At 44.2% G+C, this 128,627-nt stretch overlaps 5 protein-coding genes across 9 annotated transcripts; 4 read left to right on the forward strand and 1 right to left on the reverse strand.

Annotated features, from left to right (window-relative positions):
• Positions 1-12,878: 12,878 nt before the first annotated feature.
• LOC129841848 (uncharacterized) lies at positions 12,879-22,484 on the reverse strand. Of its 2 annotated transcripts, XR_008757380.1 has the most exons (7): positions 22,257-22,484; positions 19,578-19,930; positions 19,223-19,298; positions 18,865-18,943; positions 17,108-17,288; positions 13,548-17,021; positions 12,879-13,438 (listed from the first exon to the last, which is right to left on the reverse strand). XR_008757380.1 is itself a non-coding variant. In XM_055910166.1 (6 exons), the coding sequence occupies exons 2-6, from the start codon at positions 19,926-19,928 to the stop codon at positions 16,455-16,457; spliced, it is 1,254 nt and encodes a 417-aa protein (XP_055766141.1). In that variant the 5' UTR covers positions 19,929-19,930; positions 22,257-22,484; the 3' UTR covers positions 12,879-16,454. The 2 variants fall into 2 exon arrangements, 1 of the variants encoding a protein (XP_055766141.1); XM_055910166.1 differs by having other exon boundaries at positions 12,879-17,021.
• A 10,113-nt stretch (positions 22,485-32,597) lies between these two features.
• LOC129841918 (carbonic anhydrase 14-like) lies at positions 32,598-68,978 on the forward strand. 4 transcript variants are annotated; one of them, XM_055910281.1, is made up of 13 exons: positions 32,599-32,960; positions 34,390-34,410; positions 37,816-37,995; positions 61,728-61,873; positions 63,121-63,216; positions 63,442-63,508; positions 63,915-64,072; positions 64,276-64,399; positions 66,710-66,733; positions 66,842-66,926; positions 67,163-67,204; positions 67,997-68,050; positions 68,837-68,978. In XM_055910281.1, the coding sequence occupies exons 1-13, from the start codon at positions 32,888-32,890 to the stop codon at positions 68,931-68,933; spliced, it is 1,167 nt and encodes a 388-aa protein (XP_055766256.1). In that variant the 5' UTR covers positions 32,599-32,887; the 3' UTR covers positions 68,934-68,978. The 4 variants fall into 4 exon arrangements, with proteins under 4 accessions (XP_055766257.1, XP_055766256.1, XP_055766258.1 ...); XM_055910282.1 differs by lacking the exon at positions 34,390-34,410 and having other exon boundaries at positions 32,598-32,960; XM_055910283.1 differs by lacking the exon at positions 67,163-67,204 and having other exon boundaries at positions 32,601-32,960.
• Positions 68,979-75,331: 6,353 nt separating this feature from the next.
• LOC129841836 (histone-lysine N-methyltransferase SETDB1-B-like) lies at positions 75,332-98,211 on the forward strand. The gene is made up of 25 exons (XM_055910146.1): positions 75,332-75,436; positions 76,395-76,598; positions 76,786-76,955; positions 77,100-77,143; positions 84,570-84,675; positions 84,831-85,004; positions 85,091-85,295; positions 85,394-85,467; positions 86,097-86,287; positions 86,535-86,664; positions 86,852-87,005; positions 87,161-87,304; positions 87,484-87,820; positions 87,952-88,213; positions 88,711-88,801; positions 88,951-89,067; positions 89,156-89,325; positions 93,174-93,431; positions 93,588-93,749; positions 94,282-94,454; positions 94,686-94,705; positions 94,874-95,013; positions 96,508-96,761; positions 97,444-97,532; positions 97,698-98,211. Exons 1-25 carry the CDS (start codon positions 75,420-75,422, stop codon positions 97,813-97,815), a joined length of 3,804 nt encoding a protein of 1,267 aa, XP_055766121.1. The 5' UTR covers positions 75,332-75,419; the 3' UTR covers positions 97,816-98,211.
• An 8,390-nt stretch (positions 98,212-106,601) lies between these two features.
• Positions 106,602-115,674, forward strand: LOC129841909 (nuclear factor 7, brain-like). Its single transcript, XM_055910266.1, has 6 exons — positions 106,602-107,197; positions 110,019-110,114; positions 110,592-110,825; positions 110,922-110,986; positions 113,813-113,928; positions 114,454-115,674. Exons 1-6 carry the CDS (start codon positions 106,760-106,762, stop codon positions 115,017-115,019), a joined length of 1,515 nt encoding a protein of 504 aa, XP_055766241.1. The 5' UTR covers positions 106,602-106,759; the 3' UTR covers positions 115,020-115,674.
• An 8,319-nt stretch (positions 115,675-123,993) lies between these two features.
• On the forward strand, positions 123,994-127,258 carry LOC129841903 (piggyBac transposable element-derived protein 3-like). Its single transcript, XM_055910255.1, has 2 exons — positions 123,994-124,128; positions 124,392-127,258. Exon 2 carries the CDS (start codon positions 124,820-124,822, stop codon positions 125,843-125,845), a length of 1,026 nt encoding a protein of 341 aa, XP_055766230.1. The 5' UTR covers positions 123,994-124,128; positions 124,392-124,819; the 3' UTR covers positions 125,846-127,258.
• Positions 127,259-128,627: the final 1,369 nt, after the last annotated feature.

A 128,627-nucleotide genomic window follows, 5' to 3' on the forward strand; every position in this document is an offset into this window, starting at 1 on the left:
ACCAACACACTCTACCCCAACACACTCTAACCCAGCGTACCAACACACTCTAACCCAACACACTCTAACCCAATATACCAACACACTCTAACCCAACATACCAACACACTCTAACCCAATATACCAACACACTCTAACCCAACACACTCTAACCCAGTGTACCAACACACTCTAACCCAGCGTACCAACACACTCTAACCCAACATACCAACACACTCTACCCCAACACACTCTAACCCAGCGTACCAACACACTCTAACCCAACACACTCTAACCCAGTGTACCAACACACTCTAACCCAACATACCAACACACTCTAACCCAACACACTCTAACCCAGTGTACCAACACACTCTAACCCAATATACCAACACACTCTAACCCAATACACTCTAACCCAACATACCAACACACTCTAACCCAACACACTCTAACCCAACATACCAACACACTCTAACCCAACACACTCTAACCCAATATACCAACACACTCTAACCCAGCGTACCAACACACTCTAACCCAACATACCAACACACTCTACCCCAACACACTCTAACCCAACATACCAACACACTCTAACCCAGCGTACCAACACACTCTAACCCAACATACCAACACACTCTACCCCAACACACTCTAACCCAACATACCAACACACTCTACCCCAACACACTCTAACCCAACATACCAACACACTCTAACCCAGCGTACCAACACACTCTAACCCAACATACCAACACTCTACCCCAACACACTCTAACCCAACATACCAACACACTCTACCCCAACACACTCTAACCCAACATACCAACACACTCTACCCCAACACACTCTAACCCAACATACCAACACACTCTACCCCAACACACTCTAACCCAACATACCAACACACTCTAACCCAGCGTACCAACACACTCTAACCCAACATACCAACACACTCTACCCCAACACACTCTAACCCAACATACCAACACACTCTAACCCAACATACCAACACACTCTAACCCAGCGTACCAACACACTATAACCCAACATACCAACACACTCTAACCCAACATACCAACACACTCTAACCCAACACACTCTAACCCAATATACCAACACACTCTAACCCAGCGTACCAACACACTCTAACCCAACATACCAACACACTCTACCCCAACACACTCTAACCCAACATACCAACACACTCTAACCCAGCGTACCAACACACTCTAACCCAACATACCAACACACTCTAACCCAACACACTCTAACCCAACATACCAACACACTCTACCCCAACACACTCTAACCCAACATACCAACACACTCTAACCCAGCGTACCAACACACTCTAACCCAACATACCAACACTCTACCCCAACACACTCTAACCCAACATACCAACACACTCTACCCCAACACACTCTAACCCAACATACCAACACACTCTACCCCAACACACTCTAACCCAACATACCAACACACTCTACCCCAACACACTCTAACCCAACATACCAACACACTCTAACCCAGCGTACCAACACACTCTAACCCAACATACCAACACACTCTACCCCAACACACTCTAACCCAACATACCAACACACTCTAACCCAACATACCAACACACTCTAACCCAGCGTACCAACACACTATAACCCAACATACCAACACACTCTAACCCAACATACCAACACACTCTACCCCAACACACTCTAACCCAACATACCAACACACTCTAACCCAACATACCAACACACTCTAACCCAACATACCAACACACTCTAACCCAGCGTACCAACACACTCTAACCCAACATACCAACACACTCTACCCCAACACACTCTAACCCAGCGTACCAACACACTCTAACCCAACACACTCTAACCCAATATACCAACACACTCTAACCCAACATACCAACACACTCTAACCCAATATACCAACACACTCTAACCCAACACACTCTAACCCAGTGTACCAACACACTCTAACCCAGCGTACCAACACACTCTAACCCAACATACCAACACACTCTACCCCAACACACTCTAACCCAGCGTACCAACACACTCTAACCCAACACACTCTAACCCAGTGTACCAACACACTCTAACCCAACATACCAACACACTCTAACCCAACACACTCTAACCCAGTGTACCAACACACTCTAACCCAGCGTACCAACACACTCTAACCCAACACACTCTAACCCAGTGTACCAACACACTCTAACCCAACATACCAACACACTCTAACCCAACATACCAACACACTCTGACCCAATACACTCTAACCCAACATACCAACACACTCTAACCCAACATACCAACACACTCTAACCCAATACACTCTAACCCAACATACCAATACACTCTAACCCAATATACCAACACACACTAACCCAACATACCAACACACTCTAACCCAGTGTACCAACACACTCTAACCCAACATACCAACACACTCTAACCCAACATACCAACACACTCTAACCCAACATACCAACACACTCTAACCCAACATACCAACATACTCTAACCCAACATACCAACACACTCTAACCCAATATACCAACACACTCTACCCCAACACACTCTAACCCAACATACCAACACACTCTAACCCAGCGTACCAACACACTCTAACCCAACATACCAACACACTCTACCCCAACACACTCTAACCCAACATACCAACACACTCTAACCCAACATACCAACACACTCTAACCCAGCGTACCAACACACTATAACCCAACATACCAACACACTCTAACCCAACATACCAACACACTCTACCCCAACACACTCTAACCCAACATACCAAAACACTCTAACCCAACATACCAACACACTCTAACCCAACATACCAACACACTCTAACCCAGCGTACCAACACACTCTAACTTAACATACCAACACACTCTACCCCAACACACTCTAACCCAGCGTACCAACACACTCTAACCCAACACACTCTAACCCAATATACCAACACACTCTAACCCAACATACCAACACACTCTAACCCAATATACCAACACACTCTAACCCAACACACTCTAACCCAGTGTACCAACACACTCTAACCCAGCGTACCAACACACTCTAACCCAACATACCAACACACTCTACCCCAACACACTCTAACCCAGCGTACCAACACACTCTAACCCAACACACTCTAACCCAGTGTACCAACACACTCTAACCCAACATACCAACACACTCTAACCCAACACACTCTAACCCAGTGTACCAACACACTCTAACCCAGCGTACCAACACACTCTAACCCAACACACTCTAACCCAGTGTACCAACACACTCTAACCCAACATACCAACACACTCTAACCCAACATACCAACACACTCTGACCCAATACACTCTAACCCAACATACCAACACACTCTAACCCAACATACCAACACACTCTAACCCAATACACTCTAACCCAACATACCAATACACTCTAACCCAATATACCAACACACACTAACCCAACATACCAACACACTCTAACCCAGTGTACCAACACACTCTAACCCAACATACCAACACACTCTAACCCAACATACCAACACACTCTAACCCAACATACCAACACACTCTAACCCAACATACCAACACACTCTAACCCAACATACCAACACACTCTAACCCAATATACCAACACACTCTAACCCAACATACCAACACACTCTAACCCAACATACCAACACACTCTAACCCAATACACTCTAACCCAACATACCAACACACTCAAACCCAATACACTCTAACCCAACATACCAACACACTCAAACCCAACATGCCAACACACTCTAACCCAATATACCAACACACTCTAACCCAATACACTCTAACCCAACATACCAACACACTCAAACCCAACATGCCAACACACTCTAACCCAATATACCAACACACTCTAACCCAACATACCAACACACTCTAACCCAATACACTCTAACCCAACATACCAACACACTCTACCCCAACACACTCTAACCCAACATACCAACACACTCTAACCCAACATACCAACACACTCTAACCCAACATACCAACACACTCTAACCCAACATACCAACACACTCTAACCCAACATACCAACACACTCTACCCCAACACACTCTAACCCAACATACCAACACACTCTAACCCAATATACCAACACACTCTAACCCAACATACCAACACACTCTAACCCAACATACCAACACACTCTAACCCAACATACCAACACACTCTACCCCAATACACTCTAACCCAACATACCAACACACTCTACCCCAACACACTCTAACCCAATATACCAACACACTCTAACCCCACACACTCTAACCCAATATACCAACACACTCTACCCCAACACACTCTAACCCAACATACCAACACACTCTAACCCAACATACCAACACACTCTACCCCAATACACTCTAACCCAGCATACCAACACACTCTACCCCAACACACTCTAACCCAACATACCAACACACTCTAACCCCACACACTCTAACCCAATATACCAACACATTCTAACCCAATATACCAACACACTCTAACCCAATATACCAACACACTCTAACCCAATATACCAATACACTCTAACCCAGCATACCAACACACTCTAACCCAATACACTCTAACCCAACATACCAACACACTCTAACCCAACATACCAACACACTCTAACCCAACATACCAACACACTCTAACCCAATATACCAACACACTCTACCCCAACACACTCTAACCCAATATACCAACACACTCTAACCCAATATACCAATACACTCTAACCCAATATACCAACACACTCTAACCCAACACACTCTAACCCAACATACCAACACACTCTAACCCAACACACTCTAACCCAACATACCAACACACTCTAACCCAATATACCAACACACTCTAACCCAACATACCAACACACTCTAACCCAATATACCAACACACTCTAACCCAATACACTCTAACCCAACATACCAACACACTCTACCCCAACACACTCTAACCCAACATACCAACACACTCTAACCCAACATACCAACACACTCTAACCCAACATACCAACACACTCTAACCCAACATACCAACACACTCTAACCCAACATACCAACACACTCTACCCCAACACACTCTAACCCAACATACCAACACACTCTAACCCAATATACCAACACACTCTAACCCAACATACCAACACACTCTAACCCAACATACCAACACACTCTAACCCAACATACCAACACACTCTACCCCAATACACTCTAACCCAACATACCAACACACTCTACCCCAACACACTCTAACCCAATATACCAACACACTCTAACCCCACACACTCTAACCCAATATACCAACACACTCTACCCCAACACACTCTAACCCAACATACCAACACACTCTAACCCAACATACCAACACACTCTACCCCAATACACTCTAACCCAACATACCAACACACTCTACCCCAACACACTCTAACCCAACATACCAACACACTCTAACCCCACACACTCTAACCCAATATACCAACACATTCTAACCCAATATACCAACACACTCTAACCCAATATACCAACACACTCTAACCCAATATACCAATACACTCTAACCCAGCATACCAACACACTCTAACCCAATACACTCTAACCCAACATACCAACACACTCTAACCCAACATACCAACACACTCTAACCCAACATACCAACACACTCTAACCCAATATACCAACACACTCTACCCCAACACACTCTAACCCAATATACCAACACACTCTAACCCAATATACCAATACACTCTAACCCAATATACCAACACACTCTAACCCAACACACTCTAACCCAACATACCAACACACTCTAACCCAACACACTCTAACCCAACATACCAACACACTCTAACCCAATATACCAACACACTCTAACCCAACATACCAACACACTCTAACCCAATATACCAACACACTCTAACCCAACACACTCTAACCCAATATACCAACACACTCTAACCCAACACACTCTAACCCAATATACCAACACACTCTAACCCAACATACCAACACACTCTAACCCAACATACCAACACACTCTAACCCAACATACCAACACACTCTACCCCAATATACCAACACACTCTAACCCAATACACTCTAACCCAACATACCAACACACTCTAACCCAACATTCCAACACACTCTAACCCAACATACCAACACACTCTACCCCAACACACTCTAACCCAATATACCAACACACTCTACCCCAACACACTCTAACCCAATATACCAACACACTCTACCCCAATACACTCTAACCCAACATACCAACACACTCTAACCCAACATACCAACACACTCTAACCCAACATACCAACACACTCTAACCCAATACACTCTAACCCAACATACCAACACACTCTAACCCAACATACCAACACACTCTAACCCAACATACCAACACACTCTAACCCAATACACTCTAACCCAACATACCAACACACTCTAACCCAACATACCAACACACTCTAACCCAACATACCAACACACTCTAACCCAACACACTCTAACCCAACACACTCTAACCCAATATACCAACACACTCTAACCCAACATACCAACACACTCTAACCCAATATACCAACACACTCTAACCCAGCATACCAACACATTCTAACCCAACATACCAACACACTCTACCCCAACACACTCTAACCCAACATACCAACACACTCTAACCCAGTACACTCTAACCCAACATACCAACACACTCTAACCCAATATACCAACACATTCTAACCCAATATACCAACACATTCTAACCCAATATACCAACACATTCTAACCCAATATACCAACACATTCTAACCCAATATACCAACACACTCTAACCCAGCATACCAACACACTCTAACCCAACATACCAACACATTCTAACCCAAAATACCAACACATTCTAACCCAATATACCAACACATTCTAACCCAATATACCAATACACTCTAACCCAACATACCAACACACTCTAACCCAACATACCAACACACTCTAACCCAATATACCAACACACTCTAACCCAATATACCAACACACTCTAACCCAACATACCAACACACTCTAACCCAACATACCAACACACTCTAACCCAACATACCAACACACTCTAACCCAATATACCAACACACTCTAACCCAATATACCAACACACTCTAACCCAACATACCAACACACTCTAACCCAACATACCAACACACTCTAACCCAACATACCAATACACTCTAACCCAACATACCAATACACTCTAACCCAATATACCAACACACTCTAACCCAACATACCAACACACTCTAACCCAATATACCAACACACTCTAACCCAACATACCAATACACTCTAACCCAACATACCAATACACTCTAACCCAATATACCAACACACTCTAACCCAACATACCAACACACTCTAACCCAACATACCAACACACTCTAACCCAACATACCAACACACTCTAACCCAACACACTCTAACCCAACATACCAACACACTCTAACCCAATATACCAACACATTCTAACCCAATATACCAACACATTCTAACCCAATATACCAACACACTCTAACCCAGCATACCAACACATTCTAACCCAACATACCAACACACTCTACCCCAACACACTCTAACCCAACATACCAACACACTCTAACCCAGTACACTCTAACCCAATATACCAACACACTCTAACCCAACACACTCTAACCCAACATACCAACACACTCTAACCCAACACACTCTAACCCAACATACCAACACACTCTAACCCAATATACCAACACATTCTAACCCAATATACCAACACATTCTAACCCAATATACCAACACATTCTAACCCAATATACCAACACATTCTAACCCAATATACCAACACATTCTAACCCAATATACCAATACACTCTAACCCAATATACCAACACACTCTAACCCAACATACCAACACACTCTAACCCAATATACCAACACACTCTAACCCAATATACCAACACACTCTAACCCAGCATACCAACACACTCTAACCCAACATACCAACACATTCTAACCCAATATACCAACACATTCTAACCCAATATACCAACACATTCTAACCCAATATACCAATACACTCTAACCCAACATACCAACACACTCTAACCCAACATACCAACACACTCTAACCCAGCATACCAACACACTCTAACCCAATATACCAACACACTCTAACCCAACATACCAACACACTCTAACCCAATATACCAACACACTCTAACCCAACATACCAACACACTCTAACCCAATATACCAACACACTCTAACCCAATATACCAACACACTCTAACCCAACATACCAACACACTCTAACCCAACATACCAACACACTCTAACCCAACATACCAATACACTCTAACCCAACATACCAATACACTCTAACCCAACATACCAATACACTCTAACCCAACATACCAATACACTCTAACCCAATATACCAATACACTCTAACCCAACATACCAATACACTCTAACCCAATATACCAACACACTCTAACCCAACATACCAACACACTCTAACCCAATATACCAACACACTCTAACCCAACATACCAACACATTCTAACCCAACATACCAACACACTATAACCCAATATACCAACACACTCTAACCCAACATACCAACACACTCTACCCCAACACACTCTAACCCAATATACCAACACACTCTAACCCAATATACCAACACACTCTAACCCAATATACCAACACACTCTAACCCAATATACCAACACACTCTAACCCAATATACCAACACACTCTAACCCAATATACCAACACACTCTAACCCAGCATACCAACACACTCTAACCCAATATACCAACACACTCTAACCCAACATACCAACACACTCTAACCCAACATACCAACACACTCTAACCCAATATACCAACACACTCTAACCCAATACACTCTAACCCAATATACCAACACACTCTAACCCAATACACTCTAACCCAACATACCAACACACTCTAACCCAACATACCAACACACTCTAACCCAATATACCAACACACTCTAACCCAATACACTCTAACCCAACATACCAACACACTCTAACCCAACATACCAACACACTCTAACCCAATATACCAACACACTCTAACCCAATACACTCTAACCCAACATACCAACACACTCTAACCCAATATACCAACACACTCTAACCCAATATACCAACACACTCTAACCCAATATACCAACACACTCTAACCCAATATACCAACACACTCTAACCCAATATACCAACACACTCTAACCCAGCATACCAACACACTCTAACCCAATATACCAACACACTCTAACCCAACATACCAACACACTCTAACCCAACATACCAACACACTCTAACCCAATATACCAACACACTCTAACCCAATACACTCTAACCCAATATACCAACACACTCTAACCCAATACACTCTAACCCAACATACCAACACACTCTAACCCAACATACCAACACACTCTAACCCAATATACCAACACACTCTAACCCAATACACTCTAACCCAACATACCAACACACTCTAACCCAACATACCAACACACTCTAACCCAACATACCAACACACTCTAACCCAACATACCAACACACTCTAACCCAACATACCAATACACTCTAACCCAATATACCAACACACTCTAACCCAACATACCAACACACTCTAACCCAATATACCAACACACTCTAACCCAGCATACCAACACATTCTAACCCAACATACCAACACACTCTAACCCAATATACCAACACACTCTAACCCAACATACCAACACACTCTAACCCAGTACACTCTAACCCAATATACCAACACACTCTAACCCAATACACTCTAACCCAACATACCAACACACTCTAACCCAACACACTCTAACCCAATATACCAACACATTCTAACCCAATATACCAACACATTCTAACCCAATATACCAACACATTCTAACCCAATATACCAATACACTCTAACCCAATATACCAACACATTCTAACCCAATATACCAATACACTCTAACCCAATATACCAACACACTCTAACCCAATATACCAACACACTCTAACCCAATATACCAACACACTCTAACCCAACATACCAACACACTCTAACCCAATACACTCTAACCCAACATACCAACACACTCTAACCCAACATACCAACACACTCTAACCCAGCATACCAACACACTCTAACCCAATATACCAACACATTCTAACCCAATATACCAACACATTCTAACCCAGCATACCAACACACTCTAACCCAGCATACCAACACACTCTAACCCAGCATACCAACACACTCTAACCCAGCATACCAACACACTCTAACCCAGCATACCAACACACTCTAACCCAACATACCAACACACTCTAACCCAACATACCAACACACTCTAACCCAGCATACCAACACACTCTAACCCAGCATACCAACACACTCTAACCCAACATACCAACACACTCTAACCCAATATACCAACACACTCTAACCCAATATACCAACACACTCTAACCCAATATACCAACACACTCTAACCCAACATACCAACACACTCTAACCCAACATACCAACACGCTCTAACCCAACACACTCTAACCCAACATACCAACACACTCTAACCCAACATACCAACACACTCTAACCCAATATACCAACACACTCTAACCCAATATACCAACACACTCTAACCCAGCATACCAACACACTCTAACCCAACATACCAACCCACTCTAACCCAACATACCAACACACTCTAACCCAGCATACCAACACACTCTAACCCAACATTCCAACACACTCTAACCCAACATACCAACACACTCTAACCCAATATACCAACACACTCTAACCCAATATACCAACACACTCTAACCCAACATACCAACACACTCTAACCCAGCATACCAACACACTCTAACCCAGCATACCAACCCACTCTAACCCAGCATACCAACACACTCTAACCCAACATACCAACACACTCTAACCAAACACACTCTAACCCAACATACCAACACACTCTAACCCAACATACCAACACACTCTAACCCAACATACCAACCCACTCTAACCCAGCATACCAACACACTCTAACCCAACATACCAACACACTCTAACCAAACACACTCTAACCCAACATTCCAACACACTCTAACCCAACATACCAACACACTCTAACCCAATATACTAACACTCTAACCCAACATACCAACCCACACTAACCCAGCATACCAACACACTCTAACCCAACATACCAACACACTCTAACCCAACATACCAACCCAATACACTCTAACCCAACATACCAACACACTCTAACCCAACATACCAACACACTCTAACCCAACATACCAACACACTCTAACCCAACCCAACATACCAACACACTCGAACCCAGCATACCAACACACAACCCAACACACTCTAACCCAACATACAACACACTCTAACCCAACATACCAACACACTCTAACCCAACACACTCTAACCCAACATACCAACACACTCTAACCCAACATACCAACACACTCTAACCCAGCATACCAACACACTCTAACCCAGCATACCAACACACTCTAACCCAACATACCAACCCAATACACTCTAACCCAATATACCAACACACTCTAACCCAACATACCAACACACTCTAACCCAACATACCAACACACTCTAACCCAACATACCAACACACTCTAACCCAACATACCAACACACTCTAACCCAACACACTCTAACCCAATATAACAACACACTCTAACCCAACATACCAACACACTCTAACCCAATATACCAACACACTCTAACCCAATATACCAACACACTCTAACCCAACATACCAACACACTCTAACCCAACATACCAACACACTCTTACCCAACATACCAACACACTCTAACCCAACATACCAACACACTCTAACCCAACCCAACATACCAACACACTCGAACCCAGCATACAACACACTCTAACCCAACATACCAACACACTCTAACAAAACACACTCTAACCCAACATACCAACACACTCTAACCCAACATACCAACACACTCTTACCCAACATACCAACACACTCTAACCCAACATACCAACACACTCTAACCCAACATACCAACACACTCTAACCCAACATACCAACACACTCTACCCCAACACACTCTAACCCAATATACCAACACACTCTACCCCAACACACTCTAACCCAATATACCAACACACTCTAACCCAATACACTCTAACCCAATATACCAACACACTCTAACCCAACATACCAATACACTCTAACCCAACATACCAACACACTCTAACCCAATATACCAATACACTCTAACCCAACATACCAACACACTCTAACCCAACACACTCTAACCCAATATACCAACACACTCTAACCCAATACACTCTAACCCAATATACCAACACACTCTAACCCAACATACCAACACACTCTAACCCAACATACCAACACACTCTAACCCAACCCAACATACCAACACACTCGAACCCAGCATACCAACACACTCTAACCCAGCATACCAACCCAATACACTCTAACCCAATATACCAAACCCAATATACCAACACTCTAACCCTCTAACCCTAACCCAACATACCAACACACTCTAACCCAACACAATCTAACCCAACATACCAACACACAACCCAACACTCTAACCCAACATACCAACACACTCTAACCCAACATACCAACACTCTAACCCAACCCAACATACCAACACCATGCATACACACATAACAGAGAACTCAAAAAATGTATCTTCAAAAGTGTCATTTATTAAAAGATTTTATTTTTGTATCATCAATGTAAAAAGTACTCCGAAGAGTAACACAGAGTGACAGCAGAGTAAGAGTGAGAAACAGAGAAATAGTGAGAGAGAAGGTAAGAGAGGGAGAGAAAGGGATGAACAGATATGAGAGAGAGAAAGGGAAGAGGGCAAAAGTAGTAGAATGTGGCAGAGAGGGAGGGAGTAGAGGGGGAGGATGGAGGATAGAGAGGGGGAGGAGGGAGGGCGGAGGATAGAAAAGGGGAGGAGGGAGGATAGAGAGGTGGAGGAGGGAGGGCAAAGGATAGAGGGGGAGGGAGGAGTAGAGGGGGAGGAGGGAGGGAGGAGTAGAGGGGGAGGAGGGAGGGAGGAGTAGAGGAGGAGTACAGCATCTACTAAGATATAAAAAGGCAGTTGAAATAAACAAGACATATTATTTCTGACCAATCAGCGGTGGTCTCTGCAGTAGAAAACATACATGGAAAAGAGATCACAAAAATCTGTGCAATCAGTTTCTCTGTCACAAAACAGCTGTATAAAAAACACAAGTAGGTAGAAGTGGCCCTTAACCACAGGCCCGGGGTCAGGTGTGTTTTCAACCCCTAATGGTAAACGTTAGGATTGGGGGTAGGACAAATCTGATCCTAGACCTGTGGTTAAGAGCAACTTATACCTCAAGCATAAAAACATCCCCCAGCCCCAAGTAAAGATGGTAGGTAGGTAACATGGAGGCTACCAGTGATTGTGTGTTCAGTTGTGGCTCTCCTTGGAGAAAGCTATAGGGAGTATGGATGCAACCATATGAACTTGTTATAGCACTGCTTTACTGGAAGCTCTGCATATAAACAGTTTATTAAGCATAAGTAAACTCTTTGTAAACCATGTATCATGTACACCAGTTATTTCCTCTGGAGCTCAGCTGGTAGAGCATGGTGCTTGCAATGCCAGGATAGTGGGTTTGATTCCAGGGACCACCCATATGTAAAAATGTATGCACGCATGACTGTAAGTTGCTTTGGATAAAAAGCGTCTGCTAAATGGCATTTATTATTATATTTCATTAGTAAATACATGTGTATTAATTATTTGTTATGAGGAATATATCAATCATGTTTTAGTCATATTATGTATAGCAGCTTGCGATGATGGTGCAAAATAAATATTCATACTGCCTCCCTTTCAGCTCTGATCCTCACATGTTTTTCAAGTTTGACGAGCGCCAAGAAGCACACAGGAGATAGTAAGCACTGATCACATCCTCCAGTCAGACCTACATAATCAACTATAAATACACCCCAGAGAAGAGGCAACTGTCAATCTAAACACTGAAATAAATGAGCCACTGTCGTTAGTTCATTCAAGACTATGATGTATAGAATACTGTTGTGTTGTACACATGACCACTGCACAGGTTGGAGTAGAGGTTGCCTTGCTGCTGTGGGATCTGTAGGTAGCTAGTTTTGCTCAACAGACCCCTGGAAGCCAGATAAGAGATTGAAGGCAGGAATTAGGCGTTGTGTCCTGTGTTATCCGACTGATTGTGCACTGTGCTATTAAGAAAGACAAGCAAACTATCAAAATGTAGTAGAAAATGCTTTGAAAGAATAAAATGCTTGTTTTTTTTGTACACATCCTATTTGGTAAAGGCACAGTAGTCCAATCATCCCCCCAAAATGTGTCCCATCATAACAGTAAAAACCACAAACCGTTGTACAGCAACTTTCCCAAGAGCATCGGTCAACCAATCGGTCAACCAATTGTAAGTTCAAAGAGCAAGAAACACAGCTGCCAATTAATAAATAAAGGTAATAAATAAACGCAGCGTTGTCAAGTCAACATGTGAATAAATAAACAGGATTTATGTCTGTCTCTGTCTGTCTGTGAGTGGACTCTTCTCTCAGGGTGGTCTTTAGAGTCTCTCACTGAGCCATTTAAAGGATTAAGTTGTCCCTAGAAGCTGATCTAAGATCTGTTTGGTATTCTATCTCCTACCGGTTAGGCATTTGAATTTTGATTTACTGTTTAACGGATAACCCGCTTCACATTTCTCCACACAGAATAAAACACAGTTGTGTTTCATTCGTTTCACAGTCATAATCGATCTTCACCCAAAACACCTTGCATCCGTCTTTACAAACAGATTGTGTCATGTTGGTGGATTGACATTGAAACGATTCTAAACCTCTTTAGACTTCAGTAGAGGTCCCTGCCACGTCCTCTTAGATGTTATTCAGCTCTAGAGGTCATTCAGTAGTCTAATGGCATCTGGCTAATGGGATTATTCCTCACTTCTATCCGTAATGCCTCGGTCTATTGAACTGTCTGTCTGCTGTTATTCACTGGAAGCATCATCTCTGAGGAGATTCCAGGAATATCATTCCAGGAATATAACTATCCTTAATCCCCAAATCTTATCCCACCTGTCCTCCTAACCATCCTCTCCTCGTCACCTCTCACCTCCAACCACCTGAAACCCAAATATCCATAAGCCAACAGCGTTTCCATTAAGTTTGCATAGTGGCATTTACCTTTTCTTAAGTGGAGTAAGAGAGTATACCAGACGGTCAATGAGAGATCCAATATTCTATAAACAAGCGATGGGCTTTAAGACGTGCTTACCAACCTTCCCAATCTACAACTACTATTTGTGCAAAAAAATCTGATTGTTATGGAACTGTGATTATGATTCACAAGGACACATTCTGTCCTCATGTAGTAATAACTGTAGTCTCTCAGGTATCATTTTCATTAATGGTCCTAATTGCGTTTAGGTAGTTGCAAAAGATCCATCATTAAGGAAACACATCAGCACCTAAAGCCATGGCTGCAGTCCAAATTCAAATTAGAGAGTGATGATCGGAGAGGCAACGTCCTTAGTGGAAATCTTGACGTTGAGCTAAAAAACAACCAACCTAAAGCTATTCATGTATCTAGCAAGCTAACGTAGCTAGCTAGCTACAGTTATCCATAGCTGGCTAGCTAGTTTTATAGTTTGGTCATTTATTGCAATACATTTCAGAATTCCCAAAAATATGTTTATGAAGCTAGCTAGGTTTTATAGGCTCCTCACTACGAGACTAAGCCAATATAGCAACGCTAAAATCAATGTCATATATATATATATATATATATATATATATATATGACATTGATATATGACATTGATTTTAGCAAGCTAGAATCATCATTTTGTTTGACAGGCCGAAAATGCAGCGGTGGTGAGTGAATGTGACATTCGCGGCCACCGGAGTATGATACGTGACTACAATTTGCATTGAATTGTGGGTCATATAAACCCCGCAAGTGATCAAAGTTCTTCACTCGCTCCCTCGAGCTAAATCGAGGGCCGAGGGGGCAACGTTAGTGAATTGGACCTCCACTTAAGATGGCAATCAAACTGCATCCGGTTTCAAAGGGGATTCCCCCAAGGGAAAGTGGCTAGTGCAAGGGCTGAGGGGCTAAAAATAAAGTGTTTGGACTGCAGCCCATTTCTACCCCTGACTCTCCCTATCACAGCAGCTTTAGCATGTTGACGTAGTCACACTAGCCTGCTGGTCGGAGTGTGCTCAGTGCATCAGGTCTATAAAGGGGCGGGGTTAACCCTGCTCTTACACTCCACCCTTTTCAAAGGCTTTGCCGTGATTGAATGAGCATGGACCTGCCCCTGACAGGTCTTTACGGTCTTTTTCCCAGTCTTCCTGGCAACAGGCTGGCTTTGGCACCCGATTGGCTGCTGCTGGCTTTGGAGTTTGTTGAAGGGCGTGGTGGAAGAGATTACGCTGTCCTGCATGGCTGGACTGCCCCTGGTGGTGGGAGGTGGCATGACAGGCAGCAGCTGTTTCCCCTCCATTGCTTTCCAGGGGGAAAGGATGGGCACTACAAGGACCGAGGTGGGACCGGGCTCAGAACAGAGCCCCGCTTTGTTGCTCGATGACTCTTCATCTCTCTCTTTGCTATCCTCATCTTCCTTTCTCTCATTATGTTGGTCGCTGGTGGGGTCCTGGAGGTGTGGGGGTACCCCTGAAGTTGCCGAGGGGACGTCTCTCCCCTCCTTCCCCCTCTCCTCTCCTCCACCGCCGTTGAGCCTCTTAAAGAGTACAGGAGGAGGGGTGTCAGAGTCTGTGTCTGACCAACTCAGTCTGCGCTTCTGGAGAGAGACAGAGAGAATGTTGTCAGCCACAACTTATCAACATATTATTGTGTATGTGCGTGTGAGTGTTTGTGTGTTCTCACCTTCACAGGGATGTGCGACTGGTCTCTGTGCCTGTGTGGGGGGTTGCTGCTGGGGCTGTCCCGGGGGGAGATTTGAGGGGGAAAGAGGGTAGGGGCGGTAGGTGGGGCCAAGGGGGACACCTGTGGAAACCACATCTTCAGCATCGTCTCCACCTGGAGAAGAGTGTTCATATACTTTTCCCTACGGAGGTGGAGATAGAGGGAGGAGAGAATGGAGAGATAGAGCGAGGAGAGAATGGAGAGATAGAGCGAGGAGAGAATGGAGAGATAGAGGGAGGAGAGAATGGAGAGATAGAGAGAGAGAGATGAGAGAGAGAAATGGAGGAGAGAGAGGAGAGAATGGAGAGATAGAGGGAGAGAGAAAGAGAGAGAAAGAGAATGGAGAGATAGAGACGAGAGAAGGAGAGATAGAGAGAAGGAGAGATAGAAAGAGAGAATGGAGAGATAGAGGGAGGAGAGAAGGAGAGATAGAGAGAGGAGAGAATGGAGAGATAGAGGAGAGAATGGAGAGATAGAGAGAGGAGAGAATGGAGAGATAGAGGGAGGAGAGAATGGAGAGATAGAGGGAGCAGAGAATGGAGAGATAGAGAGAGGAGAGAATGGAGAGATAGAGAGAGGAGAGAATGGAGAGATAGAGGGAGGAGAGAATGGAGAGATAGAGGGAGGAGAGAATGGAGAGATAGAGAGAGGAGAGAATGGAGAGATAGAGAGAATGGAGATAGAGAGAGGAGAGAATGGAGAGATAGAGGGAGGAGAGAATGGAGAGATAGAGAGAGGAGAGAATGGAGAGATAGAGAGAGGAGAGAATGGAGAGATAGAGAGAATGGAGAGATAGAGAGAGGAGAGAATGGAGAGATAGAGGGAGGAGAGAATGGAGAGATAGAGAGAGGCGAGAATGGAGAGATAGAGGAGAGAATGGAGAGATAGAGAGAGGAGAGAATGGAGAGATAGAGAGAGGAGAGAATGGAGAGATAGAGAGAGGAGAGAATGGAGAGATAGAGGGAGGAGAGAATGGAGAGATAGAGGGAGGAGAGAATGGAGAGATAGAGAGAGGAGAGAATGGAGAGATAGAGAGAATGGAGATAGAGAGAGGAGAGAATGGAGAGATAGAGGGAGGAGAGAATGGAGAGATAGAGAGAGGAGAGAATGGAGAGATAGAGAGAGGAGAGAATGGAGAGATAGAGAGAATGGAGAGATAGAGAGAGGAGAGAATGGAGAGATAGAGGGAGGAGAGAATGGAGAGATAGAGAGAGGCGAGAATGGAGAGATAGAGGAGAGAATGGAGAGATAGGGAGAGGAGAGAATGGAGAGATAGAGGGAGGAGAGAATGGAGAGATAGAGAGAGGAGAGAATGGAGAGATAGAGGGAGGAGAAAATGGAGAGATAGAGAGAGGAGAGAATGGAGAGATAGAGAGAGGAGAGAATGGAGAGATAGAGGGAGGAGAGAATGGAGAGATAGAGGGAGGAGAGAATGGAGAGATAGAGGGAGGAGAGACAGGAGAGATAGAGGGAGGAGGATTATAAGGTTTAGAAAACAACCCTTCTAAGAATAGCATGGACATTAACATTCCTGTTCTCATCTACTAAACACAGATCCAGACTAAATCCACTTCTCTCTCTAAACATTCAAACTGGACTACATATTATGAAAGCTCTCTTTTTCTGCTGTTGTGACATAATGCTGAAACTGAGTAGTGCAGGGTTGAGTCCAGTACGCACATAAACAGGTGTGTGTGTGTGTGTGTGTGTGGTCTTACCCGATGTTGGGTCTCCGTAAGATCCCTACGATCCTCTGGATGCGGTCCATGGCTGCACTCTGCTGGAAACTACTCAGACCTGTCAATCAAATACATAGTCCTCCAGTCAGCATTTACACTGTAACACTTTCTGACACACACACACACACACACACACAGACACACACACACCAGACATACACACACCAATACGCCTACAGATGAAAACTACAGACACAGTAGCTGCAGACTAGATCAATACAGACTAGATCAATACAGACTAGATCAATACAGACTAGATCAATACAGACTAGATCAATACAGACTAGATCAATACAGGCTGCAGCATCACACACCAGTGTAGGAGAATGGTGCTTACCACGGTCAAATCGTCCCCCCTTCAGTCCATTCAACAGCTCCAGTAAGGGCCTTACAAACCCCTGCAGCTCAGCACACTGAGAGAGAGAGAGAGAGAAAGAGAGAGAGAGAGAGAGAGAGAGAGAGAGAGAGAGAGAGAGAGAGAGAGAGAGAGACAGAGAGAGAGAGAGAGAGAGAGAGAGAGAGAGAGAGAGAGAGAGAGAGAGAGAGAGAGAGAGAGAGAGATGATTATTAATGGGGTACAGTACTGTGGTCAAGCTGTCTCTGAAGTTGGTTCAGTCTCAAACATCTGTAGGAAGATGAGTTATATATCCCTGTCTTCCATCCCAATCCCTTCATCTCTCTCTGACATTCACCTTCTGGGCAAAGAGCAGGTCTCCCTCTGTCTTCTCTCTTTCCGTCTCGCTTGTTCTCTGTCTCTCAGCTGTGACCCTGGGGTGACCTACAGTAACCTCTGAACCCCGTGACTCCTCCTCCTCGCGGTCAGTGAAGCCGTCACACGCCCACTGGGACTCGGGACTCTCTGCCCCGGCACTCCCGTTGCCCCTGACCATGCCCCCAGTGCCGAGGATGACGGCGGGGGAGCGTTCAGACAGGAAGACGTCAGTGTCATCCTCCGCCTGCTCAGAGTGGTTGAACAGGTAGCTGTCACTGGAGCTCAGCGAATCAACAGAGGGCTGGGAGGAAGTGCTGCCCTGTGATTGCATCACTGTGTGATTGGAGAGAGGGGGGAAGGGGGGAGAGGCGAGAGAGCATCGGGGAGTGGGGTAAACAGAGAAAAGATTTAGAATAACTGCCAAGTATCAAAATGTGTCCTCTATGACAACAGCCAAATGACATTGTATATTCAACTGAGAGAAAGAAAAATCCAACCCATATTTATGTTTATTTATTTTACCTGTTGTACTTAAACTATTTGCACATAATATGACATTTCAAATGTCTTTATTATTTTGGAACCTTGGTGAGTGTAATATTTACTGTTTGTTTTATATTGTTTTTTTCACTTTTGTTTATTATCTATTTCACTTGTTTTGGTAATGTAAACATATGTTTCCCATGCCAATAAAGCCCTTACATTGAAATTGAATTGAAAGAACGACATTGCTGTGGAAATTGCTATAGGGGAGACATTTTTTTTTATCCTACAACCCAAAAATAATAACACCAATTCAAAATGGTGGGTCTACCAGTGGCCTAGTTAAACATGATATAGAGCGTGACTGGGGGTATGCAGTAGGCACACAATGGCAGTGCATGTCTGGCTCCCATTGAGGGCGAGGAGATGGGGAAAGAGAGAGTGAAAGGCGAGGGGGAAGGGTGTGAGTAGAATATGCAGTAGTAGAATCCAATAAGAAAGGCTGGGTCTTTCTCTCTCTGACTCTCTCCTCCTCGGCCTCCAGGGTTCTCTCTCTCTCGCTCCTCCCCTCTTACTCGCTCTTTCTCTCCATCCCCCCTCACTCTGATTTACTCACTATACCACCCCCCTCCTCTCAGTTTTTCTGTCTGCCTCCCATCTCTTCCTCTCTTTTCCTACCCTCTAACCCCCTCCTCTGTAGACAGTACTCCTTCCCCTCCCTCTCTCTCTCCCCCTCTCTAATCTGGGAGTCCCTGTTGGTTTGTGACCTCAGACTACATTAAGAGGGGTAACAAGAGCACACTAGTATCTCCACACACAAGGTCTAACGCCCACCACCCAAAAATACACACTTTCGTATATACACCCTCCACGCACACAAATGTACACACACACAACATACCGTTAAACACACCCCACACACACACTGATAAAGTCTCGCCACGCACATTCTGCTAGAGCAAACCCTCTGTGATAATAGTCCCTCTGCAATGTACACACACACAAACAAATAAACACACACACATACACACAGACTTATTAATTGACTTTACTGTTTAATAGTCTGTCACAGAAGTTGTGATTTTTATAACTACACACACACACACACACACACTTGTGTAGTTGTGTATTTTAATCCTCTTGATTTTTAATTATTATTTTTAACTCTGTATTGTTGGGAAAGACTAGTAAGCAAGCATTTCACGGTAAAGTCTACACACGTCATATTCGGCACATGGGACAAATACAACTTGTTTTGATTCCACGCGCACGCGCACACACACACACACACACACACACACACACACACACACACACACACACACACACAGAGAGATTAATTCACTTCACTGTTTAATAGTATGTCACAGAAGTTGTAATTTTTACAAGAAAAGGACCACAGTACACTTGGGCAACATAATTGTAACAATCCTAACAATCGATTATAACAGATTGATTATAACTATGGCGGCTCTTTCCTGGGACTTGTGCTGTCCCAATTACGCCTATCATTTAGATAGACTTTGTGGGAATGTAAAGATGAATGACTGAATGCATGCCAATATTATGTAATACAAAGACATAACATGGACCAATGGATCAACCCACTGCATCATATGAGCCAAAACTCATACACTCCTTAGCTTTTTTTCCCGTGTGTGTGTGTGTGTGTGTGTGTGTGTGTGTGTGTGTGTGTGTGTGTGTGTGTGTGTGTGTGTGTGTGTGTGTGTGTTGGCCCGGCCCCGTGTAGGTATGTAGGCTGCAGGGGAATTTGACTGTGTCTCAGGTGGTGTGTGCGTGTGCGTGTGCGTGTGTGTGTGTGTGTGTGTTTGAGGAACGTGATCATGACAAACACAAATATTACAAATGACACTAAGCACAATAATTATACTTATAACGAACACTGACAAATGTAATATATTATGTTAAAGTCTGACGTTGACAAAGGTCTAGCAATTGTTCCATGGTTTTAGAATTAACGCTAGCCTACAGCGCTATAACACTGTAATGCATAAACCATCAACGATGTAACAAATCAGGAGTAGCCTAGCCTACACTAAACACAACGAACGTAATTAAGGAAACGTTGTTTCATGTCTCTGGTATAGCTTATCACAGTCAATTCCGTAAACCGCGCAGGAATGTAGCAATGTAACATTTTAAAGAGAACGCTCACCTGAAATATTGCAACAAAATAACAGCAGTAGAACCGGCCACGGTTGCCAGAAACGGCCTTGATAACGTCTATCTATCTCTGTAGCCCACTTGTCGATATTTGTCTCACACTCGTTGGAACATCAGGTCGGCAGTCTCCTTCCTCTCACGATCGCCGGACCTTCATTGGTTTGCCTCTTTGCTAGTTCTTTCTATCTCCACGGTTTACGAGCTTCAACATGTGCACGGATACACGTGCCCACATTTGTTCGTTCCCTATTGGTTGTTCGTCTGAAGTTACAAACTCCATTGGTGGATCCATGCAGCCAGTGAATTCTTTACTGCCTGCTGATTGGTGGGTCAGCGGGGCACTCAAAGCGCCGCCCATACATGTGGGGCTCGTGGTTAGGCCTGAGTGGGTTGTCTGCTCGTGCCTCAGTCTACTACGGCTGAGCGGTGTAAACACACGCACACGAGCACGCTTTTTTAGGCCTGTAGAGTTATTATAATGAATGCCTAGAGTAAAAATGAGTTATATTGTAAAACAATTTAGGATAGAGGCATAGGCCAATATGATGACTAATTTGTACCTGATGGTCTAGTCCTAAATGCTATATTAGGCAGGACTAGGCCTATAACTCTGAATAAACTGGTGGGCTAAGGGTTCTCTCATGGACATGAGAAGTGCGCACGTGAATACGCGGCACCATTCAAGGTCACCCCTCACACCAGGTCTGGAACAGAGTTCTGTTCTCTTCGTTCTGATCTAGAGAAACCACAAGTCATTATCAACGTGTGAAATAAGCTACCTCAGGAACAGAGAGGAGAACGAAGATCATATTGATACTGTTATTATGGGCTGCGTTTTTGTGAATGTGGCTGTTTGTGTTGTTTTGTACTGTATAATGTCAATGTTAGGCAATAATGGTTTTCAATAAGTCAGAAATGTGTAGATGTGTTTTCAATAAAGAGATGTGTGGACAGGTAACACAAAGTTCCCAACAATGCGAATATTCTCTTCACTCACTGTATGTTTTATGGTCAAATAGTAAAGACTTTTGGATTTGATATGGTCTTCTTGGCATGGACAGCCGATAGAGTCACAGAGGCATATAGCATACGGTGCTTAGGGACCTAAAGCTTTCCATCCCCTCATACATACAGCTAAACATTAACCCAATGACCCTCCTCTTCACCATGCAACACACATACGCTCACACGCAAACACACACACACACACTTGTGTATTTGTGTATTTTATTCCTCTTAATTTTTTATTATATATATTTTTTTTTACTCTGCAATGTTGGGAAAGACTCGTAAGCAAGCATTTCACTCATATTCGGCACATGTGAAAAAAGCAACTTGTTTTGATTAGATTGATTTGACACACACAGAGACCACACAATAGCACACACACACACACACACACACACACACACACACACACACACACACACACACACACACACACACACACACACACACACACACACACACACGCGCGCGCGCGCGCGCGTGCACAAAAATAATGTATAGGCTACTCTTGATTTAATAAAGGTGTTCATTGCTTTGATGTGAAACAGGAACTAATTTCAGATTTGCTGTTTTTTTTATGGGTGTGTATACAGTGTATAGCATATATGTAGTGTTAGGTCACTTCCTCTCCCCATACATCCAGCTCACAATGAACTCAGCAACACTCCTCTTCAACATGCGACATACATAACCTGGCCATTTCCCATTCACTGTCCCTGTTGGCGAAAACCTGGCCATCGTTACACTGTATATACATCTATCATCATATCGCTCTAAAAAAATTTTTTTAACATTAAGTATTTAAATAGTACAGCAATATATGAGCTACTTTTTATTTAATAATATCTTAATTGGTTTGATGTGAAACAAGGATCACTTTCAGATTTGCTGGTGTTTTTCTGGGCATTACAGTACCGGGCAAAAGTTTGGACACACCTACTCATTCAAGGGTTTTTCTTTATTTGTACTATTTTCTACATTGCAAAAAATAATAGTGAAGACATCAAAACTATGAAATAACACATATGGAATCATGTAGTAACCAAAAAAGTGTTAAACAAATAAACATATATTTTATATTTGAGATTCTTCAAAGTAGCCAACCTTCAAAGTAGCCCTGATGACAGCTTTGCACACTCTTGGCATTTATGATGGTGGGTTATTGGGTGTGTATATATAGACTAACGTGAGGTCCTTTATGATGGTGGGTTATTGGGTGGTTATATATAGGCTAACGTGAGGTCCTTTATGATGGTGGGTTATTGGGTGTGTATATATAGGCTAACGTGAGGTCCTTTATGATGGTGGGTTATTGGGTGGTTATATATAGGCTAACGTGAGGTCCTTAATGATGGTGGGTTATTGGGTGGTTATATATAGGCTAACGTGAGATCCTTTATGATGGTGGGTTATTGGGTGGTTATATATAGGCTAACATGAGATCCTTTATGATGGTGGGTTATTGGGTGTGTATATATAGGCTAACGTGAGGTCCTTTATGATGGTGGGTTATTGGGTGGTTATATATAGGCTAACGTGAGGTCCTTTATGATGGTGGGTTATTGGGTGTGTATATATAGGCTAACGTGAGGTCCTTTATGATGGTGGGTTATTGGGTGTGTATATATAGGTTAACGTGAGGTCCTTTATGATGGTGGGTTATTGGGTGGTTATATATAGGCTAACGTGAGGTCCTTTATGATGGTGGGTTATTGGGTGTGTATATATAGGCTAACGTGAGGTCCTTTATGATGGTGGGTTATTGGGTGTGTATATATAGGCTAACGTGAGGTCCTTTATGATGGTGTAACGGCTCTCTTTCGGTGAGTGAGTTGACCAAGGCGCAGCGGGTGATGAATACATAATGTTTTAATGACAAGACGGAAAAACACGAAACGAAATACACTGGAATGATTAACAAAATAACAAAACGAACTAGACAGACCTAAACTATGAACTTACATGAAACGAGGAACACATGAACAGGAACGACCGAACAAACGAGACGAGACCCACAAACAAACAGTGAGAACAACCTACCTTAATATGACTCTCAATTAGAGGAAAACGCAAAACACCTGCCTCTAATCAAGAGCCATACCAGGCAACCCAAAACCAACATAGAAACAGAAAACATAGACTGCCCACCCAAAACTCACGCCCTGACCATCACACACATACAAAACAACAGAAAACAGGTCAGGAACGTGACAGATGGTGGGTTATTGGGTGTGTATATATAGGCTAACGTGAGGTCCTTTATGATGGTGGGTTATTGGGTGTGTATATATAGGCTAACGTGAGGTCCTTTATGATGGTGGGTTATTGGGTGTGTATATATAGACTAACGTGAGATCCTTTATGATGGTGGGTTATTGGGTGGTTATATATAGGCTAACGTGAGGTCCTTTATGATGGTGGGTTATTGGGTGGTTATATATAGACTAACGTGAGGTCCTTTATGATGGTGGGTTATTGGGTGGTTATATATAGGCTAACGTGAGGTCCTTTATGATGGTGGATTATTGGGTGTGTATATATAGGCTAACGTGAGGTCCTTTATGATGGTGGGTTATTGGGTGGTTATATATAGGCTAACGTGAGGTCCTTTATGATGGTGGGTTATTGGGTGGTTATATATAGGCTAACGTGAGGTCCTTTATGATGGTGGGTTATTGGGTGTGTATATATAGGCTAACGTGAGGTCCTTTATGATGGTGGGTTATTGGGTGGTTATATATAGGTTAACGTGAGGTCCTTTATGATGGTGGGTTATTGGGTGTGTATATATAGGCTAACGTGAGGTCCTTTATGATGGTGGGTTATTGGGTGGTTATATATAGGCTAACGTGAGGTCCTTTATGATGGTGGGTTATTGGGTGGTTATATATAGGCTAACGTGAGATCCTTTATGATGGTGGGTTATTGGGTGGTTATATATAGGATACCGTGAGATCCTTTATGATGGTGGGTTATTGGGTGTGTATATATAGGCTAACGTGAGGTCCTAAGTCGATACAAGGCCTTTCCTCCCCCATACATTCCAAAGCAGAATGAACTCAGTGATCCTCCCCTTCACAGGGTTCACTGGTGCTGACGAGTACGACCACCCACTACCTGTCCCGATCTCTCTCTCTCTTATTTCAATTCAATTCAAAGGGCTTTATTGGCATGGGAAACATATGTTTACATTGCCAAAGCAAGTGAAATAGATAATAAACAAAAGTGAAATAAACAATATAAAATTAACAGTAAACTTTACACTCACAAAAGTTCAAAAGGAATAGAGACATTTCAAATATATATACAGTGTTGTAACGATGTGCAAATAAAGTACTTAAAGGAAAATCTCTCTCTCATTATCCTTCACTCCCCTTCCCCCTCTCCACCCTTCCCCCTCTCCACCCTTCCCCCTCTCTACCCTTCCCCCTCTCCACCCTTCCCCCTCTCCACCCTTCCACCTCTCTACCCTTCCCCCTCTCTACCCATCCCCCTCTCTACCCATCCCGCTCTCCATCCTTCCCCCCCTCCACCCATCCCCCTCTCTACCCATCCCGCTCTCCATCCTTCCCCCCCTCTCCACCCAACCCCATCTCTACCCATCCCCCTCTCCACCCACCCCCTCTCTACCCATCCCCCTCTCTACCAACCCCCCTCTCCACCCTTACCCCTCTCCACCCACCCCCCTCTCTACCCTTCCCCCTCTCTACCCACCCCACTCTCCACCCACCCCCCTCTCTACCCTTCCCCCTCTCTACCCACCCCACTCTCCACCCACCCCCCTCTCTACCCATCCCCCTCTCCACCCTTCCCCCATATCTAGGGTCTGTGTGTTTTTCGGCATTCTCAACCGGGGCAGTGAGTTCCAATAGGCTCTACAGACCTTGAGTCGGAGCCTCGCTAGCTGCTGATGACTGATTGTGTGAAAGTTTATTAACATAGTAGAGAGACGAGTTACAGAAGCGTTTCTTGGATAAATGTTCTTTAGCTGGGTGCTATGCCAGAAAGTGATCAGTGATATCAGATCAGTCAATTTGAAAATCTTTGATATAATCTAATCTTTTTCTATTTTAAGATGACTGGGTGGTTGACAGGAGGGAAAAATCCAGGGTGAAATATGACAGGACAACTGGTTGAGTGACAGGTGCTCTCCCTGTGATATGAGCGTTCCAGTGTAGTAAAGCTGGTGTAAATAAAGGGTTCTGTAGGCCTATACAATGTGTATTAATGGTATAAGTAATGGAGAAGAGCACAGGTATGGGTGAAATACAAGCTTACTGTGACTCATGGGAACTAACATACGCCAGAGGGTCAGAGCTTGAGAAGTAAACTAGAAAGACTGGAACCAAGAAAACTTCCTTGTTAAGAAAAGGCTGAGACGCCATGACAGTAGAACGTTGATGCACGTAGGTGTCACATTTTGGGTGCGATAAGTTTAGGTCCGTTGTTGTTGTAAAAGGTCTGGCTAAAGGATATGTGTGGTAAAGGTGTGGTGGGTGTCAGGGGTGGGCTGGCCATCTGGCATTTCGGCAAATGCCAGAGAAGCTGGTTCATTTTTTGCCCAGTGGGCCTGTCAAACTTGTTTTTTATCTGGCTAAGAAATGCAAGGGCCTATTTCTGGTCCTAGTCCACCCCTGGTGGGTGTCTGTAGGTAGAACTAGAGGACAGGTCAGTGAGGGCAGAAACAGCTCAGACACCATCACAGTAAACTGATATACCTGAGGGGTATTACAAAGAAGAATCAATGAGTTAGCCAGCTAACTCATGACTGTTGATTTTCTGGTTTATTAAGAAATCTAAACTTAGATATGAGTTTTTTGTTGTTGAGTCAATTCGACCATTCCCATTTCAACCTTATCTGTCTAAAAAATATAAAGTTATGCTTTCTATAAACCCCTCTGAGGATATACCACAAGGGTCTGTGTGCTTTCTGGCATTCTCAACCAGAGGCAGGGGGTTTCTCTTGACACTGACTGTTGGCCTAGAAGGTTTCTGTTGGCTCACCCTCAGCAATTCATCCGGGATACAGCTAATTCAACCTAGCTTCCTTTTCCACTGATAACCGGATGTGGGAACACCGCTCAGGCGTCTTTTTACGTCTGCTATGTTAGGTTACTATAGGCTTTACAGACCCTGAGCAGGGGCATTGCTAGCTGCTGATGACTGATTGTGTGAAAGTTCAATAACATAGTAGAGAGACGAGTTACAGATGTAGGATCTTAATTTGATCACCCCGTTGCAGGAGAAATTTCCTGCAAATCCACTTGAACAATTCAGACTTGATTTTCCCTTACCAAAAATGTACCAAAAATGATTTTCCCCTACAAAAATGTCCATTAATTATAATCCACATAATATTTCACATTTCCTGTTGCTGCAGGATTATTTTCCTGCTGTAGCAAACCTGCTCAAATGAAGGATCCTACACCTGTACAGGTGTGTTTCTTGGTTAAATGCTCTTTGGCTGGGTGCTATGCAAAAAAAAAAGAAGGATAAATGATATTAGATCAGTCAATTTGAAATAATCTCATATTTTTCTATTTTGGGATAAGGATGACAGGAGGGAGAAAGGCAGGGTCAAAGATGACAGGACAACTGGTTAGGTGACGGGTGCTCTCCCTGTGGCGGAAATGTGAGTTCCAGTGTAGTAACTAGAAAGACTGGAACCTGGAAAACTTCCTTGGTTAGAAAAGGCTGAGATGCCATGACTGTAGAACGTTGATGCATGTAGGTGTCACATTTTGAGTGCGATGAGTTTATGTCCGTTGTTGACAAAAAGGTCTGTCTAAAGGGTATGTATGGTAAAGGTGTGGTGGGTGTCTGTACGTAGGCCTAGAGGCCAGGTGAGGGTAGTGACAGATCAGACACCAGTAAACTGATAAACCTGAAGGATACTACAAAGCAGTTAGCCAGCTAACTTTGATAAATAGCCAGAAAGTACTGTTGATTTTATGGTTCTTAAAAAAAGCTAAACTTAGATATGTGTTATTTGTTGTTAAGTCAATTCGACCATGCCCATTTCAAGTTTATATTTTTTTTTTATGTAAAAGTTATTTCAGAATATTTCGACAAGTTGATTCGTTATGTAGTATACCTCTTGGAGGAACGCTATACAGAAGGGTTATGTAAACTGCACACCTCCTCCCCTTCTCTCTCTATCCTAGTTTAACAGTGCTGTATCAGGCTCCTATTAGACAGCCAAGCCAGAGGACTAGAGGGGGACATCAGACACTAACTAGCCTTCTCTCTCTCCAGACTGTGTGTCCTCACGTGGTCTGCACCTGGCACCTGCACATTGTTTGGCTGTGGGAGACCACATTCCATAACAACAGTTTGGCAAGCAGAGAACACACAGGAATGTTATCTATTTAATCTCTGTGTTCTGATGATATGATAACGACGGCAGGAATAAACTAATGGAGGGCAAACACACTGCTGATCGGGAAACGTGTCGCTCTGTAGATGTGTCGGGTTCTTTAAGTTCCTCGCGCTCATGAACAAGAGGCGCTCAAGCGGAGATTTGTGAATGAAGCAAATAGGCCACGCCTCCTTTACAAATGTGTAACCAATGGTATAGAGAGAAAGGCATTCGCCACGCCCCTTACGATGTTGCTCATCCAATAGAAAGCTGTTAGATGTCATGGCAATTGCATAACATTATTCAATGGTTGCACGTTTGAACGGCCAACTACACAGTGCTGAGAGCAAATTGGAAGAGGAAAGGATGTAGGTTATTATTAATGGGCGTTGTAAAAAGACAAATACCGTTGATACGACAGATGGAAAGTTATAGGCTTTAGCTCTAGGCCTAGTTGTTGAATTGACACCTACCAAGACAACACATAGACATAATAGAAAACGTCCAAACCAATTGTACATATCTCACAACAACAGACTTGTGGTCAGCATTATATATAGCAATATGCTAGCCATATTCAGTGGTTTTATGGAAATAATATCTCCCCCCAAATATAATATGCAAATAGCAGATATGTTTTCAAATATGTACATTTCCTGGCAAAACAGAGAGGACCCGAAGTGTCCTTTATTGTTGATAGAACTCCATCCACAATATTGTGTGAATAGGGCTCCCCCTGGCGTCTACAATTGTTTTCATGCGTCAAGGATTTGCATACATTGTACAAATGTCCTGTTGCTGCTGCACACGACGAAACACCATTGTTCTTGCCACTTACCAACGCTAGAGGGCTCTGTTCTCACTTTCAAGTTTCACGTTTTATTAGTTGTATGTATTTTTTGTTGTTATTTAGCCTTTATTTAACGATACATGATATACACCGATATACACGAAATGCGTACTTTGCAGGTTCCTTCTCGACAATCCAACACCAAAAATAAATAATAAAACATAATAATACGAACACAAAGGAAATGGCTCAGTAGAATATAATACATTTTTAGCATAAGTATACAGGAAGGCACAATTTATAGTACAATATTCACACATCAGGGAAAGGGGGATTGGGGGCCAAGTGTTTAAATGGTGCAGTATTAGTAACAGTAAATAAGAGTCTGGTAGCAGCAGTTGTGATGTGTGTAGCATGAACCTATGTGTGTGTGTGTGTGTGTGTGTGTGTGTGTGTGTGTGTGTGTGTGTGTGTGTGTGTGTGTGTGTGTGTGTGTGTGTGTGTGTGTGTGTGTGTGTGTGTGTGTGTGTGTGTGTGTGTGTGTGTGTGTCACTGTTCCCAAGGTAACAGTTCAGGCCTGTAGTCGTTGCTTTGGATGTGGATTATTCCTCTCTTTTCAAACACTAGTATATTGGTCATGGAGAAGCCAATCTGGCACCAGATAGGGGTTGCCTTAGGCACAGATCTAGGATCAGTGTATCTTCACCAAATCCTAACCTAAGTAGCCTAAGTGTTAGGGGGGAAACTCAGAACTGACTTTAAATCAGTGCCTATGGGCAACTTCATTCTACTCTAATATTTCTTAAAGGACCTTTTTTTAACTTGAAGACACAGCGGAGCAGAGTGGCCATTCCTCTGGGATCTAAAACAGGTCTGTCTCTCCCCATCCTTCTGGGTCCTGAAGCAGGTCTGTTCATCCCCATCCTTCTGGGTCCTAAAGCAGGTCTGTTCATCCCCATTCTCCTGGGTCCTAATGCAGGTCTGTCTCTCCCCATCCTTCTGGGTCCTAAAGCAGGTATGTCTCTCCCCTTCCTTCTGGGTCCTAATGCAGGTCTGTCTCTCCCCATCCTTCTGGGTCCTAAACCAGGTCTGTCTCTCCTCATTCTTCTGGGTCCTAAAACAGGTCTGTCTCTCCCCATCCTTCTGGGTCCTAAAACCGATCTCTCTTTCTCCCCATTCTTCTGGGTCCTAAAGCAGGTCTGTTCATCCCCATCCTTCTGGGTCCTAATGCAGGTCTGTCTCTCCCCATCCTTCTGGGTCCTAATGCAGGTCTGTCTCTCCCCATCCTTCTGGGTCCTAATGCAGGTCTGTCTCTCCCCATCCTTCTGGGTCCTAAACCAGGTCTGTCTCCCCTCATTCCTCTGGGTCCTAAAACAGGTCTCTCTTTCTCCCCATCCTTCTGGGTCCTAAAGCAGGTCTGTTCCTCCCCATCCCTCCCTCTGTCTACTTCTGTCTCCCTCTGTCATAATCTGTCCTGCTGCCCAGTGCTTCATGCAAACGCGAATGACAGCTTGTTCTGAGAAATTAGTGTTGCATTAAACTGAAAACAAACAAATAAGACATGCACACACACACGCATGCCAACATGCCCACTTGTTTCTCACCGATGTACAGGAGTTATCTAGATTACCAATTGATGGATTAGTCTACTTTTGTTCAAAGCTCATACATCAACAAACCCAGACAGAGTTTAGCAATACGTCCGGCTACCCCCTCTCACTCTTTCACTCTTTCATTCACGCTCCCTCTATTTCTATCTCTCTTTCTCTAGCGCTCTCTTTCACTCACACACATTCTCCAACCACCTCTACTCTCCCCATTCTCTATACTCCACTATTATGTTAATTCTCCCTCTTCACTCACTCTTTCATTTTTCCCTCTCTCTCTCTCTCTCTCTCTCTCTCTCTCTCTCTCTCTCTCTCTCTCTCTCTCTCTCTCTCTCCTCTCTCTCTCTCTCTCTCTCTCTCTCTCTCTCTCTCTCTCTCTCTCTCTCTCTCTCTCTCTCTCTCTCTCTCTCTCTCTCTCTCTCACACACACACACACACACACACACACACACACACACACACACACACACACACACACACACACACACACACACACACACACACACACACACACACACACACACACACACACACACACACACACACTAACTCTCTGTTTTGTCACTAAGCTTTACAGTGACCAACACTGGACTCATGCCCACTCACTTGTCCCCCCTTTGCATTCTTCCTTTCTTTCTCTCTTGGCTCTCTCTCTCACTCAATCACTCTTTCCCTCTCCATCTCTACTTTACTGAGACCTAAACTGCTACTTTGAATGATAGAGGGGACCCAGTGTGTAACGCACACACTCTGAGCTAATTTAGAGAGCTGTAGCAGGTTGGATCAGGAGCCCCTGTCTCTCTCTCTATCTCTCTGTCTGTCCGCTCATCTGTGGTTGTGTATGGGAGAGGAAGGCTAACATGGACTTGGTGGGTCTCTCTCTGCCTCTATTACTTGTGTTTTGGCAATGGACAACTACCACAGGCGCCGCCGGTAAGACCTACATCAGCCTTAAGATGGTTTGTTTTGGTTATTGTTTGTTGTTGTAGTAGTACACTCTTGGAAAAAAGGGCTCCAAAAGGGTTCTTCAGTTGTCCCCTTTTTGGTTTCAGGTAAAAACCCATTTTGGTTCCAGATAGAACCCCTTTGGGTTCCTCTGTGGAACCGAAAAGTGTTATTCAAAGGGTTCTCCTATGGGGACAGCCGAAGAACTCTTTTGGGTTCTAGAGTGTAGCATGAGTGTACCTCTAGAGTGTACCTTTTTTTCTTAGAGTGTAGCGGTGGGGGTAGTGGTGGTGGCGGTGGTGGTGGTAGTGATGGTGGTGGTGGTAGTGATGGTGGTGGTGGTGGTGGTAGTGATGGTGGTTGCGGTGGTGGTGGTAGTGATGGTGGTGGTGGTAGTGATGGTGGTGGTGGTGGTGGTAGTGATGGTGGTGGTGGTAGTGATGGTGGTGGTGGTTATGGTGGGGGTAGTGATGGTGGTGGTGGTAGTGATGGTGGTGGTGGTAGTGATGGTGGTGGTGGTAGTGATGGTGGTGGTGGTTATGGTGGTGGTAGTGATGGTGGTGGTGGTAGTGATGGTGGTGGTGGCAGTGATGGTGGTGGTGGTTATGGTGGTGGTGGTAGTGATGGTGGTGGTGGTTATGGTGAGGGTGGTAGTGATGGTGGTGGTGGTTATGGTGGGGGTAGTGATGGTGGTGGTGGTAGTGATGGTGGTGGTGGTAGTGATGGTGGTGGTGGTAGTGATGGTGGTGGTGGTAGTGATGGTGGTGGTGGTAGTGATGGTGGTGCCGGTGGAGGTTGAAGAAACTAGTAGCAGTAGTAACAACAGTAGAATAGTGGCAGTAGAATCAGTAGTTGAACAAGTTGAACAAGGAACAGTATAGTGGTAGTTCAGATATACGGTATATAGTAGTTCAGATATACTGTATATGGTAGTTCAGATATACTGTATATAGTAGTTCAGATATATTGTATATAGTATTTCAGATATACTGTATATAGTAGTTCAGATATACTGTATATAGCAGTTCAGATATACTGTATATAGTAGTCCAGATATACTGTATATAGTAGTTCAGATATACTGTATATAGCAGTTCAGATATACTGTATATAGTAGTTCAGATATACTGTATATAGTAGTCCAGATATACTGGATATAGTAGTTCAGATATACTGTATATAGCAGTTCAGATATACTGTATATAGCAGTTCAGATATACTGTATATAGCATATATATTTTTACAGAGATATCATTTCACTTTTCAATGACACCTGTTCATATTGAAAATGTCACTTGCTGACAATATATTGAATAATTTGGTGAATGTAATACTGAATATAATTGTTGATAACTGCTGTAATGTGTTGTTGTGAGAATGACAATGAAGAAACGTGATTTTATTTCCCCTTTTTCAGTGACGTACTGGACGTACACGGGTAAGAACATCTCTCTGAATAACCAAAAGGCCTTCAAGTTGATTTATAACTATGTTAATATAACTCATAAAGTAAGTGTGGATCACAGTAGGAATATTATCCCTGCCACTAAACACTACACAAATACAACAGTACAGTCTCTGTCTGTCATTTATACATCAGCTCACCTACTGTACGTTCTCTCTCTCTCTCTCTCTCTCTGTCTCTCTCTCTCTCTCTCTCTCTCTCTCTCTCTCTCTCTCTCTCTCTCTCTCTCTCTCTCTGCATGGGAGAAACAGAAACGAGGAGTGGGGGATGGAGAGAGGGAGGGAAATGGGGGTGCAGAAGAGGGAAAGAGAGCTAGAGAGGGGGAGGAAAACGAGAGAAGTGGCAGGTGCACGAGGAGGATGAAGAGTTTGAAAGACGTGTTTCAGCAGCATTGTTACGCCACACAATAACCCTGTGTGTTAGTTGTACTGTCCAGGCTGAGGCACACTGCCTGCCTATCATGTGGACAATGACACTGTAGACCTGAATGGCCCTTAGTGAATGCATACAGAGTGGTAGTGTGTACACTAAGTTCACACAGAGCTTTTCCATTCACATAAAGTACAGAAGCGTACAGTATGTCCTCTAACCAGAGCCTGTGTCCAGGGCTAGCTGGCATCACCACACGGTGATATTTTTCTCTGTGTTCTATAGGACGCGATATACTGTTAAAGTAAATGGTGATGTGGGAGTTGTGTTGTGTTGGTGTGTGTGAGGCGATCTGTGGCATTCTGTGGCTGGCTCGCTCACAGGCACTGCGGCTCTTTGTATGGCATTTTGTGTGTGTGTGTGTGTGTGTGTGTGTGTGTGTGTGTGTGTGTGTGTGTGTGTGTGTGTGTGTGTGTGTGTGTGTGTGTGTGTGTGTGTGTGTGTGTGTGTGTGGCATTGTTCCCATCCACATTGGGGACAGTGGCAGTGCTATGAGAGGTAGAGCAGGTCAGAATGACGGAATATTCCCTCCATTGTAACCATGGGGACCTCCATGACAACCAACTGTGGAGCTGCAGGACAAGTTTTTCTCCTTTTTTGGGGGCGGTGGGCAAGGAGGGGGATAGAGGACGGCTTAGAGGTACAGGCCGGGGGAAGGGTGTGTGTGTGTGTGTGTGTGTGTGTGTGTGTGTGTGTGTGTGTGTGTGTGTGTGTGTGTGTGTGTGTGTGTGTGTGTGTGTGTGTGTGTGTGTGTGTGTGTGTGTGTGTGTGTGTGTGTGTGGGCCCAGCTAGCACATTTGGTTCCTTGGAAGTTGTGGGAACGTATGTTTTTGGTTTGACATTGGTTATGGGAACGATGCCATATGTTTTCTGACAAGTAAAACGGAATGTTTTTTAAACGTAAGTGAAAATGTTGCCTGTTCTGGGAAAGTTTATTTCATGTTGCAGGGAGGTTCTGATACAGTTTTACTCTGGTTCCTTCCCACTGAGCAAAAACTGGTTGAGTCATCAACATAAGTGCATTTCGTATTTTTTTTACCCAACTTTTAACCTAAATCCAATGAAAATGTTTTGTTGATTTCATGTTTAATTCACATTAGTTGGCAACTCAACCAAATGTAAATCAAAACTAGACGTCCAAAAATGGATGTTGCAACTGCTGATTGTGCCTTTAAAGTATTGAAATACCAAGATAATAATGTTTTTTGTGAAGTTCCTTAAATGCGCTGAGAACGATCCAAAGCTAAGCAACTTTCCTGCACCATTCCCAGAACGTTGTGGGAAGATTGTATGCAAAATAACCATAAGACAACCACGCTCTCACCAAGCTCTAACAAACATATGGTTCACAGAACTTCTTTTGTGGTAGCTAGGGAGATAGTGATGGTGTAAAAAAGTCTCTCTCTAATCCCCCTAGGAAAGTAAAATCCCCCTGAGTCCACTGCAGATAAACAATAGGGTGGAGTGGAGAGACAGAGTGCATGTGTAAGTATAGCACTAATGTAGAAAGGATCCCCTCACATTGATTAACAGTAGCAGGCTAGAGAACCCTGAGGGTTGGAAAGACCTCACATTGATTAACAGTAGCATGGAGAGTAGAGCAATGACCTCTGTAGCAGGCTAGAGAACCCTGAGGGTTGGAGAGGAGACCTCACATTGATTAACAGTAGCATGGAGAGTAGAGCACCGACCTCTGTAGCAGGCTAGAGAACCCTGAGGGTTGGAGAGGAGACCTCACATTGATTAACAGTAGCATGGAGAGTAGAGCAATGACCTCTGTAGCAGGCTAGAGAACCCTGAGGGTTGGAGAGGAGACCTCACATTGATTAACAGTAGCATGGAGAGTAGAGCAATGACCTCTGTAGCAGGCTAGAGAACCCTGAGGGTTGGAGAGGAGACCTCACATTGATTAACAGTAGCATGGAGAGTAGAGCACCGACCTCTGTAGCAGGCTAGAGAACCCTGAGGGTTGGAGAGGAGACCTCACATTGAGATCTGAATGAACCCTCTGTGTATTCGATATTATTAACTGTTATAAACTGGTTGGTTCGTGCTCAGAATGCTGATTGGTGTAAATCCGTGGTATATGAGACCGTATACCATGGGTATGATATTTTTTTTACTGTTCTAATTATGTTTGTAATCAGTTTATAATAGCAATAAGGCACCTCAGGATTTTGTGGTATAGTTGCGTCGTGCCTAAGAACAGCGCTTAGCTGTGGTATGTTGGCCATATACCACGCCCCCTCGGGCCTTATTGCTTAATTTTACCATGGCATTGTTGAATACTTGTTTTTGATTGTCTTGAAAGGCTTCTTGTAATTGTGCTGGTTTGAGTCTAAGTTGTGCTCATGCCCCTGTCCTTTACTACCATCACCCCTCTCCTCTGTTCTGCCTACTCTCAAATTCAAATTCTTTCTCTTGCTTGTCACTCTCTTTTTCAGATGTTCCATTCTCTACATGTCCTTTCATTATTCCACCTCTCCGACCCATTCTCCTGTCTTCCCTCAGTCTCTCTAGTCTGAATCCCCTCTAGCCCTGTCTCTCTCTTTCTCTCTGTCCCAAGAATGTTTCTCTGTGCACCCATCAGTCTCCCTCTCTCTGCTCCAGTTTCTCTCTCCCCTCCAATTAGTCATGAGGAAGGATGTTTGTGTGTGTGTGCGCTCACCACTGTGAATATAATACACTACCTCATCATGCACGCATGACTGACCACTGACTTTACACTCCTGTATACACACACTCTCTCTCTGAAAGAGAGGATGAGCAGGATGATCCCCAACTTATCTTCCGTTTTCCACAGAAAATGGTCATGTAATAAATCAAGAGATCAATATGAAATTTTACAAAAGAAAAGGCCCGCTGACTGACTGGCCATGTGTATCACTGATAGAGAGTCACAAGATGTGTCATGTTTTGGTCACTCTCTTCCCTTCTCCTCCCCCTCAGGTTCAGTAGGCCAGTCCAAGTGGGCGGATTACTTCCCAGACTGTGGTGGTAAGGCCCAGTCTCCGGTTGACGTGGCAACGGTTCAGACCCAGTATGACCCCTGCCTGGGCCCTCTTACCCCCCTCGGGTATAGCCAGCACGGCAACAAACCCTTCAGCCTCTACAACAACGGACATACAGGTAACTACGTCAACCATGCTGACTCCATCACTAACAACATACAGGTAACTACAGCAACCATGCTGACTCCATCACTAACAACATACAGGTAACTACAGCAACCATGCTGACTCCATCACTAACAACAGCCATACAGGTAACTACAGCACCACGCTGACTCCATCACTAACAACATACATACAGGTAACTACAGCAACCATGCTGACTACATCACTAACAACAGCCATACAGGTAACTACAGCAACCACGCTGACTCCATCACTAACAACATACAGGTAACTACAGCAACCACGCTGACTCCATCACTAACAACATACAGGTAACTACAGTAACCACGCTGACTCCATCACTAACAACAGCCATACAGGTAACTACAGCAACCACGCTGACTCCATCACTAACAACATACATACAGGTAACTACAGCAACCATGCTGACTCCATCAATAACAACAGACATACAGGTAACTACAGCAACCACGCTGACTCCATCACTAACAACATACATACAGGTAACTACAGTAACCACACTGACTCCATCACTAACAACAGACATACAGGTAACTACAGCAACCACGCTGACTCCATCACTAACAACATACAGGTAACTACAGCAACCATGCTGACTCCATCACTAACAACATACAGGTAACTACAGCAACCATGCTGACTCCATCACTAACAACATACAGGTAACTACAGCAACCATGCTGACTCCATCACTAACAACATACATACAGCTAACTACAGCAACCATGCTGACTCCATCACTAACAACATACATACAGGTAACTACAGCAACCATGCTGACTCCATCACTAACAACATACATACAGGTAACTACAGCAACCACGCTGACTCCATCACTAACAACATACATACAGGTAACTACAGCAACCATGCTGACTCCATCACTAACAACATACATACAGGTAACTACAGCAACCACGCTGACTCCATCACTAACAACATGCATACAGGTAATTACAGCAACCACGCTGACTCCAACACTAACAACATACATACAGGTAACTACAGCAACCATGCTGACTCCATCACTAACAACATACAGGTAACTACAGCACCACGCTGACTCCATCACTAACAACATACTTACAGGTAACTACAGCAACCATGCTGACTACATCACTAACAACAGCCATACAGGTAACTACAGCAACCACGCTGACTCCATCACTAACAACATACAGGTAACTACAGCAACCACGCTGACTCCATCACTAACAACATAGAGGTAACTACAGCAACCACGCTGACTCCATCACTAACAACAGCCATACAGGTAACTACAGCAACCACGCTGACTCCATCACTAACAACATACATGCAGGTAACTACAGCAACCATGCTGACTCCATCAATAACAACAGACATACAGGTAACTACAGCAACCACGCTGACTCCATCACTAACAACATACATACAGGTAACTACAGCAACCACACTGACTCCATCACTAACAACAGACATACAGGTAACTACAGCAACCACGCTGACTCCATCACTAACAACATACAGGTAACTACAGCAACCATGCTGACTCCATCACTAACAACATACAGGTAACTACAGCAACCATGCTGACTCCATCACTAACAACATACAGGTAACTACAGCAACCATGCTGACTCCATCACTAACAACATACATACAGGTAACTACAGCAACCATGCTGACTCCATCACTAACAACATGCATACAGGTAACTACAGCAACCACGCTGACTCCATCACTAACAACATACAGGTAACTACAGCAACCATGCTGACTCCATCACTAACAACATACAGGTAACTACAGCAACCACGCTGACTCCATCACTAACAACATACATACAGGTAACTACAGCAACCATGCAGACTCCATCACTAACAACATACATACAGGTAACTACAGCAACCACGCTGACTCCATCACTAACAACATACATACAGGTAACTACAGCAACCATGCTGACTCCATCACTAACAACATACATACAGGTAACTACAGCAACCACGCTGACTCCATCACTAACAACATACATACAGGTAACTACAGCAACCATGCTGACTCCATCACTAACAACATACATACAGGTAACTACAGCAACCACGCTGACTCCATCACTAACAACATGCATACAGGTAATTACAGCAACCACGCTGACTCCAACACTAACAACATACATACAGGTAACTACAGCAACCATGCTGACTCCATCACTAACAACATACAGGTAACTACAGCAACCATGCTGACTCCATCACTAACAACATACAGGTAACTACAGCAACCATGCTGACTCTATCACTAACAACATACAGGTAACTACAGCAACCATGCTGACTCCATCACTAACAACATACAGGTAACTAAAGCAACCACGCTGACTCCATCACTAACAACATACAGGTAACTACAGCAACCATGCTGACTCCATCACTAACAACATACAGGTAACTACAGCAACCATGCTGACTCCATCACTAACAACATACAGGTAACTACAGCAACCATGCTGACTCCATCACTAACAACAGCCATACAGGTAACTACAGCACCACGCTGACTCCATCACTAACAACATACATACAGGTAACTACAGCAACCATGCTGACTACATCACTAACAACAGCCATACAGGTAACTACAGCAACCACGCTGACTCCATCACTAACAACATACAGGTAACTACAGCAACCACGCTGACTCCATCACTAACAACATACAGGTAACTACAGCAACCACGCTGACTCCATCACTAACAACAGCCATACAGGTAACTACAGCAACCACGCTGACTCCATCACTAACAACATACATACAGGTAACTACAGCAACCACGCTGACTCCATCACTAACAACATACATACAGGTAACTACAGCAACCACACTGACTCCATCACTAACAACAGACATACAGGTAACTACAGCAACCACGCTGACTCCATCACTAACAACATACAGGTAACTACAGCAACCATGCTGACTCCATCACTAACAACATACAGGTAACTACAGCAACCATGCTGACTCCATCACTAACAACATACAGGTAACTACAGCAACCATGCTGACTCCATCACTAACAACATACATACAGCTAACTACAGCAACCATGCTGACTCCATCACTAACAACATACATACAGGTAACTACAGCAACCATGCTGACTCCATCACTAACAACATACATACAGGTAACTACAGCAACCACGCTGACTCCATCACTAACAACATACATACAGGTAACTACAGCAACCATGCTGACTCCATCACTAACAACATACATACAGGTAACTACAGCAACCACGCTGACTCCATCACTAACAACATGCATACAGGTAATTACAGCAACCACGCTGACTCCAACACTAACAACATACATACAGGTAACTACAGCAACCATGCTGACTCCATCACTAACAACATACAGGTAACTACAGCACCACGCTGACTCCATCACTAACAACATACATACAGGTAACTACAGCAACCATGCTGACTACATCACTAACAACAGCCATACAGGTAACTACAGCAACCACGCTGACTCCATCACTAACAACATACAGGTAACTACAGCAACCACGCTGACTCCATCACTAACAACATAGAGGTAACTACAGCAACCACGCTGACTCCATCACTAACAACAGCCATACAGGTAACTACAGCAACCACGCTGACTCCATCACTAACAACATACATACAGGTAACTACAGCAACCATGCTGACTCCATCAATAACAACAGACATACAGGTAACTACAGCAACCACGCTGACTCCATCACTAACAACATACATACAGGTAACTACAGCAACCACACTGACTCCATCACTAACAACAGACATACAGGTAACTACAGCAACCACGCTGACTCCATCACTAACAACATACAGGTAACTACAGCAACCATGCTGACTCCATCACTAACAACATACAGGTAACTACAGCAACCATGCTGACTCCATCACTAACAACATACAGGTAACTACAGCAACCATGCTGACTCCATCACTAACAACATACATACAGCTAACTACAGCAACCATGCTGACTCCATCACTAACAACATACATACAGGTAACTACAGCAACCATGCTGACTCCATCACTAACAACATACATACAGGTAACTACAGCAACCACGCTGACTCCATCACTAACAACATACATACAGGTAACTACAGCAACCGTGCTGACTCCATCACTAACAACATACATACAGGTAACTACAGCAACCACGCTGACTCCATCACTAACAACATGCATACAGGTAACTACAGCAACCATGCTGACTCCATCACTAACAACATACAGGTAACTACAGCAACCATGCTGACTCCATCACTAACAACATACAGGTAACTACAGCAACCATGCTGACTCTATCACTAACAACATACAGGTAACTACAGCAACCATGCTGACTCCATCACTAACAACATACAGGTAACTAAAGCAACCACGCTGACTCCATCACTAACAACATACAGGTAACTACAGCAACCATGCTGACTCCATCACTAACAACATACATACAGGTAACTACAGCAACCATGCTGACTCCATCACTAACAACATACAGGTAACTACAGCAACCATGCTGACTCCATCACTAACAACATACATACAGGTAACTACAGCAACCACACTGACTCCATCACTAACAACAGACATACAGGTAACTACAGCAACCACGCTGACTCCATCACTAACAACATACAGGTAACTACAGCAACCATGCTGACTCCATCACTAACAACATACAGGTAACTACAGCAACCATGCTGACTCCATCACTAACAACATACAGGTAACTACAGCAACCATGCTGACTCCATCACTAACAACATACATACAGCTAACTACAGCAACCATGCTGACTCCATCACTAACAACATACATACAGGTAACTACAGCAACCATGCTGACTCCATCACTAACAACATACATACAGGTAACTACAGCAACCACGCTGACTCCATCACTAACAACATACATACAGGTAACTACAGCAACCATGCTGACTCCATCACTAACAACATACATACAGGTAACTACAGCAACCACGCTGACTCCATCACTAACAACATGCATACAGGTAATTACAGCAACCACGCTGACTCCAACACTAACAACATACATACAGGTAACTACAGCAACCATGCTGACTCCATCACTAACAACATACAGGTAACTACAGCAACCATGCTGACTCCATCACTAACAACATACAGGTAACTACAGCAACCATGCTGACTCTATCACTAACAACATACAGGTAACTACAGCAACCATGCTGACTCCATCACTAACAACATACAGGTAACTAAAGCAACCACGCTGACTCCATCACTAACAACATACAGGTAACTACAGCAACCATGCTGACTCCATCACTAACAACATACATACAGGTAACTACAGCAACCATGCTGACTCCATCACTAACAACATACAGGTAATTACAGCAACCACGCTGACTCCATCACTAACAACATACAGGTAACTACAGCAAACTTGCTGCCTCCATCACTAACAGCCATACAGGTAACTACAGCAACCACGCTGACTCCATCACTAACAACATACATACAGGTAACTACAGCAACCATGCTGACTCCATCACTAACAACAGCCATACAGGTAACTACAGCAACCATGCTGAATCCATCACTAACAACATACATACATGTAACTACAGCAACCATGCTGACTCCATCACTAACAACATACATACAGGTAACTACAGCAACCATGCTGACTCTATCACTAACAACATACAGGTAACTACAGCAACCATGCTGACTCCATCACTAACAACATACAGGTAACTAAAGCAACCACGCTGACTCCATCACTAACAACATACAGGTAACTACAGCAACCATGCTGACTCCATCACTAACAACATACATACAGGTAACTACAGCAACCATGCTGACTCCATCACTAACAACATACAGGTAACTACAGCAACCATGCTGACTCCATCACTAACAACATACATACAGGTAACTACAGCAACCACACTGACTCCATCACTAACAACAGACATACAGGTAACTACAGCAACCACGCTGACTCCATCACTAACAACATACAGGTAACTACAGCAACCATGCTGACTCCATCACTAACAACATACAGGTAACTACAGCAACCATGCTGACTCCATCACTAACAACATACAGGTAACTACAGCAACCATGCTGACTCCATCACTAACAACATACATACAGCTAACTACAGCAACCATGCTGACTCCATCACTAACAACATACATACAGGTAACTACAGCAACCATGCTGACTCCATCACTAACAACATACATACAGGTAACTACAGCAACCACGCTGACTCCATCACTAACAACATACATACAGGTAACTACAGCAACCATGCTGACTCCATCACTAACAACATACATACAGGTAACTACAGCAACCACGCTGACTCCATCACTAACAACATGCATACAGGTAATTACAGCAACCACGCTGACTCCAACACTAACAACATACATACAGGTAACTACAGCAACCATGCTGACTCCATCACTAACAACATACAGGTAACTACAGCAACCATGCTGACTCCATCACTAACAACATACAGGTAACTACAGCAACCATGCTGACTCTATCACTAACAACATACAGGTAACTACAGCAACCATGCTGACTCCATCACTAACAACATACAGGTAACTAAAGCAACCACGCTGACTCCATCACTAACAACATACAGGTAACTACAGCAACCATGCTGACTCCATCACTAACAACATACATACAGGTAACTACAGCAACCATGCTGACTCCATCACTAACAACATACAGGTAACTACAGCAACCACGCTGACTCCATCACTAACAACATACAGGTAACTACAGCAAACATGCTGCCTCCATCACTAACAGCCATACAGGTAACTACAGCAACCACGCTGACTCCATCACTAACAACATACATACAGGTAACTACAGCAACCATGCTGACTCCATTACTAACAACAGCCATACAGGTAACTACAGCAACCATGCTGAATCCATCACTAACAACATACATACATGTAACTACAGCAACCATGCTGACTCCATCACTAACAACATACATACAGGTAACTACAGCAACCATGCTGACTCCATCACTAACAACATACATACAGGTAACTACAGCAACCATGCTGACTCCATCACTAACAACATACAGGTAACTACAGCAACCACGCTGGCTCCATCACTAACAACATACATACAGATAACTACAGCAACCACGCTGACTCCATCACTAACAACATACAGGTAACTACAGCAACCATGCTGACTCCATCACTAACAACAGACATACAGGTAACTACAGCAACCACGCTGACTCCAACACTAACAACATACATACAGGTAACTACAGCAACCATGCTGACTCCATCACTAACAACATACAGGTAACTACAGCAACCATGCTGACTCCATCACTAACAACATACAGGTAACTACAGCAACCATGCTGACTCCATCACTAACAACAGACATACAGGTAACTACAGCAACCACGCTGACTCCAACACTAACAACATACATACAGGTAACTACAGCAACCATGCTGACTCCATCACTAACAACATACAGGTAACTACAGCAACCATGCTGACTCCATCACTAACAACATACAGGTAACTACAGCAACCATGCTGACTCCATCACTAACAACATACAGGTAACTACAGCAACCATGCTGACTCCATCACTAACAACATACATACAGGTAACTACAGCAGCCATGCTGACTCCATCACTAACAACATACAGGTAACTACAGCAACCACGCTGACTCCATCACTAACAACATACAGGTAACTACAGCAAACATGCTGCCTCCATCACTAACAGCCATACAGGTAACTACAGCAACCACGCTGACTCCATCACTAACAACATACATACAGGTAACTACAGCAACCATGCTGACTCCATCACTAACAACAGCCATACAGGTAACTACAGCAACCATGCTGAATCCATCACTAACAACATACATACATGTAACTACAGCAACCATGCTGACTCCATCACTAACAACATACATACAGGTAACTACAGCAACCATGCTGACTCCATCACTAACAACATACATACAGGTAACTACAGCAACCATGCTGACTCCATCACTAACAACATACAGGTAACTACAGCAACCACGCTGGCTCCATCACTAACAACATACATACAGATAACTACAGCAACCACGCTGACTCCATCACTAACAACATACAGGTAACTACAGCAACCATGCTGACTCCATCACTAACAACAGACATACAGGTAACTACAGCAACCACGCTGACTCCAACACTAACAACATACATACAGGTAACTACAGCAACCATGCTGACTCCATCACTAACAACATACAGGTAACTACAGCAACCATGCTGACTCCATCACTAACAACATACAGGTAACTACAGCAACCATGCTGACTCCATCACTAACAACATACAGGTAACTACAGCAACCATACTGACTCCATCACTAACAACATACAGGTAACTAAAGCAACCACGCTGACTCCATCACTAACAACATACAGGTAACTACAGCAACCATGCTGACTCCATCACTAACAACATACATACAGGTAACTACAGCAACCACGCTGACTCCATCACTAACAACATACAGGTAACTACAACAACAACCACGCTGACTCCATCACTAACAACATACATACAGGTAACTACAGAAACCACGCTGACTCCATCACTAACAACATACATACAGGTAACTACAGCAACCATGCTGACTCCATCACTAACAACATACATACAGGTAACTACAGCAACCATGCTGACTCCATCACTAACAACATACATACAGGTAACTACAGCAACCATGCTGACTCCATCACTAACAACAGCCATACAGGTAACTACAGCAACCATGCTGAATCCATCACTAACAACATACATACAGGTAACTACAGCAACCATGCTGACTCCATCACTAACAACATACATACAGGTAACTACAGCAACCATGCTGACTCCATCACTAACAACATACATACAGGTAACTACAGCAACCATGCTGACTCCATCACTAACAACATACAGGTAACTACAGCAACCACGCTGACTCCATCACTAACAACATACATACAGGTAACTACAGCAACCACACTGACTCCATCACTAACAACATACAGGTAACTACAGCAACCATGCTGACTCCATCACTAACAACATACAGGTAACTACAGCAACCACGCTGACTCCATCACTAACAACATGCATACAGGTAACTACAGCAACCATGCTGACTCCATCACTAACAACAGACATACAGGTAACTACAGCAACCACGCTGACTCCATCACTAACAACATACATACAGGTAACTACAGCAACCAGACTGACTCCATCACTAACAACAGACATACAGGTAACTAGAGCAACCATGCTGACTCCATCACTAACAACATACATACAGGTAACTACAGCAACCACGCTGACACCATCACTAACAACATACAGGTAACAACAACAACCACGCTGACTCCATCACTAACAACATACATACAGGTAACTACAGCAACCACGCTGACTCCATCACTAACAACATACATACAGGTAACTACAGCAACCATGCTGACTCCATCACTAACAACATACATACAAGTAACTACAGCAACCATGCTGACTCCATCACTAACAACATACATACAGGTAACTACAGCAACCACGCTGACTCCATCACTAACAACATGCATACAGGTAACTACAGCAACCACGCTGACTCCAACACTAACAACATACATACAGGTAACTACAGCAACCATGCTGACTCCATCACTAACAACATACAGGTAACTACAGCAACCATGCTGACTCCATCACTAACAACATACAGGTAACTACAGCAACCATGCTGACTCCATCACTAACAACATACAGGTAAATACAGCAACCATGCTGACTCCATCACTAACAACAGACATACAGGTAACTACAGCAACCATGCTGACTCCATCACTAACAACAGCCATACAGGTAACTACAGCAACCATGCTGACTCCATCACTAACAACAGCCATACAGGTAACTACAGCAACCATGCTGACTCCATCACTAACAACATACATACAGGTAACTACAGCAACCATGCTGACTCCATCACTAACAACATACATACAGGTAACTACAGCAACCATGCTGACTCCATCACTAACAACATACATACAGGTAAGTACAGCAACCATGCTGACTCCACCACTAACAACATACAGGTAACTACAGCAACCATGCTGACTCCATCACTAACAACATACATACAGATAACTACAGCAACCATGCTGACTCCATCACTAACAACAGCCATACAGGTAACTACAGCAACCACGCTGACTCCATCATTAACAACATACATACAGGTAACTACAGCAACCATGCTGACTCCATCACTAACAACATACATACAGGTAACTACAGCAACCACGCTGACTCCATCACTAACAACATACATACAGATAACTACAGCAACCATGCTGACTCCATCACTAACAACATACAGGTAACTACAGCAACCACGCTGACTCCATCACTAACAACATACAGATAACTACAGCAACCACGCTGACTCCATCACTAACAACATACAGGTAACTACAGCAACCACACTGACTCCATCACTAACAACATACAGGTAACTACAGCAACCACGCTGAATCCATCACTAACAACATACAGGTAACTACAGCAACCATGCTGCCTCCATCACTAACAGCCATATAGGTAACTACAGCAACCACGCTGACTCCATCACTAACAACATACATACAGGTAACTACAGCAGCCATGCTGACTCCATCACTAACAACAGCCATACAGGTAACTACAGCAACCATGCTGACTCCATCACTAACAACATACATACAGGTAACTACAGCAACCATGCTGACTCCATCACTAACAACATACATACAGGTAACTACAGCAACCACACTGACTCCATCACTAACAACAGACATACAGGTAACTACAGCAACCATGCTGACTCCATCACTAACAACATACATACAGGTAACTACAGCAACCACGCTGACTCCATCACTAACAACATACAGGTAACTACAACAACCACGCTGACTCCATCACTAAAAACATACATACAGGTAACTGCAGCAACCACGCTGACTCCATCACTAACAACATACATACAGGTAACTACAGCAACCATGCTGACTCCATCACTAACAACATACATACAGGTAACTACAGCAACCATGCTGACTCCATCACTAACAACATTCATACAGGTAACTACAGCAACCACGCTGACTCCATCACTAACAACATGCATACAGGTAACTACAGCAACCACGCTGACTCCAACACTAACAACATACATACAGGTAACTACAGCAACCATGCTGACTCCATCACTAACAACAGCCATACAGGTAACTACAGCAACCACGCTGACTCCATCATTAACAACATACATACAGGTAACTACAGCAACCATGCTGACTCCATCACTAACAACATACATACAGGTAACTACAGCAACCACGCTGACTCCATCACTAACAACATACATACAGGTAACTACAGCAACCACGCTGACTCCATCACTAACAACATACATACAGGTAACTACAGCAACCACGCTGACTCCATCACTAACAACATACAGGTAACTACAGCAACCACGCTGACTCCATCACTAACAACATACAGATAACTACAGCAACCACGCTGACTCCATCACTAACAACATACAGGTAACTACAGCAACCATGCTGACTCCATCACTAACAACATACAGGTAACTACAGCAACCACGCTGAATCCATCACTAACAACATACGGGTAACTACAGCAACCACGCTGCCTCCATCACTAACAGCCATATAGGTAACTACAGCAACCACGCTGACTCCATCACTAACAACATACATACAGGTAACTACAGCAACCATGCTGACTCCATCACTAACAACAGCCATACAGGTAACTACAGCAACCATGCTGACTCCATCACTAACAACATACATACAGGTAACTACAGCAACCATGCTGACTCCATCACTAACAACATACATACAGGTAACTACAGCAACCACACTGACTCCATCACTAACAACAGACATACAGGTAACTACAGCAACCATGCTGACTCCATCACTAACAACATACATACAGGTAACTACAGCAACCACGCTGACTCCATCACTAACAACATACAGGTAACTACAACAACCACGCTGACTCCATCACTAACAACATACATACAGGTAACTACAGCAACCACGCTGACTCCATCACTAACAACATACATACAGGTAACTACAGCAACCATGCTGACTCCATCACTAACAACATGCATACAGGTAACTACAGCAACCACGCAGACTCCATCACTAACAACATACATACAGGTAACTACAGCAACCACGCTGACTCCATCACTAACAACATGCATACAGGTAACTACAGCAACCACGCTGACTCCATCACTAACAACATACAGGTAACTACAGCAACCATGCTGACTCCATCACTAACAACATACAGGTAACTACAGCAACCATGCTGACTCCATCACTAACAACATACAGGTAACTACAGCAACCACGCTGACTCCATCACTAACAACATACAGGTAACTACAGCAACCATGCTGACTCCATCACTAACAACATACATACAGGTAACTACAGCAACCATGCTGACTCCATCACTAACAACATACAGGTAACTACAGCAACCATGCTGACTCCATCACTAACAACATACAGGTAACTACAGAAACAATGCTGACTCCATTACTAACAACATACAGGTAACTACAGCAACCACGCTGATTCCATCACTAACAACATACAGGTAACTACAGCAACCATGCTGCCTCCATCACTAACAGCCATACAGGTAACTACAGCAACCACGCTGACTCCATCACTAACAACATACATACAGGTAACTACAGCAACCATGCTGACTCCATCACTAACAACATACAGGTAACTACAGCAACCATGCTGACTCCATCACTAACAACATACATACAGGTAACTACAGCAACCATGCTGACTCCATCACTAACAACATACATACAGGTAACTACAGCAACCATGCTGACTCCATCACTAACAACAAACAGGTAACTACAGCAACCACGCTGACTCCATCACTAACAACATACATACAGGTAACTACAGCAACCATGCTGACTCCATCACTAACAACAGACATACAGGTAACTACAGCAACCACGCTGACTCCATCACTAACAACATACATACAGGTAACTACAGCAACCACGCTGACTCCATCACTAACAACTTACATACAGGTAACTACAGCAACCACGCTGACTCCATCACTAACAACATACAGGTAACTACAGCAACCACGCTGACTCCATCACTAACAGCATACAAACAGGTAACTACAGCAACCACGCTGACTCCATCACTAACAGCATACATACAGGTAACTACAGCAACCATGCTGACTCCATCACTAACAACATACAGGTAACTACAGCAACCATGCTGACTCCATCACTAACAACAGACATACAGGTAACTACAGCAACCATGCTGACTCCATCACTAACAACAGCCATACAGGTAACTACAGCAACCATGCTGACTCCATCACTAACAACAGCCATAAAGGTAACTACAGCAACCACGCTGACTCCATCACTAACAACATACATACAGGTAACTACAGCAACCATGCTGAATCCATCACTAACAACATACAGGTAACTACAGCAACCATGCTGACTCCATCACTAACAACATACATACAGGTAACTACAGCAACCATGCTGACTCCATCACTAACAACATACATACAGGTAACTACAGCAACCATGCTGACTCTATCACTAACAACAGACAGGTAACTACAGCAACAACGCTGACTCCATCACTAACAACATACATACAGGTAACTACAGCAACCATGCTGACTCCATCACTAACAACAGACATACAGGTAACTACAGCAACCATGCTGACTCCATCACTAACAACATACAGGTAACTACAGCAACCATGCTGACTCCATCACTAACAACATACATACAGGTAACTACAGCAACCATGCTGACTCCATCACTAACAACATACATACAGGTAACTACAGCAACCTTGCTGACTCCATCACTAACAACATACATACAGGTAACTACAGCAACCATGCTGACTCCACCACTAACAACATACAGGTAACTACAGCAACCATGCTGACTCCATCACTAACAACATACATACAGATAACTACAGCAACCACGCTGACTCCATCACTAACAACATACATACAGATAACTACAGCAACCATGCTGACTCCATCACTAACAATATACATACAGGTAACTACAGCAACCATGCTGACTCCATCACTAACAACATACAGGTAACTACAGCAACCATGCTGACTCCATCACTAACAACATACATACAGGTAACTACAGCAACCATGCTGACACCATCACTAACAACATACATACAGGTAACTACAGCAACCATGCTGACTCCATCACTAACAACAAACAGGTAACTACAGCAACCACGCTGACTCCATCACTAACAACAGACATACAGGTAACTACAGCAACCATGCTGACTCCATCACTAACAACAGACATACAGGTAACTACAGCAACCATGCTGACTCCATCACTAACAACATACATACAGGTAACTACAGCAACCACGCTGACTCCATCACTAACAACATACATACAGGTAACTACAGCAACCACGCTGACTCCATCACTAACAACATACAGGTAACTACAGCAACCACGCTGACTCCATCACTAACAGCATACATACAGGTAACTACAGCAACCATGCTGACTCCATCACTAACAACATACAGGTAACTACAGCAACCATGCTGACTCCATCACTAACAACAGACATACAGGTAACTACAGCAACCATGCTGACTCCATCACTAACAACAGCCATACAGGTAACTACAGCAACCATGCTGACTACATCACTAACAACAGCCATACAGGTAACTACAGCAACCACGCTGACTCCATCACTAACAACATACATACAGGTAACTACAGCAACCACGCTGACTCCATCACTAACAACAGCCATACAGGTAACTACAGCAACCATGCTGACTCCATCACTAACAACATACATACAGGTAACTACAGCAACCATGCTGACTCCATCACTAACAACATAAATACAGGTAACTACAGCAACCATGCTGACTCCATCACTAACAACATACATACAGGTAACTACAGCAACCATATTGACTCCACCACTAACAACATACAGGTAACTACAGCAACCATGCTGACTCCATCACTAACAACATACATACAGATAACTACAGCAACCACGCTGACTCCATCACTAACAACATACAGGTAACTACAGCAACCATGCTGACTCCATCACTAACAACATACATACAGGTAACTACAGCAACCACGCTGACTCCATCACTAACAACAGCCATACAGGTAACTACAGCAACCATGCTGACTCCATCACTAACAACAGACATACAGATAACTACAGCAACCATGCTGACTCCATCACTAACAACATACATACAGGTAACTACAGCAACCACGCTGACTCCATCACTAACAACATACAGGTAACTGCAGCAACCATGCTGACTCCATCACTAACAACATACATACAGATAACTACAGCAACCATGCTGACTCCATCACTAACAACATACATACAGATAACTACAGCAACCACGCTGACTCCATCACTAACAACAGACATACAGATAACTACAGCAACCATGCTGACTCCATCACTAACAACATACAGGTAACTACAGCAACCATGCTGACTCCATCACTAACAACATACAGGTAACTACAGCAACCATGCTGACTCCATCACTAACAACATACATACAGATAACTACAGCAACCATGCTGACTCCATCACTAACAACATACATACAGGTAACTACAGCAACCATGCTGACTCCATCACTAACAACATACATACAGGTAACTACAGCAACCATGCTGACTCCATCACTAACAACATACATACAGATAACTACAGCAACCATGCTGACTCCATCACTAACAACATACAGGTAACTACAGCAACCATGCTGACTCCATCACTAACAACATACAGGTAACTACAGAAACAATGCTGACTCCATTACTAACAACATACAGGTAACTACAGCAACCACGCTGATTCCATCACTAACAACATACAGGTAACTACAGCAACCATGCTGCCTCCATCACTAACAGCCATACAGGTAACTACAGCAACCACGCTGACTCCATCACTAACAACATACATACAGGTAACTACAGCAACCATGCTGACTCCATCACTAACAACATACAGGTAACTACAGCAACCATGCTGACTCCATCACTAACAACATACATACAGGTAACTACAGCAACCATGCTGACTCCATCACTAACAACATACATACAGGTAACTACAGCAACCATGCTGACTCCATCACTAACAACAAACAGGTAACTACAGCAACCACGCTGACTCCATCACTAACAACATACATACAGGTAACTACAGCAACCATGCTGACTCCATCACTAACAACAGACATACAGGTAACTACAGCAACCACGCTGACTCCATCACTAACAACATACATACAGGTAACTACAGCAACCACGCTGACTCCATCACTAACAACTTACATACAGGTAACTACAGCAACCACGCTGACTCCATCACTAACAACATACAGGTAACTACAGCAACCACGCTGACTCCATCACTAACAGCATACAAACAGGTAACTACAGCAACCACGCTGACTCCATCACTAACAGCATACATACAGGTAACTACAGCAACCATGCTGACTCCATCACTAACAACATACAGGTAACTACAGCAACCATGCTGACTCCATCACTAACAACAGACATACAGGTAACTACAGCAACCATGCTGACTCCATCACTAACAACAGCCATACAGGTAACTACAGCAACCATGCTGACTCCATCACTAACAACAGCCATAAAGGTAACTACAGCAACCACGCTGACTCCATCACTAACAACATACATACAGGTAACTACAGCAACCATGCTGAATCCATCACTAACAACATACAGGTAACTACAGCAACCATGCTGACTCCATCACTAACAACATACATACAGGTAACTACAGCAACCATGCTGACTCCATCACTAACAACATACATACAGGTAACTACAGCAACCATGCTGACTCTATCACTAACAACAGACAGGTAACTACAGCAACAACGCTGACTCCATCACTAACAACATACATACAGGTAACTACAGCAACCATGCTGACTCCATCACTAACAACAGACATACAGGTAACTACAGCAACCATGCTGACTCCATCACTAACAACATACAGGTAACTACAGCAACCATGCTGACTCCATCACTAACAACATACATACAGGTAACTACAGCAACCATGCTGACTCCATCACTAACAACATACATACAGGTAACTACAGCAACCATGCTGACTCCATCACTAACAACATACATACAGGTAACTACAGCAACCATGCTGACTCCACCACTAACAACATACAGGTAACTACAGCAACCATGCTGACTCCATCACTAACAACATACATACAGATAACTACAGCAACCACGCTGACTCCATCACTAACAACATACAGGTAACTACAGCAACCACGCTGACTCCATCACTAACAACATACATACAGGTAACTACAGCAACCATGCTGACTCCATCACTAACAACATACAGGTAACTACAGCAACCATGCTGACTCCATCACTAACAACATACATACAGGTAACTACAGCAACCATGCTGACACCATCACTAACAACATACATACAGGTAACTACAGCAACCATGCTGACTCCATCACTAACAACAAACAGGTAACTACAGCAACCACGCTGACTCCATCACTAACAACAGACATACAGGTAACTACAGCAACCATATTGACTCCACCACTAACAACATACAGGTAACTACAGCAACCATGCTGACTCCATCACTAACAACATAAATACAGGTAACTACAGCAACCATGCTGACTCCATCACTAACAACATACATACAGGTAACTACAGCAACCATATTGACTCCACCACTAACAACATACAGGTAACTACAGCAACCATGCTGACTCCATCACTAACAACATACATACAGATAACTACAGCAACCACGCTGACTCCATCACTAACAACATACAGGTAACTACAGCAACCATGCTGACTCCATCACTAACAACATACATACAGGTAACTACAGCAACCACGCTGACTCCATCACTAACAACATCCATACAGGTAACTACAGCAACCATGCTGACTCCATCACTAACAACAGACATACAGGTAACTACAGCAACCATGCTGACTCCATCACTAACAACAGACATACAGATAACTACAGCAACCATGCTGACTCCATCACTAACAACATACATACAGGTAACTACAGCAACCACGCTGACTCCATCACTAACAACATACAGGTAACTACAGCAACCATGCTGACTCCATCACTAACAACATACATACAGGTAACTACAGCAACCATGCTGACTCCATCACTAACAACATACATACAGGTAACTACAGCAACCATGCTGACTCCATCACTAACAACATACATACAGATAACTACAGCAACCATGCTGACTCCATCACTAACAACATACAGGTAACTACAGCAACCATGCTGACTCCATCACTAACAACATACAGGTAACTACAGCAACCACGCTGACTCCATCACTAACAACATACAGGTAACTACAGCAACCATGCTGACTCCATCACTAACAACATACAGGTAACTACAGCAACCATGCTGACTCCATCACTAACAACATACATACAGGTAACTACAGCAACCACGCTGACTCCATCACTAACAACATACATACAGGTAACTACAGCAACCACACTGACTCCATCACTAACAACAGACATACAGGTAACTACAGCAACCACGCTGACTCCATCACTAACAACATACAGATAACTACAGCAACCACGCTGACTCCATCACTAACAACATACAGGTAACTACAGCAACCATGCTGACTCCATCACTAACAACATACAGGTAACTACAGCAACCATGCTGACTCCATCACTAACAACATACATACAGGTAACTACAGCAACCGTGCTGACTCCATCACTAACAACATACATACAGGTAACTACAGCACCACGCTGACTCCATCACTAACAACAGACATACAGGTAACTACAGCAACCATGCTGACTCCATCACTAACAACATACATACAGGTAACTACAGCAACCACGCTGACTCTATCACTGACAACATACAGATAACTACAACAACCACGCTGACTCCATCACTAACAACATACATACAGGTAACTACAGCAACCATGCTGACTCCATCACTAACAACATACATACAGGTAACTACAGCAACCATGCTGACTCCATCACTAACAACAGACATACAGGTAACTACATTAACCACGCTGACTCCATCACTAACAACATACATACAGGTAACTACAGCAACCACGCTGACTCCATCACTAACAACATACATACAGGTAACTACAGCAACCATGCTGACTCCATCACTAACAACAGACATACAGATAACTACAGCAACCACGCTGACTCCATCACTAACAACATACAGGTAACTACAGCAACCATGCTGACTCCATCACTAACAACATACATACAGGTAACTACAGCAACCACGCTGACTCCATCACTAACAACATCCATACAGGTAACTACAGCAACCATGCTGACTCCATCACTAACAACAGACATACAGGTAACTACAGCAACCATGCTGACTCCATCACTAACAACATACATACAGGTAACTAGAGCAACCACGCTGACTCCATCACTAACAACATACATACAGGTAACTACAGCAACCATGCTGCCTCCATCACTAACAACAGACATACAGGTAACTGCAAAAACCATGCTGACTCCATCACTAACAACAGACATACAGGTAACTACAGCAACCATGCTGACTCCATCACTAACAACATACATACAGGTAACTACAGCAACCACGCTGACTCCAACACTAACAACATACAGGTAACTACAGCAACCACGCTGACTCCATCACTAACAACATACATACAGGTAACTACAGCAACCATCCTGACTCCATCACTAACAACATACAGGTAACTACAGCAACCATGCTGACTCCATCACTAACAACATACATACAGGTAACTACAGCAACCACGCTGACTCCATCACTAACAACATACATACAGGTAACTACAGCAACCACACTGACTCCATCACTAACAACAGACATACAGGTAACTACAGCAACCACGCTGACTCCATCACTAACAACATACAGATAACTACAGCAACCACGCTGACTCCATCACTAACAACATACAGGTAACTACAGCAACCATGCTGACTCCATCACTAACAACATACATACAGGTAACTACAGCAACCATGCTGACTCCATCACTAACAACATACATACAGGTAACTACAGCAACCATGCTGACTCCATCACTAACAACATACATACAGGTAACTGCAGCAACCATGCTGACTCCATCACTAACAACAGACATACAGGTAACTACATTAACCACGCTGACTCCATCACTAACAACATACATACAGGTAACTACAGCAACCACGCTGACTCCATCACTAACAACATACATACAGGTAACTACAGCAACCATGCTGACTCCATCACTAACAACATACATACAGGTAACTACAGCAACCACGCTGACTCCAACACTAACAACATACAGGTAACTACAGCAACCACGCTGACTCCATCACTAACAACATACATACAGGTAACTACAGCAACCATCCTGACTCCATCACTAACAACATACAGGTAACTACAGCAACCATGCTGACTCCAACACTAACAACATACATACAGGTAACTACAGCAACCATGCTGACTCCAACACTAACAACATACATACAGGTAACTACAGCAACCATGCTGACTCCATCACTAACAACATACAGGTAAATACAGCAACCATGCTGACTCCAACACTAACAACATAGATACAGGTAACTACAGCAACCACGCTGACTCCAACACTAACAACATACATACAGGTAACTACAGCAACCATGCTGACTCCATCACTAACAACATACAGGTAACTACAGCAAGCATGCTGACTCCATCACTAACAACATACATACAGGTTGCTACAGCAACCATGCTGACTCCATCACTAACAACATACATACAGATAACTACAGCAACCATGCTGACTCCATCACTAACAACATACATACAGGTAACTACAGCAACCATGCTGACTCCATCACTAACAACATACATACAGATAACTACAGCAACCATGCTGACTCCATCACTAACAACATACAGGTAACTACAGCAACCATGCTGACTCCATCACTAACAACATACATACAAATAACTACAGCAACCATGCTGACTCCATCACTAACAACATACAGGTAACTACAGCAACCACGCTGACTCCATCACTAACAACATACATACAGGTAACTACAGCAACCATCCTGACTCCATCACTAACAACATACAGGTAACTACAGCAACCATGCTGACTCCATCACTAACAATAGACAGGTAACTACAGCAACCATGCTGACTCCATCACTAACAACATACAGGTAACTACAGCAACCATGCTGACTCCATCACTAACAACATACATACAGGTAACTACAGCAACCATGCTGACTCCATCACTAACAACATACATACAGGTAACTACAGCAACCATGCTGACTCCATCACTAACAACATACATACAGGTAACTACAGCAACCATGCTGACTCCATCACTAACAACATACATACAGGTAACTACATCAACCATGCTGACTCCATCACTAACAACATACATACAGGTAACTACAGCAACCACGCTGACTCCATCACTAACAACATACATACAGGTAACTACAGCAACCATGCTGACTCCATCACTAACAACATACATACAGGTAACTACAGCAACCATGCTGACTCCATCACTAACAACATACAGGTAACTACAGCAACCATGCTGACTCCATCACTAACAACATACATACAGGTAACTACAGCAACCATGCTGACTCCATCACTAACAACATACATACAGGTAACTACAGCAACCACGCTGACTCCATCACTAACAACATACATACAGGTAACTACAGCAACCATGCTGCCTCCATCACTAACAACAGACATACAGGTAACTGCAAAAACCATGCTGACTCCATCACTAACAACAGACATACAGGTAACTACAGCAACCATGCTGACTCCATCACTAACAACATACATACAGGTAACTACAGCAACCACGCTGACTCCAACACTAACAACATACATACAGGTAACTACAGCAACCACGCTGACTCCAACACTAACAACATACATACAGGTAACTACAGCAACCATGCTGACTCCATCACTAACAACATACAGGTAACTACAGCAAGCATGCTGACTCCATCACTAACAACATACATACAGGTTGCTACAGCAACCATGCTGACTCCATCACTAACAACATACATACAGATAACTACAGCAACCATGCTGACTCCATCACTAACAACATACAGGTAACTACAGCAACCACGCTGACTCCATCACTAACAACATACATACAGGTAACTACAGCAACCATCCTGACTCCATCACTAACAACATACAGGTAACTACAGCAACCATGCTGACTCCATCACTAACAATAGACAGGTAACTACAGCAACCATGCTGACTCCATCACTAACAACATACAGGTAACTACAGCAACCATGCTGACTCCATCACTAACAACATACATACAGGTAACTACAGCAACCATGCTGACTCCATCACTAACAACATACATACAGGTAACTACAGCAACCATGCTGACTCCATCACTAACAACATACATACAGGTAACTACAGCAACCATGCTGACTCCATCACTAACAACATACATACAGGTAACTACAGCAACCATGCTGACTCCATCACTAACAACATACATACAGGTAACTACAGCAACCATGCTGACTCCATCACTAACAACATACATACAGGTAACTACAGCAACCATGCTGACTCCATCACTAACAACATACAGGTAACTACAGCAACCATGCTGACTCCATCACTAACAACATACATACAGGTAACTACAGCAACCATGCTGACTCCATCACTAACAACATACAGGTAACTACAGCAACCATGCTGACTCCATCACTAACAACATACATACAGGTAACTACAGCAACCATGCTGACTCCATCACTAACAACATACAGGTAACTACAGCAACCATGCTGACTCCATCACTAACAACATACATACAGGTAACTACAGCAACCATGCTGACTCCATCACTAACAACATACATACAGGTAACTACAGCAACCATGCTGACTCCATCACTAACAACATACAGGTAACTACAGCAACCATGCTGACTCCATCACTAACAACATACATACAGGTAACTACAGCAACCATGCTGACTCCATCACTAACAACATACAGGTAACTACAGCAACCATGCTGACTCCATCACTAACAACATACATACAGGTAACTACAGCAACCATGCTGACTCCATCACTAACAACATACAGGTAACTACAGCAACCATGCTTTCTCTCCATCACAGTGGTGGTTCCTCTCCCAGGCTGGATGGGTTTAGGGGGGCTGCCCTGGCAGTTCACGGCCGTCCAGATGCACCTGCACTGGGGCAACGGAGCCCCGGAGGCCGGGGGCAGCGAACACACCATCAACGGTCAGAGCTCCGCTGCAGAGGTGAGGGACTGTGTGTGTGTTTGGAGGGGGGTGGGGTGTGGGGGGTGTTGGTGGGTGAGAGTTTGTAAGCCTGCATGTGTAAAGACATGCGTACGTGCCTTGCTGTATATCCAGGCAGATTGCAGTATTAAGCACTTCAGTTGAGAAACCATACTATAATATCATTAAATATTATACAGAAACACTAAACAGCAATCTAGACTCTTAGCTAATCTGGTTAACACTAGTCATAGTAGGAGAAAACAAACTTGTAAGTAAAGGTTTTTGGAGAACATGTGTTTGAATGATGTTAATTAATTGGGGAGTGGAATTAAATCTGATTGAAATTGTTGTAAAGACTTCAGGATTAGAAAGCATGCCAAATAAAAGCCTCTCAAACACCTACAGTATACATAGGAAGGGGAACCAACTTTCTCAGGTTGGCAGTGTATTTACTGTACCCCAAAAACACACACTTTTGGAACTTGAAACACTGTCCAATTCTCTGTAGAACATGTAGTGGATCTGCAAAAATGGGTGGAGAGGTAATGGAGTGAGGGATGGAGACAGAGAGACAGAGAGAGAGAGAGTTTGGACGAATAAGTCAGATCCTGTCCATCTGCTACTGCACAGGTATGCCAACAGAGAGAGAGAGCGAGAGGGAGGGACAGAGAGAGAGAGAAAGAGAGGAGGGGCAGTGAGAGAGAGAGGAAGAGAGAGAGAGAGGGAGGAACAGTGAGAGAGAGCGAGAGAAAGAGAGGGGGGGCAGTGAGAGAGAGAGGAAAAGAGAGAGAGGGAGGAACAGTGAGAGAGGGAGAGAGTTTGTGAGAGTGAGAGTTTGAAAACATGAAGGAGAGGCTCCGTGCTCTGGTTACACACTATTACATTAAGACAGACAATTAGTCTTTATCTCTCCACCCTCCCCTACTCCCTCCCTCTCAGAGATGTTCAATGAGCCAGCATATCCCCCCTCCCTCTCTCGATCACTCTCTCATTCCCTCACTCTCTTTTTCTCCCATCTGAACGCTATGTAAACGAATGTAGCAGCACTTTTCATTCAAACTCAAGAGGGATTTTCTAAAGATTAGACACTGCCACGCACACACACACACACACACACACACACACACACACACACACACACACACACACACACACACACACACACACACACACACACACACACACACACACACACACACACACACACACACACACACACACACACACACACACACACATGCTAACCATGTTCCCTCTCTGTGTAGTTGCATGTGGTGCACTACAACTCAGAGCTGTACCCTAACATGTCAGTGGCTATGACCCAGCAGGATGGACTGGCAGTCCTGGGAGTCCTCATAGAGGTAGGACTATTACATCAGAACTAACTGATAATCACACCAACCACTGGAGACATTACATACTTCAAAAGAGTTGTATTTGTATTCTTTACAATAGGTTACAAATTCCCTTTATTTACGTTTTATTTCTTCAGTTGGAAAATCTACAGCAGATTGGTAAGAAAGGCTTTGTGAATGTATAGTAAAGCCTGCACACTTGACCTAAAGGGAAGATGTGTGATCTGTCAGACAGGTGAGGAGGCTAACCAGGCTTTTTGGAACATTCTCAACTACCTGGGTCGTGTCAGACATGCAGGTGAGACAGCTGTTAATTATTATTTACTTTTATTTAACTAGGCAAGTCAGTTAAGAACAAATTCTTCAATGACAGCCTAGGAACAGCCTAAATGCCTTGTTCAGGGGCAGAACGACAGATGTTTACCTTGTCAGTTCGGGGATTGGATCTTGCAACCGTTTGGTTACTAGTCCAACACTCTAACCACTAGGCTACCTGCCGCCCCAGGTAGCTTAATCAAAGTACACCTTAACCAATCAGCATTACTACTACAGCTACCTTCTAGGTATGTTACCACGACTACAGTAGTTTATGGGGATTCTCTGATTTCTTATGGAAGTGCCAAACAGCACCACTATGTGCCCCCAGGAGTCTCCTCTAACTTTCATCTGTCCATCCACCCCTCCATTCCTCCCTCCGTGGTCAGGTCAGAGTGTGTCCATCCCAGCCTTTGATGTCCAGTCCCTCCTGCCCTCTGACCTGGGGCGGTACTACCGATACAATGGCTCCCTCACCACTCCTCCCTGCTTCCAGAGTGTCCTCTGGACCCTCTTCACAGAGACCGTCAAAATCTCACACACACAGGTGAGGGAAGGTGTGTGTGTGTGTGTGTGTGATGGTGATATACTTATGGTTGAATTCAAAGCATCACTATGTCCTCCGCTTCTTTTCTCCCCCTCTTCCCTCTTGTCTTCCTCCTCTTCACCATCTTTCCTCCTCTCTTCCTCCCCTCTTTATGTCTCTCTTTCCTCTTCTCTTCCTCCTCTCTGTCCTCCCTTCTTCCTCAGCTGATGAAGCTGGAGACAGTGCTGTATGCCAGTAAGGAGGATGCTGACCGCGTCGTCATGCAGGACAACTACCGTACACCTCAACCACTTAACGACCGGACCATCCTCTCATCCTTCCCATTAGGTCGGGGGGAGGGGTTCTCTAACACAACCTGTCTGACCCTCAGAACACAATGAACCCCATGTCCCATTCAGGAAGACAGGTGTCAGAGAGACTGGCATAATGCTAACATGTTAACAGCAGCAGGGCAAGTGCTAGCCTCGTACCTAACAGCAGCATCAGCAAGAAGGGCATGGGGCGGACTTGCCTCGTACCTAACAGCAGCATCAGCAGGAAGGGCATGGGGCGGGCTAGCCTCGTACCTAACAGCAGCATCAGCAGGAAGGGCATGGGGCGGGCTAGCCTCGTACCTAACAGCAGCATCAGCAGGAAGGGCATGGGGCGGGCTAGCCTCGTACCTAACAGCAGCATCAGCAGGAAAGGCATGGGGCGGGCTAGCCTCGTACCTAACAGCAGCATCAGCAGGAAAGGCATGGGGGGGGCTAGCATCGTACCTAACAGCAGCATCAGCAGGAAGGGCACGGGGCGGGCTAGCATCGTACCTAACAGCAGCATCAGCAGGAAGGGCATGGGGCGGGCTAGCCTCGTACCTAACAGCAGCATCAGCAGGAAGGGCATGGGGCGGGCTAGCCTCGTACCTAACAGCAGCATCAGCAGGAAGGGCATGGGGCGGGCTAGCCTCGTACCTAACAGCAGCATCAGCAGTAAAGGCATGGGGCGGGCTTGCCTCGTACCTAACAGCAGCATCAGCAGGAAGGGCATGGGGCGGGCTAGCATCGTACCTAACAGCAGCATCAGCAGGAAGGGCATGGGGCGGGCTAGCATCGTACCTAACAGCAGCATCAGCAGGAAGGGCATGGGGCGGGCTAGCATCGTACCTAACAGCAGCATCAGCAGGAAAGGCATGGGGCGGGCTAGCCTCGTACCTAACAGCAGCATCAGCAGGAAAGGCATGGGGCGGGCTAGCCTCGTACCTAACAGCAGCATCAGCAGGAAGGGCATGGGGCGGGCTAGCCTCGTACCTAACAGCAGCATCAGCAGGAAGGGCATGGGGCGGGCTAGCATCGTACCTAACAGCAGCATCAGCAGGAAGGGCATGGGGCGGGCTAGCCTCGTACCTAACAGCAGCATCAGCAGGAAAGGCATGGGGCGGGCTAGCCTCGTACCTAACATCAGCATCAGCAGGAAAGGCATGGGGCGGGCTAGCCTCGTACCGTGACCCCTAATAACATTTCACTAAACAGTATTAGTGGACATGGTGAGGGGCTCTCAGGGTGGACATGTGGAGGAAGGCTAGCGTTAAACACTAAAGAGAGGAATGTGGTGAGAACTGTGGGAATGTCAAGGGTTACTGACTGTGAAAGATGTGAAAGAGATAGAGAGGGGGATAGAGGGGGCAGGACAGAGGAAGAGAGAGAGGGGGGGGGGGGTTGAGGGAGTGATAGAGAGAAAGAGAGAGATAGAGAGAGGGGTAGTGGGGAAGAGAAAGAGGAGCTGTAAATGAGGGGGAGGTCTGTTTACGAGATGGCTGATTCGTTTTTGCAAAATCTCTTCTCTTAACACTGACACTGTTGTTGTCACATGACAAGAGAGGAAGAGAGAGAGAGGGAGTGAGAGAGAGAGGAAGAGAGAGACAGAGAAAGAAAGGGAGAAATGGAGAGAGAGAGAGAGAGAGAGCAGAACACAGACAAAGGAGAAAGAATTTGTGAAAAACTGATAGGGTGGCCTATTACAACACCATAGGAGGCTGGTGAGAGGAGGACGCCTCATAATAATGGCTGGGGTGGAGTGAATGGAATGGTATCAAACTCATGAAAACCGTGTGTTTGATATCATTCCATTCCGCCCATCCTCCCCAATTAAGGTACCACCAGCTTCCCGTGGACAACACTCATTCCAAAGACTACAGAACACACTGTGGATGTATGATCATTTCCCTGTAGTTCTACTGGTGGACAACACTCATTCCAGAGACTACAGAACACACTGTAGATGTATGATCATTTCCCTGTAGTTCTACTGGTGGACAACACTCATTCCAAAGACTACAGAACACACTGTAGATGTATGATCATTTCCCTGTAGTTCTACTGGTGGACAACACTCATTCCAAAGACTACAGAACACACTGTAGATGTATAATCATTTCCCTGTAGTTCTACTAGACGTTGATTGAACATTAATTCCAACTGAATTATCGACTGCATAAACAAAGTAGCACAGCAGTATTTTTTACATGAACCCTCTGTCATGACATCACGATCATGTCAAACCGTTATGATCATGTCAAGCCTGTTATTATGTAGGCTTTATGACAGACGTACAGGTAATAAGACAATGCTCTAAATAACATATTCCTTTTCCCACTTGCAGAATCAGTGAAGGTGTACACTGCCGGTAAGATGTGGACCTTCATAGTTGATTCATTATTAAAGTAGGCCTCTGGCCAATGTCTATCTTTTCATGTTTGATGTACTAGTTGGAATATTTCTCTGTCTGTCTCAGGAGAGATCACAGCGATAGTAATAGGAGCTCTGTGTGGCTGTGTTGGTCTGGCTGTCATCATTCGCTTCATAGTGAAGACTATACGGTAAGGCACTGAGCTGTTAAATGGGGTTTCTTAGCTTACTAGTCTGCCTGAGGGCTATTCTGTTTCTGATTAAACCAACTACAGCGTTATCTGAAGTAGAGAACAGTACAGTCAACCAGATTTTTGTTGTGCTGGTTACCTGTGTTTATCATATGAAACTGTGGTATGCTTTGATCCAAAATGTCCTGGGTTTCTTTTTGTTCTTGGTGTCTCAATCTTCACATTTCTCTTGGCAGATTTTTCAAACACCTGCATAATGAAAGGGTCTTGGTAAACAGGTGGAATCCTCCATAATACCTGATACCTACTGCATTCATGTGCAATACTACATGTTCATAAACCAAATAAATACTACTGCCAGTGTTGTCTGTGACAGGGTTCTAATTACAGGGATGTCTGGAGATGCTAGCCACGCCTATACTACAAGTTTCACCCCCAAAAGTGTTTTGGCACCCCTTGAGTTGTAAAAGAAAAACATCAACGTGGGCATCCCCATCAGTGTACCTCCTAGTCAATGTGTAATTCCAACCCTGTTCAAAAATAACATTACTATGTTAACCACCAGTGACTGGTAGAGTCCCTGGCCTATATGCTCAGGCCTAGGATCGGTTGGTTACTCCAATCCTAACCGTAACCATCAGGAAGTAAAAACAAAAAACTGACCTTAGATCAGTGCTCAGGGGCAACTTCATCCTCTACCGTCTGATTGTTCCTCTGACTGTGTGATAATTGCCCACTTCTTAATCGACCCTTTTTCCCTATATTATGCACTTTAGATTTAGAACCAACAGCCTCGCTTGCCAGGCTTAATGCTAAAGACACATGGTTAGGAATGAGACTAAAGATCTGAGATGATTGGCTAGGTGTAAGGAATATGCCAAAAGGTTCACCCAGCCCACACCATACTGCCAATAACTATCTCATTATTTCAAATCTAGAAAACGTGCAGAGGAAAAGGATAAAGGGTCGGTTCGGGGCATAATTGTTGCCCTTTTAACATGATTGTGTCTGTCTGTGATGTGATCGTTTGTGTTTCCTGGTCACATGACACTGTGTTTTCATCACAACAGCTCCACCTCTAGCTGGGACGTCCTGCCCAGCGTCCGGCCCGCCCCCGTGCCCAGGTCACCAATCAGATTATGACCTTTGACCTTCACCCCTTTAACCCAAATCCCTGATTCTACTCCCCATCATCTGCCTTCTGTTCCTGGCTAGAGATAACTCCTAGCACCCCTAAACGTTGGTGTGTAGCCTCCAGATCTGAAGAAAGCGCATAGATGTATCGTTAAAATCAGGCTCAGTTGAGCTTGTTTTACTTTTAGCCATTTTACTTACCAATCTAATTCCTTAAGATCTGCAAACACCAAGGTGGTCGGGGCTAGGAGTTGTGTTTGGACTGGGACTCTAGAAATTCCAACATCACGTGTTATCCTAAAGAATCCTAATCCCTTCCTGTAATCCTGTTATTCTAGGAAATTTCACAACTCATTTGTTTAAAGTAGATTGTTGTGTCTTTAAATCCAGTGTTGTACTAATATAGCACATTTTCTCCCTCTCAATAGCTTTTTAATGCTGTAACTTCCCACTGGGCACACACTGGTTGAATCAATGTTGTTTCCACGTCGACGTGCTTGTTGTTTACTTGTTGTTTACTTGTTGTTTACGGTCGGTCGGTCGGTCGGTCGGTCTGTCCTTGTCGGTCTGTCCTTGTCAGTCTATAAGTCAGTCTTCTCCATACCTTTATCCATTGTTGTCATTTGGTTCATTTACACATAGACATACCATTGGGATGTTTCCCAACAAGAACACATCCATGCAGTTATTTAGTGTATCACTCTGCTGGATGGTTGAGCTTTTATGCCCTGTAGTTCCATTGATGAGTCGGACTGCCTGTGCCCTCTGACATGTAGGACTAAGGAGCCAGGGAAGGAGTTGAAACAGGACGTGGCCCTCAACACGACCTCTGAACCAGGAAAAAAAGAAGATCCTGTCCCCTCCTCAGTCTGAGACCAATCAGAGACCTCCATGAACGAACCCCCCCCCCCCCCCCCCCCCCCCCAACCACACTCCACCCTCCCTGTCAAAGGGCATGGATGAATGCCTCTATGGCTTTGGTCCAGAGGAGGCTGGTCGGAGGAGCTATGGGAGGACAGGCTCATTATAATGGCTAGAATGGAATGATGGAGCGGTATCAAACACATCAAACATATGGAAACCACATGTTGGACTACATTCCATTTATTCCATTCCAGCCATTACAATGAGCCTATAGCTCCTCCCACAAGCCTCCTCTGCTCTGGTCCATGTGTCTGTCTGCATGGCCTTTTGGGTGAATGCATGGTCTGTTATGGTCTACCTGTATGCATGGTACTCTTTTCCATCCACGTTCTGCCCTTCCTGTCCTAACTTCAGGGCCTCATGGGCACAGCTGGACTGCGTTCAGGATGACATCATCATTTGCAACTGCCATGCGAGACACACCTCCAAAAGAGAGGAAGGAATAGTAGAAACATGTCACACAATTTGTAATTGAAGAATGTATAGTCCAAACCATGTGATTCTGAAATCAGCCCTGCACATTCCTTGCCAGTGGAAGGTGTGTGTGTGTGTGTGTGTGTGTGTGTGTGTGTGTGTGTGTGTGTGTGTGTGTGTGTGTGTGTGTGTGTGTGTGTGTGTGTGTGTGTGTGTGTGTGTGTGTGTGTGTGTGTGTGTGTGTGTGTTGTTGATGAGTGTGTGAGGGTGCAAGGGGAGGTTTGTTGGTGTCTGGGTTGTGTATCTTGTGGTGTGTGTGTGTGTGTGTATAAGTGTGTGTTGCTTGTCTGAATTCAGCTGTAAATACAGTAAGGATCAAAATAAAGGAGTTGAATGACGATGTTGCTTGGGTCAGTGTGATGTTCACACTGGTGTAGTACACATGATGAACACTAGACACTGCTGTAGGACAAGTGGTGTAGTACACATGATGAACACTAGACACTGCTGTAGGACAAGTGGTGTAGTACACATGATGAACACTAGACACTGCTGTAGGACAAGTGGTGTAGTACACATGATGTACACTAGACACTGCTGTAAGACAAGTGGTGTAGTACACATGATGAACACTAGACACTGCTGTAGGACAAGTGGTGTAGTACACATGATGAACACTAGACACTGCTATAGGACAAGTGGTGTAGTACACATGATGAACACTAGACACTGCTGTAAGACAAGTGGTGTAGTACACATGATGTACACTAGACACTGCTGTAGGACAAGTGGTGTAGTACACATGATGTACACTAGACACTACTGTAGGACAAGTGGTGTAGTACACATGATGAACACTAGACACTGATGTAGGACAAGTGGTGTAGTACACATGATGAACACTAGACACTGCTGTAGGACAAGTGGTGTAGTACACATGATGAACACTAGACACTGCTGTAGGATAAGTGGTGTAGTACACATGATGTACACTAGACACTGCTGTAGGACAAGTGGTGTAGTACACATGATGTACACTAGACACTGCTGTAGGACAAGTGGTGTAGTACACATGATGTACACTAGACACTGCTGTAGGACAAGTGGTGTAGTACACATGATGAACACTAGACACTGCTGTAGGACAAGTGGTGTAGTACACATGATGAACACTAGACACTGCTGTAGGACAAGTGGTGTAGTACACATGATGTACACTAGACACTGATGTAGGACAAGTGGTGTAGTACACATGATGAACACTAGACACTGATGTAGGACAAGTGGTGTAGTACACATGATGAACACTAGACACTGCTGTAGGACAAGTGGTGTAGTACACATGATGAACACTAGACACTGCTGTAGGACAAGTGGTGTAGTACACATGATGAACACTAGACACTGCTGTAGGACAAGTGGTGTAGTACACATGATGAACACTAGACACTGCTGTAGGACAAGTGGTGTAGTACACATGATGAACACTAGACACTGCTGTAGGACAAGTGGTGTAGTACACATGATGAACACTAGACACTGCTGTAGGACAAGTGGTGTAGTACACATGATGAACACTAGACACTGCTGTAGGACAAGTGGTGTAGTACACATGATGTACACTAGACACTGCTGTAGGACAAGTGGTGTAGTACACATGATGTACACTAGACACTGCTGTAGGACAAGTGGTGTAGTACACATGATGAACACTAGACACTGCTGTAGGACAAGTGGTGTAGTACACATGATGAACACTAGACACTGCTGTAGGACAAGTGGTGTAGTACACATGATGTACACTAGACACTGATGTAGGACAAGTGGTGTAGTACACATGATGAACACTAGACACTGATGTAGGACAAGTGGTGTAGTACACATGATGAACACTAGACACTGCTGTAGGACAAGTGGTGTAGTACACATGATGAACACTAGACACTGCTGTAGGACAAGTGGTGTAGTACACATGATGAACACTAGACACTGCTGTAGGACAAGTGGTGTAGTACACATGATGAACACTAGACACTGCTGTAGGACAAGTGGTGTAGTACACATGATGAACACTAGACACTGCTGTAGGACAAGTGGTGTAGTACACATGATGAACACTAGACACTGCTGTAGGACAAGTGGTGTAGTACACATGATGAACACTAGACACTGCTGTAGGACAAGTGGTGTAGTACACATGATGAACACTATACACTGCTGTAGGACAAGTGGTGTAGTACACAACACATCCTGGGGTGGTAGGTAGCCTAGTGTTTAGAGCGTTGGGCCAGTAACCAAAAGGTTGCTGGATTGAATCCCCAACTTGACAAAGTAAAAATCTGATGTTTGGCCCCAAAACAAGGCAGTTAACTCACTGTTCCCTGGTAGGCTGTCATTGTAAATAAGAATGTGTTCTTAACTGACTTGCCTAGTTAAATAAAGGTTCAAATTAAAACATGATGAACACTAGGTAGGGGAAGAGAGCTGATAGACCCAAGATGCACTAGTTTCTACTTCCCTATGTACACACACATATAAACAAAGACGCACCATTATAATATACTTTAACCGATTATGCAGCAGAGGCTCTCAACTTGCTGCAACTTCATTAAGTGATATCAATCCATCTATCATCCATCGATTCACTTCTTTACATGTGGTCTGTGTTACTTAATTGGCAAAGAAACAAAATCCAACTCTGTCTTGATTGGGTTGTATCCATTTCCATCCCTTCCTACTTCATCAGTGGTCAGAGAAACAGAGATCTATGGCCAAGGATCAGTTTCCTCTCCCCTCGTCCCCTCCTCTCCTCCTCCTCTCTCGTTCACAGCCTGGTGGTGAAATGGGATGGAATGCTGGAGGTGTTGGAGTAGGGCAGATAGGATTACTCCTTCCTTCTCAGGTTGGTCAGTAGTATCACTCTGGTGGGATTCTACCTGGATGTTCCTTACATCTTACACTCTTCTGTGTGACATCCAGTCTGTGTGACATCATTAGTGGTCTGAACATGAATATGACATGAGAATTATTCCCCTACTCCTTCATTCTCTCTCTCACTTCCCTCCCTCTCTTCACCTCTCCTGGACGGCACTCCCAACCCCCCTGGGGATGGACAAACAGATGGACGTACTCAGTCAAACTTGGCACCTGTGTTCCATGAATAGTTAAAGAGGGGTTTGGTGACGATCAGGCCGTAACTGAGATTAGAACAGCCAGCAGGACTCAGTCCAGGCAACAGGCAGGGCTCTGGAACTCCCCAGGAGGCTACAACAACCAGCAGGAGGGGCAGGAGGCAGGACTAGGGGGAACAGCACGTGGCATGATGCCTACCCTGTGGTGGAAACGTAGACTTGGAAACGTAGACTTGGATGGAAGGGAGAAACAAAGCAAACAACTGTCAATCTGTGGGTAAACAAATACATGACTGTACATTAGACCACTGAGCCTGTGTGTTCGTCCATAGGGATGTATATGCATATACAGTATGGAGAGGAGACATTGTAGCTGTGTTGTGTGTTGGTGTTTTGCTGAGGTGTTTAAACACTGTAATGCACCTTCACTTTCCTATAGATATACCATTACCTGACACAGGTGTGAGTACACGTGTCCTCTGCATGCTGAAGCCTGAAGAATAGCTGGCCTACAGTAGAGTGGATTGGGTAGGGTGGTAGGGACATTGGGGGATAAAGTAGGGGCCACTGAGTAGGACTCCTAGGAGAGAGAGAGAGAGAGAGAGAGAGAGAGAGAGAGAGAGAGAGAGAGAGAGAGAGAGAGAGAGAGAGGGGGGGGGCGAGATAAGGAGAAAGGGAGAGAGAGAGGGAGAAGATAGACTTAGTTTGACAACAAAACAATCAAAATGAAAGAAAAGCTGATCAGGACAAAATTAAGGTAGAGGAATTGAAAAAGGATATGATGCCTTGGTGGCAATTCACTTGAGACGGTGGTGGAAACTGATCCTGACCAAAAAGATGCAGATTGCCTCCTGTACTCTGATGCCACTAGAGAGACACTCACACAAGTGGAGAGTACATCAACCCTATGCAAATAAGAGAGAGAGAGAGGAGAGAGAGAGAGAGGGAGAGAGAGAGAGACAACAGGAGAGAGAGAGAGGAGAGAGCGAGAGGAGAGGAGAGAGACAACAGGAGAGAGAGAGAGAGAGAGAGAGAGAGAGAGAGAGAGAGAGAGAGAGAGAGAGAGAGAGAGAGAGAGAGAGAGAGAGAGAGAGAGAGAGAGAGCAGATTGAGAAGGAGAGAGAGGGGGCTGGACCCTGAGCAGTATGGTCCAGAGGGAAAGGCATTGAAGCGAGAGGAGACAGCATTAAGACCCTTCATTAGAACAAGCTACGATTCTAGGTTGTTAGAACAAGTAGATTGACACAAAAGCAAGGACGGACGAGAGAGAGAGAGAAAGTTTGGATTCCAGTGTTGTCCAACACCAAGCAGCAAAGGACACTTTAAAAAAAGGTTTTCTACCTATATTGTTTTTAACCTTTGTCAGTCTGCATCAGTCTCATTTGAATACGATAAGTCATGGACCCTCCTCTTCTGCCGGTGGCCAGGATGGAGGTGGACGTGGACCTGGGCTTTGCCCTCTTCTTTGTCTTCATACTCTGTTCCTTCCTGCTGTTCACCATAGTGCGCTGTGCCCAGATGGTCCTGAACCCCTACAGCGCCATCTCTGTCGCCGCATACCAGAATACGGAGGAACAACCTGAAGAGTGACCTCACTCCATACTGGGCAGGAAATAATGTGAGCATAGTGCAAGAATCCTAGCCCGACTGTGGCTAGTGTGCTGAAGGTGGGAAGTTTGGTTTCGTAGTTAGACTTGTGGGAATCAAGAGGAGCAGGAAGCACATGAAGGGAGTGGTACTTCAAAGTTTGGAGAATTCATCAGTCCACAGATCTGGAGATGAACATCAGACACCATGATAACCTGGAAAACAGGAGCAAATGGGGCCATGAGGATTTCAAATTGTTACAGTACAGTTTATGTTAAGACAATGTGCTTTTGGGAAAGTCTACAGTTGTCAGCATGTCAAGGACCAGTCAGATAAACATAGGATTGACCACCATTTTAGGTTTTGTATTCCTAATCAGCCACTGTCATATTCACATCTGCTTTCCATTAAAACAAATAGCTAAGCCATGAGAGAAAATTGCATGACAATAAAAAGCATACTTGAATGTCTGTTTATTTGTGATGTTTTTACAATATGCAGTCTAGGTTATAATAATAATAATTGATTACATTTCTATAGCGCCTTCCATAGAGTCTCAAAGCACTTGAAGAGCAAAAAACAAACTAGCAATATAATATAATGACAGGTCAAGCAATAGAGGCCAAGTCTTTGAAAGCTGCAACTTCTGAGAATGGAAAGGGTCAATTCATGGCTTGAGCATAAGGAGCTGGTCAGAGGATGGTCGATGATTTCATGTCATTTTGAGATTGCCAGAGTTCAAGTGGGGCAGAAAGTTTCTTATGCTGAGGCAGTGAAGAGAGTAGAGGATAGCCCAATGGTGAGTGATTCGACTGGGAGGCCACCAGTGAGTAGGCCTGAAGAGAGAGCCAGAGAAGATTCGTTTTTAGAAAGGTTGTATTTATAGCGAAATAGCCATGGTGATCAACTGCACTGATGGAGTGGAAATCACAAAAGGTAGATGGTAGTTGCAGCAGCAAATATTTGTGTGTGAGAGATTTTAGTGCAGAAGGTCTACAGGAAGTTTTGAGAGAAGGGTTCCATCCGACCAGGGTGACAGCCTGCAATGCTATAGGGTCGATTAGGGCCAAAATAGTGGGATGGGCTGATGGTTTTTGGGGATAGTGTATAGTAGGGTTTGATGTTGCAATTTAAATTTTACCCCATTCCCCTTTTTTGATCAAAATGTGCAATCCGCATTCCGACCTGCTAAGGGCAGCAATTCGCAACACAGCGTCTAGTCTGCCGGAAAGCCACAGGAAGAAGAAGTTGTATGCGGGGTATTGTGAGTGGTCTGTAGCTTTCTAGCTGAATGACTGGATAAATGGACAATAATGATGGGTGAGTTCATTAATTTCCAATAAAAATTGTCTCGATTCATAAACAGTTTTTAGTTGCAGATGCATTATACGGTAAGCAGATATAGATTTAGAGAAGGCAACTACAAAAGACTGAACCGCTTGTTAGCATAGCTAGCTAATCTGCCTCAATACATTAGCTTACTAGCGACGTAACTTTCGAGTTGGCAAGATTGTTTGAATAAACTCAACTTGTCCGATAAATGAAGATCCACTGTGATTACGTGCACAAAAACACTTTTTCATTTCATTTAAAGCTATATTTCAATATTTCTCACTGCCAAACGTGTCTTCTCTGCGCACCGATGTGTGCTAACCTTTTGCCGATGTGACGTTTGGTAGTTGTAGTTTAAATTGTTCACTAAATGGCTTTTCCCCCTATGTTAGTATGATATACAAATGGTGTAAAAGGTTTTTGATTACAATAGCTTTCATTCCAAATAACGAGTTTCAAATGTTTATTTGGATCTTCTAAGATTAGTTAAATACGTTTTATTTTAGAATCTTCAAGACTACAACTACCACGAACACTGTCGATGTCCCTGCACAGTGGTCCCTCATTTCAAAACAATGCATTAACTTCGTTACAATATAAACTACATAAGGTGATATTTTAAACAGATTGTATAGGTGAGTTTTAGTCCCAACGTGTTTAATCGGCCCTGAAACTAAAACAAGGTTCGGAATACCGTGTAGTTGGCTTGCTAGCTAGTTGGCTAACACTAGCTTGATCAGTAACATTGTAATCTTAGCCAACTCTATAAAATCTCTCTCGCTTTCTTTCCCTCATCTTCACTCCGTCCTTTCTCTATCTGCCTCCTCCCCTTCTACTCTACTCCCGTTGCTTTCTTACTCTCCCTCCCTGTATGTCTCAACCCCGGTCTCTCCATCGTTCTCTCTGCCTGACCCCCGTTCCATCTCTCACGCCTGTCTCCCGCCAGGATGGAGGTGGAGGGCTGGGACTCTGGTCTGGAGGAGGAGCTGGGTGTGTCTCTGGAGGAGCTGAGTAAGTGGATTGAGGAGGAGGTGGAGAGGAGCGAGGCAGTCTGCCAGAGGAAGGCCCAGCTGGCTGAGCTCAAAGAATGGGTGGAGCAGAAAGAGAAGGAAGAGGAGGTGGTGGACAAACTCTTCAACAATGCCAACCAGTGAGTGTGTGTGTGGGGGGGATGATGTTTTGTTTGTTTCTTTCTCAGGTCCATAGTAGAGTGGAAAACTTTAGGGTGTGTGTGTCAGGTCTATAGAAGAATGTGAGGCCCGGCATACTGTAAAATAGGACTGGTGTGTGTGTGTGTTAACGTCTGTGTGATTCTCTCCATTGTGTGTGTGTTTCAGGTCCATAGTGGAGTGTGAGGCTCTGGTGAAGTCCACCTACAGTAAAATGGGTCTGGTCTACAAGGAGAGCTCTTCAGAGGATGAGGGTGGAGTGGGAGGGGTTCAGTCCTCTGATGTCATAGAAATTGACGATGATGATGACGATGATGATGTCATCGCTGTGGGCTTACGTACGTACTGACACTTACTCCCAGTGAGCTAAACAATATGTTTACCAAAGGAAACCTTTCCAGAGGGGCAGCTCCAGGATAAGACACATGAGTGAATGTCTAACCTGGTTTCTTTTCTCTCTTCTCTGACCTCTTTCCTCTCAGTGGTTCCACCCAAGAAACCTGGGATACCTGTCCAGGATGCAATGGTGAGAACAAATAATTAGTCACACACACTCGTGTTAATTGAATGTGTATTAATTGACCCTGTTATCTGCAGATTTCCAGTGTTCCTCTCAGCCGGTGTTCAAGCTTGTCTCTCTCCCTTCGCTGTCTCTCTCTCTCTCCCTTCAATCAATCAATCAAGTTTATTTTATATAGCCCTTCGTACATCAGCTAATATCTCGAAGTGCTGTACAGAAACCCAGCCTAAAACCCCAAACAGCAAGCAATGCAGGTGTAGAAGCACGGTGGCTAGGAAAAACTCCCTAGAAAGGCCAAAACCTAGGAAGAAACCTAGAGAGGAACCAGGCTATGAGGGGTGGCCAGTCCTCTTCTGGCTGTGCCGGGTGGAGATTATAACAGAACATGGCCAAGATGTTCAAAATGTTCATAAATGACAAGCATGGTCAAATAATAATCAGGAATAAATGTCAGTTGGCTTTTCATAGCCGATCATTAAGAGTTGAAAACAGCAGGTCTGGGACAGGTAGGGGTTCCATAACCGCAGGCAGAACAGTTGAAACTGGAACAGCAGCAAGGCCAGGTGGACTGGGGACAGCAAGGAGTCATCATGCCCAGTAGTCCTGACGTATGGTCCTAGGGCTCAGGTCCTCCGAGAGAAAGAAAGAGAGAAGGAGAGAATTAGATAGAGCATACTTAAATTCACACAGGACACTGGATAAGACAGGAGAAGTACTCCAGATATAACCAACTGGCCCTAGCCCCCCGACACAAACTACTGCAGCATAAACACTGGAGGCTGAGACAGGAGGGGTCAGGAGACACTGTGGCCACATCCGATGATACCCCCAGACAGGGCCAAACAGGAAGGATATAACCCCACCCACTTTGCCAAAGCACAGCCCCCGCACCACTAGAGGGATATCTTCAACCACCAACTTACAATCCTGAGACAAGGCTGAGTATAGCCCACAAAGATCTCCACCACAGCACAAACCAAGGGGGGGCACCAACCCAGACAGGAAGATCACGTCAGTAACTCAACCCACTCAAGTGACGCACCCCTCCTAGGGACGGCATGAAAGAGCACCAGTAAGCCAGTGACTCAGCCCCTGTAATAGGGTTAGAGGTAGAGAATCCCAGTGGAGGGGAACCGACCAGGCAGAAACAGCAAGGGCGGTTCGTTGCTCCAGAGCCTTTCCATTCACCTTCACACTCCTGGGCCAGACTACAATCAATCATATGACCTACTGAAGAGATAAGTCTTCAGTAAAAACTTAAAGGTTGAGACCGAGTCTGCGTCTCTCACATGGGTAGGCAGACCATTCCATAAAAATGGAGATCTATAGGAGAAAGCCCTGCCTCCAGCTGTTTGCTTAGAAATTCTAGGGACAATTAGGAGGCCCGCGTCTTGTGACCGTAGCGCACGTGTAGGTATGTACGGCAGGACCAACTCGGAAGATGGGTAGGAGCAAGCCCATGTAACGCTTTGTAGGTTAACAGTAAAACCTTGAAATCAGCCCTTGCCTTAACAGGAAGCCAGTGTAGGGAAGCTAGCACTGGAGTAATATGATCAAATTTCTTGGTTCTAGTCAGGATTCTAGCAGCCGTATTTAGCACTAACTGAAGTTTATTTAGTGCTTTATCCGGGTAGCCGGAAAGTAGAGCATTGCAGTAGTCTAACCTAGAAGTAACAAATGCATGGATAAATTTTTCTGCATCATTTTTGGACAGAAAATTTCTGATTTTTGCAATGTTACGTAGTCTTGATATGTTCGTCAAAAGAGAGATCAGGGTCAAGAGTAACGCCGAGGTCTTTCACAGTTTTATTTGAGACGACTTTACAACCATCAAGATTAATTGTCAGATTAATTGTCATTAACAGAAGATCTCTTTGTTTCTTGGGACCTAGAACAAGCATCTCTGTTTTGTCCGAGTTTAAAAGTAGAACGTTTTCAGCCATCCACTTCCTTATGTCTGAAACACAGGCTTCTAGCGAGGGCAATTTTGGGGCTTCACCATGTTTCATTGAAATGTACAGCTGTGTGTCATCCGCATAGCAGTGAAAGTTAACATTATGTTTTCGAATAACATCCCCAAGAGGTAAAATATATAGTGAAAACAATAGTGGTCCTAAAACGGAACCTTGAGGAACACCGAAATGTACAGTTGATTTGTCAGAGGACAAACCATTCACAGAGACAAACTGATATCTTTCCGACAGATAAGATCTAAACCAGGCCAGAACTTGTCCGTGTAGACCAATTTGGGTTTCCAGTCTCTCCAAAAGAATGTGGTGATCGATGGTGTCAAAGGCAGCACTAAGGTCTAGTAGCACGAGGACAGATGCAGAGCCTCGGTCTGACGCCATTAAAAGGTCATTTACCACCTTCACAAGTGCAGTCTCAGTGCTATGATGGGGTCTAAACCCAGAATGAAGCATTTCGTATACATTGTTTGTCTTCAGGAAGGCAGTGAGTTGCTGCGCAACAGCTTTTTCTAAAAATTTTGAGAGGAATGGAAGATTCGATATAGGCCGATAGTTATTTATATTTTCCGGGTCAAGGTTTGGCTTTTTCAAGAGAGGCTTTATTACTGCCACTTTTAGTGAGTTTGGTACACATCCGGTGGATAGAGAGCCGTTTATTATGTTCAACATAGGAGGGCCATGCACAGGAAGCAGCTCTTTCAGTAGTTTAGTAGGAATAGGATCCAGTATGCAGCTTGAAGGTTTAGAGGCCATGATTATTTTCATCATTGTGTCAAGAGATATAGTACTAAAACACTTAAGTGTCTCTCCCGAACCCAGGCCCTGGTAGAGCTGTGCAGATCCAGGACAGCTAAGCCCTGGAGGAATACGCAGATTTAAAGAGGAGTCCATAATTTGCTTTCTAATGATCATGATCTTTTCCTCAAAGAAGTTCATGAATTTATTACTGCTGAAGTGAAAGCCATCCTCTCTTGGGGAATGCTGCTTTTTAGTTAGCTTTGCAACAGTATCAAAAATAAATTTTGGATTTTCCTCAATTAAGTTGGAAAAGTAGGATGATCGAGCAGCAGTGAGGGCTCTTCGATACTGCACGGTACTGTCTTTCCAAGCTAGTCGGAAGACTTCCAGTTTGGTGTGGCGCCATTTCTGTTCCAATTTTCTGGAAGCTTGCTTCAGAGCTCGGGTATTTTCTGGATACCAGGGAGCTAGTTTCTTATGACAAATGTTTTTCGTTTTTAGGGGTGCAACTGCATCTAGGGTATTGCGCAAGGTTAAATTGAGTTCCTCAGTTAGGTGGTTAACTGATTATTGTCCTCCGACGTCCTTGGGTAGGCAGAAGGAGTCTGGAAGGGCATCAAGGAATTTTTGTGTTGTCTGAGAATTTATAGCACGACTTTTGATGCTCCTTGGTTGGAGTCTGAGCAGATTATTTGTTGCGATTTCAAACGTAATAAAATGGTGGTCCGATAGTCCAGGATTATGAGGAAAAACATTAAGATCTACAACATTTATTCCATGGGACAAAACTAGGTCCAGAGTATGACTGTGGCAGTAAGTAGGTCCAGCGACATGTTGGACAAAACCCACTGAGTCGATGATGGCTCCGAAAGACTTTTGGAGTGGGTCTGTGGACTTTTCCATATGAATATTAAAATCACCAAAAATTAGAATATTATCTGCTATGACTACAAGGTCCGATAGGAATTCAGGGAACTCAGAGAGGAACGCTGTATATGTCCCAGGAGGCCTGTAAACAGTAGCTATAAAAAGTGATTGAGTAGGCTGCATAGATTTCATGACTAGAAGCTCAAAAGACGAAATCGTCATTTTTTTTTGTTGTAAATTGAAATTTGCTATCGTAAATGTTAGCAACACCTCCGCCTTTGCGGGATACACGGGGGATATGGTTACTAGTGTAACCAGGAGGTGAGGCCTCATTTAACACAGTAAATTCATCAGGCTCAAGCCATGTTTGTCAGGCCAATCACATCAAGATTGTGATCAGTGATTAGTTCGTTGACTATAACTGCCTTTGAAGTGAGGGATCTAACATTAAGTAGCCCTATTTTGAGATGTGAGGTATCACGATTTCTTTCAATAATGGCAGGAATGGAGGAGGTCTTTATCCTAATGAGATTGCTAAGGCGAACACCGCCATGTTTAGTTTTGCCCAACCTAGGTCGAGGCACAGACACAGTCTCAATGGGGATGGCTGAGCTGACTACACTGACTATGCTAGTGGCAGACTCCACTAAGCTGGCAGGTTGGCTAACAGCCTGCTGCCTGGCCTGCACCCTATTTCATTGTGGAGTTAGAGCCCTGTCTATGTTGGTAGATAAGATGAGAGCACCCCTCCAGCTAGGATGGAGTCTGTCACTCCTCAGCAGGTCAGGCTTGGTCCTGTTTGTGGGTGAGTCCCAGAAAGAGGGCCAATTATCTACAAATTCTATCTTTTGGGAAGGGCAGAAAACAGTTTTCAACCAGCGATTGAGTTGTGAGACTCTGCTGTAGAGCTCATCACTCCCCCTAACTGGGAGGGGGCCAGAGACAATTACTCGATGCCGACACATCTTTCTAGCTGATTTACACGCTGAAGCTATGTTGCGCTTGGTGACCTCTGACTGTTTCATCCTAACATCGTTGTTGCCGACGTGGATAACAATATCTCTATACTCTCTACACTCGCCAGTTTTAGCTTTAGCCAGCACCATCTTCAGATTAGCCTTAACGTCGGTAGCCCTGCCCCCTGGTAAACAGTGTATGATCGCTGGGTGATTCGTTTTAAGTCTAATACTGCGGGTAATGGAGTCGCCAATGACTAGGGTTTTCATTTTGTCAGAGCCTAACGATTGCGTCTGAAGCTGGGCTTGCAGCACAGCTATCCTCGCCGTAAGGCGATCGTTCTCCTGTATATTATGAGTACAGCGACTGCAATTAGAAGACATCATGTTAATGTTACTACTTAGCTTCGGCTGTTGAAGGTGCTGACGAACCATGTCCAGATAAAGCGCCCGGAGTGAAAAAGTTAAATGAGGGAAAAAAGTTGTGATGGAAAAACTAAAAATATAAACGGTAATTAAAAAGTAAAAAGAAAAAAAACGTAAAGTTGTCAGCTAGGAAAGTAAGGTTGGCAAAAAAACGCACAGCAACAAAACGCACAGCAACATGTCTGCAAAAAAAATCACTGTCTCTCTCTCTCTCCCTTTGCTGTCTCTCTCTCTCTCCCTTCGCTGTCTCTCTCTCTCCCTTCGCTGTCTCTCTCTCTCTCCCTTCGCTGTCTCTCTCTCTCTCTCCCTTCGCTGTCTCTCTCTCTCTCTCCCTTCGCTGTCTCTCTCTCTCCCTTCGCTGTCTCTCTCTCTCTCTCCCTTCGCTGTCTCTCTCTCTCTCTCTCCCTTCGCTGTCTCTCTCTCTCTCTCCCTTCGCTGTCTCTCTCTCTCTCCCTTCGCTGTCTCTCTCTCTCTCTCCCTTCGCTGTCTCTCTCTCTCTCCCTTCGCTGTCTCTCTCTCTCTCCCTTCGCTGTCTCTCTCTCTCTCCCTTCGCTGTCTCTCTCTCTCTCCCTTCGCTGTCTCTCTCTCTCTCCCTTCGCTGTCTCTCTCTCTCTCTCCCTTCGCTGTCTCTCTCTCTCTCTCTCCCTTCGCTGTCTCTCTCTCTCTCTCTCCCTTCGCTGTCTCTCTCTCTCTCTCTCCCTTCGCTGTCTCTCTCTCTCTCTCTCCCTTCGCTGTCTCTCTCTCTCTCCCTTTGCTGTCTCTCTCTCTCTCTCCCTTTGCTGTCTCTCTCTCTCTCTCCCTTTGCTGTCTCTCTCTCTCTCTCCCTTCGCTGTCTCTCTCTCTCTCTCCCTTCGCTGTCTCTCTCTCTCTCTCCCTTCGCTGTCTCTCTCTCTCTCTCCCTTCGCTGTCTCTCTCTCTCTCTCCCTTCGCTGTCTCTCTCTCTCTCTCCCTTCGCTGTCTCTCTCTCTCTCTCCCTTCGCTGTCTCTCTCTCTCTCTCCCTTCGCTGTCTCTCTCTCTCTCTCCCTTCGCTGTCTCTCTCTCTCTCAATTCAATTCAAGGGGCTTTATTGCCATGGGAAACATGTGTTAACATTGCCAAAGCAAGTGAGGTAGACAATACACAAAAGTGAAACAAACAATACAAATTAACAGTAAACATTACACATACAGAAGTTTCAAAACAATAAAGACATTACAAATGTCATATATATATATACAGTGTACATATTATATACATATAATATGTACATATCTCTCTCTCTCTCTCCCTTCGCTGTCTCTCTCTCTCTCTCCCTTCGCTGTCTCTCTCTCTCTCTCCCTTCGCTGTCTCTCTCTCTCTCTCCCTTCGCTGTCTCTCTCTCTCTCTCCCTTCGCTGTCTCTCTCTCTCTCTCCCTTCGCTGTCTCTCTCTCTCTCTCCCTTCGCTGTCTCTCTCTCTCTCTCCCTTCGCTGTCTCTCTCTCTCTCTCCCTTCGCTGTCTCTCTCTCTCTCTCCCTTCGCTGTCTCTCTCTCTCTCTCCCTTCGCTGTCTCTCTCTCTCTCTCCCTTCGCTGTCTCTCTCTCTCTCTCCCTTCGCTGTCTCTCTCTCTCTCTCCCTTCGCTGTCTCTCTCTCTCTCTCCCTTCGCTGTCTCTCTCTCTCTCTCCCTTCGCTGTCTCTCTCTCTCTCTCCCTTCGCTGTCTGTCTCTCTCTCTCTCTCTCCCTTCGCTGTCTCTCTCTCTCTCTCTCTCCCTTCGCTGTCTCTCTCTCTCTCTCTCTCTCCCTTCGCTGTCTCTCTCTCTCTCTCTCTCTCCCTTCGCTGTCTCTCTCTCTCTCTCTCCCTTCGCTGTCTCTCTCTCTCTCTCTCTCCCTTCGCTGTCTCTCTCTCTCTCTCTCTCCCTTCGCTGTCTCTCTCTCTCTCTCTCCCTTCGCTGTCTCTCTCTCTCTCTCTCTCCCTTCGCTGTCTCTCTCTCTCTCTCTCTCCCTTCGCTGTCTCTCTCTCTCTCTCTCTCCCTTCGCTGTCTCTCTCTCTCTCTCTCTCCCTTCGCTGTCTCTCTCTCTCTCTCTCTCCCTTCGCTGTCTCTCTCTCTCTCTCTCTCTCTCTCTCTCCCTTCGCTGTCTCTCTCTCTCTCTCTCTCCCTTCGCTGTCTCTCTCTCTCTCTCTCTCCCTTCGCTGTCTCTCTCTCTCTCTCTCTCCCTTCGCTGTCTCTCTCTCTCTCTCTCTCCCTTCGCTGTCTCTCTCTCTCTCTCTCTCCCTTCGCTGTCTCTCTCTCTCTCTCTCTCCCTTCGCTGTCTCTCTCTCTCTCTCTCTCCCTTCGCTGTCTCTCTCTCTCTCTCTCCCTTCGCTGTCTCTCTCTCTCCTGCCCATACATACATACATACATACACTGGTGGTAGTTGAAATTCAGAAAGAAGTTTGAACAATATCCATATGTATGTGTTGTGTTTGAACAATATCCATATGTATGTGTTGTGTTTGTGCGTACGTGTGTCCTGTAGTTTAAGGAGGCGTCGGCAGCTCTCCAGCGTTCCTCCCAGCAGGTGTTGAAGCTGGCCCAGACAGTCAACAAGAACTCTTCTTCCGGGCCTGCTATACAACAGCCAGGTAATGGCACCAATGTGCAATTCTATATGTCTGCGATTGATGTATACCTCCGGGTTACTAGGTGGCGTTCTCTCTTCAGTATTGCCCATGATGGCAGTGTCTTTGTGTGTGTACATACTGCACAAATGTTCACATGCGTTTTTTATTTTGTGTAGGTGGCCCAGTGCCCATGCCAGCAGTGTTTGTGTCCCAGGCCACGCCCAGGAACACACCCACCCAGCCTAACCCCTCCCTGAAGGATGATGAAATCAGACTGGAGATGAGTCTTCTGGGAAAGAAACGCACCAAGACCTGGCACAGCGGAATGCTCATCGCCATCAACCCTGTCGGTGAGACACGCATACACACACCTCTCCACACACACACACCTATGCACATGGTGAAGTAGTTTGACATTGAATGTGTGTGTTTGTAGGTAATGGTTACAGTAAGTACAAGGTGAAGTTTGAGAACAAGGGGAAGAGTCTACTGTCTGGGAACCACATAGCGTTTCACTATCACCCCACCCTGGAGAGGCTGTACGTGGGAGCCAGGGTGGTCGCCAAGTACAAGGACGGCAACCAGGTCTGGCTCTACGCTGGCATCGTGGCAGAGATGCCCAACAACAAGAACCGCATGAGGTGAGAAGCTGTGTGTGTGTGAGCATGTTTCAAATATCCTCTGTGTGTTTGGTGAAGGGTTGTGAAGCTGTTTCAACTGTTGTCTATGTGTGTTTCAGGTTCCTGATCTTCTTTGACGACGGTTATGCCTCCTACGTGACCCTGCCTGAGCTCTACCCTGTCTGCAGACCAAGTAAGAACCCTCCTTTCTGTCTTCATGTCCTCTCTTTCCTTTCATAATGCTCTCTTTTCTCCTATCAATCTGGTTTTGTGATGTGACCTCAGCTTACCCTCTTCACATCTTCACTCACCATCTCTCCTCTCTGCCTCTGCCTCTCCCCCATTGTCTTCTCTCACCATCTCTCTCCTCTGCCTCTCCCCCATTGTCTTCTCTCACCATCTCTCTCCTCTGCCTCTCCCCCATTGTCTTCTCTCACCATCTCTCTCCTCTGCCTCTCCCCCATTGTCTTCTCTCACCATCTCTCTCCTCTGCCTCTCCCCCATTGTCTTCTCTCACCATCTCTCTCCTCTGCCTCTCCCCCATTGTCTTCTCTCACCATCTCTCTCCTCTGCCTCTCCCCCATTGTCTTCTCTCACCATCTCTCTCCTCTGCCTCTCCCCCATTGTCTTCTCTCACCATCTCTCTCCTCTGCCTCTCCCCCATTGTCTTCTCTCACCATCTCTCTCCTCTGCCTCTCCCCCATTGTCTTCTCTCACCATCTCTCTCCTCTGCCTCTCCCCCATTGTCTTCTCTCACCATCTCTCTCCTCTGCCTCTCCCCCATTGTCTTCTCTCACCATCTCCCCTCTTTTTCTCCCCCAGTGAAGCGTACATGGGAGGACATAGAGGATGCATCGTGTAAAGACTTCATAGAGGAGTATATAACGTCATACCCCAACAGGCCCATGGTGCTGCTGAAGGCAGGCCAGGTCATCAAGACAGAGTGGGAGGGGACGTGGTGGAGGAGCAGAGTGGAGGAGGTGGACGGCAGCCTCGTCAAGATCCTCTTCCTGGTATGATGACATCACTAGGATTTGATTACCAGCGAACTTTGTTATTTATAGTCTGATTTAACGGTCGCATCATATGTTATAAACAGGGATAGTTTAGTTTCTGGTTTTGAATCACGTTTTTACACTACTTCTGCAGACTTGACACTCAACAAAATATGAAAATAAGGTAGATAAGATAAAGCAATTAAATGACTGAAAAGTGATCTCTGTGGTAATCCATTTGTATGATTATTTTTTTCTCCTTCAGGATGACAAGCGTAGTGAGTGGATCTACCGTGGTTCAACCAGGCTGGAGCCCATGTTCAACCTGAAGACCAACTGTGCCAACACCCAGGAGAAGAAGATGGCTGGCCAGCAGAGGACACGCCCCAGCATGGGTAACACTCACTCTAGTCAATCAATCAATTAATATATCAACAAACAAACCAATCACTTAACCAATCAATCCATCTTTAATATAACCCAGCGGGATCACATATTATACTGTACATGACGGAACCTTGACCTGTCCTTCATTGGATAACTTCATTGTGATGTCGTTAACCATTTTCTCTCTCTCTGTAGGAGCATTGAGGACCAAGGGCCCTGTGGTCCAGTATCACAGTGGGGGGAACACCACAACCCCCGGCGGGACCCCCACTAAATCCCCCCATCCCCTCTCCCCACCCTCCTCCATCCCTCCTACACCCTCCCAGCCTAATCAGCTTGCACGAACAGAGTGAGTATGACACACACAGACACACAGTGTAAATCTTGTGACATTCCTTGAAAATGGACATCCTCTCTCCCCTCTCGCTGCTATATTTACCCCTTTTCTCCCTGATCCCCCCCCCTTCTTCCCTCCTGTTCCTCTCTCTCCCCCACCCTCAACAGTCCTAAGTATCAGATGGCTAAGAAGAGTACTTCTCCATACATTCCCACGCCAGGAGGCTCTCGCACTGGATTGGCCAGTAATAGCCACGCCCCTAAAGCCATGCAGCCCCAACCTTCAACTGGTTCTCCTGGAAACTCATCCAGGTGAGAGAGAGAGGACAGGAAATGTATGATCATAATAAAAATCATCAAATCTGCATTAATTAGTTACCTTCTCCTACTGCTATTGAACATAATTTCTTACTAAAGAGCCACACTCACAAATATGCAGTTTTATAGGAATCTATTCGTAACTCTACTTCACTCTCGCACCCCCCCTCCAGAATGTATGTCCTTCAGACTGGCAACATCCAGACTCTCACGTCCCTACAGCCTATCCAACACCAGCAGCAGTCTCTGCCCCCTCCTCCCCAAGCCCCTCCCACCGCCCCCGCACCTGCAGTGACCCCATACACCTTCAGTAACGACCGGATTCCCCACGAGCCCTCGTACCGCGCCCCCACAGACCGCATCTTCTACCTGCCTCACACCTGCCAGCCTGCTTGTCTCAACCGTATCCGGCCCTCCAGACCAGATATGCACCGGGGCAGGAACCCCCTGCTCACCCCTCTACTGTACGAATTCAGACGCATGACGGGGCGACGGAGAGTCAACCGCAAGGTAAATACAGAACAAGAGCTTTGAGATGTATTTTATCTCTCAGGAAGCAGGATTTTGATTATTATAGAGGGGGCAGATTTTGGTATTTACTATCTTTCACCCCCCCCATCTCTCCCCAACCCCCCCGTCAGATGTCGTTCCATGTGATCTACAAGTCTCCTTGTGGGCTGTGTCTGCGCAGCATGGCGGAGATCCAGCGCTACCTGTTCCAGACGTGCTGTGACTTCATCTTCCTGGAGATGTTCTGCTTGGACCCCTATGTCCTGGTCGACCGGCGCTTCCAGCCCCAGAAGCCTTACTACTACATTCGAGACATCACCAACGGCCGCGAGGACATTCCCCTGTCCTGCGTCAACGAGATCGACATCACACCGCCCCCCGACGTGGCCTACAGTGAGGAGAAGGATTTCTCAACCAGTATATAGGCCTTGAGTTCCTATAGAGGCCTCAATCAAATGATTACCCATCAGTTCGCTAGGTCTTCCTGTATAGTACGGGCCAATGGGGGTGCACTAGCTACACAACACGTAAGGAAAGAGGGATATCTAGTCAGTTGTACAACTGAATCCATTCAACTGAAATGTGTCTTCCACATTTAACCCACCCCTCTGAATCAGAGAGGTGCAAGGGGGCTGCCATAATCAACATCCACGTCTTCGGGGAACAGTAGGTAAACTGCCTTGCTCGAGCAGAACGACAGATTTTTACCTTGTCAGCTCAGGGATTCGATCTAGCAACCTTTAGGTTACTGGCCCAACGCTCTAACCACTAGGCTACCTGGAATAGGGAGTCAGTTGAGATGAAGTCATAAAACTGGAACATTAGTTCTGATTCTATGGTGAAGAATTCCTGAAGACGTCAGTGACTGATGGATGTCTGTGTGTTCCCAGGTAAGGAGCGTATCCCTGAAGATGGAGTGTTCATTAACACCAGTCCAGAGTTCCTGGTGGGCTGTGACTGTGCCGACGGCTGCAGGGACAAGTCAGTACTGTGACTCTTGACCTTCTGACCTTCCTGTGACTCCCTCATCTGGGCTCTGTCTTAGATTTCACCTGTCCAATTGTTAAATCAGGGATTAACTCATTTAGTCAATTGAAAGTGTTGAAATGGGGATTGTGTGTGTTGTGCAGGTCCAAGTGTTCGTGTCACCAACTGACCCTGCAGGCCACAGCCTGTACCCCTGGAGCACAGATCAACCACACAGCTGGATACACACAAAAGAGACTGGAGGAGTGTTTGCCCACCGGGTGAGAGACGCACACAAACAAGACACACAGCCACAAACACAGACATTCCTCTTACTAATCTCTCCCCCTCCGTCATTCCCTCTCTCAGGATTTATGAGTGTAATAAGCGTTGTAAGTGCTGCAGTCAGATGTGTACTAACCGTCTGGTGCAGCACGGTCTGCAGGTGAGGCTGCAGCTCTTTAAGACCCAGAACAAAGGCTGGGGCATCCGCTGTCTGGACGACGTGGCCAAGGGATCCTTCGTCTGTATCTACGCAGGTACGTCACTAGGTGGTGTGGTGGAGGAGGGGACAGAACGGTGTTATAGCAGGCGTTACACATGGATAACAGTATGTACCGGGATTCACATTGCATTACATGTAGGAAGTGCACTGCATAATAAGACTTGTCATAAGCATTCATAACAGCACATGGCTCCTTGTCAGTGTATATAATTGTTTAAATGCCTACAGATGAATGAATACCAACGTAGAAAGTCTTGCCCTATTTCCTTTACTTCCTTTCTTCTCTTCTCTCTCGCTCTCCTCTCCTCACATTTCAATTCAATTCAGAGCTTTAATGGCATGGGAAACATGTTTACATTGCCAAAGCAAGTGAAATAGATAATACACAAAAGTAAAATAAACAATCAACAATTAGCAGTAAACATTACAGGTTCAGAGGATTAGAGACATTTTAAATATCATATTATGGCTATCTACAGTGTTATAACTGTATAATATAAATATGGCTTGTATTTACAATGATGTTTGTTTTTCACTGGTTGCCCTTTTCTTGTGGCAACAGGTTACAAATCTTGTTGCTGTGGTGTCTCACTGTGGTATTTCACCTAATAAATACAGGAGTTTATCCACATTTGATTTGTTTTCAAATACTTTGTGGGTCTGTGTAATCTGAGGGGAAATATGTGTCTCTCATATGGTCATACATTTGGCAGGAGGTTAGGAAGTGCATCTCAGTGTGTACATAGCCTGTCTTCTCTTGAGAGCCAGGTTTGCCTATGGCGCTCTCTCTCAATAGCAAGGCTATGCTCACTGAGTCTGTACATAGTCAAAGCTTTCCTTAATCTTTGGTCAGTCACAGTGGCCAGGTTTTCTGCCAATGTGTACAGTCTGTTTAGGGCCAAATAGCATTCTAGTTTGCTCTGTTTTTTTGTTAATTATTTCCAATGTGTCAAGTAATTATCTTTTTGTTTTCTCATGATTTGGTTGGGTCTGATCGTGTTGTTGTCCTGGGGGTTTGTGAACAGAGCCCGAAAACCAGCTTTCTTAGGGGACTCTTGTCTAAGTTAATATCCCTGTAAGTGATGGCTTTGTTATGGAAGGTTTGGGAATCGCTTCCTTTTAGCTGGTTGTAGAATTTAATGGCTCTTTTCTGGATTTTGATCATTAGCGGGTATCGGCATAATTTCGCTTCTGCATGCATTATTTGGATGAGTCTCAATTTGGTGTTTGTCCCATTTTGTGAATTCTTGGTTGGTGAGCGGACCCTAGACTTCACAACCATAAAGGGCGATGGACTCTATGACTGATTCTTCAAGTATTTTTAGCCAGATCCTAATTGGGATGTCGAATTTTATGTTCCTTTTGATGCCGTTGAAGGCACTTCTTGCCTTGTCTCTCAGTTCGTTCACAGCTTTGTGGAAGTTACCTGTGGTGCTGATGTTTAGGCCGAGGTATGTATAGTTTTATTGTGTGCTAGAGCTACGGTGTCTAGGTGGAGTTTGTCTGTGTGTTCTTGGCATCTGGACTTTTTTTGGAACAACGTTTTTGTATTACTGAGATTTACTGTCAGGGCCCAGGTCAGATTCTAGTAGGGTAAGGCCGGGTGCTGCAGACTGCCCGCGCCAATTCGTTGATATATATGTTGAAGAGGGTGGGGCTCAAGCTTCATCCCTGTCTCACTCCATGGCCCTGTGGAAAGAAATGTGTGTGTATTCTTTGCCAATATTAACTGTACACTTGTTTGTGTACATGGATTTGATAATGTTGTATGTTTTCTTTCCCCCAACACTGCTTGCCATCAATTTGTATAGCAGACCCTTATGCCAAATTGAGACAAAAACCTTTTTGAAATCAACATTGCATGAGTTTTGGTTAGTGTGTGCAGGGTGAATACGTGGTCTGTCGCACAGTAATTTGGTAAAAAGCCTATTTTACGTTTGCTCAGTACATTGTTTTCATTGAAGAAATGTACGAGTCTGCTGTCAATGATATTGCTGAGGATTTTCACAAGGTTGCTGTTAACGCGTATCCCACAATAGTTATTGGGGTGAATTTGTCTCCACTTTTGTGGATTGGGGTGATCAGTCCTTGGTTCCAAATATTGGGGAAGATGCCAGAGCTGTGGATGATGTTAAAGAGTTTAAGTAGAGACACTTGAAATTCGTGGTCTGTATATTTTATCATTTCATTTAGGATACCATCAACACCACATGCCTTTTTGAGTTGGAGGGGTTTTATTTTGTCCCGTAGTTCATTCCATGTAATTGGAGAATCCAGTGAGTTCTGGTAGTCTTTAATAGCTGACTCTAAGATCTGTGATTGATCCTGTTTTTGCTGTTTGTTCTTTGTTATAGGGACAAAAAGATTGGAGAAGTGGTTGATCCGTACATCTGCCTTGTGGATAGATGATGCTTTGTGGTGTTTGTTTTTGTGTTCCAGTGTTCCCAGAAGTGGTTAGATTCTATGGATTCTTCAATTACATTGATCTGATTTCTGACGTGCTGTTCCTTTTTCTGTATTGTTTTGGTGATTCACCATAGTGAAGGCGTAGACTCAGGTTTTCTTTATTGTTTTGGTGATTCACCATAGTGAAGGCGTAGACTCAGGTTTTCTGTATTGTTTTGGTGATTCACAATAGTGAAGGCGTAGACTCAGGTTTTCTAGGTCGCTATGTTTTTGGTTGGACAGGTTTCTCAATTTCTTTCTTAGGTTTTTGCGTTCTTCAGCAAACCATTTGTCATTGCTTTAAATTTCTTTGGTTGTCTGCTTGAGATTTTTAGATTTCATAGGGAAGCTGAACGGTCAAATATACTGTTTCGGCTTTCTACTGTTACAGTTAAATGTTTTGTCCAGGAAGTTGTCTAAAAGGGATTGAATTGGTTGTTGTTTAGTAGGTGTCGACACTCCACTTTTCTATAGCATTTCGTAATATTGTGCAGTTCCTTTGGCGTTGATGCCTCATGATTGAGTTTTGCTCTGTTCAAGTATACTGTGATTTTGCTTGTGATCTAATAGGGGTGTCAGTGGACAGAATGCTCTGAGAGACTTTGGGTTGAGGTCAGTGATAAAGTAGTCTACAGTACTACTGCCAAGGGATGAGCTGTAGGTGTATCTACCGTATGAGTCTCCTCGAAGCCTACCATTGACTATGTACAGACCCAGCATGTGACAGAGCTGCAGGAGTTGTGACACCTTTTTGTTGGTTGTTTTGTCATAGTTGTGTCTAGGGGGGCATATTTGGGAGGGAATACTGTCACCTCCAGGTAGGTGTTTGTCCCCCTGTGTACTGAGTGTCAGGTTCCTGTCCAGTTCTGGCATTTAGGTCACAACAGACTAGTACATGTCCCTGGGCCTAGAAATGGTTGATCTCCCCCTCTAGGATGGAGAAGCTCTCATCGTTAAAATATGAGGATTCTATTGGGGGATATAGGTACGGTAGTACACATGAGGACATTTGTCTCTGTTGGGATCATTTCCTTATTAATGTCTGGCCAGGTGTAAATTGTTCCTCTTTTGACTAATTTAAGAGAGTGCGTTAGCTCAGCACTATACCAAGTTAGCATTCCCCTGAGGGTCTTTCCTGTTCCACACCTGGTAGTTCAGTGGATGGGACTACCAGCTCTCTGGGCAACCAGCGGGTTTGTCTCCTCTATACCATTTTTCTTGAAGATTACAATGTCTGTATTTCCACTTTATTTGTAGTCTGGGTTCCTGTTCTTGTATATTCCTTGTATATTCCAGGATGAGATAGTAAAACCTTTGTGTTCCATAGTGTCTAGTGTTTTCGTATGGTTTTGTCTCTCCCTCTCTTCTCTCTCCTCTCTCCCTCCCTCTCTTCTCTCTCCCCTCCCTCACTCTCTTATCCCTCTCCCTCCCTCCCAGGTAAGATTCTGACAGATGACTTTGCGGACAAGGAGGGTCTGGAGATGGGTGATGAGTACTTTGCTAACCTGGACCACATAGAGAGTGTGGAGAACTTCAAGGAAGGGTATGAGAGTGAGGCCCACTGTTCAGACAGTGACGGGAGTGGGGTGGACATGTCCAGGCTGAAGAACCCCCCCTCGTCCTCCCTGGCTTTGCAGAACAAGACCCTTCCCAAACCCCCCCAGAGAACCAATGCTGCCAACCCTGCTGGCAAAGGTGAGGGGTCACAGTTTAGTAGTCTAGAAAGAGTCTGGCTGTTACTTTTGACCAGAGCCAAAGTAGTGCACTATATAGGGATTATGGTGCCATTTAGGACTCATAGAGTTTGAAATGACACCTTTTGCCGTTTTACGACTTCCTTCTCTCCATCAGCGCGGGGTGCTGGTGGCGACTCCTCTAAGGATGGGGATAGTGATGAAGAGTCGAACAACGACAAAAGTTCAGACGACACGTTTGTAAAGGACCCCTACTACAGCTCCAGCTCTGTGTGGAGGAGCTACACCACCCGTCGCCAGGCCAAGGGCGTCAAGGAAGGTGTGTGTGCACTTTACTGAACCCTCAGTTGTCACGCTGGGCCTGCAGTAGGAAGTTAAGGCCCAGTGCAGTCAAATGTGATATATATATTTCCACACTGAGGTTGGTGTAAGAGCTATTTGAAAAGACAACCTGAAATGTCAGCCTGTTGTGGTGGGATGGTGTTTTGTCCTGCCTGATGACATCACCAGGCTGTAAATGAGTTAATAAGAAAGAGTTCCAAACATCTCTGCCATAAACAGCTAGTTATCTGTTTCCCCCTCCCCACTTGCCAGGATCAACTGGGGATCCTTAATAAATACACAAATACAAATACTCCCAGACAGTCCTAGCAAGATTCATGCTTGAGAAATTGCAATTTTCTAGAAACTTTTATTCAATTTTCGACTATTTTAATGGACAACAATCACAGTAAGATACTTAATTGTTCCCAGATATATTTGATATTGAGAAAAACGGCTGCATTGAACCTTTTTACATGTAGCAGCGTGATGTAAAATGATATTTATTTGATCTGCCCTCCCCCATCCAGGGAGCCAGGACAGTAAGGATGGGATGAGTGTGTCAGTGGGGGGAAAGGAGGACAGGAAGCCGCCCCCCATGCCAGAGGAGAGTGGGAAGAGTAAAGTAGCGTCCTGGCTCACCAACCAACCCTCTACCTCCCAGGCCACCGTTAAGATGGAGGGACTGAAGATAGAGAAGAAGGTAAGGGAGGTGGGGGGGGGTGAGTAGCCCATATCCATCTCAGCTATTTTGTGTAGATCCTATTACATATATTAGGAGAAATTGATCAGCCTCGATCTCTTGCTTTCATTTCCTGGTGTTCTGATTGGACACCCTCTCATGTAATGATTGATTCCTTCTCATGTTTATTAATGAGTGATTTGTGTTCCGGTGCTCTGGTTGGATATTGATACACCTTCTCCTGTGTTCCAGGAGCCTGGAGACCAGAAAAGGTACATAATGAATGATTGTGAAATGTATTTTCAACCTATTTAACTCTGGCTTGGCCCTTTTAGGCCTGTGTTGCACAATATCAAATGTACTTGGTAAAATGTGCCATATGAATAACGGTCGATAAGGTTGAGTGAGTCTGTAAGTGTGTGTTTTTGCGCCCTCCGCAGTCAACAATCAGTGAAGACGGAGGGAGGGAAGAGGCAGGATGTGATGACGCTGTCGGACAGTGATGACGTCCAGACCATCAGCTCTGGATCTGACGACAACAAGGAGAGAGAGAAACGCACACAGGGTGAAGATGGGGGAGGTAGGGAGAGGAGAGGATGGGGGAGGTAGGGAGAGGAGAGGATGGGGGAGAAGAGGAAGGCAGAAGGGAAATGCACACGGGGAGAAGATGGGGGAGGTAGGGGGCGAAGAGGATGGGGGAGGTAGGGGGAGAAGAGGAAGGCAGAAGGGAAATGCACACGGGGAGAAGATGGGGGAGGTAGGGAGAGGAGAGGATGGGGGAGGTAGGGGGAGAAGAGGAAGGCAGAAGGGAAATGCACACGGGGAGAGGATGGGGGAGGTAGGGAGAGGAGAGGATGGGGGAGGTAGGGAGAGGAGAGGATGGGGGAGGTAGGGGAAGAAGAGGAAGGCAGAAGGGAAATGCACACGGGGAGAAGATGGGGGAGGTAGGGAGAGGAGAGGATGGGGGAGGTAGGGAGAGGAGAGGATGGGGGAGGTAGGGGGAGAAGAGGAAGGCAGAAGGGAAATGCACACGGGGAGAAGATGGGGGAGGTAGGGAGAGGAGAGGATGGGGGAGGTAGGGGGAGAAGAGGAAGGCAGAAGGGAAATGCACACGGGGAGAAGATGGGGGAGGTAGGGAGAGGAGAGGATGGGGGAGGTAGGGGGAGAAGAGGAAGGCAGAAGGGAAATGCACACGGGGAGAAGATGGGGGAGGTAGGGAGAGGAGAGGATGGGGGAGGTAGGGGGAGAAGAGGAAGGCAGAAGGGAAATGCACACGGGGAGAGGATGGGGGAGGTAGGGAGAGGAGAGGATGGGGGAGGTAGGGAGAGGAGAGGATGGGGGAGGTAGGGGAAGAAGAGGAAGGCAGAAGGGAAATGCACACGGGGAGAAGATGGGGGAGGTAGGGAGAGGAGAGGATGGGGGAGGTAGGGAGAGGAGAGGATGGGGGAGGTAGGGGGAGAAGAGGAAGGCAGAAGGGAAATGCACACGGGGAGAAGATGGGGGAGGTAGGGAGAGGAGAGGATGGGGGAGGTAGGGGGAGAAGAGGAAGGCAGAAGGGAAATGCACACGGGGAGAAGATGGGGGAGGTAGGGAGAGGAGAGGATGGGGGAGGTAGGGGGAGAAGAGGAAGGCAGAAGGGAAATGCACACGGGGAGAAGATGGGGGAGGTAGGGAGAGGAGAGGATGCGGGAGGTAGGGGGAGAAGTGGAAGACAGAAGGGAAATGCACACAGGGAGAAGATGGGGGAGGTAGGGAGAGGATGGGGGAGGTAGGGAGAGAAGAGGAAGGCGGAGGAAGGCGGAGGAAAACGTGCACCGGTTTAGGAGGAAATTGGAGTAGGGAGGAAGAATGGGAGAAGGGGGAGAGGTAGGGGTTGAGGGGGCAGGAGGGAAGAAGAAGAATGGGGGGAGGGGAAAACAGGTGAGGAGAGGGGGAAGTTGGGGCTGTGGCTTCATAGATCTCTGTGTTTTATCAGGTATTACCAGACCTGTTCATGTGGTGCTTCTCCCTGAATTGACCCTTTCTCTTCTCCCCTTCATCCTCCTCTCCTCCCTCTCCTTGCCTCCTGTCTCAGGTGCGGTGAAGAGGCAGGTGGCTGTGAAGTCCACGCGAGGCATTGCTCTGAAGAACTCCCATGGCCTGATGGTGAAGACTGGAGGGGCTGGGATGGGGCCAGGGGGAGGCCCGGGGGGCCACGGAGGGGCACATGGTAAGGGTGGGGACGGGGGAGACAGTGGACCTAAAAACACGCGGCAGTTCTTCGATGGGGAGGAGTCCTGCTACATCATCGACGCCAAGCTGGAGGGCAACCTGGGACGCTACCTCAACGTGAGTGTGATACGTGTGTGTCACTTTCTATTAGCCGGTAATAGCTGGCTTTTGTCTGATTTAAAAATAAATGCATAAAAAAGCCGATAAATAAAATTACCTCCGGCCAATAGAAAATATCCCAGTGCGAAGTTTTTGCCTATTCATTGATGGAAATACTGTTGATGGAAATACAGTTAACTGGTCATGCTTATTGCATAATTTAGTGGAATGAAATTGGCTCGTGTGTACAGTATATTGGTTATGCATCTTATTTATCACACGCGTACAGCATACAGATACAGAGTCTTTTAGTGGAAAATCTGTCAGACAGCAGAAGAGCTGCTGCTGCAGCATCTTGTGCTGCTTTCAAGACACCTGGGAACTCGTAAAAATACAAGGTCAAATCATGACGTCTGTGAACTTCAGATCGGAAAGACCCGAGTTGGAATTCCGTGTTGGATGACCATTCCACACAAATTTTCAGAGTTGGAGCTAGTTTTTTCTCCAGTTCCCATTTATCTTGAACTCACTGAAGTCAGAGATTTCCGAGTTCCCAGTTGATTTGAACGCTGGCATCAAACAGCAACAGAAGGCATGCGTCATCAGCGCGCAACATTCCAGTTGCAATGGAGACAATATGCATTTTGACAAAGGGAATGAAGCTCTCTCCTCTCTTCCCTCTCATCTCTCCCCCTTCCAGCACAGCTGCAGTGCCAACCTGTTTGTCCAGAATGTGTTTGTAGACACACACGATCTGCGTTTCCCCTGGGTAGCCTTCTTCGCCAGCAAGTCAGTGTTCTGTATTACACATGGTTACATAGACTTGGTAGAACCCTGTTACTCTGATAAACAAACATGTATTATTTGAAATGTGGTTTTGTGCTGAGCACTTGGAATGTTGACCACCGAGTCATCCACTAATATGTGTGTGTGTGTGTGTGTGTGTGTGTGCAGGCGTATCAGGGCGGGGACAGAGTTGACATGGGACTATAACTACGAGGTTGGCAGTGTGGAGGGAAAGGAGCTACTGTGCTGCTGTGGCTCAACAGAGTGCAGAGGAAGACTGCTATAAGAGACCACCCTCTATACCTCCATCTCATCCCTCTATTTCTTCATCTTATCTCGGAGTGCAGAGGGAGTTCTGCTGGAAAAGACCTGTCTAACTCCATCTCCTCTCTGTGTGTAGAAGAAGCCTGCTGTAAGGACACACTATGCTAACCTCCCTTACTATGTCATTAGAGTAGATGGGACACCTGCACCCACAAGAGTCTCTGTCCACGTTTCTTTTTTGTTCCTCCCCCTCTATCTTTTTTTCTGAATTGTTTGGCTGCCTATTGCTGACGTTTTGTAATTCTTTACTGTTTTGTCTGTATGCCCAGTTGTCTGTATGCCCAGTTGTATTTGACTGTCTGTGAATTCAGACCAAACTGCTCTTCTCACAACTGAATAAAATCCTGTTTTCCACACATTCCACATAGTTTTTAATGATGTTTAATACAGAAGGATTTCAGTGTACCTCAGGCCTAGATATCATTTGGGCTCATGACAGCTGTAGTAGTGTTTCCCTCAGGAAAGCAGGAAGCCACTTTCATAGACACTGGAGTCAGTCTTTCATAGACACTGGAGTAGCCTGTTAGTGATGTTGGACTCAGTGTCTGTAGATGAGCCCCTATGGACTTGGGTCTTCATACATATACACTGAGCAAAAATATGAACGCAACAATTTCAAAGATTCTACTGAGTTACAGTTCATATAAGAATCAGTTAATTGAAATAAATTCATTAGGCCATAATGAATGATTTCACGTCACTGGGAATACAGATATGCATTGTTTGGTCACAGATACCTAAAAAACAAAAGGGAGGGGTATGGATCAGAACCAGTCAGTATCTGGTGTGACCACCATTTGACTCATGCAGTGCGACACATCTCCTTTGCATAGAGTTGGTCAGGCTGTTGGTTGTGGAATGTTGTCCCACTCCTCTTCAATGGCTGTGCGAAGTTACTCGATATTAGTGGGAACTGGAACACGCTGTCGATCCAGAGCATCCCAAACATGCTCAATGGGTGACATCTCTGGTGAGTATGCAGGCCATGGAAGAACTGGGCCATTTCCAGCTGCCAGGAATTGTGCACAAATCCTTCCAATATGGGACTGCATTATCATGCTGAAACATGAGGTGATGGCAGCAGATGAATGGCACGACAATAGGCCTCAGGATCTCATCACGGTATCGCTGTGGATTCAAATTGACATCGATAAAATGCAATTGTGTTTGTTGTCCATAGCTTATGCCTGCCCATACCATCACCCTACCGCCACCATGGGTCTCTTTGTTCACAACGTTGACATTAGCAAACTGCTCGCCCACACGGCGCCATACAGTTGAAACCGGGATTTATGCATGAAGAGCACACTTCTCCGGCATGCCAGTGGCCATCTAAGGAGAGTATTTTCCCACTGTAGTCAGTTCAAGGTCCTCACCAGGGTCTTGAACAACGAGCATGCAGATGAGCTTCCCTGAGATGGTTTGTGCAGAAATTCTTCTGTTGTGCAAACCCACAGTTTCATCAGCTGTCCAGGTGGCTCATCTCAGACCATCCTGCAGGTGAAGAAGCGGGTGGGGACATCGTCCCCACAGTGACTGTACGTACATACCCCAACCAGAATCCATGGGTTACAGGCAACATTCGCACTGAGCTAAAAGTTAGTGCTGCCACTTTCAAGGTGCGGGACTCTAACCCGGAAGCTTACAAGAAATCCCACTATGCCCTGCAACGAACCATCAAACAGGCAAAGCGTCAATACAGGGCTAAGATTGAATCATACTACACCGGCTCCGATGCTAGTCGCATGTGGCAGGGCTTGCAAACTATTACAGACTACAAAGGGAAGCACAGCCTCGAGCTGCCCAGTGACACGAGCCTACCAGATGAGCTAAATCACTTCTATGCTCGCTTCGAGGCAAGCAACTCTGAGGCATGCATGAGAGCATCAGCTGTTCCTGAACGACTGTGTGATCACGCTCTCCGTAGCCGACGTGAGTAAGACCTTTAAACAGGTCAACATACAGAAGGCTGCGGGGCCAGACGGATTACCAGGACGTGTGCTCCGGGCATGTGCTGACCAACTGGCTGGAGTCTTCACTGACATTTTCAACATGTCCCTGATTGAGTCTGTAATACCAACATGTTTCAAGCAGACCACCATAGTCCCTGTGCCCAAGAACACAAAGGCAACCTGCCTAAATGACTACAGACCCGTAGCACTCACGTCTGTAGCCATGAAATGCTTTGAAAGGCTGGTAATGGCTCACATCAACACCATTATCCCAGAAACCCTAGACCCACTCTAATTTGCATACCGCCCAAACAGATCCACAGATGATGCAATCTCTATTGCACTCCACACTGCCCTTTCCCACCTGGACAAAAGAAACACCTATGTGAGAATGCTATTCTTTGACTACAGCTCAGCGTTCAACACCATAGTACCCTCAAAGCTCATCACTAAGCTAAGAACCCTGGGACTAAACATCTCCCTCTGCAACTGGATCCTGGACTTCCTGATGGGCCGCCCCCAGGTGGTGAGGGTAGGTAACAACACATCTGCCACGCTGATCCTCAACACTGGAGCTCCCCAGGGGTGCGTGCTCAGTCCCCTCCTGTACTCCCTGTCCACCCACGACTGCATGGCCAGGCACGACTCCAACACCATCATTAAGTTTGCAGACGACACAACAGTGGTAGGCCTGATCACCGACAATGACGAGACAGCCTATCGGGAGGTCAGACACCTGTCCGGGTGGTGCCAGAATAACAACCTCTCCCTCAACGTGATCAAGACAAAGGAGATGATTGTGGACTACAGGAAAAGGAGCACCGAGCATGCCCCCATTCTCATTGACGGGGCTGTAGTGGAGCAGGTTGAGAGCTTCAAGTTCCTTGGTGTCCACATTACCAACAAACTAGAATGGACCAAACACACCAAGACAGTCGTGAAGAGGGCATGACAAAGCCTATTCCCCCTCAGGAAACGAAAAAGATTTGGCATGGGTCCTGAGATCCTCAAAAGGTTCTACAGCTGCAACATCGAGAGCATCCTGACCGGTTGCATCATTGCCTGGTACGGCAATTGCTCGGCCTCCGACCGCAAGGCACTTCAGAGGGTAGTGCGTACGGCCCAGTACATCACTGGGGCAAAGCTGCCTGCCATCTAGGACCTCTACACCAGGCGGTGTCAGAGGAAGGCCCTAAAAATTGTCAAAGATCCCAGCCACCCCAGTCATAGACTGTTCTCTCTACTACTGCATGGCAAGCGGTACTGGAGTGTCAAGTTTAGGACAAAAAGGCTTCTCAACAGTTTTTACCCCCAAGCCATAAGATTCCTGAACAGGTAACCAAATGGTTACCCGGACTATTTGCATTGTGTGCGGACTATTTGCATTGTGTGCGGACTATTTGCATTGTGTGCAGACTATTTGCATTGTGTGCGGACTATTTGCATTGTGTGCAGACTATTTGCATTGTGTGCAGACTATTTGCATTGTGTGCGGACTATTTGCATTGTGTGCGGACTATTTGCATTGTGTGCGGACTATTTGCATTGTGTGCAGACTATTTGCATTGTGTGCGGACTATTTGCATTGTGTGCGGACTATTTGCATTGTGTGCAGACTATTTGCATTGTGTGCAGACTATTTGCATTGTGTGCGGACTATTTGCATTGTGTGCGGACTATTTGCATTGTGTGCAGACTATTTGCATTGTGTGCGGACTATTTGCATTGTGTGCGGACTATTTGCATTGTGTGCAGACTATTTGCATTGTGTGCGGACTATTTGCATTGTGTGCAGACTATTTGCATTGTGTGCAGACTATTTGCATTGTGTGCAGACTATTTGCATTTATTTCTTTACTTACCTACACACACACATACTTTTTTTTCGCACTATTGGTCAGTAAGCATTTCACTGTAAGGTCTACACCTGTTGAATTCGGTGCACGACAAATAAACTTTGATTTGATTTGGAGGTCTTGGGCTGGTGTGGTTACACGTGGTCTGCGGTTGTGAGGCTGGTTGGACATACTGTCAAATTCTCCAAAACTACTTTCGAGGCAGCTTATGGTAGAGAAATGAACATTCATTTATCTGGTAACAGCACTGGTGGACATTCCTGCACTCAGCATGCCAATTGCACTCTCCCTCAAAACTTGAGACATCTGTGGCATTGTGTTGTGTGACAAAACTGCATATTTTAGAGTGGCTTTTTATTGTCCCCAGCACAAGGTGCACATGTGTAATGATAATTCTGTTGAATCAGCTTCTTGATATGCCACACCTGTCAGGTGGATAGATTATCTTGGCAAAGGAGAAATGCTCACTAACAGGAATGTAAACAAATTTCTGCACAAGAGTTGAGAGAAATAAGCTTATTGTGCGTATGGAAAATTTCGGTGATCTTTTATTTCAGCTCATGAAACATGGGACCAACCCTTTCCATGTTGCGTTTATATTTTTGTCCAGTGTATATTGGTGTAAGCAGTACCTGTAACTGGGCTGTAGGCTTGGCTGATGTTGGTGATGACATTTGTGTGGACCAGGGTGGTGCCAGTATTGAATGGTCCCGCAGTGTTACTTAAACTAGCAAAGACACCTTTGGTCTCAACACCGGGGAGAAACATTATCATTAATTTTTGAGCATAGTTGAGAAACGTATTCTATGCTCCAATTGCTATAAGAAATAGCAGGTACTTTTTTTTGCAAGACAATGTGACAGATGAGACTTTTCTGAACATCTGTTTGTTTTATCTGTGTAGGTCCAGCCCTAACTTGTGTGCTCTGTCACCTCTGGCCGCATTGCAAATGGCCCAAAAAAAAACAATATGGATGTATGATCTCTGTGGTAACCTGTCACTGTTTAGGGTGAACTCTCAACACTGTATGCAAAAAGGTTTTATTGTCTTTAGGAATTCAGCTATCTACTGTACTTGGCACACCCCCCTCAGGCCATCATAAATAGATGGAACCCCCTTCCTAGAGGATGTTGGCTGGTCTGTTCTCATTGGATATCTTATTTTTATAATCTTTGGTTTTGTCTGGGGATTGGTCAACAATTGATTTTGAATATAAACAAGTCAGATCTGGTATGCATGGACTGAAAGTAATTTCTTCTTCTCTTATCTTGTATCCGGCCCATAGATAACGGTTGCTTGAAAATGCTCCTCTCTTTTAGGTTAGCCAATAGGCCTGTGGCCTTGCGGATCTGATTAGTTCATGCTTTGTCTTGTAAATTAACCTTAGGAACAGCATGCCTAGAATTATGCTTTGTTAATGTCAGTATTGCCTTGTAACTTAAACATTATGCCTTGTAAGTGAATCGAATAATGTTCCATACATTTGCCATAAGTATTTGCCACTCGTGATGATCATTTATTGATCTTAGTCCGCTAAACTCACAATGATGGGACCTGGTTTTACTATCAAATTAAATGGAGTCAGATGGTCAGATTTATTAAATGTAGATTGTTAAATATTATTCAGCACTACACCTGCCTTTTCTCTCTAGCTCCACCTCTCTCTCTGGCTGTCATCCTGGTTCCCATGGGGAATAAAACAAACATCAGTTGAGCCTTATTTCAACCAATGGAAACAAATCTCTTGTTCATAGTCGGACATACTGTATGTTTGCTACCTGAATTCTCTCTCTTCAGCTCCTCCACCTCTCCCTCACTAGCTCTACCTCTGGCCCCAATAGTGGACAGTTCTGCAGCTGCTTGGGTCGAAAAACCCCATCAATAAACATTAAGGTAATCAATTCATCAGTGTAATGTTATAATGTGTATAATGCTTTAAAAAAATGCATTGCCATCAAATGTTTAGAAACAACCTCGGCAAGAATCACGAGCAAGAACATGTTTGTTACAGCAATACAAACTCTCCATATAGGAAGAAACCTTGGGAGGAACCAGACTGGCGGAGGGAGTACTGTATATTCTGTTTGTCTGTATATTCTGTTGTCTGTATATTCTTTTTATTGTCTTTATATTCTGTTTGTCTGTATATTCTGTTTGTCAGTTGTCGTGGAAATTCAATACCAGGGACACTTGAAGTCAATCTTAAATGAATCAGTATTTATTGTCAGCAAGCTGGAGAGGTCACAGTCAAACTTAGATGCATAAAGTACCGGTCAGAAGTCAGCTTCGTCGGGCCAGTCCCATTTGATCTATTAAATACTGCTTACTCAGACAAGTTACATAGGCATGGTTCATAGGGTTGGTTCCTGCTTGTGTCTGGCACCGTCTCCTAACTTAATTTATAGGCCATATTCTGGGCGTTCTGACAGATGGTCCTAACGAGGGGGTCATGTCCCCCCCCCCCCATATCTTTACCAAGCAAAAGCAGGAACCAAGGATTATTTATGACACGAAACAATATGAACATTTTCAAGGCTGTCTCTTCACGTAATAACATTTTCTTCACACTGTATATTCTGTTTATTGTCTGTATATTCTGTTTATTGTCTGTATATTCTGTTTGTTGTCTGTATATTCTGGTTATTGTCTGTATATTCTGGTTATTGTCTGTATATTCTGTTTATTGTCTGTATATTCTGGTTATTGTCTGTATATTCTGTTTATTGTGGCGGCACCATTTCACACAGTCAAATTCCTGTACATGCAAATGTTTTTGAATAAAGGTGATTCTGGAAGGTCTGACACTGATGTGCCCGAGACAGACAGTACAGCAACACCAGCAGATCTACAACACCCCTCATTCTGAAACAATGTCTCTTCAGAACTAATGGAGTCTACTGGATACAGTGCCTTCAGAAAGTATTCACACCTCTTGACTTTTTCCACATTTTGTTGTGTTCCAGCCTGAATAAAACAATTTTTAAATTGAGGTGTTGTCGTCACTTGCCGACACACAATACCCCATAATGTCAGTGGAATTATGTTTTTTGAAATGTTAATTTTTTTATTAAAAATGAAAATCTGCAATGTCTTGAGTCAATAAGTATTCAACCCATTTGTAATGGCAAACCTAAATTAGTTCAGGAGTAAATATGTACTTAAGTCACATACTAAGTTGCATGGACTCACTATGTGTACAATAATAGTGATTAACATTATTTTTTAATGACTACCTCATCTCTGTACCCCACACATACAATTATCTGTAAGGTCCCTCAGTCAAGCAGTGATTTTCAAACACAAATTCAACCACAAAGACCAGGGAGGTTTTCCAATGCCTCGCAAAGAAGAGCACCTATTGGTAGATGGGTAAAAAAAAATCTGACATTGAATATCCTTTTGAGCATGGTGATGTTATTAATTACACTTTGGATGGTGTATCAATACACCCAGTCACTACAAAGATACAGGTATCCTTCCTAACTTAGTTGCTGGAGAGGAGAGAAACCGCTTAGGGATTTCACCATGAGGCCAATGGTGACTTTAAAACAGTTACAGAGTTTAATGGCTGTGATAGGGGAAAACTGAGGATTGATCAACATTGTAGTTATTCCACAATACTAACCTAATTGATAGTGAAAAGAAGGAAGCCAGTACAGAATACAAATATTCCAAAACATGCATCCTGTTTTCAACAAGGCACTAAAGTAATACTGCAGAAAAATGTGGCAAAGCAATTCCATTTTTGTCCTGAATACTAAGTGTTATGTTTGGGGCAAATCCAATGCAACACATTAAGTACCACCCTACATATTTTCAAGCCTAGTGGTGGCTGCATCAGGACTGGGGTGTTTTTCAGCATACAGCAGATACAGAATAGAGCTAAGCACAGGCAAAATCTTGTAGGAAAATCTGGTTCAGTCTGCTTTCCACCAGACAAAGGGAGATTAATTCACCTTTCAGCAGGACAATAACCTAAGACACAAGGACAAATATACACTGGAGTTGCTTACCAAGAAGACAGTAAATGTTCTTGAGTGGCCAAGTTACAGTTTTGTCTTAAATCTGCTAGAAAATCTACAGTATGGCAAGACCTGAAAATGGTTGTCTAACAATGATCAACAACCAATTTGACAGAGCTTGAAGAATTTTTTTAATAATAATGGGCAAATGTTGCACAATCCAGGTCTGGAAAGCTCTTAGAGATTTACCCAGAAACACTCACAGCTGTAATGGCTAACAAAGGTGATTAACATGTATTGACTCAGGGGGTTCAATTCTTATTTACACATGTTAGAATTTTTCTTCCACTTTTACATTAGAGTATTTTGTGTAGATCATTGACAAAAAATGACAATTAAATCCATTTTTACCCCACTTTGTAACAACAAAATGTGGAAAAAGTAAAGTGGGTTGAGTAATTTCTGAATGCACTGGTGTTGTTGAACCAATACGTTGGGAATTTAACAGGTGTCCTTGGTGCAACATTTTGAGTTCATATCAAAAGACTGGGTGATGTAACAGAACACGGGTAAAAGATTAGTTCATACAATGTCCTCCAATGTTTGGGGTGTTTAAAACCATGGGAGAGTCAAACCTGTTCAAGATCACTCCTTTTCACTTTAAAGATTGCTTATAGAAGTCTGTCTAATGCTGATCTACCCTACTTTAGCCTTTTTAGTAAGTGGATGGATTGGTGTAGTATGCTGACTGGCTTTATCTTGAGCCTCAATGGGATAAGCTTGTCCAGGCGGATAACCTGGAGGGACACTACGGTATTGTGTTGCTTTAAAAAGTTGATAGGTAGCCTAGGAATGAACCAATAACCTGGCAGTGGCAACAGGTTTCTCTGTGGTTCCTCTTATATAAGACTAGTTAGGCCTGAACAGGTGGCCCCAACATGAACATTTCCAGTCCAGCTAGTTTTACAGGTGCGAGAGAATGTGTTGTGGACGTATGAACTCTGAACAAAGGGAATTGACAGTGAAACTTAAGTCTTTCTTCACCTGTTGAGCACCGAGGATCAAGACAGTGAGGTTTTCAAAGACAGAAAAACATTTAAATAATAGTAAAGGTGTACCATAACTTTAATACAGATATGGCATCAGTCCTGTCCGAGCAACTCCAGTGCCCAGTGTGTTTGTGCGTTTTCACCGACCCGGTGAGTCTACCGTGCGACCACACCTTCTGCCGCCCCTGCATCAGCGCTCACCTGTTGCAGAGCTCAGTGAAGAGCCAGAGCCGCTGCCCAGAGTGCCGCGGCCCTTTCAGCCAGAAGGATCTCCGGGCTCACCGTGTCTTGACCAATATGGCAGATGCGGCTCGAGAGGAGGAGGAGAGCGGCCTCGCAGCGAGGGGACCAGAGTCACCGCAGGGACACACTGTAGCCTCAGAGCTGGTGTGTCCAGAGCATGACGAGAAGTTCAAGTTGTTCTGTGAGACAGACCAGAGGTTGGTGTGTGTGATCTGTAGAGATGGAGAAAAGCACCGGGGACACACGTTCACACCTGTGAAAGAGGCAGCAAAGATCAGTAAGGTGTGTAGGTCTGTGGCAGCACAGTTCTTTTTAAACCTCATAATTGTACTTATACTGCCGTGTGAACGTCTTAAATGGTAAGAGATGTATATTATATAACTTTGCTGGCCTGTAGGTTTCCAAGTCTATATATGTTTAATTTCCTCAATCTGTTTTAATGTTCTATACAACAGTAAGTAACTTGATAAAACTTGCAAAATCTCTTTCTCTCTCTTAATTTCTCTCTTAATCTCTTTCTTAATCTCTCTCTTTCAATCTTGCCCTCTTTCTCTCTCTCTGTCATAAATATAATCTTTAAATCTGTAAACGTTGTTAAACCCATGCCAAAGTAGGCTACATGCCATGCATTCTCTCAGTCACAAGGAGTGTTGTGGTATGTATCTGTTCGAGAGCTCTGTTGGCTCTCTGGCCAGCATTCAATCAGATGTGCGTTGTAGACAAGGGCATTGTATACCGACAATGCACCTTTTAAAGTCAATTTCCCAGATGTTCACAGAGATCACATTCACAATAAACGCTGCCGATGTCGCCTCAAGCGGAAAATTATCTTTAGATGTCAAATTCTGCTCCTCAAACCAGGCTCTCTGTATGTGTGATAAATAAAAAGGCATAAGCGACATAAGCAGTCACTTAGGGCCCGCGGCCGCTAGGGGTACCCCCAACTAGGGATGTTAACGGTTAACCGTTAAAGCCGCCGAAAATACATTTGACCAGTCAAGCTTATCGGTCTATAGGTTCATTTGCATAATTTTGTGGAATTAAATTGTCTCATTTGTATTTTCGTTAGTCGTCATGCATCTTATTTGTCACACATATAGAGAGCCTAGTTTGAGGAGCGGAATAGCCTACCACCTGTCAGACAGCATGAGAGTAGCTCCTCAAAAAGCCTGTAGGCTACTGGAGTGAAACCTGCTTTTGTAAGCCTAAAAAATAACAATTCTATATGTAATCGTGTGTTAAAAACATGTGGCGACGATTAAAAAGTAGCTATTTCTATTTCTCAATCTCAACTTGTAAACCGCGCCTCCCATTCACCATTTGGATGCCTAGGCCTACCGTTGACTATCAGCGTATCACCCACCACTTTGCAATGTGAGCTTGAGCCAGTAAAATTGTTTTAAACCTTTTTTTATCCCTTCTTCTCCCCAATTGGTAGTTACAGTCTTGTCCCATTGCTGCAACTCCCGTACAGACTCAGGGGAGGCGAAGATCGAGAGCAGTGCGTCCTCCAAAACACAAACCAGCCAAGCCGCTTCTTGATACAATGCCTGCTTAACCCAGAAGCCAGCCGCACCAATGTGTCAGAGGAAACACTGGCAACCGTGTCAGTGTGCATTGCGCCCGGCCCGCCACAGGAGTCGCTAGTGCACGGTGGGACAAGGACATCCCTGCTGGCCAAACCCTCCCTTAACATTCTGACCAGACCGCACGCACGCACGTGTGCGTCTGCGTGCGCCATCTCACATTTGGATTTTGTCCCCCCACACCAGACGCTATCAGGACAGGCAGGTTGAAATATCAAACATTTTACCTGAAATGCACAAGGTCCTCTACTCCGACAATTAATCCACAGATAAAACGGTAAACCAAATTATTTTCTAGTCATCTCTCCTCCTTCAGACTTCTTCTTCTTATTTGGTCTTGATATGGCGGTTGGCAACCAACTGTAAGGTACATTACAACAACCGACTGGAGTGTGGACCTCAGTTCATCTTTCAATCACCCATGTGGGTATATTCTCATAAAAACCAATGAGAAGATGGGAGAGGCAGGACTTGCAGCGTGCTCCTGGCCACGCAGACACTCGCTGATGCGTGCGAGCAGTGTGGGTGCAATGATTGAATAACATGTACAGTATGTGTACATTTATTTTGCAACGCTCACGCAGGCGACGTGTCCGGTCTGGTCAGCATGTTAGACCACTGCGCCACTCGGGAGGCCGGGCTATAGCCTTTTTACTGTAAGATGATAGGCTCGCTATTGTTGCATGTTTCCATTAAGCTCTTAATGAAAAATGTCCGACCCTTGTATGCATGTGTAACCGATATGAAATGGCTAGCTAGTTCGCGGGGTATGCGCTAATAGCGTTTCAATCGGCGACGTCACTTGCTCTGAGACCTTGAAGGAGTTGTTCCCCTTGCTCTGCAAGGGCCGCGGCTTTTGTGGCACGATGGGTAACGATGCTTCGAGGGTGGCTGTTGTCGATGTGTGCGGAGGGTCCCTGGTTCAAGCCCAGGTAGGGGCTAGGAGAGGGACAGAAGCTAAACTGTTACACATGCACAGTATCAGAGAGGAAGAGGCGAAGCGAGAGGTTCACTCTCGCCAAAATCTGTCCAAAATAAATCCAATGTGTTTCTATGGGCTTATTTTGGGACTAATCTTGTCGCCTGCCTTCCCGCCTTGGGACGACTCCCATTGTTAGGGCGGAAACATAAGCATCTCGTCATTATATACATATCTCTGATAGTATTTTCTGTTGGTCACGTCATTTTACTGGTTGGACATTTTCTTACCGTTTGTTGACCGGTTAATGAGGGTCAGTTAGTCGGCAGAATACCGACCAGGCATGCAAGGTACGTGCCCAGAGGTCCTGACCTCCAGGGTGCCTCCATTGATATTGTTAGTCACTCTCACTCAGATATCATTAATATGGCATAAGTCACTGTAAAATATGTAGAATTGCAGGAAATTAGCTTTAAAACGGCAAAAATGTATCTCCGCCCCATTGCAAAATGAGTAGATTACATGACATGTTTTATTTTTAAAAATTGCTTGCTTGGTAGGGGGGCATTTGATTGAATCCTGGTCTCTGTGTTGTTAGAATGTTCTGAGGGGAGCTCTGGGGTTCCTGGTGAAAGAGAACCGTGAAATGGAAGGACTGAACCATCAGCAGGCCTCTGAGATCATCAAGACCAAGGTGAGGGCATCTCTTTCTCTCTCACTCACACCTACACATAGTACAGAAAACATGCAACACTGCATAGAACATGTAAATTATCAACCCAACCACGCTGATAGATTTAATCTTGCCCAAAACGAACTGAATTGATCTGGCAACTGGAGGGCTGCTGGGTTCACATCCTCAAGACATTCCCTTACCGTTGTGCCTTTGGGTAAGGCCCTTAACGCCACAACATACTTTCCATCCAGTGGCGTTGCACTGCAGCTTGACCCTGTGCTCGTCTCAACTGTATGTGTGATGCGTGTTGTCTTGGGGGGGGGGGGGGTTGAGAACGGCGCAGAAGACACATTTCTGTTGGCTGTAACTAATGGAAAATAAAGTTGTATTGTATGTGTTATTGTATTGAATCATTTACTAATATGTGAATGTGACTTTAGTAAAGCTTGAAGAAAGTGGTGTGTCATACAGTCAAACCTTTCCATCCCATCACAGGAGAAGTCTAAAAGCCTGTCGGCTCACATCTCCTCCTGTTTCGAGGAGCTGCACCAGTTCCTGAGGAGGAGGGAGGAGGAGTTGAAGGAGGAGCAGGAGAGGGAAGAGAAGAAAACTGTGGCGGCCATGTTGAAGAATGATTGTGTGATAGAGAACAGGCTGATGATTGGGAGGGAGATGGAAGTGACTCTGCAGTCTGCTCTGGAGATACCTAAGTCTGACCACTTTCTAGAGGTGAGAGGAGTCTCACAGAGTCGAGTTACTGGTTGTCTTGTGGTCTGCCTTTCATAATTAGTGATTTGATGTGTGTGTATGTATGTGTGTTCACAGTGGTGGAGTGTAAGAGGCCATCCTGTTATTGAGGGGATGAAGATGAAGGACACAGCCAAACCTAAGTGCAAAAACATTAAATATACACACGTGAATACAATGACATGAGCAAATGTACTGTACCAGTCAAAAGTTTGGACACACCTACTCATTCAAGGGTTTTTCTTTATTTTTACTATTTTCTACAGTATAGAATAATAGTGTAGACATGAAAACTATGTAATAACATATGGAATCATGTAGTAACCCAAAAAGTGTTAATTAGGGCTAGGCCCCTTTTTTCTCCACTTCCTGTCTGAATGACGTGCCCAAAGTAAACTGCCTGTAGCTCAGGCCCTTAAGCCAGGATAGGCATAGAATTAGTACCATTGGAAAGAAAACACATTGAAGGTTATGGAAACGTTAAAATAATGTAGGAGAATATAACACAATAGATATGGTAGGAGAAAGTCCAAAGAAAAAACAACCAGAATTTGTTTTTGAGAGAGACCATTCTCTTAGAATTGCAAGAGAAAGGTCATATTGAAAATTAGTTCCCTGAATGCAAATCCTATGGCTTCCACATGGTGTCAGCAGTCTATGTTCAAGGTTTCAGGCTTGTACCTTCAAAAACGAATAAGAAATATCAGTTTTAGTAGAGGGACACAGTCTTGGAAATTCGTGTTTGCGCGCGCCATGAAGACATTACACACCTGCTAAAATCGGTTTCCTATTGAACATACTTCTTTCTGAAACAAATATTATAGTTTGATGACATTTTAGGGTATCTGAGGAGTAAATACAAATGTATTTTGACTTGTTGAAACAAAGTTTAGGGGTAGATTTTCGGATTCCTTTCTCTGCAAGTTGAACGAGTGGATTACTCAAATCGATGGCACCAACTAAACTGACTTTTTGGGATATAGAAGGACTTTATCTAACAAAACGACACTACATGATATAGCTGGGACCCATTGGATGACAAATCAGAGGAAGATTTTCAAAAAGTAAGTGAATATTTAATCGTTATTTGTGAACGTATGAAACCTGTGCCGGTGGAAAAATATTTTGATGTGGAGCGCCGTCCTCAAACAATCGCATGGCATGTTTTAGCTGTAATAGCTACTGCAAATCGGACAGTGCAGTTAGATTAACAAGAATTCAAGCTTTCAGTAGATATAAGACACTTATATGTACATAAATGTTTAAAATCCATAATATTTATGATTATTTATTTGAAATTGCGGTCCCTCCAGCTCCATCGGAAGTTGTCCCGCTAGCGGGACTCCTATCCCTAAGAAGTTTTTAAACAAATCATAATATATTTTAGATTCTTCAAAGTAACCACCCTTTGCCTTGATGACAGCTTTTCACACTCTTGGCTTTCTCTCAACCAGCTTCATGAGGAATGCTTTTCCAAGGAGATCCCACATATGCTGAGCCCTTGTTGGCTGCTTTTCCTTCCCTCTGCAGTCCAACTCATCCCAAACCATCTCAATTGGGTTGTGGTCGAGTGATTGGGTAGGCCAGGTCAACTGATGCAGCACCATCACTCACCTTCCCGGTCAAATAGCCCTTACACAGCCTGGAGGTATATTCTGGGTCATTGTCCTGTTGAAAAACAAATGATAGTCCCACTAAGTGCAAACCAGATGGGATGGCGTATTGCTGCAGAATGCTGTGGTAGCCATGCTGGTTAGGTTTGCCTTGAATTCTAAATAAATCACTGACAGTGTCACCAGCAAAGCACCCCCACACCATCACACCTCCATGCTTCACGGTGGGAACCACACATGTGGAGATCATCTGTTCACCGTCTCTGAATTTCACAACAAAGACACAAGGGTTGGAACCAAAAATCTCAAATTTGGTCTCATCAGACCAAAGGACAGATTTTCACCGGTCTCATGTCCATTGCTCATGTTTCTTGGCCCAACCAAGTCTCTTCTTCTTATTAGTGTCCTTTAGTAGTGGTTTCTTTGCAGCAAATCGATTATGAAGTCCTGATTCACGCAGTCTCCTCTGAACAGTTGATGTTGAGTTGTTTCTGTTACTTGAACTCTGTGAAGCATTTATTTGGGCTGCAGTTTTAGGTGCAGTTAACTCTAATGAACTTATCCTCTGCAGCAGAGATAACTCTGGGTCTTCCTTTCCTGTGGCGGTCCTCATGACAACTAGTTTCATCATAGCACTTGATGGTTTTTGCGACTGCACTTGAAGAAACTTTGCAAGTTCCTGAAAGTTTCCTCATTGACTGACCTTCATGTCTTTAAGTAATAATGGACTGTCATTTCTCTTTGCTTTTTTGAGCTGTTTTTGCCATAATATGGACTTGGTCTTTTACCAAATACGGCTATGTTATGTATACCACCCCTTCCTTGTCACAACACAACTGATTGGCACAAACACATTAAGAAGGAAAGAAATTCCACAGATTAACTTTTAACAAGGCACACCTGCTAATTGAAATGCATTCCAGGTGACTACCTCATGAAGCTGGTTGAGAGAATGCCAAGAGTGTGCAAAGCTGTCATCAAGGCAAAGGGTGGCTACTTTGAAGAATCTCAAATATAAAATATATTTGGATTTGTTTTGTTTAACACTTTTTTGGTGACTACATGATTCCATATGTGTTATTTCCTCGTATTCATGTCTACACTATTATTCTATAATGTAGAAAATAGTAAAAATAAAGAAAAACACTGGAATGAGTAGGTGTGTCCATACCTTTGACTGGTACTGTATGTATAGGTCCTGTATTGCCTTCTGAGAGATGTGTTGTGTCTTTTAGACCAATATGGCCACCAGTGTCCCTACGATGAAGTATTGCTTTGATAGGAAATGTTTGTTCCAGACAGTCTAACTCCAAAATGGTGAACTTTTTGTGGTGGTTTCAACCCTGTCTGTCTCAGTTACAGGTCAAGGGTTAGAGGTCTGTCTGTGACCCCTGACTCTCTCAATCTCGGCCTCTACGAGACTCACCTGCCCTTCTGCATGTGGAAGGAGATGCTAAAGGTCGTCAAACCAGGTGAGAATGAGTACTGACTGAGGAAACCAGGTGATAATGAGTACTGACTAAGGAAACCAGGTGAGAATGAAGACTGACTGGGGAAACCAGGTGAGAGTGAGGACTGACTGAGGAAACCAGGTGAGAGTGAGGACTGACTGAGGAAACCAGGTGAGAGTGAGGACTGACTGAGGAAACCAGGTGAGAGTGAGGACTGACTGAGGAAACCAGGTGAGAGTGAGGACTGACTGAGGAAACCAGGTGAAAATGAGGACTGACTGAGGAAACCAGGTGAGAATGAGGACTGACTGAGGAAACCAGGTGAGAATGAGTACTGACTGAGGAAACCAGGTGAGAGTGAGGACTGACTGGGGAAACCAGGTGAGAATGAGGACTGACTGAGGAAACCAGGTGAGAATGAGGACTGACTGAGGAAACCAGGTGAGAGTGAGGACTGACTGGGGAAACCAGGTGAGGAAGAGAACAGGGGGAAGTGTGTGTCTCTAACTCCATCTCTCTCTCTGTCTGTTGAACTCTTCCCCTCAGTTCCTGTGCGCCTCACCCTTAGCAGCAGTGATAATTCCTATTTAAAGGTATCAGAGGGTGGGGCCAGTGTCAGGCACGCAGACCAGGGCGGCTTCGGCTTCAAGTACTACCGTGACTACGCCGCCACCAGCACCGTCGTCTCCACAGAAACCGTCCAAACAGGGCAGCACTACTGGGAAGTGGAGGTGGGGGGGAAGCTGGACTGGGGGGTGGGGCTGAAGGTGAAGGAAGATTCCTCTCTGGAGTCTGTCCTGTCTCCAGAGAGGGAGATAATGTTGCACCTGAAGCCTGAGAAGGGCCTGGTGTTCAGCCATGATGGTGTGGAGACGCCCCTGATGGCTGCTGGTGGTGACCCAGGTACTCAGGCTGAGGCCCAGGCCGGGCCTCGTAGGGTCGGGCTGTACCTAGACTGTGACAGGGAGAGGGTGTCCTTCTATGATGCAGACAGCATGGTTCTCCTCCACTCCTCATGGTGCAGCTTCATCTCCCCGTGTTCCTTATGCCTCTGCACCGGGCCGTACATGGAGGGCCGCAACACTAACCCATTGACTGTCTGTTGGTACTGACCCAGCGGGCAAACTGGTTGCAATGACGTCATTATGATATATTTTTCTGACGTCATGGTCAGGTTTTGTTCACGTCTTTTTAGTAACCAGAAAAGGATGTATAAAATAGTACTTATTTTCATGATGTCTTCAGTTGGTAGTTATATAGTATAGTTATGTGGCATGTTCTAAACCAAAAAATAAATGTAAAAAGTTGTAATTTGGATAGAAGTCACATGCCAAATTTTGCTTGCTGGGGACCTGGCCAGGGTGTCCACTACCTTTCTTGATTATGTTGAGTATTTCAGGAACTATTTACTAGTTAGAATTATCAAATGATCAATTTTGAGTTCATCCTTTTCTAAAATCTTTTTTACATTTTTATTGTTGACGTTAGGGGCATATTCTGTTAATAACTGCTTTGTGGTGTCCTTTTTAAGTAATCTTACCATGTATTTGTTGGTGAAGGCAGGGTTATGCTTTGTGGACAAAAACCCTCCAGAAAGAATGTGTCCCCCAAGTTTTGTTTCCCCATAAAAATAAATATATAAATCTGTTGCTGTGCCCTGTGCAAGGTAACTTTACTTGACTCTAATTGCTCCAGGGGTGCTGTACAATGGCGACATGGCCGTGACCCCACTCCCTGCGGGTGTCTCAGGGGGTGTTGGGATTTGCAAAAAACACATTTTCAATAAACACTTGTGTGTAACAAGATAAATATAAGCGACCCCAAATTATTATGAATTACCATGCCAATTTTGCGCTTCCGGGCCTGCCAGTAGTGCCCAATCTCACAATCTGAGGAGGGGGCGGAAGGGGGGGATGTAAGAACGTAATATTTAGTAGTTAAAATCAAACAATATATTCTGACTTGGCACTGGTACCGCCTTCATTACCTTGTTTTTGACCGGGTTTTTTTCTCACAGAGGGAAAACATTCACTTTTACAGACAGCTAGCTACAGATTCTATGCTAGCTTTGTTAAATTTTGGTAGCGCTTAATAATTACAGCTAGTTAATGGCTATGCTAAGAAAAAAGCCAAGAGAATAAAAACTGAGGACTACCAAACCTAGAGCGATGCCGAGCTCACCAAGCATTCCGCTAGCCAGACCACGAGGAGCCGAGCAGCACTACCCGCAAATCCCCCACACCACCTGCTGATCAAAAAGAGCCTGGGCCTAGCACCTGCAGCACGAGGGTACCACCACAACAAGCACCTGTTTGTCTTGACACTTACCCGAGCCGCATGTTCAGTGGGGAAAAGCAGGCCTTTTGTAGTTAGCGCCTGGTTCAATCACAGAGAGTGGTTTGAATGCTAGACTAGAGAGTGACCTAAATGCTCATTCGGACAGAGCTTTCACTCAAACTGGCTATTCAATATGGAAACATGCCTGTGGCATCACTAAAGGACTGGGAAAGCATGCCTCTTGTAAAGAGCATTTGAAAAGCATGATTTTATGGAAGACCAGAAATGTCCACTCTTGTGAATACAGAGCATCTAGGAAGATTGAGGACACTGTGGAGTTTCTTGAGGTGATTGAGCTTCCTTTGTGAGGGAGTTTGGATGCGATTGACTCGATGGCATTACTTCTAAATGGTAAGCTTATTTATTAATATTACTTAGTATTGCCCTGGCCGCCGTGCCAGAATTATTAACTCATTGTTTTTTTCTCATGTAGGCCTCTACTGGTTGTTTAGCGATGAGTTCTTTTTGAGGTTGGTTCGGTTTTGGTTTAATGATTACAAAGTAGTCACAGTTTTCAGTTTCGGTTTCCATTCTTTTTTTACAACATGAAATGCATTGTTGAATGCTGTAACAACACAGTCTAAACAGTTGAACTAAACTCATGAGGTGTTAAAAAATGATGTTCTTCTAGAATCAGTGAATATATTTAATTAAGTTAAATGATCAAGAATTGCTGTAAATATCACAGTGGACCTTTTAATGTCACATTTCCCTTGTTTAATCTCAGTATGGAATGACAATGATAAGTGAGGTATGGCACAATATAAAGGTGAAAAGTGTATGCCGTATGTTCACCTTATAACATGGAGAATGATAGTTGTCATTGCAAAAAAGCATGGAACTCAAATACAGAATGTAAACTCTGGTATTTAGTAAGCTGTAATTATTTGAATAGGGACCAGCAGGAGAGAGCAGACTCACCTGTTCCCAGCTGTGTGTCCATGGAGAGTGACCAGTCAATAATAATTCCATTAAACTTCAGTGAGGGAGTCTTTCCTACTGAACAGAAGTGAGTGGCTCAGGTTGTATTAAGGTATTTTGGACAAGCTTTACTGTATGACTTTGTGGAAGTAACTTTAGAAGTATAGATGCCCTCTTTAGTCTAATCTAATGAATAATAGGATACAGAGTGTAAACAGGAAACTTTTGTGGTGTTCCTATATGGGGTTATCTTTAAAACCAACTGCCCATTCACTCATGTTTACAGCAAACCAGGTGTTGGGGCTGTTGGCTGTTTCAGAAATATAAGCACTCTCAAATTTGCAGATGGAGCTATGGATGGAAGGACTGACAGATCACGAGATCAACATGATTGCTGTTAACATAGTTTGAAGCTATACGTTGTTTTATTACAAAGACTCAAATGACAACAAAAACATAGTGTACCTTTTAATGGTGTTCATAGTATTGTTGTGAGTATATAAATGATTGTGTTCACCTATGTGAGTGCTATAAAGAGGTGTGTATATAGTTACCTGTAGTGTCTGTAACCTTGTGTTTTGTCTGTACATTCCAACAGGAGGGATCAGAGTCTGAGACTAACAGTCATCAAACAGACCTGGCATCCATAGCCAAGGTGTGTTTTATAGTCACATATTATTTATTGAAATTCAACAACAATTCAAATGCTCTCCTCTGATTTGATCTTTATCTTCCTCAGTTGTTTGAAGACAAGTCCCTCTCATATCTAAAGTCTCATCTGAAGAAGTATAGAATAATTCTGTGTCCAGATTACCCAGGGTCAGTGGGAGGATGAGGAAGTGATGGATGCTGAAGATTAGGAGCAGGAGAGCAATGCCAGCAAAGGGGCTCTGGAGATCACAATTCATATCCTGAAGAGTATGAACCAGAAAGAACTTGCAGACACACTGGAAAAAAGTAAGAGCTATCTATTTTAATATTGATTTTATATCGACACAGAGTTGAGAGAATTCCTACACTCTCGCATTCACTGAGAAATACCAGCATATTAGAAATCAAGAGTTGTAGGAAGCTTCATCTCTGTATTCTGCAGTTTGCAAAGCGTTGTTGGATGTCATCAGAGATTTCCAGTTTATTTGAATGGTCTAGAAATGTTTCAACCCTTGGAGCTGCTTCCCCACAGTTTTCAAAGCATATATTTGCCCCAGATTCTTCTCCACAACTGCTAACCAGGGTATGGAAATACTTCCAATTGACTATTAAAGTTTGTCTCCATGAAAAAAGAATGACAGCATGATTCACATATTTATAAGCGAGTCACTTTAACTTATTCATATGCTAATAAATAGATTAGTCCACACTTCCTACATGATGTTAACATTTTAATATGAAATACTTATGCATTGATAGGTCCCTATGGAGAGCTTGCTTTGTGCCAACATAACCTAAAATCTCATCTGAAGAAGCGGTCTGAGTATTTGTTTGAAGGAACCCAACATTTCTCAATAAGATCTGTACCGAGCTCTACACAGAGGGTGGAAGTGGCAAGGTCAACAATGAACATGAGGTGAGACAGATTGAGATAGCATGCAAGAGACCAGACACACAAGATGGCAATCAAATGTAATGACATCTTGAAACCCTTACCTGGACAAGACAAGGATATCCGAACTATGCTAACAAAGGGAATCAGTGGCATTGGAAAAACAGTGTCTGTGCAGAAGTTTATTCTTGCCTGGGTGGAAGAAAAGGCAAACCAGGATGTCAAGCTCATTTTTTACTCCCTTTTCAGGAGCTGAATTTGATGGAGGAAAAGAGTTAGCTGGAACTTCATCACTTTTTTAATTGAGATCACAAATCTGGAATCTCAGACCTCAAGAAGTACAATGTTGTATTTGTCCTTGATGGTTTGGATGAATGCTGTCTTCCTCTAGATTTTGAGAGCAAGACCTGGTGTGATGTTACAAAGCCAAACTCAGTAGATGGCTGTCTTACAAACCTCAGCCAGGGAAACCTGCTACCCTATACTCGCATCTGGATTACCTCCCGACCTGCACCAGCCAATCGCATTCCTTCAGAGTGTGTTGACCAGGTAACAGAGGTGCGAGGGTTCAATGACTCACGGAAGGATGAGTACTTCATCAAGAGAATGACTGATCCAAACCAGGCCAGAAGAATCCTTACACACATGAAGTCATCAAGAACCCTCTACATCATGTGCCACATTCAAGTGTGCTGTTGGATTTCATCCTCTGTTCTGAAGAATATTTTAGTTGAAGCAGAGTGTGGGAGATGCCCAAAGCGCTGACTCAAATGTGCACACACTTCCTGATGTTTCAGACCACACAGATGAATCTGAAGTATGCTATAGAACAAGAGATGGAACCACCATTAAATCAAAAGATAATTCTGGAATTGGGGAAGCTAACCTTTCAACAGCTGGAAAAGGGCAACCTGATCTTCTAAGAGGAAGACCTGAGAGAGTAGGGCATCGATGTTGGAGAAGCGTCAGTGTACCTTAGAATGTGTGCACAGATCTTCAGAGAGGAGTGTGGGCTGTACCAGATAAAGGTATACTGCTTTGTGCCTCTGAGCATCCATGAGTTTCTGACTGGTCTGTATGTCTTTCTCATGTTCAACAACAACAATGTAAATCTGATGGCAGAACAGGAAACCACACCCTCTGACGTCCAATCAATTCTCTGCAACCATCCTCCATAAGAGTGCAGTAGATAAGGCTCTGAAGAGTGAGAATGGACACCTGGACCTCTTCCTCAGCTTCCTTCTCAGCCTCTCTCTGGAGTCCAATCAGACTCTGTTAAGAGGTCTACCAACACAGACAAGAAGCAGCTCACAGAGCCATAAGGAAACTGTAGAATACATCAAGGAGAATCCCTCCCCAGAGAAGTGCATCAGCCTGTTCCACTGTCTGAATGAGCTGAATGACCATTCTCTAGTGGAGGAGATCCAAAGGCACCTGGGATCGGGAATTTTCTCTAAGGCCAAACGTTCACCTGCAGAGTGGTCAGCTCTGGTCTTTGTGTTGCTGACCTCAGAAGAGATGCTGGATATTTTCGACCTGAGAAAATACTCTGGTTCAGAGGGCCTGCTGAGGCTGCTGCCAGTGTTCAAAGCCTCCAGAGTAGTGCTGTAAGTACTGTGAAACCTCAAATGTATTTATAAAAAATAATTTATGTACTGTAAGAGAAGCAATCTCACATTGTTATGTCTTATTTCATATCGCCATACTAGTTTCGAATGTATCACTTGTCACTTTAAACAATGCCAATGTATATGTTTACATACCCTACATTACTCATCTCATATGTATATACTGTACTCTATATCATCTACTGCATCTTGCCTATGCTGTTCGGCCATCGCTCATCCATATATTTATTCTTATTCATTCCTTTACACTTGTGTGTAAAAGGTAGTTGTTGTGAAATTGTTAGATTACTTGTTAGATATTACTGCATGGTCGGAACCCAGAAGCACAAGCATTTCGCTACACTCGCATTAACATCTGCTAACCATGTGTATGTGACCAATACAATTTGATTTTGATTTGATTTGAATAATCTGTTGAAGTAAAAATTTTAACAGTTTCATTACTCCATGGTTGATTTCTTTCCACCTGTCAGTTTTAAGTCTTCAGCATTATTTTTGTCATCATTTTCTTGGAGATCAAAAGAGAGATACAATTACTGTAGTTTGTGACACCTATATTACTGTAGTTTGTGACACACATATGTAGACTCTATATGACTGTAATGGCATATTATTTGTAATCAGAAGCTTGTGTAGCTAATTTTATTTACAATGGCCTACCCCAGCAAACCCAGACCAATTGTGTACCACCCTATGGGACTCCCAATCACAGCCAGATGTGATTCAGTCTGGATTTGAACCAGGGACTGTAGTGACACCTCTTGCACTGAGATAAGGTGCCTTTAACACCACTCGGGAGCCCTAATGGTTTGATAGTGTAAAAACTCAAATTAAAGCCATGTCTTTGTCTTCATTTCTTATTCAGACTGATGGGTTGCAACCTGCCAGAAAAATGCTGTGAAGCACTGGCCTCTTCTCTCAGCTCCTCTCAACTGAGAAAGCTGAACCTGAATGATAATGATCTGCAGGATTCAGGAGTGAAGCTGCTCTCTGCTGGACTGAGGAGTCCACGCTGTAAACTGGAAGTTCTTACGTGTGTACAAATGGAGTGTAAAGTATTATGTGACATAACACATTTTTTTAATAAACATTGTATGTTTGCATGTGAATTAATTGTCATAATGGCTTAATACCTTTGTGAAATAATTTGTCAACTGAATACCAGTGATCATATTTGACATGGGGTGCAACTATGCCACTAGGTGAGTCCAAATCATTCATTGAATGTTCTCTTCCTGCAGTTTGTTATTATGTGGAATCACAGAGGAAGGCTGTGCTTCCTTGACCTCGGCTGCGAGGTCAAACCCCTCACACCTGAGAGAGCTAAATCTGGACTACAGTCACATAGGAGACTCAGGAGTGAAGATTATCTCTGCTGCACTGGATCATCCAGACTAATGTAAAACTCAGGTAGAAATACAATGTGTGGATGTAAAATTGGCATTTTAGTTAAATAAGATATGTGTACAAATCATTGATTGCTCCTGACAGTTCTAGAACAATATAGCCCTCCTGTTAAGGTGTGCATTTTCCACACTGAACTTCAAACACATGCTGTTTGTGTCACTGTGAATCTCTTTCTCTTACAGTGTGAACAATAATGCAGAGCACTGGTTCATATCTGTCCTGAAGAAATGTAGGTGTGTAATTATGTTTGTTGTATAGACCTGACCATCACAAAAACACACACACAGTGAGTTAAGAGAGATCATATTTAGAAGGAGGTATTCTGTGAACTCCCTTGTCAGTTATTTCATTAATAAATAGTCAATTGGATCTCATGATCACTATCAATCAAACATATTTGTCAAAATTACACTAAAAACATATAATTATTTGTAATGTAATTAGTCTGTCTCCCCCATCAGATGCCTATGACCTGACACTGGACCCAAACACAACCCACATACGCCTCTCCATCTGAGGGTGTAACGGGTGTTGCTCTCCTCATCCTCGGAAGAGGTGAGGAGAGAAGGATCCTCAGACCAAAACGCAGGCTTAGGGAAATAAGCCATCTTTATTATAAAATATGATGGCAACACGAAACGAAACAAAACACTTTAACAAGCTTACAAAATAACAAAAACGACGTTGACGCAACCTGAACATAAACTTACATAACTAAACATAAACTTACGTACAGGAAACAGACGACATCGAAACGAAACGAAACAAACAAACGCTACAGTCCAGTGTGGTACGAACAAACATACTGACACGGAAGACAATCACCCACAAACAAACAGTGAGAATGCCCTACCTAAATATGACTCTTAATTAGAGGCAAACGCAAACCACCTGCCTCTAATCAAGAGCCATACCAGGCAAACCAAAACCAACATAGAAACAGATAACATAGAATGCCCACCCAACCTCACGTCCTGACCAACTAACACACAAAAACTAACATAAATAGGTCAGGAACGTGACAGAGGGGAACAGAACGGAGACGGGAGACAGAGGAAAAACCGTATCCTGATCACCCAGACAGATTTCAATGCTGGCCACAGGTTTTGTGTAGACAGAGGAGCAACCATATCCAGATTAGTGTTGCTGTTATCTAATACATGTATGATATAGGCTACTGCACATTACGCACGACAGACAAACATGAAAGCCCATAGATGTAGCTAGCTATATGCTGTCTTAGGTAAATAAATGAAACTAGTGTGAACTGTATTACTGTACTGTATTATACTGTATTATAAGGACTGGAATTAGGCACATTGTTCAAACCACGATAAAGCGGAAGAGAACATGCGATTCGTGTGCAGCACATGCGGCCTACAAAGTTACAAGTATAGGCTAGTAAATTTGATTTACATTTTGAAATATAATAGGGCCTATTTGTATAATTAGTAGGCTGACACATATATACCTTTCATAATATTTCCCCTAATGTTATTAGCCTTCCTCTTTCTCTATTGTTGCTTCGTTCCTTCCTCGCTTTCAACAGTTCAATTAAATACTTTTCGTTGTCCTTCTCTTCATCATTCTAATGACATCCTTGAATAATATAGGACTAGAATTAGATGCAGAATGCTTTCACTTCGCTTCACGAAGATTGAATGGTAATGAGTCTGAATAAATAACTGATATAGCCTACCGCTATCGCGCCCATTTGCTCTTCTTTCAAACTATCCATGAGTTCTATTGGCTGCTGTATTTAGCAATCATAAACATATAATGCACAGCAAGGTATTTTAGTCTAGTTTTTCCTGCGTGGGATTGGAAGAGCTAAGGATCGTTTTTTAAGGAGAGGCCAGCCGAGCACAGGTGTGTGCGTATTGCACAAGAGACAAGGGCTGTACTATAAGTTAGACTCTTACTATGCATAACCCATTTTTAATTAGCTAAATATAAGGCTATTACTGCATTGAATGTATTACCTGAAAGAGGTAGGCTAGGACATCTATATATAGGCTATATATCAATCTGGAACAAGATTATCTATTTTGGATGCAATTTGAATGGAGTTGATGGAGAGAGAACAAGACTGCGAGAGAGTGCTCGCGCGTGCACTGATATAAAGCAATGATGTTTGAGTGATAGGCTGTTTTAACCTATTTAATCCCATCGGTCACTATAAAAAACGTTTTCAGTTATAAGGCTCTAAACACGTTACTGAATGATGTATAAATGTATTTCCAGCAAATATTGAAATAATAAAGGGTCTCAATGAAAGATGTGCAGTGTCACATGTTTAGTGTAAATTGTCACATGACCAGAGCTGTTTACTTCCTGGTTGCACCATGAGAAGAGGATGGCTGCATCAAAGCTCCCAAACAGAAGGTTAGTAAAGTATGTTAACATAAAGTTAGGACAAAGATTTTTTGTACACATCATCTTTAAGGTGTCTAGTATTGATATATGCATTTGCAATTACTCAACTTTGTTCAGTGTGGTCATAGAATGTGTAAACATGTTGACGGCAACAATAGTGACCAGCGGGATAACACAGTGCATCTAGGTATACACATCTTATACACAGACATAGTTATTGTTTTACCTAACTTTCTACTCTGTTCTTTCTTTTCATTTCACTTTGAGTCAAGTTCTGGATATGTTGGATCTAGGTGACCACCCAGACAAGGCATGCAACATTGCATTTATCCCTCAAAATGAGAAAGATTCTGTCCTGATTGATTGTGATAGCGATGGGTCAGATATGGACTATGGACAGGCCTTTTGCCAGCCAGGCTGTTGAATGCATATGCTGAACATATGCAAACAGATCATGACAGGAACAACGTTATCAGTGATGATGACCTACCCCTCATCCCCCCCATCCACAACCTCCCCCACCCCCCTCCATTGTTGATAATGAAGAGCCAACGGCCTCTACTCACCAGAGGGTCCAGTCAGAAGAGCCAAGGGCAAAGCTGGAGGTCGTCAAAAATAAGGATTGAGTGTTCAAACGATCGAAGAGGCCTGCCACCGCTGTGATTCCAAAACACATTGAATACAGCCCAAATGCTGCAGAATGTGTAAAACAAAGCTGTCCCAACCCAATGGATGTTTTCCTACTAATGTATCCACCCTAAGAGAGATCACCATTGAAATGTCCAACCTCTACTCCACCCAGACCAAGGACAAGCAACTGTATCTGAGTATGGATGAGCTCCTTACATTCTATGGGATCCTTATCACATCTGGGTACAGCTCTGTTCCAAGAAGACACATGTACTGGTCACTTGACAGTGATGTACACAATGAAAGCATTTCAGATTCAATGCGGAGAAATCGCTTTGATGAAATAATGGCCTCAGTTCATGTGGTTGACAACACAAAGATCACTGACGACCCATTTTTTAAGGTTAGGCCCATCTTCTCTGAGCTCAATCAGTCATACAAAGTCATGCCATTTCAGGAATGGCTGTCAGTGGATGAGAGCATGATCCGATACTATGGCCGACATGGATGTAAGCAATTCATTAGAGGTAAACCAATCCGTTTTGGTTACAAGCTATGGAGCCTTGCCTCATCCAGTGGTTACATGTATCACATGGAGCCATATGGTGGATCCCACACACTCCTCCCTGAGACTGGGCTGGGTCAGGGACCCAGTGTCGTTCTCGGTCTTGCAGAGCAATCTCAGGTGCCTCAAGGTTGCAAGTTCCTTCATGACAACCTCTTCACTTCGCTTGCACTCCTCGATGAAATGACAAAAAGAGGATATGGGAGCTCTGGAACGATGAGGCAGAATCGTCTGTTTGATGTCCCATTCAAGCCACAGAAGGACTTCATGAAGTTACCCCGGGGAACCTCTGAGGTTCTGACCCAAGGAGACAAGTTGCTGGTCCGTTGGAAAGACAATAACATTGTCACAGTGGCAACAAACATGGAGGAGAAATACAGTGAGACCTCTGTCAAAAGATGGAACAAGGAGCGACGTGCCTTTGACAAAGTCCCACAACCAAAATGCATCAACCGATACAATGAGCACATGGGTGGTGTTGACCTTCATGACCTACAGGTTTCAAGATACCATATCTCCATCAAGGTCTAAGAAGTGGTGGTGGCCCATCTTTGCATGGTCTCTCAACAGTGCACTCGTAAACAGCCATTTCTTTTACAAAGACGTTATGGGAGGGACCATCGACCTGCTCACCTTCTCACGGATAGTGGCACAGTCTCTTATGCAAAACTTTGGCACGAAACCACTGAGCCAAGGAAGGAGATCTTTACTGGCTGCTACTGTTGAAGATCAGGCAAGATATGACAAAGCTTCTCACTGGCCAATCAACACGATGCACCGGTTCCAGAAATGTCGTCATTGTGACAAACGCACTACCTATGCATGTGAAAAATGCAAAGTGCCACTGCACATTGAGTGCTTCAAGATAGCCATGGACAGTAGAAAAGGAGATAGGAGTGAATGAAAAAGCCAATAAAAGAAAAATAGAAAAGTCAATAAAGGGTGAGGTGAAGCAGTACAACGGACTCTAGGAAGAAAAGAAAAGTAGACTAAAAAGACAACCAAAATGACTGAAATGTTTTTGGAAGAAAAGGTCAATTAGGTCTTTCTGATCACAGTTCAAAATAGTGATGCACAAACTAATCGTGCACTTGGTTCTGAAGCCTACCTCTATGATATATATTATTTTGTCCAGTGTAGGCTTCTACTTGAATGCATATTCTACAGGCTACCTCTATTCTAAATGTTACCTTTATGTTCAGTGTAGGTCTCTACTTGAATATATATTCTACAGGCTACCTCTATTCTAAATGTTACCTTTATGTTCAGTGTAGGCCTCTTCTTGAATACATATTCTACAGGCTACCTCTATCCTAAACGTTACCTTTATGTTCAGTGTAGGCCTCTACTTGAATACATATTCTACAGGCTACCTCTATTCTAAATGTTACCTTTATGTTCAGTGTAGGCCTCTACTTGAATACATATTCTACAGGCTACCTCTATTCTAAACGTTACCTTTATGTTCAGTGTAGGCCTCTACTTGAATGCATATTCTACAGGCTACCTCTATTCTAAACGTTACCTTTATGTTCAGTGTAGGCCTCTACTTGAATACATATTCTACAGGCTACCTCTATTCTAAATGTTACCTTTTATGTTCAGTGTAGGCCTCTACTTGAATACATATTCTACAGGCTACCTCTATTCTAAATGTTACCTTTATGTTCAGTGTAGGCCTCTACTTGAATACATATTCTACAGGCTACCTCTATTCTAAATGTTACCTTTATGTTCAGTGGGAATGAATCACACGACTGCTATACAGTTGTTAGTGAATGTTGCACTAAAATGTCACAATGACAATGTTACAATGAGTATTGCACTAAAGTACAAGTTCAAATGTTACAATAAAGTTACAATGTTTATGTTTCAATACATGTTACAATAAAGTAACAATGTTACAATGTATGTTACAATAAAGTAACAATGTTGAAATACGTCGATGGTTGTTGATTTTTGTCTTTGCTCTCAGTATTCGTATCGGTGTTGCATAAGGGTTTTTGTTATGTAAAATAGTCACACTAGAATGTGATGGGGCATTTTAGTAGCAATGCTGGGGACTGGCAGTGACAGTTTTACATGTGTTAATAACTGGGCTGGGTTATAAAGAATTTTGATGACTGCATAGGAGAAATATGTTAATTCAGTATAAACATCACATTTTCCCACCGGTCACAATTGTGACCGACCATAAAACACACTTTTTCACCTACTTTTCCATGATAATTTAAAAAAAATGATGATCGATTATTTCAAAAGGTTACTAATGACACATGATTTAGATATTTTCATGTATGGGAAAAATTTGGGATTAAATGGGTTAAAACTGCAGCTGCAATTGAAAAAAAGTATAATCTTTCAAATTAAAAAACAAGGTGACCCCCGAAAGCCAGATGGAGGCTGGAATGTGATCCTCCGAGCAGACAGGTAGGCTGTTTGGAGAGTCCTCTGGTATGTGGACTTTAAATAACAGATTCACTGAGTCCCTCTACCCAGGGGGTTGGGTTGCTGTGGACTCCATACAAGTGTCCTGTAACCTGGCAAAACACCATAGTCCTCAATCACTCTGTCCATCCTGATCTTCTCTCCACTGGCACAGAGAAGAGCTCCCTCTCTGTCCTCAACATGCTGAAACTCTCCAGTTTGTCAGAGATCCCCTGCTACAGCCTAGGAGAGCAACCTCAGGCTGGGAAACATACCAGTCCCACAGGCCTGGCAGAGCCTGAACAGAATGATATACAACACTTTTACATTCTTTATTATTGTATTCATTACATTACTCTGAGGACTATGTCCTGTCATGTGAATGAAAGAAAATTACACCTGAATCTGTGTGGAAGTTTTGTAATCCATACATTTGTAACATTGTAAATCATCTATAAAAATATTATATTTGATTGTAGCATCCCTTGATTTATAGCCATTAATTATGAGTGATTTACACAGATGTACACAATAGACAAGTACAGGTTTTAGGGTGTTTGTAGCATGCTGTACTACAGTACTTATCTTACTAAAGACATTCCTGAAGCTAACACTAAATATATTTATTAAGATTTGTACCATATTTCTAAAGTGTGTTGTCTCTTCCTCTGCTATCACTAAAAGGCGGTGTAGCATGATGTAATGCAGTACCAGTGATGTTCTGTACACTGTATCTGGTTTTATCTTACTAAATAACTTCCTGAAGCTAACACTGTGGTGTCCCGTGTCCTTATTAATACAGCATTGTACCAACGTTTAAAGTGCATGAAATGTGTAGAGTTAATGTCCAACTACTGTTAGGCCATCTCAGTGTACAGTACAAGAG

Source organism: Salvelinus fontinalis, unplaced genomic scaffold (genome assembly GCF_029448725.1).
Source record: "Salvelinus fontinalis isolate EN_2023a unplaced genomic scaffold, ASM2944872v1 scaffold_0002, whole genome shotgun sequence".
Lineage (NCBI taxonomy): Eukaryota > Metazoa > Chordata > Actinopteri > Salmoniformes > Salmonidae > Salvelinus > Salvelinus fontinalis.

Coding starts and splice junctions, on each gene's coding strand:
- LOC129841848 (XM_055910166.1), bottom strand. CDS start 19,928: ATGCAATCACAGGGCAGCACTTCCTCCCAGCCCTCTGTTGATTCGCTG. Junction 19,299..19,577: donor ACCTGCTCTTTGCCCAGAAG/GTGAATGTCAGA, acceptor TCTCTCTCTCAG/TGTGCTGAGCTGCAGGGGTT. Junction 17,022..17,107: donor AGTCGCACATCCCTGTGAAG/GTGAGAACACAC, acceptor GTCTCTCTCCAG/AAGCGCAGACTGAGTTGGTC.
- LOC129841918 (XM_055910281.1), top strand. CDS start 32,888: ATGGACTTGGTGGGTCTCTCTCTGCCTCTATTACTTGTGTTTTGGCAA. Junction 34,411..37,815: donor GACGTACTGGACGTACACGG/GTAAGAACATCT, acceptor CCTCCCCCTCAG/GTTCAGTAGGCCAGTCCAAG. Junction 63,217..63,441: donor TCCTGGGAGTCCTCATAGAG/GTAGGACTATTA, acceptor GTGATCTGTCAG/ACAGGTGAGGAGGCTAACCA.
- LOC129841836 (XM_055910146.1), top strand. Junction 84,676..84,830: donor GCCTGCTATACAACAGCCAG/GTAATGGCACCA, acceptor TATTTTGTGTAG/GTGGCCCAGTGCCCATGCCA. Junction 94,455..94,685: donor GACTGAAGATAGAGAAGAAG/GTAAGGGAGGTG, acceptor CCTGTGTTCCAG/GAGCCTGGAGACCAGAAAAG.
- LOC129841909 (XM_055910266.1), top strand. CDS start 106,760: ATGGCATCAGTCCTGTCCGAGCAACTCCAGTGCCCAGTGTGTTTGTGC. Junction 110,115..110,591: donor CTGAGATCATCAAGACCAAG/GTGAGGGCATCT, acceptor ATCCCATCACAG/GAGAAGTCTAAAAGCCTGTC. Junction 113,929..114,453: donor GCTAAAGGTCGTCAAACCAG/GTGAGAATGAGT, acceptor TCTTCCCCTCAG/TTCCTGTGCGCCTCACCCTT.
- LOC129841903 (XM_055910255.1), top strand. CDS start 124,820: ATGTGTAAAACAAAGCTGTCCCAACCCAATGGATGTTTTCCTACTAAT.